This window comes from Macaca fascicularis, chromosome 11 (assembly GCF_037993035.2).
Source record: "Macaca fascicularis isolate 582-1 chromosome 11, T2T-MFA8v1.1".
Classification (NCBI taxonomy): domain Eukaryota; kingdom Metazoa; phylum Chordata; class Mammalia; order Primates; family Cercopithecidae; genus Macaca; species Macaca fascicularis.
Window position 1 is genome coordinate 63,911,742 of NC_088385.1, and position 103,409 is coordinate 64,015,150.

Sequence of the window (103,409 nt, forward strand, 5' to 3'; positions counted from 1 at the left end):
CGGGCTGGGCTGAGGGGCCAAAGCTAGGCCTATGCTGCCCCCTGGTGCCTGAACTGATTTCCAGACCCAGCTCCTCCCACTCCATCCCTTGGTACCCCGCAGGTCTGTGCATGAGTGCATGTGTGTGGATCCAGCCAGGCAGCAGAGGCTTTGAACACAGCAGAATATAGCAGTTAAGAGACTGGACTGTGCATACAGGCTGCTTGGGTTCAAATCCTGCTAATGCTGCTAACCACACAACCCTGGGCAATTTACTCTGTGATTCATTCTCGTCATCTGTAAAGTGGAGCAAATAAGTCTTAACTCATAATGTTGTGAGAATCAAATGCAGTAATACATCTGAAGGCTTAGAACAGTGACTGACACACAGTAACTGTCAGGCACTATTTTTATGGTTCTTAATAAACCAGGTATGAGGAAAGGAGAAAGGTCTCCATCCTACATAGAAGTCCCCAGATTTGGGGGTCATATTACTGCCAAAAGAATCCTATTGAGAGTGTATGTGCATATGTGCCCGCTGTGTCTGCAGGGCAGTGAATGGAAGAGAAGGGAGGCACGGGTGGAGGTGGCAGGCAGGGACTCTGTCCATTGGCTTGTCCAACAAGCCATCCTAGGATCAAGGTGTGTGCACATACGTGTTCACGGCACACGTGCTTTGTATGTGCTCCCGGGTGCCCACTCTGCCTGCAGACATCCACAGACAGTAGGTGAAGCCAGGTTTCACCATCTAGGGGTGTCAGAGCTACAAGTCCCCAAAGACTTGGGTAGCAGGAGGGAAAAGAGTAAATGTGCTCTCTGACTTTCGCTCCTTTTAAGGGGTAGGAAGGCAAGGGGCAAGTACTGGTAGAAAAATGGTATTTATTGTCTCCCTCTCTAACTGATTATACCAATGGGAACACTGTGATGTAAGGGGGAAAAAAAACAGAATTTAGAGGCAAATCTGGCTTGGGTCTGATTCCATTTAGGAGGTTCTCAATCAGATGTCAATCCCTCAAATGAGAATAATAGTCATACCTACTTCAACAGAGTCTAGGCTAGGGTAAAGTGCCTAGAGTATGAAATTTAAGGAGATACTCATCTTCAGATTGTACAATTGCAGGGTCTGTCAGACCTTCATTAATGACATCTGCACCATAATGACTGTATCACCCTCCCCTGGGCCCTGCCATCCCATCGAGTGGTGGTAAAGATTGCACAAGAGAGGCTCATGCCTGTAATCCCAGGACTTTGGGAGGCTGAGGCAGGCAGATCACAAGGTCAGGAGATTGAGACCATCCTGGTCAACATGGTGAAACCCTGTCTCTACTAAAAATACAAAAAATTAGTCGGGCGTGGTAGTGCATGCCTGTAGTCCCAGCTACTTGGGAGGCTGAGGCAGGGAAATCACTTGAACCTGGGAGGCAGAGATTGTAGTGAGCCGAGATCACGCCACTGCACTCCAGCCTGGTGACAGAACGAGACTCCGTCACACACACACACACAAAAGATTGCACAAGAGAAAGCAAAAGGAAAAAATAACTTTATGTCTGTGTACTGCCGGTTACAACCCAATAGTGAGTCACAAAATCAATTTTACAACCCAATAGTGAGTCACAAAATCAATTTGGTGAGTGTATCAGTTTGCTAGGGCTGCTGTAACAAAGTACTACAAATTGTATGACTTAAACAACAGAAATCTCTCAAGATGCTGGAGGCTAGAAGTCCAAGATCAAGGTTAACATGAGCAGGGTTGATTGATTCCTTCTCAGGGATGTGAAGGAAGGCTCTGTTCCAGGCCTCCCTCCTTGGCTTGTAGATGGCCATTTTCACATTCACACAGTGTTCTCTTTGTATGCAAGTCAGCCTCCAAGTTTCCCCTTCTTTCAAGGATACCAGTCATATTGCATTAAGCACCACCCTAATGGCCTCATTTTAACTTAATTACCTCTGTAAAGACCCTGTAAGTGGGTCCTTCAAAATAAGGTCACATCCTGAGGTACTTGGGATTAGGACTTCAAGAGAATTTTTGAGGAACGCAACTCAGCCCATAACAGCATCTTGACCAGGCACAATGGCTCACACCTGTAATCCCAATACTCTGGGAGGCTGAGGCAGGAGGATTGCTGGAGGCCAGGAGTTCGAGACCAGCCTGGGCAACATAGCAACATCCCATGTCTATGAAAAAAATTTAAAACAAAATTAAAAACCAAAACATAAAAAAAAAAAAAAAAAAACAGTGTCTTGACCATCACTCTTTAAAACTGAAGTAAAGGCCAGGCGCAGCGGCTCATGCCTGTAATCCTAGCACTTTGAGAGGCCGAGGTGGGTGGATCACCTGAGGTCAGGAGTTCGAGACCAGCCTGGCCAACATGATGAAGCCTCGTCTCTACTAAAAAACACAAAAAATTAACCGGGCACAGTGGCACGTGCCTGTAATCCCAGCTACCTGGGAGGCTGAGGCAGGAGAATCACTGGAACCCAAGAGGTGGAGGCTGCAGTGAGCTGAGATCATACCACTACACTCCATTCTGGGCAACAGAGCAAGACTCCATCTCAAAAAATAAAAAATAAAAATAAAAAAGTGAATAAAATTAAAAAATAAATATCAGAAGGCATCATGTGAAGTAAGGATAAGTATTGTTTAATTAAACTTTTGTTTCAGCTTTATATATGTATCTGAATTCTTTTTTTTTTTTTTTTTTTTTTGAGATGGAGTCTCCCTCTGTTGCCCAGGCTGGAGTACAGTGGCGTGATCTCAACTCACTGCAACTTCCGCCTCCCAGGTTCAAGCAATTCTCCTGTCTCAGCCTCCCCAGTAGCTGGGACTACAGGCGCATGCCACGACACCCAGCTAATTTTTGTATTTTTAGTAGAGACACCATATTGGCCAGGCTGGTCTTGAACTCCTGGCCTCAGGTGATCCACCCACCTCGCTCTCCCAAAGTGCTGGGATTTACAGCCATGAGCCACCACTGCCCACCCTATATGTATCTGAATTCTAAGTCATGATGTAAAACATACTTTTTAGTGCTGGTTGTGTAAAAAAGAAAAAAGCAATTCCAGCACTTTGGGAGGCCAAGGTGGGCAGATCACCTGAGGTAAGGAGTTCGAGATCAGCCTGGCCAACATGGTGAAACCCCATCTCTACTAAAAATACAAAAATTAGCCAGGCATGGTGGCACTGTCCTGTAGTCCCAGCTACTTGGGAGGCTGAGGCACGAGAATTGTTTAAACCCAGGAGGTGGAGGTTACAGTGAGCCAGGATCACACCACTGCACTTCAGCGACAGAGTGAGGGTCTGTCTCAATAATAATAATAATAATAATAATAATAATAATAATAATGGAAGCACAATTTGGATACTGGTGGCCACTACATGTTCCTTTGTATTGCTTTTTAATTATTTTGTGGGTACATCTTTCTTTTTTTTTTTTTTTTTTTTGAGACAGAGTCTCGCTCTGTCACCCAGGCTGGAGTGCAGTGGCTGGATCTCAGCTCACTGCAAGCTCCGCCTCCCGGGTTCACGCCATTCTCCTGCCTCAGCCTCCCGAGTAGCTGGGACTACAGGCGCCTGCCACTTCGCCCGGCTAGTTTTTTGTATTTTTTAGTAGAGACGGGGTTTCACCGTGTTAGCCAGGATGGTCTCGATCTCCTGACCTCGTGATCCACCCGTCTCGGCCTCCCAAAGTGCTGGGATTACAGGCTTGAGCCACCGCGCCTGGCCTGGGTACATCTTTCTTCCTCAACAATAACACAAGTTCAAGGAGGGCAAGGACTCATATTATACTGTACACACTGCTGTGCAGCAGCTAGAAAAGACAACATGCATTCTTGCTGATAAAGATACCAAGGGCTACAATTAACTGAGTGTCTCCCGTGTACTTGGTTCTGGGCTAAATGTTTTACACATAGTCTCCTATATAAGGACTAAACTGATTGATGGATTGATTGCTGGAGCTCAATACATTTCACAGACAAGACAGTTCAAGAACACTGAATAGTGGCCCGTGATTTGTGGAGGATGAGGGAAACGAGAAGGAGGTCACAAAAGAATTGTGGGAAGCTGCTGAGGGCCCCTAGCCAACTCTATCTCCCAGGCCTTCACTGTTCTCCCCAAGTTTCCATCCATCTTCATACCAACTCATCATTTAATTAGGAAACACCTGTGCTCAAGGCCCCTCCCTTCTGCCTCTTCAGGCACTTGTTCCATTTATTATCCCCTTGATTCCCCAAATCTCCACCCTCCTGCTCTGTAGTTATGATAGCTCTATACTTTCAGCATAAAGCATGCCTGAATCCTTCTCTCTCTCTCTCTCTCTCTCTCTCTCTCTCTCTCTCTCTCTCTCTCATAGAACAGGGTCTCAATATATTGTCCAGGCTCTTGAACTCCTGAACTCAAGTGATCCTCCTGCCTCGACCTCCCAAAATGTTGGGATTACAGGCATGAGCCACCGTGCCCAGCCTGAAATGAATCTTGAAGGGACATAGGAATTATTCAGGCAAAGAACAAGAAGAGCATTGAGGCAGGAAGAAGGTTTAGTATATGCAAAGGCACGGATACCTGTGGGAGCATGGTACCTTCTGGGAACGGGTAGTAGTGGGCAATGGGGAGCATTAGAAGATTTAGACAGGTGGGTCATATGATAAGATTTAATAGAGGGATCAGCCTAGCTGCAATGTGGAGGATGGATTTAAAAGATAAGTCCTGAAGCAAGGAGATCCATTCAGAAGGTTAATAACAACAGAGAGGGAGACAATACAGTTGAAGAACAGAGGTGAAGCACTGTGGAATGGAGACTGGTTAGGAAGAAAAGTAAAGACACGGCCGGGCGCGGTGGCTCAAGCCTGTAATCCCAGCACTTTGGGAGGCCGAGACGGGCGGATCACGAGGTCAGGAGATCGAGACCATCCTGGCTGACACGGTGAAACCCCGTCTCTACTAAAAAATACAAAAAAATAGCCGGGCGAGGTGGCGGGCGCCTGTAGTCCCAGCTACTCGGGAGGCTGAGGCAGGAGAATGGCGCAAACCCGGGAGGCGGAGCTTGCAGTGAGCTGAGATCCAGCCACTGCACTCCAGCCTGGGCGACAGAGCCAGACTCCGTCTCAAAAAAAAAAAAAAAAAAAAGAAAAGAAAAGTAAAGACACGAGGGGCCAGTGTCAAAGGAAAGAAAGGCAAGAAACTGGAAGTCTCAACAGACTTAAAGACCGGGCTTCTTAGAGGCAAGGGAAAGAAAGAACTGTAAGGGTAGGATGTTGTGTTCAGAATCTAGGGAGTGAGATTTCAGTCCAGCTCTCCTGCAAGGGTGTGGTAAAGGTGGTGGCTATGAGAGTGAGTGGTTACAGCAACACAGAGGTAAGTCATTGGCGTCAAAGAGAATAAGGAACCAAGAGGCCAGGGTGTTGGCTGGACTACCTGCATGAGCACTGAAACCATCTGGGTTTGTGGAAAGCCTGAGGTGGACAGGAATACAGTCGGCTGCTAAAGTCTTCACAGAAGGCCAGGCGTGGTGGCTCATGCCTGTAATCCCAGCACTCTGGGAGGCTGAGGTGGGCAGATTGCTTGAGGCCAGGAGTTTGAGACCAGCCTGGGCAACATGGTGAACTGCTGTCTCTAGAAAAAATACAAAAATTAGCCTGGCATAGTGGTATATGCCTGTAGTTCCAGTCATTGGGGAGGCTAAGGTGGGAGGATTCCTGAGCCCAGGATGTCAAGGCTGCAGTGAGCCATAATTGCACCACTGCACTCCAGCCTGGGCAACAGAGTGAGAGCCTGCCTCAAAAAAATAAAAATAAAATAAACAAAGCCTTCACAGAGTAAAGTGACCAGGACATCAGTGGATAACAGCAAAAATAATAACTAACACTTAGTGGGGCTTTATGTGTTGCTTCAATTCTTACTCTAAAATTGAAGCACTGTACTTTTTATCCTACAATAATAAAATGAGCTAGAACTACGTGCCCAATACAGTAGCTACTAATCACTTGTGGCTATTTCAGTTTTAAAATTCAATGCCTCTGATGTATCAGCCATATTTCAAATGTGCAATAGCCATGTATGACTTGTGGCTACTATATTAGAACAGACATGGGGCATTTCCGTCATCACAGAAAATTCTATTGGATAGTGCTGATAACCTTCATTTTACAAATGAGGAAACTGTGGCATGGAAAGTTCAGCAACTTGCTCAAGGTTAAAGTGAGAGAGCTGGAATTCGAATCCATTTGGTTTGGCACCAGAACTGTTGCCCTTAAACCCTATGTTGCACATCCCAGTGGAAGGTGAAATAGCTGGTTCTTAAAGGAAGAGGAATTTGATATGACTATTGAGGCAAGCACTGGCGGTGCCTATTCAGCAGCCAAGCTTTTCTCCCTTGCTAGCAAAGTCTGGATTTCACACAGGTGTCCCCCTCCTATATATTCAGGAGATGAATCCAGTTGGCTTAGCCAATCATAGTATTTCTATTCCCTTGGCCAGTGACTCAATCCTGGTCAATAGGACTTAGGGGGCTTCTGGGGAAAGTTTTGTTCTTCTTCAGTGCCATGCTCACTTTTAGGATTGGAATAGCTGCAACCACATTGCAACTGGGAGGGGAGATACTACCAACCAATGAGGATAAAGTATGAGTGTGAAGAGGTGGAAAACCCTTGATGAATCAACCAGTCCTGGACCTGCTATAAAACTCCTCATTGTTCAGCCTGCTTTAATTGGGTCTTCCATTACTTGCTGTTAAATGCATCCCTAACTAAGACCATGGTGAAGCCACATGGCCATAGGAAATGGAGACTCTCAGGTGGGCTGCCTGCCTGTCTTCCCACTACCACCCGCCCTATACACTTGAGAGAGTAAGTGATACCTCATTAAAGGAAGAATGTTCTCAAGGAAGGATCAGGTTCCAGACAAGTCAAGAGGGGCAAGGATAATGTGAGCCAGGGGTGGCTCCAGGCTTCAAGCAAGAAGAGGGGTGGAGAGCAGTATAACAGTGTTAGGAAGAGGAAGGACTGGGCTGAGTGGAGAAGGATGGATGCCCATCAAGGCCTGCCAAGGATCACAGGATGTGAGCAATGGTGGAGTCAGCTGATCTCAAGGCTTCAAATGGAGCCCTCGGGCTGTCACAGGCTTACTGTGGTGAAGGGACCTTTACTTCACAGAAAGACAAAGTAGCCATCCTGGTGAATGGGCAAAGTCAAGCAGCTCTGGATGGAGTCAGCTGTGGTCAGGATTGTGCCTCTGCAAGGAAATCTCAGCTTTCTAATTACTGTCTTGCCTCTCTCCCTTCCCCTATGCAGTTACTCATATTCAGTCTTCTCTTCCTTACCTCCTCATTACACTGCCAGCTGGCTGCTGCCCCCACCAGTCATGAAACTGTCCTGGCCTATGTCACATACACCCTCCTAGGGGCCTTGAATGATGGCACATTCCTGTCTCTCTCTTGTTGAACCTCTCAGCAGTACTCAACACTGTTAGCCATTCTTGAGTAAGTTCTCCCCTAAGTACTTTTCATGATTCCTTTCTTGGTCTTCGGCCTACCTCTCTGGGTCCTTCCTCTCAGTCTCCTGTCTTCACGGGATACTCTTTCTGTGTGATCTCATCCACATTTGAGGCTCCACAGCCTGGGCAAGGCTACATAGTATGGTGATTAAAACCATGGTCGCTGGCAGACCACATGTGTTCAAATCTCTGCCCTACCAGGTGGTTGCTTTGTGATACCCAAACTTCTATCAAGATGTGGATCATTACCCTCACCCCAACCCACAGGGAAAGCTACTGTTCTGATTTTTTTTTTTTGAAACGGAGCCTTGCTCTGTCCCCCTGGCTGGAGTGTAGTGGGGAGATCTCGGCTCACTGCAAGCTCCGCTTCCCGGGTTCACGCCATTCTCCTGCCTCAGCCTCCTGAGTAGCTGGGACTACAGGCGCCCGCCACCGCGTCCAGCTAATTTTTTGTATTTTTAGTAGAGACAGGGTTTCACCGTGGTCTTGATCTCCTGACCTTGTGATCTGCCCGCCTCGGCCTCCCAAAGTGTTGGGATTACAGGCGTGAGCCACTGCACCCGGCCTCTGATTTTTTTTAAAGCAGAGTAATGTAGGATGTACTTTTATGTCTGGTTTCTTTTCAGTAACATGTTTTGAGGTTCATCCATGTTGCTGCATGTATCCATAGTTCTTTCATTTTTGTTGCTGAGTAGTGTCCCATGGTGGATCTATACCACAGTTTGTTTATCCTTTTTCAAATGAAGGATACCTGAGCTATAGCCAGCTTTTGGCTACTGTGAAGAAAACTGCTATGAATATTCTATGTTCAAGTCTGTGTGTGAACATATGCTTTCATTTCTCTCGGATAAATAACTAGGAATAGAATTGCTGAGTCATAGGGTAGGTGTATGTGTAGTTTTATGAGAAACTGCTACATATTGTTCCAAATTGATAGTATACTTTACATTCCCACTAATGATGTATGAGAGTTCCAGTTGCTCTGTATTCCCACTAACATTTGGTACTGTCAGTTTTTTAAAGTTTAATCATTTTGGTGAGTATGGAGAGGTATCATACTGTGGTTATAATTTGCTTTTTTTTTTTTGAAACATAGTCTCACTCTGTCACCCAGGCTGGAGTGCAGTGGCACCATCTTGGCTCACTGCAAGCTCCGCCTCCTGAGTTCACGCCATTCTCCTGCCTCAGCCTCCCGAGTAGCTGGGACTACAGGCACCTGCCACCACGCCCGGCTAATTTTTTGTAATTTTAGTAGAGACAGGGTTTCACTGTGTTAGTCAGGATGGTCTCGATCTCCTGACCTCGTGATCTGTCCACCTCAGCCTCCCAAAGTGCTGGGATTACAGGCATAAGCCACCACGCCTGGCATAATTTGCATTTTCTGTTTCTTTTTTTTTTTTTTTTTGAGACGGAGTCTCGCTCTGTCGCCCAGTCTGGAGTGCATTGGTGCGATCTCCGCTCACTGCAAGCTCCGCCTCCCGGGTTTATGCCATTCTCCTGCCTCAGCCTCCCAAGAAGCTAGGATTACAGGCGCCCGCCACCACGCCCGGCTAATTTTTTTGTATTTTTAGTAGAGACGGGGTTTCGCTGTGTTTGCCAGGATGGTCTCAATCTCCTGACCTCGTGATCTGCCTGCCTTGGCCTCCCAAAGTGCTGGGATTACAGGCATGAGCCACTGTGCCCAGCCAATTTGCATTTTCTTAATAACTAAAGATACTGAGTTCTTTTCTTTTTCTTTTTTCTTTTTATTTTTGAGACAAGGTCTCACTCTGTTGCCCAGGCTGGAGCACAGTGGCACAATCACTGCTCACTGCAGCCTCAACCTTCTAGGCTCAAGCAGTCCTCCTGCCTCAGCCTCTTGAGTAGTTAGGACTACAGGAATGCACCTCCATATCTAGATCATTTTTTATTTTATTTTTTATTTTTTTTTTATTATTTTGAGACGGAGTTTTGCTCTCATTGCCCAGGTTGGAGTGCAATGGCACAATCTCAACTCACTGCAACCTCCACCTCCTGGGTTCAAGTGATTCTCCTGCCTCAACCTCCCAAGTAGCTGGGATTACAGGAGCCCACCACCACGCCCAGCTAATTTTTGTATTTTTAGTAGAGACATGGTTTTGCCATGCTGGCCAGGCTGGTCTCGAACTCCTGACCTCAGGTGATCCGCCCACCTCGGCCTCCCAAAGTGCTGGGATTACAGGCATGAGCCAGGGCACCTGGCCTCGAGTACCTTTCATATGCTTATTGTCCATTCATTGGGCTGTCATTTTATTACTATACTATAGGAATTTTTAATATATCTCACATTCCTTTGTCCCTTCTCAGATCAATGTTTTGTCTATCTATTTGACTTACTCACGTTCATAATAACATTTTTTTTTTTTTTTTTTTTTTAGTCAGGGTCTCACTCTGTCACTCAGGCTGGAGTGCAGTGGCACAATCATAACTCACTGCAGCCTCTAACTCCTGGGCTCAGGCAATCGTCTTTTCTCAGGATCTGGAGTAGCTGGGACTACAGGTGCACACCACCACACTCAGCTCATTTTAAAAATTTTTTGTAGTGACAGAGTCTAGCTTTTTTGGCCAGGCTGGTCTCAAACTCCTGGCCTCAAGCAGTCCTTCTACATCAGACTCCCAAAGTGCTGGGATTGCACGATAATGATGTCTTTTGACGAGCAAAAGTTTTCTATTTTGACGTTTCACTTATCAAGAAATTTATTTTATGTTATTGCTTTCTATAGCTTAAGAAGGGATTGCTTTCCTCCAAGTTATGAAGATACTCTGTGTTTTTGCCTAAAAGCTTTATGATTTTAGCATTTGTAGTTTAGGTCTATAATCAATCTTTTTTTTAGACGGAGTCTCACTCTGTCACCCAGGCTGGAGTGCAGTGGCGTGATCTCGGCTCACTCCACCCTCTACCTCCTGGGTTCAAGCAATTCTCCTGCCTCAGCCTCTTGAGTAGCTGGGATTACAGGCGCTCACCACCACATCCAGCTAATTTTTGTATTTTTATTTTATTTTATTTATTTATTTTTGAGAAGGAGTCTCGCTGTGACACCCAGGCTGGAGTGCAGTGGTGTGATCTCGGCTCACTGCAAGCTCTGCCTTCCGGGTTCACGCCATTCTCCTGTCTCAGCCTCCTGAGTAACTGGGACTACAGGTGCCCACCATCACGCCCAGCTAATTTTTTGTATTTTTAGTAGAGACAGGGTTTCACCGTGTTAGCCAGGATGGTCTCGATCTCCTGACCTCGTGATCCGCCCACCTCGGCCTCCCAAAGTGCTGGGATAACAGGTGTGAGCCATCACGCCCAGCCTATGTTTTTAAATTAATTTTTTTTTTTTTTTTGAGACAGAGTCTTGCTCTGTCATTCAGGCTGGAGTGCAGTGGTGTGATCTCAGCTCACTGCAACCTCCATCTCCCAGGTTCAAGCGATTCTCCTGCCTCAGCCTCCTGAGTAGCTGTGATTACGGGCATGCACCAATACACCCAGCTAATTTTTGTATTTTTAGTAAAGACAGGGTTTTGCCATGTTGGCCAGGCTGGTCTTGAACTCCTGAGCCCAGATGATCCACCCACCTTGGCCTCCCAAAGTGCTGAGATTACAGGTGTGAGCCACCATGCCTGGCCTGTTAAGGTTTGTATTTTTAGTAGAAACAGAGTTTCACCATGTTGGCCAGGCTGGTCTTGAACTCCTGACCTCAGGTGATTTGCCCGCTTCAGCCTCCCAAAGTGTTGGGATTACAGGTGTGAGCCACCAGGCCCGGCCTGTAATCAATCTTGAATTAATTTTTTGCATATGGTGGGAGGTAGGGGTCAAGGTTCATTTATTTCTCCCATATAGATGTGAAGTTGTTCCAGAACTATTTATTGAACAGATATTCCTTTCTCCACTGGCTGGCTTTGACATCTTTGTCAAAATCAAATGACCTTTACAGTGGGGTCAGCAAGTTGGTGCAATAGGAAGTCCCACCTCTCATCCCCTTGCAGAAACACAGACTTAACAATTTGCTGATCAAAATACCTTTAAGAGAAGTACAGAATCCAGTTGAGAAGTGTGGTACCCCAGACAAGTAGAGAGCTGAGAACAGTTGCACTGAGATGGATCCTGCATTCCTGGGTGTGGGAGTGGGGCTTTCCCAGCGATACCATCCTCCAGCAGTAAGAGACTTCCAATAGTCTGGTCTCAGACAGGTTCCAGCTCCGAGTAAAATTCCAGATCAATGGTGAAGAGGAATTTAAGAATGGATGCTGAAGCCAGGCATGGTGGCATGTGCCTGTAGTCCCAGCTACTTGGAAAGTTGACAGGGGAGAAGAGTTCAAGCCTGGGAGGTTGAGGCTGCAGTGAGCTATGACTCCAGCCTGGGCAACAAGAGCAAAACTCTGTCTTAAAAAGAAAAACGAAGGCTGTGCCTAGTCAACATTGAAGCAAGAATGCAGAAGTTGCACAGGGTGAGATAGGGATGAGCAGGGTGGAGGGGTGGTAAACACGAAGGAATTGCAATAAGAAATCGAACAACCATCTGATTTTTTAAAATTATGTTGAGATATTTGGGAAAAATGATAGATGCATAGAAAACTAATCAAATGAAAAATAATAATTCCAAGATAAAAGTGTATAAAAGTAACATTATAAAATAATAAATGCATATATAATTTTTATTTAAGAAATCAAATGATTGTAAGTCTATTTCTGGTTCTCTATTCTGTTTCATGGATCTGTTTATCAGTTCTCATGCTAGCACCACATAGTCTTGATTACTGTCGCTTACAAGTCTTGAAATCAAGTAGCATAAATCCTCCAGCACTGATACATTTATTTTTCTTTTTGAGACAGGGTTGCACTCTGTTACGCAGGCTGGAGTGCAGTGGCATGATCATGGTTCACTGCAGCCTCAACCTCCTGAGCTCAAGCCATCCTCCCACCTTAGTCTCCTGAGTAGCTGGGCCTACAGATGCATGCCACCACAGCACTGGGATTTTTAAAAACTCCCCAGGTGATTCTAATGTGAGCCAAATTTTCTAGACTCAGAATTCTCTGTCACTATCTTTAGGCCTATACAGTTAACTGGTTAGTATACTAGATCCTACTTTTTAATTGTTTCTGAATCCTCTTCCTCTCCAGCTCTATCGCTCATGCATTAAGGACTTCACCAATTTCTCAACTGGCTCTACACTACTTTTAGAAAAAAATTCTAAGTCCTTACTGTGGCTAACATCACGCTTTGTGATTAGGCTTTCTGATACTTCATCTATCCCTCCCCTCAAAGTACCTTAAACTTCAGCTATCATACCATATTTGATGTTCTTCACATATTTTAAACTTCTCATGCCTCCAATGCCTTTGCCTACCATCCAGCCTAAAACACCCTTTCTTTTCGTTATCAGTTGTCATTTTCTTCCTCTCATTCAACATTTAGCTTGGCATCACCTGCTGCTTTCTCTCTTGACCACCTTGCCTGGAAGAGGTATCCTTCCTGGGTTCCCATGCCCTTCTGTGCATGCCTTCATCATGGGTGTTAAGGTACTGACTGTGTTGTCATTGTCTGTCACTTGTTGAGCACTCAGCTAACCTGCAAGCTTCTTGAAGGCTGAGACTGTGTGTTTCCCTTTCTTATCCCTAGTGCCTAGCAATGTACTTGCTTATACAAGGTACCTAATATTTTTATTAAGTGAATGAAATCCGGGCTTGGATCTGCACCGTTATTTGGTGCAGATTCCTTACTCTCTCAGAAGATTCTTTTTTTTTTTTTTCTGAGACGGAGTCTCGCTCTGTCGCCCAGGCTGGAGTGCAGTGGCCGGATCTCAGCTCACTGCAAGCCCCGCCTCCCAGGTTTATGCCATTCTCCTGCCTCAGCCTCCGGAACAGCTGGGACTACAGGCGCCCGCCACCTCTCCCGGCTAATTTTTTGTATTTTTTAGTAGAGACAGGGTTTCACCATGTTAGCCAGGTGGTCTCGATCTCCTGACCTTGTGATCCGCCCGTCTCAGCCTCCCAAAGTGCTGGGATTACAGGCTTGAGCCACCGCGCCCGGCCTCTATTTTCTTATACACACTGGAAATAACACCCATGACAAAAGGTAGACTTAAGTGAGCTGATACTGTAAATAAAGTCCACTGCGTGGGCCTGGGACATGGTAAGCGCTCAATAAATACCGGTCCTTCTCCCTCTCTCCGCCTGCCGTCAGACTTTTCCGAGATACCCTTCCTACGCACACTTCCTTAACTGACCACTAGGTGGTGCTAGCCTCTGGCTTGACATTCTGTTCCAGAGCTGCCCAATTAATGCCCCAGCCCAGGCCCTATTATACTTAGAAAAGGGAGTCTTTTGTAATTTGCTGAGCGACCTGAAAAAGGAGATACCCTTTCCCCACACTAGCTTCTTTGCCCTAACCACCATTCCAGGTATCAATCATGAATTGCAGAGAATTCCTCCATGATTCCCTACTATTTTGGTTATAATCCCAACCCAAGAATTTGAAAATGCCTCTTAAGAACAGATGTGGGGAGGAAGAGAAGGCGCTGAGGCAGAGAGGATCAAACAATGAATGCTATAGGAGAAATAGAGGGAAGAAGATGCTTGAAGTCACATCCTGTTCCAGGGAAGGCAATTCTAGTCCTAACATTCCTTTTACCAATCAAGAGCCTCTCACGCTGGGTGGAAACAAAGAAGAAAAAGACATGGTTCCTGCCCTCAAGGAGTATATAGTCTAGTGGTGGATATAGAGCCCACAAAATAAAGTAATAAAGTGCTACACTCTGGATATGGAAGCTATCCTGAATACAAGTTTGGAACAGGAGAGATGGGCAGAGCGAGAATAACAGGAGGGCTTTTCTGAGGAGGGTAGAGGAGCAGGGGAACTGTATAATCAATGGCTCAGGTAGAAATATGCATTCTCAGCAGGGCGAGGTGGCTCACACCTGTAATCCCAGCACTTTGAGAGGCTAAGGTGGGTGGATCACCTGAGGTCAGGAGTTTGAGACCAGCCTGGCCAACATGGAGAAACCCCGTCTCTACTAAAAATACAAAAATGAGCCAGGCATGGTGACGGGCGCCTGTAATCTCAACTACTCGGGAGGCTGAGGCAGGAGAATAGTTTGAACCTGGGAGGCAGAGGTTGCAGTGAGCCGAGATCATGCCACTGCACTCCAGCCTGGGCAACAAAAGTGCAACTCCGTCTCAAAAAAAAAAACAGACATAAATACGCATTCTCTCACCTTACAGACATACCCTGAGCAGTTCACCTGCTGGAAATAACCCAAGTGCCCAACAATACCAGCAAATTATGGAACATCCAAGCAAGGAGATTCCAAGTAGCCAAGATAAAAGGGTAAGCTAAATGCGTTCATGCAATGTGGAAAGGGATCAAGCTAAGTTAATTGAAAAAAAGGCAACTTACAGAACAGTATATATCATATGAGTTCCTTTGTGGTTTTTTTTTTTTTTTTTTTGAGACGGAGTCTCGCTCTGTCACCCAGGCTGGAGTGCAGTGGCCGGATCTCAGCTCACTGCAAGCTCCGCCTCCTGGGTTTACGCCATTCTCCTGCCTCAGCCTCCCGAGTAGCTGGGACTACAGGCGCCCACCACCTCGCCCGGCTTTTTTTTTTTTTTTTATTTTTTATTTTTAGTAGAGACGGGGTTTCACCGTGTTAGCCAGGATGGTCTCGATCTCCTGACCTCGTGATCTGCCCGTCTCGGCCTCCCAAAGTGCTGGGATTACAGGCTTGAGCCACCGTGCCCGGCCCCTTTGTGGTTTTAAAGGATATTCACTTATATTTGTATATTACTGTTTTATTTATTTATTTATCTATCTATTTATTTATTTATTTATTTGAGAGAGGGTCTCCCTCTGTTGCTCAGGCTGGAGTACAGTGGCACGACCTCGGCTCACCGCAACCTCCACCTCCCGGGTTCAAGCGATTCTCGTGCCTCAGCCTCCCCAGTAGCTGGGATTACAGGTGTGCGTCACCATACCTGACTCATTTTTGTATTTTTAGTAGAGATGGGGTTCCGCCATGTTGGCCAGTCTGGTCTCGAACTCCTGAAAAGTGATCTGCCTGCCTTGGCCTCCCAAAGTGTTGGGATTGCAGGCATGAGCCACCACACCTGGCCTGTATGTTACTGTTTTAAAAACTCTCCTGGCCGGGCATGGTGGCTCACACCTGTAATCCCAGCACTCTGGGAGCCTGAGGAGGGGAGATCACGTGGTCAGGAGTTCGAGAACAGCCTGGCCAACATGGTGAAATCCCGTCTCTACCAAAAATACAAAAACATTAGCTGGCATAGGCGTGTGCCTGTAATCCCAGCTACTCGGGAGGCCAAGGCAGGAGAATTGCCAAACCTGGGACGCAGAGGTTGTAGTGAGCCGAGATAAGGCCACTGCACTCCAACCTGGGCAACAGGGCAAGACTCTGGGGGCAGGGTGTGGGGGGGAAATTCTGCTGGTAGGGGAGACCTGAAGAACTGTTAATAGAAGTTACTCTAAGGGTGCAGCTGAAAAATGGGGGTGTGGAGAGCATCAAGTTTCCTTTTACTTTGTACCTTCCTGTACTTTTTTTAACCACTAGGTATTACTTTTTTTTTTTTTTTTTTAACAATATAAAGTTAATACACATTCACATTCAGGATATAGCAGGGGATAGGAGGTTGCAAGTGAGAAGTGCATGCTGACTGAGGCCAGGTTTTGGAAGACCATGACTGAAGAGGAGTTCACATCTGACTCTGGTCTATAGACACCCACTAGAGTTTCCCCAGCAAGGAAGAGACACAGGGAGAGCAGTTTTTGGAAGAGTCACCTGACAGATGGGTAGGGGGAGGGAGGAAAGCCCCTTCAAGCCCTCTCAGGCTACATGTGGTTGCTCCAGATACCATTTTCCTTTCAAAGCTGTCAAGCTGTCCAACCTTGTCCAACCAAGTCTGTTTCAACCTGATTTCACTTGAATCCCAATACTGGGAGGGGCCCTGGGAGGAACCTCAGAGGCATTTGGTGAGTCCCCACAGTGCGTCTCACACTGTGTTGGGCTATGGGAGCTGGATAAAAGGAGAAATAAGACCCTATTCTTGCCTGGAGCAACTCTCCAGCAGTGGAAATGGAGGAAATCTGAGATATATTTCAAAGGAAAAAAACGACAAGCCTGGAGCATAGGCTGGCAAGATTGGATATAGGAAGGAAAGGCCCCCTTGAGTTGGCAAAAAGTCTGAGGTTTCTAGCCCGGGAGACTAAAGGCAGGTGGCCACGGCGCTGAGCAAAGCCGGCTGGAAGAAGCTAAAGGTTGAGATCACTGTCATTAGGAGGCAAGTCCTTTGTGCTGCTCCTGTTTCTGCCAAGGACAGACTGGAGTGGGGATCTTTCTGTGACTAGAACGTAAAAGGGGGAATCGTCCCTCCTCTCCAGCGTCAATTTTTGGCAGCCGACGTCGTCTGCCCGGCTCCTTGAACTCTGACATGCAGACACCCAGAAAGTCAGACACTAAGGGAACAGCCATAAAACGCCGCCCAGAAGGGGGCAGTGGCCAGAAGCACGTTCACTGGCCCCTGGGAACCGCCCGGCGCCTGCCTTCTGCAAAGTATCATTCCCGTGTGGGCTGAGCCTGGGGACAAAGGTCCGGCACTCAGCAGACACCTTCTTGGAACCCGAGGCCTAGAAATGAAGGTCCAGAGTCCCTCATCTTATTCCAAATCCTGGCTCTAGGAATCTAGAACTCTGAATTGATGGCAAACCAGTCAGAAGGTATTTAAAAAAAAAAAAAAAAGCAGAAAAATAAATGAGCCCCGGCTTCTTGGGCGAAAGGAGGTGGCCCTTCCTCAACCCCACCCGCTGGTGACTCACCTCCCTCCAAACCAGGGCCTGCCCCTCCCGTGCCCAGGGCTGGGCGAGCAGGGTGGGCGGGTACTAAGGTGGGCTCCATCCCCGAGTCCCACGCGGGAGGACAAGCTCCGGCGTGTCCCCGCGGGTGTCCCTGTTTACTCCGAGCCCTGGAGCAAGGTGGGGGCGGGTCCTCTCGGTCCCTCCCCCACCCCGCCCCCTCCTCCGCAGGCCCCAATCCCAGTCCGGTCTTCCAAAGTCTCCAAATCAAAGCTCAGCCTTTCCCTGCACCTTCCCCGCGGACTGGCTGCCCCTGTCCCCACCCCGGGCAGAGGAGGCACCTTCAGGGTTCCCCTAGAAAATCGGGCCTCGGCCCAGACCACCGAGTCCCGGACGCCCCCGGAGGGAGCCTGAAATCTAGAGTATGACACTGAGTTTCAAAGGGGAGCCGCTCAGCTCTCCGCCCACTGCCCAATCCCACCCTCGGCCCCTTCAGCTCTCTGGAGCACCAGGGATGAGGGTCCAGCCAGGGGAGAGGGCGCCCCAGGCCCCAAACTAGCTAGCGAGTCCTCGGGACCCCCACGCTCGGACCGCTTTCCAGAACTCCTAACCCTGTCGCGGGTCCGCGTCCCCCTCCCCCGGGCAGCGCGTCAAACCGGCGCATGCGCACTCACCGGATTGCCGCGTAGCTCTTTCTCCCCCCCACCAACCTTTTTTCTTTCCCCGCCCCTTCCCTCCCTCCCTCCTCTACCCGTCCCCTCCCTCTCCCCCATCAGCCCCCTCCTCGGCACTTCAGTCCGGGGAACAGCGGTGCGAGCTCCAGGCCCATGCACTGAGGAGGCGGAAACGAGGGGAACCCCCAGAGCTCCATCAAGCCCCCTTGAAAGGCTCCCCTACCCGGTCCACGCCCCCCACCCCCCCTCCCCGCCTCCTCCCAATTGTGCATTTTTGCAGCCGGAGGCGGCTCCGAGATGGGGCTGTGAGCTTCGCCCGGGGAGGGGGAAAGAGCAGCGAGGAGTGAAGCGGGGGGGTGGGGTGAAGGGTTTGGATTTGGGGGCAGGGGCGCACCCCAGTCAGCAGGCCCTCCCCAAGGGGCTCGGAACTCTACCTCTTCACCCACGCCCCTGGTGCGCTTTGCCGAAGGAAAGAATAAGAATAGAGAAGAAGGAGGGGGAAAGGAGGAAAAGGGGGACCCCCCAATTGGGGGGGTGAAGGAGAGAAGTAGCAGGACCAGAGGGGAAGGGGCTGCTGCTTGCATCAGCCCACACCATGCTGACCCCGCCGTTGCTCCTGCTGCTGCCCCTGCTCTCAGCTCTGGTCGCGGCCGCTATCGACGGTGAGTGAGATTCCGCGTCCCCCTTGGACCCCTGGGGGCACCCTCTCCCCAGCCCCCACTCCTGCATACGGATGGGGAAGGGAGACGCGGGAGGGGGTGCCTTTTGTTATCCCAGTCCAGCTGACACAGCAGCGGCCCGACTGGGGGCGGGGATGGGGGTCCGATTTGGGGGATGGGGGCCCTGGGCAAATGATGCTTCCGGGGCCCCCCAGCACAAACAAAGACCAGAGGCCTGGGTACAGAGAAGAGGGATCCCCATTTTTCTGATCCTGGGGAGGAGAGGCCTTCTTTTCCTATCTCTGTTCGGGGAGGGCCTCCGCCTCCCCTACATCCTCCAACCCCCCCACCCCCCATCTGAATTGTGAAGGAATCCGGATTTGCAATGTTCGGCTGCAAAAGGGGGTGGGGGTGGGGTGGGGGGGCTTTTTGCAGTGACCTCTGTAGCTCGAAGGGGGAGCCAGGCCAGGGGTACCCTGCTGGGCACAGGGCAGGCAGGCCCGGGAAGGCTGTGGATGGGGAGAGGGAGGGCCCCCTGCTTGGGCTGAAATGGACCCCAGAGCCCCGGCTGGAGGCCTGGGTGCTGAAGTGGGCTCTTCCCCCTCTCAGGGCCTCTGTCAGTGGCCTGGGGTAGGGCTGTGTTGGGGGGCAGAGAGGGGGAGCTCGCCATACTATGTGACTTTGAATTTTCCTTCTTAATTCCTGGGAGCTTTGAGATGAAAAAACGTCAGATGTCATCATTGGGGAAGGGGACTGGAGAATGGCCTGGAATGCTGGGGTAGGAGGGTGGGGGAGGCTGCCTTCTCCCTGACTTCTGGCTTCATCACAGTTGGATTGGAAGGAGAGCTGGAGGTTGGATGGGGATTATGACTGTGCCCCCACACTCCTTTAGTAAATGGGTTTATTCCCTGCACCCCTCCAAGCCCAAAATCCCATGTATACACATTTTGTATATTGCAGTTAGGCTTAGGCTAGAACTGCATCCTTTTGGGGAAATGGGGTGCCTCTCTTCCCTTTTCTTGTCAGCTGTTTTTTTTCTCTTACTTGTGAGTCACTGGTTCAAGTCTTGCCCAAGCTTTAAGCGTTAAGCTGGGGTCATGGGGTTGGGCTGGGCTAGGTCCCTGATTTGAGACGGGGTGGGATCTCATCCCTTCCTGTCATCTTAGCCCTCTCATCCAAAGACAAAACTGGGCCCAATACCATCATACACCCCCTCCTCTGTCCTGCCAGAGTGGGATTGGGAAAGTTTTTCTCAAACCAGATTATCTCCCTCCCTCTTCCTAACTTGCTTCAATTGGGGGAGGAGACTTACAGGGTCAGGAAGCAGCTGTGCCCCCAAAAAACATATTTAGTGGCCCTCAGTTGTGCCCTCTTGGGGACTGTCTACCCCCCACCCCCACCCCACCAATTATCTGCCCCGGAGTAGGAGAGGAGCTTTGCCTGAATATCCTCCACACATCGCACAGCCAGTCATTATCTGTGCATAACTCCTGTCATTATCATGTGTTTTTCTCTTGTTTTCAGCCCTGTGAGGTGAGAAGGGAAACTGAGGCAGGGAGATTGGCGTTGCAACCACTTCTGAGAGGAATAGAAAAAAAAACTGAGAGAGAGAGAGACCCATCAGAAGCCCCATGAAGGAAGGTGGCTAGAGTTAGGCAGAAGCAAGAGGGTTTCTGTGGAGAGCAAGGAAGGTCAGGAAGGGACCCCAGATAGTGTCACTCCCAGGGCCCTAAAGGAGTTCTATTTGCCACACCAAGTTAGTGGAAGAGAGAGACTGGACATGTTCTCCTTATCTCCCTACCCTTTCTTAAAATGTTCACCCATACCCCCTCTGTATCTCCAGCTCAGATCAAACTATCTGAAACCCCAGGAGAGGACCCCTCCCGAAACACACACCAGTGGTTCTGCCTTGGGAGTGGGAATATAAATAATCAGCTCCACCCCACTCTTGGGTACAGGGTGGTGAGAAAGGAGAATTGCACAGAAATGTAAGTTCAACTCCATCCAGAGGCAGCCTAGAGGATCCCTTATCCCTAACCCCTGCCCTCTTGCCTCGGGGTCCATCAACACTGAACTTTCTTGTTTACTTTCCAGAGAATGAAAATGACCCAGCTCACCTGACTTAGTATGTAATCTTCCTCCTGCTATCACAGCCTTGCTGCTTTCTCTCCAGGGCAGCAATCCTAGGGGCTTTCCTACCTCTTCTACTTTCTCTTCTATGTCTGAATCTGCCTCCGGGGTCCCCTGCCCTTTGGGGAGTAACATCACTCCCCACTAGTGACAAAATTGAGTGTACCTGCTGCTGGAGAGATTGGAGAAAGATGGGGTGGAGAATGGGAAGAGGGACTATTGAGGGCCCTGCTGAGATTGGGGAACATTTTCTAGTGGGGAGGGTACCCCCAGACAGATACAGCTCAGAGAATAAGGCTGACTTCCTCCCTCCCTTTTTCCTGACCTTTCTCCACCCACCCCCTTGAGCCAGCATATTACCAGTTACTAGAGTAGGTACAGTGGAAGTGAGTTACGAAGCTGGGGTGTTAGCGTCCTGGATCCCTGAGAGAGTTCCAGACTCCTTTCTCCCTGATCAGACTCACATCCTAAACGTCTCCCTTTGCCTCACTGTCTTTTAAAGCAAGAATGTGTAAGAAATTCATTTTGGGGTTGGAGGGATATTTTGATGTTTAGGGCTGCTTCACTAGACATCTTTTTCTTCCGATCTTGTTCTCTTGTTCTCTCTCCTCTCTTCATTTTCTCCATTTTTTTTTTTAACCCTCAACCACCCTTCCATCACTGAGCCTCCCAAAGGATGACAGCCCAGGTTCTGGCCAGTCAGTTCCTGTCCAGATGCCCCCATTCTTCAAAACCCCTTCCTTACCTTTTGGGAAGCCCTTCCTTACTCAAGTCTAACTCTCTCTCCTCCTGCTGCAGTGTGAGCCCTTGCACATCAGAACCCCAAAGCCTAGTTTTATTCCCTCCCAGTACTCTCTTCTCAGGGTCCTCCTTGCTCCTTAGACTCTCTACCTTTCAGGTCCTCCAGCTCTGGGTGTGGGCTTATTGCTCTTGAGGCATCTGGGTGCAGTTGAACGGTACTGTGGGAAGGCCCCTGACTTGGTGGTGCTGGATTTGAGCGGTAGAGAACCTGCCTCCCCCTTCTGTCCCAGATTTCAGCCTGGTTAGCAGGATCCTGCATTGTTTGGAGAAGGAAGCAGTTGGCTTTGGAGTGTTTCCGGTGCGATGGCTTCAGGCACCAATATAAACCCTCCCTGGGAAGGAGGTGAGGGGTGTATGTGGAGAGTGGTCCCTCTTGCTCCCCCAAGGGAGATGAGAGCCTCTCCCCCCAGGCCTTAGCTTCCCTGATGGAAGACCTCCATTTTCCTTCCTCCTTTCTACCCTTCTGACTCCAGGGGTGGTAGTGGTCCCTATTCTGGGTCTCCCTTGCATCCGGCACTGCCTAGGACCGACACTGTCTCTCCAAGCTAGGACAGATCTTGCTCCCACCCTACCCTAGGCCCAATGGAGTAGTCATTCTCTGGGTTCATCCCAGGACAACTGTGTCATCGCCTTGGCAATTTCTGGACTGAGCCCCCTTCCTGGCTTTTCTGCCTGTCTGTCTGTCTTTCTGTCTGTCTCTCATTAGTGTGCACTGTCTTGGCTTTTTAGAAACTCTGTCTCTCACCCTCTCGGTTCATCTCTTACTGCCAAACCTTTGTGACATTATCTGCCCTTCTTTCTGCGTCTCTGTAACTTGTCTTATTTTTCTCTGCCTATCTCCATTTACCCACATCTAGGCCTCTTGGTATCCCAAAAGCTTCTTGGGAGCAAGAGTCTCTTGAGGCTTTCCCACTTACCCCCTAGCTCCCTCCCCTCTGTTTTGGCTATTTTTCCCCCTTCCTGGCCAGACCCAGTGTCCAGTTCAGCACCAAAAGTTTCCTCTCCACTTTCCTCCGACTTCCTCTTTCTTCTTCCCCCTCCACTAATTTGGGGAATAGGTTTTGGAGAGAATGTTTCTGGAAGAAAAGAACTTGATACCCTTTGTGGGCTAGGAGGGAGAAAGGAGGTATTTCAGAAGGAAGGAGGGAGGTTAGACTTCTGGCAGAACTTCCTCCTGACCAGGAGCCTAAGAACTGGAGAAAAATGTAAGGAGTGAGTCAAGAGCTTGGAGCTTTTACTCTGGTGAGCATAAGCCGTGTGTGGCTGGGGTGGGGGGAGAAGGAGGGGAGGCTTAGAAATGCCTGGTGAGTGATATGGTGACCTCTGGAGGCCTTCTAGGGGTCTGGCTTTTATTTGTGGGGAAAGGAAAAGCTGGTGGGGGAGGTCACGGGTCAGGCTAATGTCCTGCTGCGTCAATATTGACTCAGAATGGAAGCGGAGACCCTTCCCCTCCCCTGGCTGTCCAAGCCACCCTGTCTGTCTGTCTGTCCAGGCCGCAAAGCAGAGGCCCAGACTCAGGAATGACAAAAATGTGTCTGAGCCTCAGGAAGGAGCCACCGGGCAACACCCAAAATACATAAAATTCAATGAAAACCTCTCGGTTTGGGTTTGGGAGGCCCTTGCTGCCCCACCCCCATAGGGTTGAAAATTCAGATTCCTGCAGGCTCTGTCCCCGCCCCCTTGAGCATCCTCCCCCAACTCTGTTCCCTTAGCTATATCATGTGGTTCCCTTTCAAAAATCCCCCTCTCACCTATCTCAGAGGGGAGCCTATCTCTCCTTCTGCTGTGTCCACTCTTAAAAAGGGCCCCAAGGGTCCCTGTCATGCTTTTGCAGTCCCTGAGTCTGTTTGTCCTTTAAGAAGCACCTCTAAGGTCTTAGCTCTCTTCCTCGCCCTTGCCCTCGCTCCCTCAAGGGGTATCAAAGGATGGGTTCCCCTCCTCTGGAGAAGACTCCTTCAGGGTTGGACTTCGCTGTCACCTTCTCTGGCCAGGAATTCTCACCCCACTTCCCCACCCCTAAGGTCCCAGAATGGGACAGAGGATGACAGCCAAGGCTCAAGCAGGGCAGTGGGGTCTGTGTTGTGTCTGGACGCACACCCAACTCTACACCTCCTGCCCTGGCTTCAGTTTGGTGGCCCTGGGGGCCATGGCTGGGCTGGGTGCCTGGGTTTGGGGGGGTGGGGCAGGGTGTTGGCCAAGTTAGCATGGCAGTCACATTCATCTTCAGGCAAAGCTGAGAACAGACGGCCCCTGTGTCCTGGTGTTCTTCCTCCAAACTCGCTCTCTCTCCTTCCTCTGTAGTTCTCTCCTCCTTCTTCTCCTGCCTGTCTTCCCCTTCCTCTGTCCCATTCTTGCTCCTCTCTCTCTCCTCTGTGCCCTCCCCTCCTCTCTGAGGAGCCCTGAAGGCCACCCCTCATAATCCTCTCCCCACTGCCAGGGCCAGAGAACGACAGCGTGCTCCCTGTAATTTCCCTTCCTAGTTTTTTGTTTTTGTTTTGTTTTGTTTTTGAGACAGAATCTCACTCCATCACCCAGGCTGGAGTGCAATGGCACAATATCTGCTTACCGCAACCTCCGCCTCCCGCTAATTTTTGTATTTTTAGTAGAGACGGGGTTTCACCATGTTGCCCAGGCTGATCTCGAACTCCTGACCTCAAGTGATCTGCCCATCTCCGCCTCCACCTCCCAAAGTACTGGTACTACAGGCGGGAGCCACTGCGCCCAGCTGGTTTCCTTCCTTCCTTCCTTCCTTCCTTCCTTCCTTCCTTCCTTCCTTCCTTCCTTCCTTCCTTCCTTCCTTCCTCTCTCACTCCCTCCCTCCCTCCCTTTCTTTCTTTCTTTTCTTTCTTTATCTTTCTCTCTCTGTTGCCAGGCTGGAGTGCAGTGGTGCGATCTCAGTTCACTGCAAGCTCTGCCTCCCTGGTTCACCTGCCTCAGCCTCCCAAGTAGCTGGGACTACAGGTGCCCACCACCACGCCCAGCTAATTTTTTGTATTTTTAGTAGAGACGGGGTTTCACCGCGTTAGCCAGAATGATCTCGATCTTCTGACCTCATGGTCCGCCCGCCTTGGCCTCCCAAAGTACTGGGATTACAGGCGTGAGCCACCATGCCTGGCCTGGTTTCCTTTCTTAACCTGGCTCCATTCCATGGCCAATGAGGAAACCACCTGCTCAGTTACCGTCACTCTGTGCCTCAGCTTCCTCATGTGTGAGATGGGGGTTGCAAGGGCACCCACCTCACAGGGTTGTAGGAACTAAGTGAGTTAATAGTTACTGTATTTCCAATCAGTGGCTGGTGGTTAGCAAGGTGAAAGGGTTAGCTCCTATCAGTCATGGAGACCGCCAGGTTCTCTCATGCGGGCCAGGAGGTGGGAAGGCCTTAGCGCGATGTTGTTCTCTCATCTAAACTGCAGGCCGCAAAGGTGGGTTTTCTGGGTGCTGGATTCAGACACAGAAGGCTCTGCTGAGGGGAGTGGGGTTGGCTTTCCCTCTAAGCAGATGATAAGTATCCTACCCCACCCCCATCACGGCTCCCTCCCAGCTCTGAGTGAGGCTTCCCTTGGCTGTGTAGACTGCCCCAAAGTCGTTTATTTGTTTCTTTCTTCCCTCTCCCGCTGAAGGAAATCAAAGACAGGCCTTAGCCTTCTCACTCCAGATTCCTGGGGCCTTCAACATCAGCCCTGACAGGAAGTTCTTTCACGTATCTCTCTGCAATCCTTGTGCTGGCCAGGCCCTCAGGAGATGTGGCCCCCTCCCCTGGTGCTGCTGTGGGATAGGGGCCTGGTCCCTCCTCTTCCTTTCACTTGCCCCATCCCCCATCCCCTCCCTGCAAGAGCACATCTGGTTTGTGAATCTCTCTCATTCCAGCTTTTGGAGTTTGCCAGCTGCTGTTTCCTCTGTGGAGTTCAGGCCAAAAATGGGGGTGGGGGACAGTGGGGGGACTCAGTGAAGGCTAAAGGAGGGGGCACCATGGCTGGGATGTGAAATGGAGGGGAGGTTAGGTGACCACCCGGTGACCTCAGGCCTTGGCTGTGCACTCTGCCCCTGGGAGGAGCCAGGGCATGGACCAAGTCCCAGGTGGGTGGCACGGGGGGTCTGTTTCTGGGCTCCAAACATCCCATCTGCCTCTGAGTCCCATTCCAGCCCCCCTCTTCCCCCTCAGCCGGCCACGGCTGGTCAGGGGAAGCGGACAGTTCTCCGGCATGCTAACTAGGCTGGCGGGCTGTGTTTCCCGGGAAGACCTCACAGCTGGCCCAGTGGGGCAATGAACTCAGCATTATCCACCTCCTCAAGGGGCCTTTATTCCAGGCTCAGGGTGGGGGCCAGGAGAGGGGGGCTGAAGGGGGAGCCTGGCTAGGCCATCCTTGATGTGTTTCCTGAACTCGGTCATTTTGGCCAGGGGCCTGAGTGCGGTCCCCCCTGCCAGCGGTGGGGGTTAGGAGGGAGGACATCTCGGTGTGGCTCCCATCAGACTCCCTCCCTCCTCTGAACCCCCTGACATTTTCCTTATACTTCTGTCTCTGCCCTGCATTTGCATTAGTTGGGTACAGCTATCTTCTCAGGCGACTCTGGCTTCTGCGGGGCAAAGGGTCATCTCACCCTCCTTGGCACCCTGATGCCTAGTGCAGTGCCTGGCATAGAGCTGGCCTTCAGTGTGTGCCAGCAGAATAGAAATGCGATGGCACAGGCTGAGGAAAAGGCACGAAAGGCCGGGAGACTGGGAGCCCAGCCTTGGGTGGGGGAGAAGGGGTGGGTGACTGTTCCTCCTGTGAAGGATGTGGTGACAGAGGTTGGGAGGAGTGGGAATGGGAGGTCTGGTGCGGATTTCACTGGTTCAGAGTTTGGAGTCAGCTTAGCTGGTCTGAGTCCTGGTTTTGTCACTTGCCAGCTATTTGACCCTGGCCAAGTCACCTGGCTCAATTTCTTCATCTGTGAAATGGTGGTATTAGTTGTCCCCACTTTGTCATACTGTGGAGGGGATTAAATAAGATGATACATGGAAAAAACTGCTTTACCACAGTTCTTGGCACATACTGAGCCCACAACAAGAGTTAGTTGTCAGCCAGGCATGGTGGCTCACTCCCGTAATCCCAGCACTTTGGGAGGCTGAGACAGATGGATCAGCTGAGGTCGGGAGTTTGAGACCAGCCTGACCAACATGGAGAAACCCTGTCTCTACTAAAAATACAAAATTAGCTGCACGTGGTGGCGCATGCCTGTAATCCCAACTACTCAGGAGGCTGAGGCAGGAGAATCCCTTGAACCCAGGAGGCAGAGGTTGCAGTGAGCCAAGATTGCGCCATTGCACTCCAGCCTGGGCAATAAGAGCAGAACTCCATCTCAAAAAAAAAAAAAAAAAAGAGTTACTTGTCGGCCGGGCGCGGTGGCTCAAGCCTGTAATCCCAGCACTTTGGGAGGCCGAGACGGGCGGATCACGAGGTCAGGAGATCGAGACCATCCTGGCTAACACGGTGAAACCCCGTCTCTATTAAGAAATACAAAAAAAACTAGCCGGGCGAGGTGGCGGGCGCCTGTAGTCCCAGCTACTTGGGAGGCTGAGGCCGGAGAATGGCGTGAACCCGGGAGGCGGAGCTTGCAGTGAGCTGAGATCCGGCCACTGCACTCCAGCCTGGGTGACAGAGCGAGACTCCGTCTCAAAAAAAAAAAAAAAAAAAAGAGAGTTACTTGTCACCACTCTTAATTCCTCCTTGGGGATGAGGGAAGAGAATGGGGTAGGAGTGAAAGAAGTCTGGTTGGGGTGGGAGGGTAGGGCCAAGAGGTCCTGAATATAGTAGCTAACTAGGTTGACTGGACTGAAACCAGTTCCTAGAGTTCATTTCAGCCATCCCCCTTCCTCTGCTCCCCAATTCTGATATCTTGAAAATCTTTAGGTGCTTCTTCCCTCTAAGGATGTCTACTGAAAGTACCCCTGAGGTCTAACCAAGGGAGGCTGTGTCTTTAGAGAATGGAGAGGACAAGACAGGTGGATCACCTGAGGTCAGGAGTTTGAGACCAGCATGGGCAACATGGCGAAACCCTGTCTCTACTAAAAATACAAAAATTAGCTGGACATGGTGATGCATGTCTGTAGTTCCAGCCACTGGGGAGGCTGAGGCAGGAGAATTGCTTGAGCCCGGGAAGTGGAGGTTGCAGTGAGCTGAGATTGTGCCACTGCACTCCAGCCTGGGGGACAGAGTGAGACCTTGCCTCAAAAAAAAAAAAAAAAAAAAAATTAGGGAATGGAGATGGAAGCAGGGCTCTCCATCCTGCCCATTCCTGCCCAGCCTTGCCCTCCTGTGCCTCTGCTAATACCATCTCCAACTACTGTGTGTGCGAAAGGCATCCCTCCCCACTGCTTCCAGCTGGGGGCCTAGTGATTAGGGGTTGGGAAGTATGGGGTGATGGGTCAGGGGACCAGGAGCGTCCCAGAAGGCAGAGAAGCAGAGAGGTTAGATAAGACCAGCTCTGGGCCTGTAGTAGTAGTCAGAGGAAGATAAAGAGAAAACATGTCAAGGCCTAAATGTACCCCCCTTCACCATCACTCTGTCATCAAAGCCAGGGGGTGCTGATGTCTGATCACAGTAACCAAAAATAGCAAAGGCTTTGACCATGACTCCTAGGAACAGGCAGCCTAGAGGACTTGGAGGGGTGCAGTAAAATGTGCTTCTGGATCCCCCCACCCCCACCACAGATACACGGTGTGTAGGAACTACCCAAAGCCACCCCCTGACACCCCCAGGCACATAGACCATGGCTCAGGGTCTGGGCCAGATGGAAACTGATGCTAGGGAAGGAAAAGGAGTCCTAAGGAACTTTAGGGCCACAGAGTCAGCCTCCACCCTTCATTTATATCCCCTTTCTTTCCTTGCTCTAGCCCCTAAGACTTGCAGCCCCAAGCAGTTTGCCTGCAGAGATCAAATCACCTGTATCTCAAAGGGCTGGCGGTGTGATGGTGAGAGGGACTGCCCAGACGGATCTGACGAGGCCCCTGAGATTTGTAAGTACCTTTTCTGGATTCTTCTCCCCAAACCCTTAACTTATCCCTCTTCCTTTGGCAGATGTTTGGGAGGAGGACAGCTGATGCCTAGCCTGGCATGGACCTTGCGCAGTGATTGTATTTGTCCATGACACAGCTAAAACTGTCCTTTACCCCCTTCAGAATGCTTCGCGTGGTGCCTGTTGGGCTTAGAAATGGCGCCTCAGATTTCTCCCTCAGGTGATGCACCCCAAGACAGTGTTCTCTGGGCTGACAGCTTTGCTAGAAGATGGCCTGGCCTCCCTTTCCTTCCAGCTCTTCCCTCGTTCCCTCTCTCATCCTCCCTGACCCTTGATGATTGGCCCCAGGTCTTGTCGGATCCTCAGATCTTCCTCTGTCCTTTTGCTCCCAGGCCAGAGGCCACTGGCACTTGCTCAGCCCCATACCAGAAGCCCCACCCCTGTGCGTTTCCCGCCACCCCCGCCTTCCCCTGCCCCCAGTAAGTGGTGTAATCAGAGGCAGCTGTTTTAACTGGGAGAAAGGTCCCCGCCCAGCTTTTGCCCTGCCAAGGGAGGTGGAGAACTTGTTGGTGGGACCCCAGAGTCCTGGATAGCTGGCACAGTCCTGGTGGCTCCACCTTTAGCCCCTCCCCTGCTTGGTTAATCTGGGCCAGAGTCAAAGCGACCCTGCATTCCTAGGTCTGTCTCTGTTCTCTCGTGGGCTTTATCCTGCTCCAGTCCTATCTGGTGTTCTGTCCCCACACCCCCACCCATAATTATCAGGGGTAATTTTAGGGCTGGAAAGGGAGCCACGAATGGGCTCTGCCTCACCCCTACACTCTGCCCTGGAGGGTGGGGGCCAGGGGTATTCAGCGAGTATATGTATGGCGGGGTGCTTCAGCCTGGAGTCTCTTCTTGTCTGATGCCACCTGCTCCCCCACACTTTTGACCCTGATTCTTGCATTAGAAGTAAAGAAAGTCATGCAGAAGGGCCAGATCTGGCTCTTTTTGTTCGTTCTTCCTTCAGTTTGCTGTAAACCTCACCTTATATGCATTACCACTCTGTTCACGCTCATACCCCCTGGACTCATAACATCACACACAGACCCACCTGGCACTGATGAGCCCACCTCCCACCCAAAGGCACAAACACATTCTCCCAGTAACACAGAGTCACACTCAAATGTGGATGCAGAAACACACTGTATACTCAGATAGATGTCCCCAGACACACAAACCCAGATTGATTCACATGGAAACTCACATACTGAGGCCAGAAACACCAGCATACAGAAAGACACACAGGTACACTCTCACTACACACCCCTGCATGCTATACAGCCACACCCTCAGTTGTGTATGTGGACTCCTGTCCAGGCACACATGGATCATAGACACTGTCACTCACACACCATGTCCAGGCTTGGGGGCCAATAGACAGTAGTCTCTCTATCTCATCCATCCTCCAGAGCAACAAAGGAAGTTCCAGAGATGATATGACCAGTTGGTCACAACCTTCTTTTTTTTTTTTTTTTTTTAAGAGGTGGGGTCTCACTATGTTGTCTTGGCTGATCTCAAACTCCTGACCTCAAGTGATCCTCTGATCCTCCTGAACCAGCTTCCTAGAGTTCTGGGACTATAGGTGTGAGCCACCATGCCTGGCCAGACCACAACCTTTGATTCTTCCCAAATCCTTCTATCAGGCCTGTTGCTTTGGGGTTGGAAGTCTAGAATAGTGCTGTCCAATAGAAATGTATTAAAAACCACATGTGCTATTTTGAAATTTTCTAGTAGCCACATAAAAAAGGTAAAAATGAACAGATGAAATTAATTTGAATATTTTATCCAATGGATCCAAACTATTATCTCTTTAGTACAGTATATTCATATAAAATCATTAGCAATCTTTTGCATTTTTCTGGTAAGTCATCAAAATCCAGTGTACATTTTATACTTACAGTTTGAACTTGTTGCCTTTCCAGTGCTTGATAGCCACATATGGCTGGGCTACGTATTGGACAGTGAAGGTCTAGAACATTTGGTACCACTCTTGGCCCTGGGTTCTGCAAACTGGGAGCTATGGGAAGGAGTTTTTCTTTATCATCGGAGTTTCTCTGCCATGGACTCTGCTTCCCTCAGCTTATCAAAACCTGTTTTTGTTTGTTTGTTTTGAGACAGATCTCACTCTGTCATCCAGGCTGGAGTGCAGTGGTGCAGTCTCAGCTCACTGCAACTTCTGCCTCCTGGGTTCAAGCGATTCTCATGCCTCAGCCTCCCGAGTAGCTGGGACTACAGGTGCATGCCACCATGCCTGGCTAATTTTTTGCATTTTTAGTAGAGACAGGGTTTCACCATGTTGGCCAGGCTCATCTTGAACTCTTGACCTCAAGTGATCTGCCCACCTCAGCCTCCCAAAATGCTAGGATTACAGGCAGGAGCCATCACTCCCGGCATCATCAAAACCTTTTACTGACCTCAGTCACCATAAAAAACCAGGCTGTCCTCAGCCTGTCTCCTGAGCATAGAATGTTGAGGCATTGGGGTCCATAGGTATGGGACATTGGAGGGGTGGACTCTTTGCTGAAGGCCTAGTTTCTACCTCCGCCTGTTTGCCTACAGGTGTGTGACTACTGTGGGGAATGCTGTAACAGAGTTCTAGGTGGAAGAGTCTAACTAGCCCTGAGACCTCCTGAGATCTGAAACCCCAGTTTTATCTCCCCTCGTCCCCAGTGAACAGCTGGCCAGAGAGCCACCATAGCCAGCTTGTTCATACCCACCCTTCTGTCTGCCCTCAGGTCCACAGAGCAAGGCCCAGCGATGCCAGCCGAACGAGCATAACTGCCTGGGTACCGAGCTGTGTGTTCCCATGTCTCGCCTCTGCAATGGAGTCCAGGACTGCATGGATGGCTCAGATGAGGGGCCCCACTGCCGAGGTAAGGACTTTTCCACTCTCTACTCTCCTGTGTGGATGCAGCATGTTGCCAGCCCACCTTCCGAGGACTGTCCTGGCACCTTCAGTGGGGATGAGGCCTTGTCCTGGTCCCCTACCTAGATTTGCCTTCAGAGAGCAGATAAAATTGATGTGCCCCGTGGGCTTGGAGCTTGGTCAGACAGCCCTGTGGGCCTCAGCCGTGGGCCCTAGCCTGGGCACTTCCCTCTGGCTCTGTGTTCTCGGACTAGTCACTACCGCTCTCCAGGTCGCAGTTTTTCTTCTGTAAGATGAGAGATCAGTGTTTTCATACATTTTTTAAAATAGTATGATCCTTTCTTCAAAAGGTTTTCTGCATGATGCCTGAGTGTGAACACAGGGAGGAGCAGAGGTGCTGTGACTAAAGCTTAGCAATCTAGTTTAGTCCACCTGCCACCCCTATGGGTGCCCTAGAAGGCATCCCCCAGGAGCTGCAGATCTTTGGGGGGCCCTAAAGCTGCCTTGGTCCCTCCCTCTCTGACAGTCTGGACTGTCTGAGGTGGTTGATAGGAAAACCATTCAGGCCGAGGTGGGAACATTAGGATGATAAGTCAGACTGCTTCCAGCCTGTGGCTCAGGTCACCAGCTCTACAGTCTTTACCCCAAAGGGCCCTGTGGGCCATGGAGAGTCCGGTCACAGCGTGAGCATTTGTGAGTCATGTTGGGGGAGGAAGAGCCTCAAGCCTGCATGTTAGGGAATAATGGCTTCTCCCTTCTCTTGTCCTCGGGGTCCGGGCCCAGAGCAAGAGGCCAGCTTTGAGAGGCCATGAGGCTTTGAGAGGCCATGAGCGTGGCCCTAGGGGAGGGGCTGTGCTTGGGTGTGGGGGCAGCGTCCTGTGCTGTGTGCCCGAGAAAACATCTGTCTGTGGGAGGAGACTCGTCTGGATCCTGTTCACTAGGAGCAGGGAGGATGGAGCAAGGGAGTTTGTGGAAGATTTTTCTCCCTTTCTTTGGTTGGTTTTGCATGTTTTCATCTGAAGCTCCTGGGACAGGATGCAGAATGTGGGCCTGGGGGCTGACTTAAATGACAACGCGCACCCCTTCCTCTCGGGTGGCGTGTGTTCAAGTTTGCTTCCTTTTGAGTACCTTTACAGTCTCTAAAACAACAGAGAACTTCAAAAACCTCAGGTCTGAACCTCCTTCTCTGATATTACAGAAATTGGCCTCCTCATCCCCTCACCCTATACCCAGAAAAGTTACTCTTTTCTAGGTTTTCCAGAGCAAATGGTATTTTCCCCCTCTGTGGAGGAAGGCTGGGCAGGCAGCACGAATGGCTCTCGGGTGGAAGTGGGGAGGAGAAAGAATTGCTGGGGTTTGGCCCCCCATCCCAACTCTTCCTGGCAGGCTTAGTGCCTCTAAACGTCTTAGCATCTTGGGCGGCTCTCTCTCCTAGGTGGGGGTGGAGGGGGAAGCCAGGGTGTGAGGCCGCTGGACAAAGGGGTCTTTGTGGCCAGGCTGCCTGGCCCCACGCAAGGCCATTAACTGGGTCGCTGGTCTAGGGGGGGCAACTGCTCTCCCACCTCTCCCCCCTCCTGTCTCATTCCCTTCTGTCTCCCCTGTGGAAGTGGGTCAGTGGCAGGAGAAAGATTAGAAAAGAATCCAGAGGGAACCAGTTTTGCTCCTCCTTCCCGTCCTCTACCTGGGCCTTAGGTCTTCTCTCTGAGGCCTCTAGGGCTTGGGGGATGAGTTAGACGGGTGCTTCCAGGCCAGAGCTGGGATCCTGTGGGGACAGGCACAATTCCATGCCCAATCTTCAGCCCCAGCTGAAGCCAACATTGTAATCTCCAGGCAGTGTGGACAAGAGGCATATGAAAGGGATAAGACTCACCGTCCCCTCTTCCTGTTGACCCCAACAAAGTGCCAGAACCCCTCTCAATGGGGACAGAGGTAGCCCAGAACATCCAGAACAGGGACATGTGGGTTCTAAGCCATCACTTGCTGTGTGACCTTAGGCTTTTCTTATAGCCTCTCTGGGCATCAGTTTCTTCACTTGTGAAATATGGTAGATGCTTCCTAAGGCCCCTTCCATCTCTGACACTGCAGCCCTTAGAAGTGGTTTCTGAAGGTTGACTGGGTTTAGGGGAAGGGTGTGGCCTGTGTGCCGGTGCCAGATCTGGTGACCTGAATGTGTCTCTCCTGCCCCCACACAGAGCTTCGAGGCAACTGCTCTCGCCTGGGCTGCCAGCACCATTGTGTCCCCACACTCGATGGGCCCACCTGCTACTGCAACAGCAGCTTTCAGCTTCAGGCAGACAGCAAGACCTGCAAAGGTATGTGAGTGCATATGCCTGTGTGCATGTGTGTGTGCCAGTGGCCAGTTGAGGTGGGCAGGGAGGGGCAGAGAGGGGTAGGGAGCCTGGCTGGAATAAGAAACTAGAAGGAAGGTGCAAGAGAGGGGGTGCCACCACCCCAGGGCATGACTGTGAGCTCTAACCATTTGCTTCCACCAGACTTTTAAAAATTCACCTTAAAATTATAGTTTATATGTAAATTTTTCTGTTGTAAAAAACTGAAGCATTAACAGATAAAACCAAAGTCCCCTTTGACAAATCCCCCTCAATTCTGGTCCCCTTCCCTTCTCCCTGGAGTTCAACTCTATTATCAGTTTGCTCTCTCTCTTTCAGGCCCTTTTTTATGCGTTTGTCTGTGTGTATTCACAGAAAATCTAATTGGAAGTACTGCTCAAGAGTACTGTGTGCTCTTTTTTGCGTAAATGATACTATACTCTATGTATTATTTTCAAGTTTTTCACTCATCAGTATGTTCCACAATTTTTTTCTGTATTAATATGTAAAGATCTACATCATTCTTTTAGAAACCACTGTGACGTATGACTTTTACCACAGTTTACTTGGTCACCTCCCTGTTGATGAGTAAGATGTTCCCAATTTTTCACTGCTACAAGCAATGCAAACTTTTCTGTTTTAAATTTGCCTCCCTCGGGTCTTTGCGCAAATGCCACCTTCTCAGTGAAGCTGTCCCCTGACTCCTCTAAAATCACACCCCTGCCATCTGCATTCTCCATCCCTGTTCTCTTTCCGTGGCACCAGCACCTCTAACATATACTTTATTTACTTTGTTTCATTTGTTATTATAGTAACTATATTTCATTTATTATCTGAATATAAGTTTCCTGAGGACAGCAATGTGGGTCTATTTTAAAGTTCACTGATGTACCTCTGGCACCTGACCCATAGTGGGGACTCAATAAATCTTCCCTGCATGAATGAATGATATGTACATGTGTGTTTCTCTAGAGTGGATTCCAAGACTAGACTTGCTGGGTGATAAGGTTTTCACATTTCATGCTGTAATAGATTCTGCCGGACTGTCCTTCAAGGTGGCTGTAAGGATGGACACGTTGGTCATGTCTGATGATCACCCACTTCCCTGCCCTTGTCACACTGGAAATGACCACATTCTTGTCCTTTCCCCGGCAGATTTTGATGAGTGTTCAGTGTACGGCACCTGTAGCCAGCTATGCACCAACACAGATGGCTCCTTTATATGTGGCTGTGTCGAAGGATACCTGCTGCAGCCGGATAACCGCTCCTGCAAGGCCAAGAATGGTGGGTGGGGTTGCCTGTGGCCACAGTGCTAACTAAGCCCCCTCAATGCTATTCCCTGATGGGTGGTGGCCTGAGAGGTGGTCCTAGAGCCCTGGCTACACTGACTCTTGTCTTCCCCATTCTCAGAGCCAGTAGACCGGCCCCCTGTGCTGTTGATAGCCAACTCCCAGAACATCTTGGCCACGTACCTGAGTGGGGCCCAGGTGTCTACCATCACACCTACGAGCACTCGGCAGACCACAGCCATGGACTTCAGCTACGCCAATGAGACCGTATGCTGGGTGCATGTTGGGGACAATGCTGCCCAGACGCAGCTCAAGTGTGCCCGCATGCCTGGCCTAAAGGGCTTCGTGGATGAGCACACCATCAACATCTCCCTCAGTCTGCACCGTGAGTCACCTGCTCTCAGCTTGGAGGGCTGGGGAGGGTAGGGGAGACAGGAAAGCTGGAAGCTGTCTGGAATAGAGGCCGGGAGTTACACAGGATGGCTCCTGTCTGGGGCAGGAGAAGCAGGAGGCTGGATACAATGGTGTGTGTTTGAGGCAGGGGCAGAGCTCCCTCCCAGCTCTCTGAGCAAGTGTCTGGATGGTCCCTGCATTTCTGGCCAAGGGCTGAGGGGGCAATGAATGGTCAATCTCCAGAGACCAGGGACTGTCCCTTCTCTGAGAGGGGAGTGTTGACTAGACTGCAGAGGGACTTTCCGGTGCGGTGGGAGCCAAGGCTAGGGAAAGAAGGAGCGGAAGCCTGAGGTGCCCTGTTAGGCTGCAGCTGAGGGTAAAGGAGCTGGGGCCCAGCTGCTCTGTCTCCATGGGCCATCGTTTCCCTCGGGGACCATTGCCAATGGACTCTCTGCTGCCATCGGGGGAGGGCAGTACTGAGGTTATTTCTCTGTGGCTTTGTGGCAGTGAATGAGGCTGGGAGAGAAGCGTGAGCCACATGAGATTTTAGAATATCCTGGATGCTTCCATTCAGGCTCCTCCCTAGGCTACACTTTGCTGTCCTAGTTGTGGAAGAAGGGGTGTCACAGGAAGGGGCGCGAGCATAGCTGGGTGTAGACCCACTGCCAGGAACAGCCCTGCCCATCTCAGATGCTGTTACACCAGCAGCCTTAAAGTCAACATCTGGCAGCATCACATTTCCAATGAAATGCACCACAGGGCTGAGAGGAAGAATCTGGCCTGTGGTTGATCTGACCCCCTGAGGGAGACTAACTTGATCCATGACTGTTTAGTAAACCAGAATTCCCATCTCTGCCTTGGTTTCCTAATCTGCATAATGGGTTTGAGCTTATCTGTCCAGATCAGATTAACTAGAGTGAAAGCCAGTGGTAAAGGATAGCACGCTTTGAATTGAGGATTGTGAACCTTGGGCCTCTCTAGAAGATCTTCAAGTTTCTTTATTTGGTTCTTGTGATGAAAAGAAAGATCCCAGGAGATTACAAGGGATTCATTCTGGGAGAGAGAAAGGCCCCTCCCCGGGATGGTGGAGAGCAGGGGTCCTTCTGAGAGCCCTCACTCTCCGTGGCCTCAGCTTAAGGTTCACATTTCGGCCTTTGGCTCCTCCAGAGCATCCCCGATAGCGTCCTTGTGATAGGTCCACAGCTCACCTGTGATCAGACATGTGTCCTCCTTGGGGTGCTGAGCTGGGGGTTGTCAAGCCTGGTTGGCTGAGCTCTTAACGCGTGGGTGGCTCAGGGAACCCCATGGCCGATAGGGTGGGATTGGCACTAGACCCTCTTGTGCAGCTGCCCTCCCCCTGTTCCATGTCTACTGCCCTACTTAACAGGCCTGTCTGGGCAGACAGCCTGTCAGTTCCCTCCCCAGCCCTGCATCTGTGCCATACAGTGGGCTTGTGGGTAGGTGGCTATGGGGTGTCCTGGAGGGAACCTTCTCAACCTCTACTCTGGCCTCGTCTCCTTATCTGACTTCCTCCCCAGGAGAAGCCGGTACCCCTCCCTTGGCAAACAGATTTGCCTTGCCTCCCAGTCTGCTATACTCATTGGGCCTCTCAGGGGCAGAGTCCAGGAGGCTAGAAGAGTCCAAGGGGAAATGCTTGTGGGGTAAATGAGTGGGTTTCTCTTGTCCCAGCTTCTGTCCCTTCCTCCTTGCCCTCCCCCTGCTCCACACCCCTGCCGCCTGAATGTCTGGCTGTCACCCTGAGGATGGTTGTTTTGCTCTCTCCCACAAACTAATTATGGGTCCCAAACTGAGGATGTCAGTGTCTCTCCCCTAGCCCCTCCCCCAGTTCCCGGGTCATCCCCCTCCCCAGGAGACTGACTGTCCTGGTGTGTGGGGTGGCTGGTCCCAGGCACTCACCTGCACAGCAGCTGCTGGCCTGTAATTAGCTCCCCAAGGAGGATGACGAAGAAAGGCTACAGCTTTCTCCTGCTTTCACTCTGCCCTCTGGGGCAGCCCTGCCTGCAAGCCTTCCATTCTGTGCTGTGACTGTGACCTCTGTTGGATCCCTGGGGCTGAGCCTCATGCAGCAGGGGTGCACACAGAGGGAGGAGTCTAACAATTGAGGGGTGTTTGAACCAGCGAGACCAGCCCGCTGGTGCAGGCAGAAGAGGGAGCCTGCCCCAGAGAAAACTCTGGAAGCAGAAATAGAATAGAAAGAAGGAAGGAGGCCAGGAAATGAGCCTGGTTCACATGTGTCCTGGGCCATGTGAGTCAGACCTGCTGTGGAGTCCTGAGAGCCCCCGAGGGCCCCCCTGAGGCCCTGCAGCGTGTGCACGTTCCTCTTCAACACCCCAGGGCTGCTGACCCTCCTGCCCCAGGCCCAGTGTCATCCCCCTGGGTAGGGTGGATCATCTCTTTTCCTCCCACCTGAGATTACCTTCCCTTTCCCTCTGCCACTGGCCCAGTGGTTTGGGGAGGTCTATGAGGCTCGAATTCCAAGACCGGAGAACTCGATGGTGAGAGCTGGAAGAGGAGGGAAGACCCTTGGCCAGCACCAAGAGCAGCCCTTTCACTACTGCTTTCTCAAAGGGGCTATGCATTGATTTGATTGTAGGTGGTACCTGCACAAGTTTTTTTTGTTTGTTTTTTTTGTTTGTTTGTTTTTTTAACTGTTACGTTTTTATTTGATATACATTAGGAAACTCCTGTAACTAGCACATCAAATCTGTTATTTCAGCAATTGTTTAGGATGCAGTGAAATAAGAAAAGTAAGTTAATTGAAATATCTGGCAATAAACAGTAGCACAAGCTGTACATAAGCATGGCAGACATTTTGAAAGTGATACACAAAAGACTAAAGTTCTGAAAATTGAGACCCAGAGGGATCAACAGGCCTGATAGTCCCTGAGTCAGGAACTAGGCCTGCGCACTGTCGCCCCCACCTGTGACCAGTCTCTCAGCTCCAGAGGGCTATGGAGCCTGTAACCCCAGCTTTGTCCAGCCTCCTGCCAGGCTGCCCCTGGGCAGGGCTGGTGGTGCAGTCTACCCACCCCAGCCCAGCCCTGCATTTCCTAAGCTGAGCTCCTCTGATCTGTATTCCCTTCACCTTGGAGGATGCCACCACTGTAGAAAGAATGAGGCAGACTGCAAGAGTGGGACCCTGGGAACATGTGTGTGTATGGTGAGGGGAGGTTCTGAGGTTGTAAATAGAGGCCTTAAAGGAAATCGGGTTTGCTGAAGTCACTCAGGAGTTTGGACTGTGTGTGAAAGGATGGTCTGAAGGGGCCCTCAGAGGTCTCAGGGTTCCGCTCCCTGCACCATGCTGCATGGGGAAGAAGGAGGTGGCCGGGGAGCTCAGCAAAGGCCCCCTAGGCTGCAGGCAGCAAGGTTGCGAAATGGGTCCCCAGGTCCAGCTGGCCAACTTCACTTTTCCCTTCCTCTCCCTTTCTTTTATTTATTTTTTTAGTGTGTGTGTTTTCGAAATCACAACAGGAAATGGGGTAGTGATTTGTCTAGAGGGGAGGCAAAGAAGGGGCAGACAGCTGCCCCTCTGAGTCTAATGAACTGGCTGCTGCTGCTGGAAGGGGTGCTACCTCCTCACTGTGCTGGGCACCCCTGGACCCTCTCAGCCGCCCACCCGTGCCTACAGAGCACTTCCAGACTTCACATGTGAAAGCTAACCATGCCCCTCCTTTCCCTTTCTGACCCACAGGATGCCAGGCTGTTTGGGAAGGGGTGGCTCTAGCCACCCTACTCTTTGGCCTTGGGCCCCCTGCATCCTGGCACTTTTGCTTCCCATTCCTGTTCTGAGTTTCCTAATCATTTAACAGCTCACTCTTGCTCCTCCTCTCTCCTGGCCAGGGCCAGCCCTGTGTCTCCCGGCCCAGATCCAGCCCTGTCCTCTCCTCCCCCGCTGTCTCCTTGAAGTTGCCTCTCCACCCAGACTGCTCCCAGCACTCCCCTCGCTGTTTCCAAGCCAAAGGAAGTAACTTAAGCAAGAGAGATGTGTTTTAGAGCCCGGCAAGGATTTCTCAATAGAGGGAAGACCCTAGGATGGGCTGAGCGGAATCCAGGCGTCATCCCTGGGATCTAGGTTGAAATGCCTCTTGGGGACCTAAGCCAGGCAGGGGAAGGTAGCGGTACATAACTTCAGACTGAAATCACAGGCAGGAGCAGGAAGGGAGCCCAGGGGAAGGAGGTGACACAACACGGCTAAGCTCCAGACTGGGTGGTGGAAGGAGGAAGAGCTGAAGTCGGGACCCAGCAGGAAACAAGGAGCATGAGGCCACGTCATTTAGCAGAGCTGCCAGGCTCACCACGAGGCCCCCTTTTCACCTTCGAAGTCCTCAGACTCTCCGCCATCTCTCCCAGCCCCCAGGCAAGATCCCTGAGTGGGATTACTAGACAGACTGCCCTCTCCCACTGTCTTGGAGTGTCCCAAGGCCAGAGAGGGAGGATCCTGCCAGTAGAAGAGAGGGGGGAAATGATGTCCCAGCTCTAGAACAACAGACTGGGGGACTCAGTCTTCAGTAAATATTTGTTCAACGGATCAATACATGTGTGTCAGGCGCCTGGGACAGAGACAAAAGGCAGCACCCTCCTCACAGTATTTGTAGTCAGGTGAAGAGGCCATGATCAAATAAGCTCCAGAGGCCTATGGAGCCTGTAACAGGAAAACTTCCTTCTTTTTTTTTTTTTTTTTTTGAGACAGATTCTTGCTCTGTTGGCCAGGCTGGAGTGCAGTGGCGTGATCTCGGCTCACTCCAAGCTTTGCCTCCCGGGTTCACGCCATTCTCCTACCTCAACCTCCTGAGTAGCTGGGACTACAGGTGCCCGCCACCACGCCCGGCTAATTTTTTTGTATTTTTAGGAGAGTCGGGGTTTCACTGTGTTAGCCAGGATGGTCTCGATCTCCTGACCTCGTGATCTGCCCACCTCGGCCTCTCAAAGTGTTAGGATTACAGGTGTGAGCCACTGCGCCTGGCCTCGAAAACTTCCTTCTAATAGGGGAAGCTTCCTTCTGGGAGCCTGAGCCGAGTCTTGATGAATAGTAGGTGTTAGCCCCAAATGGCCCACCTGGAGGGCCCACCCAGAGTCAGGAGACCACAGGGCTCTGGCTGGAGGCACAGAGGGCGACTTGGTGGAAAAGATGGGAAAGGATGGGCTTGGGGAGGGGAGGACATAGTGGGAACTGCAGCCCCCATGTGGGGAGTGTTTATCATGCACCAGGCCCAGTGCTAAGTGCTGTTAGTCCACCATCCAGTTTTACAGATGAGGAAACAGAGACTCAGAGACATTAAGTCACTTGCCTATAGCCTCAGTTGGAAGGTGATGGAACCAGAATTCAAACTCAAGCTGTGAGTGTCTAGGGCCCAGCTGGACCCAGGGCAGAGCAGAATGATAGGAGGAGAGGTGGGGAGGCTCCTGGAACAAGGGCCAGAATCTAGTGTGCTCCCTGGGGATGTGGTTAGAGGTCCAGGGACCTCTTTGGATGTGTATACACTCTTTGGGTGTGTAGATGTGTTGGGTGACATTTTCTCAGGGCATAAAGGCTTCTTCCTTCAGAGTTCCTTATTTTAGAGCAGGTGACTAGAATCCTGCAGCTGAAGCTAGAGTCTTCTTGGGCATGGGGTGGGGCCTGTGTGTTTGAGAAGCAGCCACCATGTACGGAAATGCCTCTTGAACAATGGGAATGATGAAGAAGTTGAGAAAAGCTGGAGTTGTAGTGAGTGCAGATGCTGAGCAGTGGGATGGGGTGCAAGGATACCAGGTCTATTCTGGGGCCTGGAACTGAAAGTCCTCTGTGACATCACGGGTAGCTGCGGTCTCTCGTCTGACTCCTGCACCTCTTCCCTGCTTCCTAGCCTCCCTCTTGATGCTGGAATCCCCTGCCCTTCTGCCCCTAGACTGTCCCCAACTCCTCCCACAACACAGCCTCCCTCTCTCCCCTTGGGTTTATTTGAGATTCTCCCGTCCTCAGGATTTTCGGTCTTTGGCCAGAGCCCCTTTTAGAAGGTGCGCTGGGGTGAGTTGGCCCTTAGAAGGCTGGGCCGCAAGGGGATGGCTCCCCTCAGGGTTGGTGGAGCCAGAATGATCAGCATCTCTGGGCTGAAGCCCAGGACTCCACCTGGACCCCAGTTCATAAGACAGAGAGGGGTGGCCCAGATACTGCCTATAGGGCAGCCCTGGAGGCAAGGTTCCTCCTCTCAATTCAAGCCCATCTCTCTACACTGGCCTTGGAGTGGTGGCCACGTGTATGTGTGCGGGTGACTGTGTATGCATGTGTGTGTGTGCATATGTGCGTGTGTGGTGGGGCAGGCAGAGGAATCTGAACTTTAGGAGAGAGAAAAATAATGTGGTGCAGGGGGTTGGATAACAAAGGATTTTTGCTTGCAACTAATAGTCTCCAGCTGCAAAAATACCAAAGGGGAGGCCAGGCAGGCTGAGGACTCCAATTCTTGCCAACTCCTCACCGGCCTGCTGAGTGGGGCCCTGCCTGGCCTTTGGGGAGGTGGAAGGGAGACCGGCCAAGGGTAAATATCTGAGAGCAGGATGATCTCTCTGCCTTCCTTCCCGGAATTGGGAGGGAATCCAGGCCACATCCTGGGGCTGGAGGCGCTGATTGTGGAGCTGCACCTGGGATGGTGGCATCAGATCTCTGCAGGTTTCTTCCTCCTCCCTCTTGCCAAGAGAAGGGTGGATAGGGGGAGCAGGGGCAGGTTATTGCCAGCCCTAGGGCTGGGCAGTGACTCAGGGAAGCCTCAGGAAGTCGGAGAGAAGGCCGGCCGTAGCTGCGCCAGCTGGTGCTGGGAAAACAGCTTTCACTGATGAAGTTCATATACATGCCAGCAGCCCCCAGACCCCTGCCGTGCCCACCAAGTAAAGGGCACGCAGCCCTGTTTGACTTCCAGCCACCCTGCTGGCTGCCAGGGGCGGCAGGCAGGTCCCCGCTTTGAGACTTCGATTTCCTTTGGAGGCAGCCCAGCAGCATTCATTTGAATCTGTTTTCTCTGTGGTTACAGCGTGTGGGGCAAAGAATTTGGTTGCCTTACCCGTGCACTAGGCCCTCTTCCTACAGGGCCTTGGCCTCCTCAAGCTACTCTTCCCCCTCTCTCTAATCTTGTGAGGATGGGACAGTATTGGGGGCCCAGAGGAAAGAGTGGCTGGGCTTGGGGATGCATGAATGCTTACAGGGGTAATATATTGACTCTGTGGCCTTGTTCTCCAGGCATTGGGGTGGGATTTAGAAGAGAGGACCTGAAGAAGAAACTAGTTTGGTGAAGCCCTCAGTTGGCTCCTTCCCTTCCTGTCCTGTGACTCTGAGTCAGTTTCAAGGCCCTGCCAAGTTCCTTGAGAGCTGTGTTCCTGTTCTTGTTGCCCCCACCCCACCCCCACCCACTGTTAGGGAGCAGCCCCTGAATTCCTGTGGGGAGGAGGGGGAAATTAGGGAGCAGTCAAGCAGAACAGCAAGTCATTATACCTGTAGCTGTGTGGGGGCAGAAGAATCCCTGTTGGGTTGAGTATTGGTAATGGAGGATGAGTTTCAGCCCAAAGCAGGTAGCCCAATGATTTCTTTAGCTGTTGGGGAAACTAGTGGAAGTGGAGTTCCAGGCAGGGGTCCCAGAAAGTCACTGCCTTAGGAGTTTCCCAGTTTGCAAGAGGCATCATCTCTGATGGTGGTAGTTGAAGTGGGCAGTGAGTAGATGGAAGAAAGCCAGTGGTCCTGGAGAGGAGGAGCCCAGAGGAGGCCAGCAGGTGTCCCTGTCCCCAGACTTCCTGCCTCCTTGAATTCCAGCCACCCTTGCCCTGCCTCTCTTTCCTTTGGCCCTTCTTGGCCTCTTCCATCTCCTCCAGAACCATGCCTGAAACTGAGTCTAGGCAGCAGGGCTCCATCTTCTTCCCCAACTCCCATCCTCCTTAAGCCCCACCTTTTTCTGAGCCATACCTCAGTTTACCCTGAGGGTTCTTTCATGGCCCTTCTCCTAGACTCTCTCTCCTCCTGCCCTGTGACTTACTCCCCACCTCTTCTGACCCTCCCTAGGACATGAGGACATTGAGCAATAAGAACATTGCAGGAACAGGGGACTGGGACTGAGTAGAGGAAGTTTGGCCCATGACACTGGTGCCCAACCTTTTGCCCCCATGGATCTTCCCTTTTGCATCTCTGTAGAGCTCATATTTTAAAATACTTTTCTCTCAAACTGGGTTTATTAGCATGTACCCTGCTTTTCCACTTCAAAAATTTATGCCATATGTCCAGCTTCCAGTCAGTGCTTCTGGTTAGCATGAGATAACTAGATTTATCATAAAAAGTAGATAAAAGGGCTGGGCTCAGTGGCTTACCCCTGTAATCCCAGCGCTTTGGGAGGCTGAGGCGGGCAGATCGCAAGGTCAGGAGATTGAGACCATCCTGGCTAACACGGTGAAACCCTGTCTCCACTAAAAACACAAAAAAAGTAGCTGGGCGTGGTGGCGGGCGCCTGTAGTCCCAGCTACCCTTGAGGCTGAGGCAGGAGAATGGCATGAACCCAGGAGGCGGACCTTGCAGTGAGCCGAGATCCTGCCACTGCACTCCAGCCTGGGCGACAGAGCGAGACTCTGTCTCTAAAAAAAAAAAGAAAGAAATAAAGTAGATAGAAGTCCAGTGAAAAGCAAAGATGTGTAATGTTTTGGTAGCCTGAGTGCTCTTATCCCAAGTAAAAGCAAAGTTAAAAAAAAATACTGGACTGAGCTAGTGGACCTGTGCTCTCTACCTTTTGGTGCCCCGAGAAGATGGTCCCTTTTCAAAGATGGGCTAGAATTGGGAAGCCTGTCAGTCAGCCTGCCAGCCAGCATTTATGCGAGGCCTCCTGTATATCCACCCTGAGCTCAGCATGGGGGTGTTGGGCAGGAGGTCATCCAGAGAAGGTGGGCTTCCAGGTGTGGGTTCTCACCAGCAAAGGGTGGGCGTCTCTGCAAGAGGGCCTACCCCACCCCATGGCTCTTTCATTCATACTCTCCAGACGTGGAACAGATGGCCATCGACTGGCTGACAGGCAACTTCTACTTTGTGGATGACATCGATGATAGGATCTTTGTCTGCAACAGAAATGGGGACACATGTGTCACATTGCTAGACCTGGAACTCTACAACCCCAAGGGCATTGCCCTGGATCCTGCCATGGGGTGAGAGTGACAGGCGGGGTTCTGGCCCTGGAAGGTGGGAGGCTGAGGCTACAGTGGTAAGGAGGGTGCCCAATGTCCAGACCCCATTTAACACGCATCTTCCCACAGGAAGGTGTTTTTCACTGACTATGGGCAGATCCCAAAGGTGGAACGTTGTGACATGGATGGGCAGAACCGCACCAAGCTTGTCGACAGCAAGATTGTGTTTCCTCACGGCATCACGCTGGACCTGGTCAGCCGCCTTGTCTACTGGGCAGATGCCTACCTGGACTATATTGAAGTGGTGGACTATGAGGGCAAAGGCCGCCAGACCATCATCCAGGGCATCCTGGTGAGGGAGCTGCTGTCTGAGGCTTTTGTGGGGGAACTGTGATCCAGGGCCTTCTGGTGAGGGGGAAGCCTCTGTAGGGGAACCGTTCTCTGAGTCTCCTGGTAAAGAGTGTGGATGCCCCAGGCCTCTAGTGGGAGTAGGGTGGGCGTGAATACTGCAGAGAAAGGACAAGATATGTCTTCCACTGTGATGGGAATAGTCATTTTAGAGACACCACTTCTGTTTACTTCCTTTTTCTCATTTGACCCTTATAATAACCCCTAGTTGATGAACAGGGAGGTGGTTCAGTTCCCTTTCAGCAGATGAAAAAGCAGGATCAAAGAGGTTAGGTGATCTGCCTGTGTTTGCAAAGCCAGGTGATAGCACTGGAACCTGGTCTAGAAGCCTTGCCGGCTTGGAGGTAGCATCTCCATTCTGGGATAATTAGGGTGAGCAACCAGCCCAGTTTGCCTAGGACTATCCCAGTTTTAGCCCTGAAAGTCTGGTAAGCCAGCAAACCCTTACCTTTGTCTTAGGCAAACTAGGACAGTTGGCCACCACAGATAAGCTATATGGGTAGTCAGGGTGTTACAGGGCTTGCTTGGGGCAAGCGTGTCCTCTTAGCCCTCATAACAGGCTAAGAATGTCCTCTGTGGACAGAGTTTAGAGCCCAACTCTAATTCAGTCTAAAATCACTAAAGTGTCTACCGAGTGCCTAATTCTGTGAAGGACAGGGTTTCTGCCCTCAAGGGGTCTGAGTAGAGTGGGTGAGATAAGTCCACAAATCACCATGCCAGACATGGATAGATAGCAGTGTCACGGAGGACGTATAGAAGGAGAAAACATCTCTGGTTAGAAGATCCCAGAAACTCTTCAAAGACATGCTCTGTAGAGGATGAGTGGGATCTTGGCAAGCAAAAATCTTCAGAATAGGTTAGTCCAGCCAGAGGAGACAGGAGTAAAGCATGGAGTTAAAAAATAGTGGGGCCAGGCACGGTAGCCTGCACCTGTAATCCCAGCACTTTGGGAGGCTGAGGCAGGAGAATTGCTTGAGCCTCGGAAGTCGAGACCAGCCTGAGCAACATAGGGAAACCCCATCTCTACACAAAAAATTTTTTTAATTAGCCAGGTGTTGGTGGTATGTGCCTGTAGTCCCGACTACTGAAGAGGCTGAAGCAGAAGGATGGCTTAAACCCAGGAGGTGGAGACTGCAGTGAGCCATGATCGTGCCACTGTACTTCAGCCTGGGTGACAGAGTGAGGTCCTGCCTCAAAATAAATAAATAAATAGAAATAAAAAACTACAGGATGAATTGGGGAATACAGGTCATGAACTCTGGAGGAAGCTGAGGGGATCTCCAGGGCAGAGGGAGGAACCCCTGTCATCTCATGCTGTCCATTCTTGCCTGCCCATCTCAGATCGAGCACCTGTATGGCCTGACCGTGTTTGAGAATTACCTCTATGCCACCAACTCGGACAATGCCAATGCCCAGCAGAAGACGAGTGTGATCCGTGTGAACCGCTTTAATAGCACCGAGTACCAGGTTGTCACCCGGGTGGACAAGGGTGGTGCCCTCCACATCTACCACCAGCGGCGTCAGCCCCGAGGTGAGCAGGGCTCCATGGCCTCTCCAAAGCTGGCTTTACCCCACGACAGCTCTGGGCCCTTGGGATCACAGCCCCTCTATGGGCCCTCCTGTGGGGACCCTGGCTTCCTTCATGTCATGGCTGATTCTCCTAGCCATCCACTTGGGCTACCTGGCCCCCCCAGCTTCCCCTGCCAGCCCCCGTCTACCCACTCAGCCTCTAGATCCCACTCTGTCCCTCCCATTCCCCTTGCCAGTCTGGAGCAGGAGAACCTGGCCATGGACAACCCTGGAACTCTCTCCCCTGACTACTGAAGCCCCCACCCAAGAATCTGAAGCCTGGATTGTTGGGGGGGTCAGAGGATTTCCACCCCTGTGGCTTCCAAATTCTAAAATGGGATAGCAAGCACAAAGACCACAGCAGCAGGGGGTGTGGTCAGATTCAGGAAGCCTTCTCAAGGCCTGGCACAGGGGCTCTGAGGGGTCCTGACAGCTCTTCACCCTGTCCCCAGTGAGGAGCCATGCCTGTGAAAACGACCAGTACGGGAAGCCGGGTGGCTGCTCTGACATCTGCCTGCTGGCCAATAGCCACAAGGCGAGGACCTGCCGCTGCCGCTCCGGCTTCAGCCTGGGCAGTGATGGGAAGTCATGCAAGAGTGAGTGACAGGGAAGGGGGTTCGTGCCCGTTGGGAGGCGGCAGGAGGGTATCCTCAGGTGTCCCCCACAGCCTGGCTACCTCTGTCTGGCAGGGAGATGAAGGAAGTGTCCCAGAGTGTACCTGCTAGTGAGGGCAGAGATGGGACTCGAATCCACATTTGAAAAATGTGCTTTTCTCACTCGCCCACTGGACTCTGCAGAAAACTAAACTGATTCATTCAGCAAGTGTCTAGTGAGCAGTGAGCACTCACTACATGTTTGGCACTGTTCTGGTCATCAGGATTAAGCAGTGAACGAGACAGATGTTGTCCATGGCCTCATGGAGCTTACAGTCTAGTTGGGGAAACAAATAAATGTGTAACTTTAGGGGTAATAAGTGGTTATGAAGAAAATGAAACAGAGAATAGTCAGGTGTGGTGGCTCATGCCTATAATTCCAGCACTTTGGGAGGCCGAGGCAGGCAGATCACTTGAGGTGAGGCGTTCCAGACCAGCCTGGCCAACATGGTGAAACCCCGTCTCTACTGAAAATACAAAAATTAGCTGGGTGTGGTGGTGCATGCCTATAATCCCAGCTACTCGGGAGGCTGAGGCAGGAGAATCACTTGAACCTGGGAGGTGGAGGTTGCAGTGAGCTGAAATGGCACTACTGCACTCCAGCCTGGGTGACAGAGCGAGACTCCATCTCAAAAATTAAAAAATAAATGAATAAATAAAGCAGACAATAAAGTTAATGAGGACAGCGAGGGCCTCTCTGAGGATGTGGCATTTGAGCCAAGCTCTCTGTGAAATGAAGAGGGCAACCATGTAACTCCCTGAGGGAGGAGCATGTCTGGCAGAGGGAATCAACAGTGCAAAGGCCCCGAGGCCAGCGTGAGCGTGGCAAGCCAGAGGGACAGCATGACGGCCAGCAGGGCTGAGTAGTGTGAGGGCAGAGAAGGAGGGAGGGGTTGGATTTTATTATAACTGGGATGGGAAGCTCATGGTGACTTTTGAGAATGGAAGTGACATGATTGGATTCACATTTGTATAAAAGTCACGTAGCTGCTGGGTGGGGGATGGGCAGTAGGGAAGTAGCCAGGAGACTGTTTCAGTGTAGTGGGCAAGAAGTGATGTGGTTTGCACTAGGATGGCAGCAGAGGAAGTGGTAAACAATGATGTAACTCCAACATATTTTGAAGGTATTCCTTTTATACCACTGATTTCATGACTGATCAGTGGGCACTTAGCTGAAAACCTGCTATTCTTCCCTCATTTCCTACCCTTGGAGTGCAGAGGTCAGACCCCGGTGTGTTGCGGCCAAGACCCAGTGTCCTGCATGTTAGCGTGTGTGTGGTCAGTCCATCTGACCCAGAGTCTCACCTCTCCAACGTCTCCTGACCCATCACAGCTAGGGCATTGCAGCCCCTTGGCCGCAGCCCCTGGGTGGGGATGATGGTCGTGTGTGTGGCTGACTGTACCCTGGCTTGTGCCTGCTCTAGAGCCGGAGCACGAGCTGTTCCTCGTGTATGGCAAGGGCCGGCCAGGCATCATCCGGGGCATGGATATGGGGGCCAAGGTCCCGGACGAACACATGATCCCCATTGAAAACCTCATGAACCCCCGAGCCCTGGACTTCCACGCTGAGACCGGCTTCATCTACTTTGCTGACACCACCAGCTACCTCATTGGCCGCCAGAAGATCGATGGCACTGAGCGGGAGACCATCCTGAAGGACGGTACAGGCTCCTAGGGATGTGGCCCATGGGGATGGAAGGGGGCTGGGGCCCAGACATCTGTTTCTCGGTGCCCTCTCAGCAGGATGGTCCCCTGATGACCGGCTGGCTGCACTGGTTGGCATGGAGATGAGGGGATAGACAGATTGACCCCTGTGTGACCCCCTTCTTGGCTGAGCTGAAGAGGCAGGAGGATGGATGGGTTAGGCAGCATGGGCTGTCCTTGCCAGCCCTTGGGAAAACTCAGGGTCTCTCTGCATTGGCTCAGAGCCCTGGAGCTGCACACAGCAGACAGCCAGGAGACAACTGAGGTCTTGAATTGGAGACAGGCCTGCCAGATCAAAACAGGGCACACCCACACGTATGTGCGCACACAGGGTCTGTGCAGCTGACCTTACAGCCGCCAAAAACTGCATGCTATTGTGTCCTGAGAAAATCGTGTTTTGTGAATTGCATCCAGGTCTTCCCTCTTAGCTGCTTGGGCAGGTTCACAGTGCATCGTCTTTTTAATGTCTATGTGAAGGATTCTGAGCTGTACGAGTTCTGCCCCAAATCTGCACTTGGGCCCCAGGATCAGGCCACCTCCTCATCAATCTGGCGGATGCCAGTTATAACCTTTGCCCTGCACCCCATCCACACTGCAGTTCAGAGAAAACCAACAGTCAGCAATCATATCATAAGACTTTGGGGAAATCAAAAGTAACTCATCAGGAAAAGATTGGGGATCCCTATACCAAGGGAACTGCTATTTAAAGGACACTTGGAGTGAAGCCTTTGGCTAAATGAAAAATCACTTCCTAATTTATTCATTTTGTTAGTTCAGGATTTTTAGGCCTAGGATATGATGTCACACTTGTGCCCAGAGCCACATACCCGTTGTTTCAGCTCTCCACTCAGGCACAGGCCAGATGCCCTCATGCAAGAGCCCACATCAGCCATGTAGTTTACTGTCTGCCACGTGTGGTTTTGAGAGGCTGGCCCCAGTACAAATGGCAGCACACAGGGCCTTCCCCTATTCCTCTTCCAGCCTCCTATTCCTGCCCCCACCCACCTGCCTAGGGCCCCAGAGGGTCTCTGCACCCCTCTCACCCCTCTGTAGCCCAGGCTGCTCAAAGGTACCTGAGTTCGGGAGGGCCAGAGGCAGGCAGCTTTGAACTTCCTTTGAAGCTGTTCATCACTGATCCCTCTTCCCCCAACAGGCATCCACAATGTGGAGGGTGTGGCTGTGGACTGGATGGGGGACAATCTGTACTGGACGGACGATGGGCCCAAAAAGACAATCAGCGTGGCCAGGCTGGAGAAAGCTGCTCAGACCCGCAAGACTTTAATCGAGGGCAAAATGACACACCCCAGGGCTATTGTGGTAGATCCGCTCAATGGGTGAGTCCTCCCAGGCCTTGGGGGTGGGAGGAGCTGGGAGTGTGTGGGCCTCAGAGAACTAGAAGATGAAATGGACAGGGAAGCAGGAGAAGGCAACTGAGGCAGGATACTTTAGCAGGAATGGGAGGCTGCAAGGGGAGAAAGAGTCCCTGTCTTCAGGGAAATAGGAGTGATTCCTTAAACATAGAAGAAATCTGATCCTGTCACTCCTAGCTCAGAGCCTTCCACCAGCTCCCCTTACCCTGAGAATGAGGCCCACGTTCTCATCAGGCTTGCACAGCCCCACAGCGTCTGCCTGGCCCTTGTCTGACCTCATCTGCATCTCACTTCCCACACTTGAAGTTCTGTCCCCACTGCCTGCTGTCTCTTTCTCAAACAAGCACCCCAGCTCCTCCTGCCTCAGGGCTTTTGCTCTTGGAGTTCCTCGGCCTGGAACTCCCAGATATTTGCAGGACTGGCTCCTTCTCTACATCAAGTCTCACTCATGCCACCTCCTCATGGCGGCCTTCTCCATCACTCTCCTCACACTCACCCCCACCTGCAGCCCAGTCACTCTCCACCCCATCACCCTGCTTTATTTCCCTCCTGGCCTTTATTGCTCTCCATGTAACCTTGATTGACCTGTTTCTTGTGGGATAGGAGCTCCATGGGAGCAGGGACCTTGGCTGCCTTGGTCTCCACTGCATCCCTGAATGCCAAAACTGTGCCCAACTTACAGACACTCAGCGAATATTTGTTGAATGGAGTGAATGAATGAAATGTGTGGTCCAGGGATGAGCAGGACAGGAGACCCCTTTGAGGAGCTCTGGGACAGCACTCATGGATTGGGATCACAGGGGAGGCTGTTGATGGGAGAGTGGGCCCACGTGGTGCTGACCAGTCACTGCCCACAGGTGGATGTACTGGACAGACTGGGAGGAGGACCCCAAGGACAGTCGGCGTGGGCGGCTGGAGAGGGCCTGGATGGATGGCTCACACCGAGACATCTTTGTCACCTCCAAGACAGTGCTTTGGCCCAATGGGCTAAGCCTGGACATCCCAGCTGGGCGCCTCTACTGGGTGGATGCCTTCTACGACCGCATTGAGACGATACTGCTCAATGGCACAGACCGGAAGGTGGGCAGGCATGTGCCTGTGTGCGGGAGTCCGTGTGCATTGCTAGACTATGCTTATGCATGGTTGAGGTTCTGTGTGAGGATGTGGGTATCTGTGTGTGGCCAGGCCTGTGTGCCTTGTGTATGTTTATCTGTGCGTCTATAGATATGTACATCTGTGTGCTTGCATATCTTATATATTGTGTTATTTGTTTGAGGATTGCCTCCATTTGTGTCTCTTTGTGTCTATTTGTGTTGTCTGTGAAGTTGACTGTCCACGTGCCAGTCTCTGCATACACATCATGTGCGCCTCCTCGTACGTGCATAGATACACGGCATGCCTTGGTGTGTGTCTGCACTCTCTGCAAGTGTGAGTGCCTAGGGGCGGCATATCTCTACACTTGGTCATTTGGGTTGTCACGTGCTTCATGAGTCATGTACATGTTCTAGTATATAAGGCCCTTCATGATATGGCCCCTGACCCCCTCTCTGGTCTCTTTTCCCCCCACTTCCTGCATCCCAACACTCTTTGAACAAGCAGCACTAGGCAGATTGTTCCTCCCAGCACACGTCACAGAGCATCTGCCCTCTGTGCCATTACTCATGCAGTTCATTCCACATGGAATGTTCACCCCAGCTCCTCTTCCCCTGGCAGAGTGCTCAGGGGCCACCTCCTCTAGGATGTCATCTCCAGACCCCTCTTCACACTGAATCACCCGTATGTGCCCTGCATGAGACAGTGGGCAGCTCATGGGCAGAGACCATGTCGTTTTCACCTCTTAATACCTGCTACAGCTCAGCCCCTAATAGATCCTGGTAAATGTTGAAGAAATGAATAGATGAATACTGACTGTCTACTCATTTGTGTGTGTGTGTGTGTGCACGTGTGTGTGCGTGTGTGTATGTTTGGGGACTATGAATGAATGTGAATGAGCCCAGGAGAGGATGGTGAGGATGGTGACCAACCTCACCATCAGCATCCTTGCTGGATCACTCGATCACCTGCTGGCTTCAGGATCTACCATCCTACTGTGTGCAAAGCTATCACCCCCAGGGGCTCCCAGGCTAATGGGGGAAACAAAGCAAACACCATGCTCAGGACATAGACAAATTAATGTACAAAAAGTGATCTCACAGGCCTCCCTCAATTTTCTTCCAAGTCCTGAGTAACATCCTCTCCATCCCTAGATTGTGTATGAAGGTCCTGAGCTGAACCACGCCTTTGGCCTGTGTCACCATGGCAACTACCTCTTCTGGACTGAGTATCGGAGTGGCAGTGTCTACCGCTTGGAACGGGGTGTAGGAGGTGCACCCCCCACTGTGACCCTTCTGCGCAGTGAGCGGCCCCCCATCTTTGAGATCCGAATGTATGATGCCCAGCAGCAGCAAGGTACCCCCTTGGGGCCGGGGGCAGCGTGGGACCTGGAAGGGGTGGTGGGACCTAGGCAAGGATTTGAGACTTCCCTGGGGGTGAAGGCACTTCCCAGGGATCCTAGGCTCTGACTTTTGAGGATCCTGAGAAGAGAACTCCCCCCAACACAATCTGATTCTCTGTTCCCCATTTCCCTTCCTGCCCCATGTCTGTGTCTCCTGTTCTTCAACATGATCTTCTTCCTCTCCATATTTCCTCTTTCTGTCCCCGTATCTTCATGTGTCTCCTCCCCTATCCCTTCTCTGGCCTCTCTTGACCTCCTCCTCCCCTTGCCCTTCTCCACGGCCCCTCCCCACAGTTGGCACCAACAAATGCCGGGTGAACAATGGCGGCTGCAGCAGCCTGTGCTTGGCCACCCCTGGGAGCCGCCAGTGCGCCTGTGCTGAGGACCAGGTGTTGGACGCAGATGGCGTCACTTGTTTGGGTATGAGGGGCCTGACTAGGTGGGAGTGGGAAGCAGACCCCAGCAGGAGGACGCCTCAGAGAGGGGTGGGGAGGCTCCAGGGTCCCAGTCAGAGATTAAGGAGGCAATGAGGGGGCCTGAGGGGGCCAACAGGAATCAAGGGAGGGGGTGAGCAAAGGCTCTGGAGGTTAGGAGGGAGTATAGGGAAGATGGGAGGCTGGGAGGGACTTGCGAGGGGATGGCGATTAGGGGAAACTGAGTGAAGAATGGACAGCTATGGATGGAAGGAGAAAATTATCCTTTACTTCTTTTAAATGTATTTCTCCATTACTCAAGTAAAATAATAATAGTTCCAAATATTGGAAATTACTTTGGGAGGCCAAGGCAGGCGGATCACTTGAGGTCAGGAGTTTAAGACCAGCCTGGTCAACAAGGCAAAACCCCGTCTCTACTAAAAATACAAACATTAGCCAAGCGTGGTGGCAGGCACCTGTGATCCTAGCTACTCGGGAGGCCGAGGCAAGAGAATCACTTGAAGCCAGGAGGCAAAAGTTGCAGTGGGCCGAGATCATGCCACTGCACTCCAGCCTATGCAACAGAGGGAGACTCTATCTCAAAAAAAAAAAAAAAATTTTAAATTAAAAAAATATATAATATATATGTTGGAAATTAGAGAGGAGAAAAAAGCCCAAATCCCACCGGTGAGCAGCACTACATTGTTAGCATTGCAGTAAAGTGAACACCATTCTTTTTTCCTCAGGGGGATTATGTTGTTTTTTACATAACTATAATCATCTCTTTATAAAATGTCTTCTGCCTTTTTTGGTTCAAGTGTCACAGCATTTTCTGTGTTATTATTGCATGATTTTAATAAGCCTTGTTTTTTCTAAAAGTGGGTTGTATTCATTGTAAAACTAAATAAGTAAGGCCGGGCACAGTGGCTCACACCTGTATGTAATCCCAGCACTTTGGGAGGCCGAGGCAGCCGCTGCACATACTGTTCTGTTTCCTGCTTTTGTCACTTGACAGCATGTAATGAGTATGTAAGCAGCATTTTTAATGGCTAAAATACCTTTCATTTGGTAAATATAATGTAATTTACTCAACTGTTTCTCTACTATTGGATGTTTAGGTTGTTTCCAGTTTTTTGATATAATCCCAACCCACATTTGTTGAGCATGGACTACGTGCTCAGCACTGTCATAGACATTTCCCTTGCAGTAATTTGTTTACCCCTAAAAACATCCTGGTGGGAAAGGTGGTTTTATTATCCCCATTTTACAGATGAAAAAACTGAGGCCCAAAGTTAGAGCAGGATTTAAACCCAGGAAGTTTGACCCAGAGCCTGTTTTGTAATCATACCTCTGCTATTTCTCACATCATCATGCCTGCCCATATTCTGGATGGTTTCCTTAGGATAGAATCCCGGAAGTGAAAATGGGTCAGTGCAGCCATAGTGTACAGCTAAGAGGGAGTGGCTGGCGTCAGGAGAGGGCATTGACTGAGGGGGTTAAGGAATGGAGGGGCCAAGGTAATGGGAGGATCATCCACATGGAAGTTGAAATCACCAAGAATTGAACCAGGAGTGATTTTGGAGAAAGTGCTGGTGAGCCAGGAGCTAAAAACCCTTACAGATGACAGGGTGCGGCTTGGGAGCCTTCCAGAAGTAGATGTTTGTGTAGAAGCATGATGTAAGGGGAAGAACAGTCCAGGGAACAGCAGTGAGGAGCAAGGAGGACACATACCAGCCTCCAGACCCATGGTCCACGGGATACGGGAGGGGAAATCGCCACCCATGGGGCCATGGGAATTTTAAGAGATTAGAGAGGAGTGAGAGATGAGTCAGACCAGGCAAGCGCACAGCTATGAGGTCTGGAGACCGGACTCACACAGGAGCCTGCACTTGTGGAGGTTACCAAGGCGCAGACAAAGGATGTCGTGATTTAGCTGCTAATGGGCCAAGACAGATAGTGATGGTGAGGTGTACATGCTGGGGACAGGAGGGGTGGAGCCTGTGCGGTTCTGGTGCCTGTCTTCACTCCTGCTGGTGGGGTCGATGAAACTGTGAAAGAAAAAGTCCAGGGACCGGGGCAGGGCCCTGGGGTTCCCGGAGATGACTTTCAAGGGGCAGTTCATGGGAGAAGGCAGAGAAGGAGTGGGGAGAGCCTGTTTGGTGGTGACAGAGGTATAGAGGCGATGGGCTCTCTTAGACACCATTTGATTCTCAGATCACACTGAAGTACAGCAAGTATTAAGTAGAGTAAACATCACTATTATTGCTTGGGAAAGAATTGCAGTTTCCATCCAGATAATTTGTTCATGAAGAATTTTGTACTAGAAAAAATTACTTTGTATTATTAAAAAATAGTAAAACAAACAAAAATGGTGCAAAGGGCTTAGCACTTGTCCCACGACCGGGGTCTGACTTTCCCCCTCACGATCCTGTGGTGCCCACAGCGAACCCATCCTACGTGCCTCCACCCCAGTGCCAGCCGGGCGAGTTTGCCTGTGCCAACAGCCGCTGCATCCAGGAGCGCTGGAAGTGTGATGGAGACAACGACTGCCTGGACAACAGTGATGAGGCCCCAGCCCTCTGCCGTGAGTCACCCGCCCTGCCCCACCCTGTTGGATGGCAGACCTGCAGGGCAGCTGAGCTCTGGCAGTGCCTATCCCAGAGTGAGCAGGAAGCTGGGGGCACCCAACCTCTCGCTGACCCCTGACTCATTCCCTCCCCAGATCAGCACACCTGCCCCTCGGACCGATTCAAGTGTGAGAACAACCGGTGCATCCCCAACCGCTGGCTCTGTGACGGGGACAATGACTGTGGGAACAGTGAAGATGAGTCCAATGCCACTTGTTCAGGTGTGGAATGGGGCTCAGACCACACTAGGCACCCCTCAGTCAAGGAGGCAGGGGAGACGAGGGGTCAGGCCTGGGAAAGAAAGAAAAGAACCCAGGGGCCAGGTTTGGTGGCTCATGCCTATAATCTCAGCACTTTAGGAGGCTGAGGTGAGAGGATCACTTGAGCCCAGGAGCTCAAGACCAGCCTGGCCAACATAGTGAGACCTCCCACTCTCTACAAAAATTTTTAAAAATTTGCCAGGCGTGGTGGCGTGTACCTCTAGTCCCAGCTACTTGAGAGGCTGAGGTGGGAGGATCACTTAAGCCTGGGAGGTTGAGGCTGCAGTGAGCCATGGTCATGTCACTGCATTCCAGCCTAGACAAGAGCGAGACCTGTCTCTAAAAGTAAAATAAAATAAAGGAGGAAAGGAATTTAGGGCAGAGAGGATGGAGCCCTGAGCAGGAGGGGGGTCTGCTATCCCCTTCCCAGCCTGGGACACTGAGAGGGCTGAGCTTGCAGGGCATGGAGCACAGCTCTAGACTGCAGAGCAGTAACAAGGCAGGGTAGATCTCCTCCTGGGAGGATACCAGAGACCCCTTGAGAGAAAGAGTAAAGCATCCAGTAAGACCAGAGAGACGGTGTTGAATTCTCTAAGAGAAATGGTTTTGGATCCTTGGAAATAAGGGACACCAAAGGCAGAGAATAACAGGGAAGAAGAGGCAGTGAAGAGAGGGTCGGGACAACGAGTACTCACGCCCATCCCTGCCCCCCAGCCCGCACCTGCCCCCCCAACCAGTTCTCCTGTGCCAGTGGCCGCTGCATCCCCATCTCCTGGACGTGTGATCTGGATGATGACTGTGGGGACCGCTCTGACGAGTCCGCCTCGTGTGGTAAGAGGGATGGGCAGAGGGAGTCAGGCTGGGCCTGGGGAAGGGGCATCCTGAGAGCATGCCACTTGGGGGTGCCCGAGACACCTGCGACTCAGTACTTGGGTGGCCTTGAGCAAGTTAATCTCAGTGGCCTCTGTGAGAGGAGAGCCCCATCATCACAGCATTGTGTCTCAGCAAACTCATGCAGGAAAAGCACGCAGCACAGGTCCTGTGTCTGCTGACTCATGGGGATGAGTGAGTGAGCAGAGTTTCCAGCAGAGGCACTGCTGTGGGGCCTTCCCCACCCTTCCTGACTGGGCTAAGGGCTGCCGGTTATGGGAGGGCCCCTGCACTCACCTGCCCAGTACCGTGGTGCTGTGTAATCTTGAAGGCCCTACTCAGCTACTTTCTTCCTCACAGCCTATCCCACCTGCTTCCCCCTGACTCAGTTTACCTGCAACAATGGCAGATGTATCAACATCAACTGGCGATGCGACAATGGTAAGAGCTTGCTCTCTTCACCTGCCAATACCTAAGACAGCTAGAGGCTACAGCCAGGCCCTTCAGGGAAGGCAAAGGGCTTTAGAATCCAGCGGGGCCTCCCTCCAGGACACTGAATCCCTGCTGGGTTGCCTGGGAGAAAATAGAAGTCAGAAATGCCAGGAGGGAGTCACGATGGACCAAGGGGAGACCCTAGCCATCACCTTTTAGTGTCGTTCCTACCCCAGGCAGGGCCTGAGCTGCCCACCCTCTAGTAGGGCTCGGGGGCCAGGGAAAGACGAGTGAGATGGGCCAGAGAGGCAGAGTGAGGAGAAACCGGTGCCTGATTCCTTTCTCCCTGCAAACCCCCATCTCCTGGAGTCCTTGGTGCACCCCTCAGGCTCTGGGCTTGCGGCTCGGAAGCCCACCTGGCGGTTAGCCATGGACCAGGTGATGTCAACCTCGAGCCACCGGGGCTATTGTGTGTGTAAATGTGCGGGCAGGTGACCGCCATGTGTGGTGTCTCAGGGCTCTATTGGGTCTGCGTTGTGTTGTGACGTGCTGCCCCAGTGGTTCCTGTCCCAGCTGATGTGTGAGCAGATGTGTTGGGTCAGTGCCACGTTGCCCCTCACCTTTGCTGTGTCTCGCGTGCCAATGGTTGCCCCGGCGGTTTCTGTGTTTCAGAGAAGGATTGTGGGGACGGCTCTGACGAACAGACCTGTCCTGAGCCTGCCGGTCAGTGCATAGAAGCACATGCACCATCACCCACAGCCCAGCTGGCCCCAGCCCCCTGCAGGTTCTCCAGGCCCCCACTCCAGAGCTGCTAGGATATGAAGAAAAAGCAACAGAGAGGAGGGAGAGCAGAAAACAGGGAGAAAGCAAATAGTGGGCAGGAAAGAAGCAGAGAGGGCAGAGGGAGCCTCTCAGGAAAGGAGATGACAGAGAGGTGGTGACAAGAAGGCCAAGATGTAGGGGGAGGAGAGAGTTAGAGAAGCAAATCCAGTTGGAAAAGAGGCAGGAACATAATCCAAACCGCAGTCTCCACCACATGTCCCATAAGTGTCGAGGGTCAAGTTGAATAGCCCCCACCCAAGGCCGAGAAAGCAGGAGCTTCCTTCAGTCAGCCTCAGTGAGCTTGGTCCAGAAGTGGCCCCCACCCTTGCCAACCACAGGCAGGGCCCCTGTGAGCCAGGCACCCAGAGCATGGTACTCAGCAGTGCCAGGCTCAGGGCAGGCCTGTAAAGCTCGTCTCACCCCATTAGAGAGGCCTTACCTGTACCCCACCTACCTCTCTCCCTCCAAAACTAGAGAAACCCCTGCCTTTTCCCCAAACACAAGCAGACCCCTGTTCCCACACCTGCCAGAAAGGGGGAAGGAATGTTTAATGTTCCCTACACCCAGCCTTTCTGAGCTTCAGTGAGGGGCCCTCCAGGAGCCTTCTCCTCCTCCCCATTCCGACCACGTGGGCCATGGTGCATGCTGCAGTCTATGCAGTTTCTGTGTCTTTTCTGTTTGTTATTTTCCCAGCGGGGGGGTTGGGGTGGGCCGAGGGTGGGTTCTGGGCAGGGGGCCCAAGCTGGGATCACAGAGAAGGCTGCTCCACCAACTCCCTCTTTGCCTGTCCCCTTCTTCCTTCCCCCCAGACAATGACTGTGGGGACAACAGTGACGAAGCCGGCTGCAGCCACTCCTGCTCTAGCACCCAGTTCAAGTGCAACAGCGGGCGCTGCATCCCCGAGCACTGGACCTGCGATGGGGACAATGACTGCGGAGATTATAGTGATGAGACGCATGCCAACTGCACCAACCAGGGTGGGCACCGGGGGCCCGTGGGGCGGGGATGAGATCGAGCCCCCTGCATCAGACACCCAGCCCATCCATCTTTCAGACCCATGGTGCGTCGGCCACCATTTGGGAGCCAGAGGTAGCCTAGGCATGGCTCTTGTCCTTCAGGAGCTCCCGGTCCTGTGGGAGAGGGAGGTTGCCAAAAAATAATTGCCACACACTGTTAATATCATGCGCTTTGCAGTTGGTGGCCTTGGGTTTGAGCTCCAGCTCTGCAGCTTATTATCTGGGTGGCCTTGAGCAAGTTACTTAATCTCCATGGGCCTCTGTGAGTTTTGTCTGCAAAGTGGGGTAATAATAGCACCAACATTACAGCGTTGATGTGGGGGTTTAGTGAGATCATGCACGAAGAGCGCTCAGCACACAGCCTGTGTTTGGTAAATAGTAGCTTGAGAAAAGGATGCTGCAGGCAGGGATGAATGAGCATGAGGAGACAGAGGAGAGAGGGGCTGGCTCCACAAGGCTCCCAGTGCCCTGGCCTCTGGAGCTCAGCCTCAGGGGCGGTGGAGGCCTAGTTTTCTAGAGGGATGGGATGTTTTCCTCTCAAGGGATGCTGGCTTTCTAGCTCTGGCCTATTATTACCATGGAGGAATGTAAACCCAGGGTTGCCTTGACTTCAGGAGAAATCAGATGTGCAGATTTTTATGTGGAAACTACCAAACTTTTAACACTACAGTGTTAGTTTCTCTCATCTCACAGTTCTAGAGGCTTGAAGTCCCAGACCCAACTGTTGGCAGGGTGGGTTCCTTCTGAGGCCGTGTGGGAGATTCTGTCCCAGGCCTCTCCCCAGCCTCTGTGGTTTGCTGGCAATCTTTGCAGCTCCTTGGCTTGTCAAAACTTGACCCGATCTCTGCCTTCATCTTCACAAGGTGTCCTCCCTGTGGGCATGTCTGTCACTAGATCCCCATTTCCCCTTTCTGTGAGGACACCTGTCATATTGGATTAGGATGCACCCTTATGACCTCATCTTAAGTTGAGCGTCTGCAAAGACACTATTTCCAAATAAAGTCATATTCACAGGTATTATGGGGTAGGACTAATATCTTTTTAGGGAATACAATTCAAGCCATACCAACTGGCAGTTAATTTTAGAAGTTTTAAAAGGCTGGGTGCAGGCCAGGCATGGTGGCTCATGCCTATAATCCGAGCACTTTGGGAGGGTGAGGTGGGAGGATCACTTGAGGCCACGGGTTGAAGACCAACCTGGTCAACATAGTGAGACCCCCATCTTGGAAAAAAAAAAAAAAGGTTGGGTGTGGTGACTCACACCTGTAATCCCAGCACTTTGGGAGGCAAGGCAGGAGGATCACTTGTTTCTAGGAGTTTAAGACCAGCCTGGGCAACATAGTGAGACCCCTTTCTCTACAAAAAATAAACAAAATTAGCACTTGCCTGTAGTCCCAGCTACTCAGAAGGCTGAGGTGAGAGGATCACTTGAGCCCAGGAGGTTGAGGCTGCAGTGAGCTGGGTGACAGAATCAGACCTTGTCTCAAAAGAAAAAAAAAAGTTTAAAAAAAAACTACAGACCAAACTCTTCCTGCAGGCCTCATCTGACCCATGGACCATCAGATTACAGCCTCTGCCTTACAGAGTTAGGGCACATTCCCACCCTAGTAGGAAAAGACTGTAATCTGATGGTCCATGTCGAGTGCCCACCTTGAGCCCCGCCCTGAGAGGGAGGACAGCTAAGGCTACAGGAAGCTCAGGAGATAGTCTCCAGGGCCATCTCTGTGAAGGGGAGGGTAAGGGGCACAGGTGATATCCCTTGGGGTTCTGAGAAGGGGCCTCTGGAGGCTGCATGGTGTGGTGAGAAGAGCTCCCTGCCCCTCCCAGATAAGCTGGGCAAATTTGGACAAGTTGCTTCCCCTGAGCCTGGGCATCCTCCTGTATGAAATGAGCTGAGGTATGTGAGGCCTGGCGTGGGGGAGCAGGATGTCACTACTGGTAGCAGTTGTTAACTATGGTATGAGCTGGATGATCTGGGACCATTCAGGAGGAGTTGTGTTTAGACTACAGGTAAATGGACGGGAGGGAGGGTCTTCCAGTGGGGATGGCATGGTCTGGAGAATGCTGTCGTCAAGACTTACAGGGTGAAATTGAGCACTTCTGTAGGGTGACAGTGGTGCCAGGTGGGGCCGTTCAAACCGAGGGAAAGGCTCATGCAGGGACAGTGGGGAATGAGGCTGTCCTCAGAGGGGGCAGATGATGACAGCAGGTGTGTGTAAATCAGTAAGAGGCTTGATTTGGGAGGCATGGGAACCTTTGAAGTATTTCCAAGCTGGAAGGTGCTGTGATGTAGGAGATGATTTCGGAACACAGCCCTGGAGGAAGATTAGATTGAAAAGAGGTTCAGGGGCCCCAAGAAAGGAAAATCAGTTCAGAGACTGCTGCTGAAAGTCCCGGCATGAGATGAGAGTATCAGCCAGGTCCAGGGTAGGGAAGGGGGAGGAGCAGGGTGCCTGTGGCAGCATGAGTGTATGAGTGTGAGACTCCACCAGGCAGTGCTCCTGCTCCTCTCCAGGCCTCCTGAGTCAGATCTCAGGACAGCAGCCAGAGTGATCCTGACAACATAAGTCAGATCATTGCCCCAGCCCTACCCTCGAGCCTGTACTGGTTCCCTGCACCCTTGGAACGAATGCCAAGCCCCTCTGCATGGCCTGCAGGGCCCCCTCCCCTACCCCTCTGACCTGCATTCCTGCCCTCCCCTCCCCCTGCACTCTACTCCAGCCGTGGTGTTTCCTTTTTTTTTTTTTCTTTTTTTTTGAGATGGAGTCTCACTCTGTTGCCCAGGCTGGAGTGCAGTGGTGCAATCTCAGCTCACTGCAAGCTCCGCCTCCCAGGTTCATGCCATTCTCCTGCCTCAGCCTCCGGAGTAGCTGGGACTACAGGCGCCCGCCACCACGCCCGGCTAATTTTTTGTATTTTTAGTAGAGATGGAGTTTCACTGCATTAGCCAGGATGGTCTCGATCTCCTGACCTCGTGATCCACCTGCCTTGGCCTACCAAAGTGCTGGGATTACAGGCGTAAGCCACTGCGCCCGGCCTGTGTGGCATTTTCTGAAGTGCCAGCATAGTCCTGTCTCGGAGATGAGACTTTGCAGTGGCTGTTCCCTTTGCCTGGAGTGTGCCTCCAGGGATCCTCCGGGCTCACTCGCTCTTCATGCAGGCCTCTGCTCACATGCCTTCTGCCCAGAGGCCTTCCCTGAGCATCTTACCTGACAGATCACCCCCATCGCTCTCAGCCTTTACCCAGCTTTATCTCCATAGCTTTATCAATACCTGAAATTACAGTCAAGATTTATAGGTTATGTCTTGTCTCTGTTCCCCATTAGAACCTAAGCTCTGTGAGGGTAAGGACTTTGTCTGGTTCAGTACTGGCCCCAGGACAGTGCGTGGCACACAGGAGGCACTCAGTAAACATTTGTGGCATGAATGAATGAAATAGAGGCTAAGGTGGTGGGCATTTGGGCTCAGGCCTTAGCAAATTGCTTCTCCAGTCGACATCTCCTGTGTCAATGTGGGGATTAGATGAGATGATTGTGGGCCCTTGGAGGTGTGATGCCTCCTGACTCTACTACTGAGTTGGTGCTTCCAAGGAGTGTCAGCAAAACTCAGCAGACTCTCCAGGCCTGCCTCTGCTCATAGCCCCAGGCTGGGCATACCGGGGTTGCAGGGCGGGTTGCAGGCCGCAGGGATGAGGAGGGCTGACCTGGGCAACCCCTCCCTCCTGAGGCCCTCTCCTGTCCCTCTGCAGCCACGAGGCCCCCTGGTGGCTGCCACACTGATGAGTTCCAGTGCCGGCTGGATGGACTGTGCATCCCCCTGCGGTGGCGCTGTGATGGGGACACTGACTGCATGGACTCCAGCGACGAGAAGAGCTGTGAGGGAGTGACCCACGTCTGCGACCCCAGTGTCAAGTTTGGCTGCAAGGACTCAGGTGAAGAGGAGCGTTGGAGGGCATCTGGAACAGCACAATGTGGGCAGGAGGAGACCCTGTTGAGAGCAGAGTAGCGGCAAGGGGGATGGCACTGTGCTGTGTGGCGTGGGGCTGGGGACAGTGCAAGGCAAAAGGCAGTCCAGAGGAAGCTTGTGTATCATGGGTGGGGGAAGGCATGAAGGGCCAGGGCCGGCACAGAGGACCCCAGGAGCCAAAACCCTTGCCAGAGTTGAGCTTCAGCACCTCCTGCTGCAGATTCCTGCCTTCTTTGTTGCCTATGTGAATCTGACCCAAAAAGCCTCAGGGTTCCTCGTGGACCCCACAGCGTTGCAATCCTGACCCTATTAGAGAAGCCCATGGGGCCTGGAAGGAAGGGCAGGGGGAGCCCCAGTCCCTAGGCCTGGGCCCTCATAATGCACCTGTCCCTCAGCTCGGTGCATCAGCAAAGCGTGGGTGTGTGATGGCGACAACGACTGTGAGGATAACTCAGATGAGGAGAACTGCGAGTCCCTGGCCTGCAGGCCACCCTCACACCCCTGTGCCAACAACACCTCAGTCTGCCTGCCCCCTGACAAGCTGTGTGATGGCAACGACGACTGTGGCGACGGCTCAGATGAGGGCGAGCTCTGCGGTGAGACCTGGTCCCAGGAGAAGGGTGGGGAGGGTGGCTGGGTAGGAGTCTGGGCCAAGGCTAGTCTGGGGGGGACCTGAGTCTAGGAGAGAGCAGCTCTGGCAGCCGGGCAGGCAAGCAGCACCCAGAGTGGTCACCAGCAGCCTGTGTGGACCTGGCGCTCCCCATGGCGCTGTGGTGAGCGAGCCACACCATTAGAGCAGTTTATCCACAAGGCATCCCTGAGGGCCAGGAGCTCTGTTCTCTCCATTTTACAAATGGGAGCACTGAGGCACAGAGGGGTTCCATAGTGGTCCCCCAGATCTGGGCCAAGGTCGCACAGCTCCTAAACTGCTGTGGAGACATGGACCCCTCGCCCACATACATACCACAGAGAGGTGTGGAGTGGTCTTTTGGAGACGAAGACACCAGGATTGAGTGCTGATGGTCAGGGCAGGCTTCCTGGAGGATGTGGGGATTGCATGGGATTCCCAAGGACAGGCAGAACTTGCAGAGTGAGTGAGAAGGCATGGGGGCAGGTGCGGTGGCTTCATGCCTGGCATTCCAGCACTTTGGGAGGCTGAGGCAGGCAGATCACTTGAGCTCAGGAATTCGAGACCAGCCTGGCCAACATGGCGAAACCCTGTCTCTACTAAAAATACAAAAATTAACCGGACATGTCTGTAGTCCCAGCTACTTGGGAGGCAGAGGCAGGAGAATCGCTTGAACCTGGGAGGCGGAGGTTGCAGTGAGCCAACATCCTGCCACTGTGCTCCAGCCTGGGCGACAGAGCGAGACCCTGTGTCAAACAAACAAAGGCAAGGGGAGGAGGGTGCCCATTCAAAACCAAAAGAAATAAGGTTGGGGGAGTCCGGGAGTCAGGGAGGACCATGTGGTGTGACTTGGGGATAAGGAGCAGAGCAGCCTTATCTGGTCCTGTTAGCTAGGCAGAGCCCCCAGTTCCTTGGAAGGGAGGAGTGGAAGATAAGGCCACAGGGACTGGCTGGGAGAACTGCCTACAGGCCGTCCGTCAGGCTGGCAGGTTCCAGGGTGTGCCAAAGGACCCAGGGCAGGATAGGTCCTACCGCACCCCTCCCCAAACCCCTCCAGATCAGGAAAGATCAGCACAAGGAGACTGGACCTAAGGACCTCCCAGGGTCCCTCCCAGGGAGGCAAAAAGCTGGGGCCCCCGCCCTGGGCCCAAGAAGGGAGGGACATATTGAGACCAGACAGAGCTATTGAGGAGTGCTCCCTGTGGGAAGGGGAGGTATGTTGCCAGCTGGTGGGTGCAGGGGTCCCAATTCTGGTCCTGAGGGAGCCCAGGAAGTCTTGGGCTGAAGCTCAGCAGGAATGGAGACAAATAGGGCCGTAGGCAGGGCACGAGGACTTGGTCCAGGCTGCCCTGGACTTGGCCCAGCAGGGCTGTGGTCTTGCCTCCTCTCAGCTTCTGACCCTGGGTCTGTTCCCTGCCTGCCCCTCCCCCAGACCAGTGCTCTCTGAATAACGGTGGCTGCAGCCACAACTGCTCAGTGGCACCTGGCGAAGGCATTGTGTGTTCCTGCCCTCTGGGCATGGAGCTAGGGCCCGACAACCACACCTGCCAGATCCAGAGCTACTGTGCCAAGCATCTCAAATGCAGCCAAAAGTGCGACCAGAACAAGTTCAGCGTGAAGTGCTCCTGCTACGAGGGCTGGGTCCTGGAGCCTGATGGGGAGAGCTGCCGCAGCCTGGGTGAGACAACAGTGAGGTGTGGCAGGGCAGGCCGAGGCAGGCCTCTGAGCTGCAGTGGGTTGGGCTTGGCGGCCAGGTGCCAAAGGCTGAGTTTTCCACCCTAGCCCCCAGTGCCGGGACCAGCAGAGACCTGCCTGCGCCCAAACGGGTGGCACGCAGGCAGCTAGCCCCCTGCTGACCCCGTCACATCCCTCCCACCCCAGACCCCTTCAAGCCTTTCATCATCTTCTCCAACCGGCATGAGATCCGGCGCATCGATCTTCACAAAGGAGACTACAGCGTCCTGGTACCCGGCCTGCGCAACACCATCGCCCTGGACTTTCACCTCAGCCAGAGCGCCCTCTACTGGACCGACGTGGTGGAGGACAAGATCTATCGCGGGAAGCTGCTGGACAACGGAGGTGACTACCGATTGCTGCCAGGCGGGATGCACACAGGCGGAGCACTTAGGCGCTAGGGGCACAGGTCCCATCCAAGTGGCCCCAAAGCAGAGGCTTAGCTCCCCCATCCCCCACACTTCTGTTAATTGGGTTAGATTTTGCTGTGGGTCTCCATGCCTGACGCCCCATAATTATCGTCAGCAGAACTGCCAGCCTGATAATTAACAAAATGATCACCCTTACCTTGGAATGGCCTGGAGCTCTGCTCCCCAGATCTAGAATTGCAGGCTTGAAAGAAAAAAGCCACTTAGAAGAGGCGTACCTGAACCCTGCCTTCTGTCCCAGGCAGCATGGCGCACCCCAGACTTCCTTCAGTCACACGCGATAGTGAGTGCCCACTGTACACACTGGGCAGTGGGCATGAAGCAGTGATCAAAACAGGCTGTTTTCAGTTGTGTGGTCAAGGAAGGTCCCCTGAGAAGGTGACATCTGAGCAAACACTTGGAAGAGCCACATTTTACTAGAGAAGTTTGTATTGTTTGTAATAAGGAAAACTTGAAACCATTACAAATTTCCATCAACAAGGGGAGGCTAAGTAAACTGTGATGATATTCACACTGTGCAACAGTCTCTAAAACAATGAGGCACACACATAATGTGTTAGCGTGGACAAATCTTTATGGCAGTCACTTGAGCTCAGGCAGTTGAAGCTGCCGTGAGCCATGATCATGCCACTGCATCCAGCCTTGGTGACAAAAGACCCTGTCTCAAAAAAAAAAAAAAAAGTTGGGGAGACAATAGGAGTCCTACTCTTGAATATGGGCACATCAGAAACTTTGGCAGAGGTTCCAGGGATGAGGGTGGGTCATCGAGGGCTCCCAGGATTTCACACATTCATGCACAGCTCCCCAGGAAAGGCTAACCTTTCACTGCCCTCTCTTCTCCAGCCCTGACTAGTTTTGAGGTGGTGATTCAGTACGGCCTGGCCACACCCGAGGGCCTGGCTGTAGACTGGATTGCAGGCAACATCTACTGGGTGGAGAGTAACCTGGACCAGATCGAGGTGGCCAAGCTGGATGGGACCCTCCGGACCACTCTGCTGGCTGGTGACATTGAGCACCCAAGGGCAATCGCACTGGATCCCCGGGATGGGTGAGGACCCTGCCCAGCCCTCTCCTGGCCCCATGGCCCCCCTGAAGTCCCATTCAGCCTGGCCAGGGACACCTTACTTCTCAGTGCCATTTGCCTCCTCCCACCCTCTACCTAGGATCCCACCACAGTCCCTCCCCAAGGGCCCCAACTTTAGCCCTGCTGACCCCTCCCCACTCCCCAGGATCCTGTTTTGGACAGACTGGGATGCCAGCCTGCCCCGCATCGAGGCAGCCTCCATGAGTGGGGCCGGGCGCCGCACCGTGCACCGGGAGACCGGCTCTGGGGGCTGGCCCAACGGGCTCACTGTGGACTACCTGGAGAAGCGCATCCTTTGGATTGACGCCAGGTCAGTGCCCTCTATGCCCTGGGGAGGCCCAAGTCTGTGGCACCAGGACAGGGTGGGGAGGGAACTGTGGTGACAAGGGTGGTGAGAAGGCCCAAGGGATCTAGAACTAGGAACGGTGGCAAAGGATTGGGCACAGGAGAAGGACGAAGGGGCATGGGGAGACTGGGGCTGAGGGTAGGGGGCGGGTAGAGGAGGCTGAAGCAGGGCCGTCAGCTGTGGTTATTCACACTGTACCGTCCTCTTCACTCACCTGTCCGCTCCCTGTGTTCCCTCTGCTGGGGCTGTGTCTGCCCAGAGGGAGGGGAAACTTCTTTCTAATTGGTCTGCCCTGGGAGGGTGCATTTTTCTGACTTTCATCAAAGCCCTGAGTGCTGACAGCAGCCCTGGGGAGAAGTGACTGAAAGATTCCCTTGTGGCTTGGGAATTGGGGCCTGAGAGCTGAAACCTGGACCTGTTGGGTTCTTACACCTTGGTCATTCTGTCTATCTGCTCTGGCCAGCTGGGCTTAGGGGAGGGAACGGTCCTGTGCTCTTCACTGGGAGGGCTGTGGCCAGGGCCCAGAGGATGGGCGCCTGGGCAGAGCTCTGAGGGCTGAGATCCGGGCTGGCATCCTCATTCTGCTCCATCATGCTCTCAGGTCAGATGCCATTTACTCAGCCCGTTACGACGGCTCTGGCCACATGGAGGTGCTTCGGGGACACGAGTTCCTGTCGCACCCATTTGCAGTGACGCTGTACGGGGGGGAGGTCTACTGGACTGACTGGCGAACAAACACGCTGGCTAAGGCCAACAAGTGGACCGGCCACAATGTCACTGTGGTACAGAGGACCAACACCCAGCCCTTTGACCTGCAGGTGTACCACCCTTCCCGCCAGCCCATGGGTAAGGGGCTCAGGGCCTCGAGCCAGAAGGGAGCCAGCAGCCTCTTTAGAAGCTCTAGAAGCTCTTAGGAGAGGAGAGGGCAGTGAGAACAGGAGCAAGTGTGCTGGGACGGCAGGGGTGGGTCGGCTGTTGACAGAGGCACCGTCTAGCAGCAGAGAAGGGTCTAGCAGTAGTGGCTGCTGGAACAGGGGGAGGAGAGTGGGTGAGGGAGGGGTGGTCCATGTAGGGAGCAGCAAGTCACAGGATTCTCTGGCTTCTTCTCTTCCCCACCCTGCCCCCAGCTCCCAATCCCTGTGAGGCCAATGGGGGCCGGGGCCCCTGCTCCCACCTGTGTCTCATCAACTACAACCGGACCGTGTCCTGCGCCTGCCCCCACCTCATGAAGCTCCACAAGGACAAAACTACTTGCTATGGTAGGAGCCCCTCCCTCCAGAGCCAGTGAGCAACTGAGGCTGAAGGGAAGGCTGCAGGCCCCAGGCTCCTGGTTGTCCGCGAAGGCAGAGTCCCAGTCAGGAGGGTCCCAATAGGAGAGGCTCAAGAGACAGCCACTGTGAGAAGGGGCTACAGGTCTGCCAGGGAGGCTGCACCCAGTGGGGTGTGTCCATGGAACCAAGGGCCAGTAGCAAACAGACAGATCCAGAAGAAGGCAGGGCCTGAAACCAGGTGGGTGGGAAGCACAGAGGCAGGGACTGCCTTCAGTGACCAGCCCGTGCCCCACAGAGTTTAAGAAGTTCCTGCTGTACGCACGTCAGATGGAGATCCGAGGTGTGGACCTGGATGCCCCCTACTACAACTACATCATCTCCTTCACGGTGCCCGACATCGACAACGTCACAGTGCTAGACTACGATGCCCGTGAGCAGCGTGTGTACTGGTCTGACGTGCGGACACAGGCCATCAAGCGGGCCTTCATCAATGGCACAGGCGTGGAGACAGTCGTCTCTGCAGGTTCTTCCCGGCCCTGGATGCCCACCAGTGGACATGGGCACTCCCACCCACCCCTTGCTCCCAACCCTGGTCTACTTGGTCCGAGTGGTCCTTCTCCCAGTCCTGTTGCCCCTCAGTGCTCCAGCCTGCTTTCCTGATCCCTTTTCTCCAGAAAGCACACTGGCTCCCCTCCTGACCCACTGCCCTGCAGACACCCAACAACCGACTCCCTGCTTGTGCCCTCAGACTTGCCAAATGCCCATGGGCTGGCTGTGGACTGGGTCTCCCGAAACCTGTTCTGGACAAGCTATGACACCAATAAGAAGCAGATCAATGTGGCCCGGCTGGATGGCTCCTTCAAGAATGCAGTGGTGCAGGGCCTGGAGCAGCCCCATGGCCTTGTCGTCCACCCTCTGCGTGGGTCAGTCTAGGGCCCAGGGCCAGGGAGCATGGGGTGTGGGGCTGGGAAGAAGAAGACGCTGACCCTTCCCTCTTGGTACTCTCCCCCCAGGAAGCTCTACTGGACCGATGGTGACAACATCAGCATGGCCAACATGGACGGCAGCAATCGCACCCTGCTCTTCAGTGGCCAGAAGGGCCCCGTGGGTACGAGCTTCCCTGCCCACCCCCACAGCCCTTCCCTACTTCCTTGACCAGGAGGTGCTCACAGGGTGCCTCAGGTGCCCCTCAGCCTCCCCAGAGCCTCAGCTTAGTGCCTGCTCTCACCACCTGCCCCCTCGCCTCCCCGCCACGCACAGCCACACATCCTCACACACATCCTCTGCTCCTATCCCTGGATCCCCAGCCCTGGGCCAGACTCCCTGGCAGTGACACCCCCTTTTCCAGGTCTGGCTATTGACTTCCCTGAAAGCAAACTCTACTGGATCAGCTCCGGGAACCATACCATCAACCGCTGCAACCTGGATGGGAGTGGGCTGGAGGTCATCGACGCCATGCGGAGCCAGCTGGGCAAGGCCACTGCCCTGGCCATCATGGGTGAGGGCTGCTGGGTGAAACAGAGATGACGCAGAGCAGGCCAGGCCAGACCTGGGAGACAGGCTGGCTTGGGGCAGAATCTCACCACGTGGGGGGCCTGATGACTTAGGGCCAATGAGCCCTTCAGGAGAGCTGGGTGTGGGGCCTTCCCAAGGGTCTCATCCCCTCCTGCTGCCCCAGGGGACAAGCTGTGGTGGGCAGATCAGGTGTCAGAGAAGATGGGCACATGCAGCAAGGCCGACGGCTCGGGCTCCATCGTCCTGCGGAACAGCACCACCCTGGTGATGCACATGAAGGTCTATGACGAGAGCATCCAGCTGGGTAGGTGTGAGGCCGGGCGGCCGCTGGGGTCTCAGGGGTAACAGGGGAGGCTCCAGAGCTGCAGGCTGCAGGTCCATGGGGCAAGGGAGTAAGTGGGTTAGGCTGCACCCACCACCCAAAGAGACTCCTTGTTTCCTTCTCACAAAGGCACCTTATAGGCTCCCAGCAGCCCTATTCATAAGGCCAGGGGCCCAGGAGGACAGAAAACCTGAGAACCGGGTGGGGTGGTGACCCCCATTAGGTCCAGGGTAAAGGCAGTGACCATCCTGTTTCTGAGCAGCCCAAGCCCGACCCTGAAGTCCCAAGGAGGGCCACCTAACCCTTTCCCTCTGCCTCCCACCTGCCCCCAGACCATAAGGGCACCAACCCCTGCAGTGTCAACAACGGTGACTGCTCCCAGCTCTGCCTGCCCACGTCAGAGACGACCCGCTCCTGCATGTGCACAGCCGGCTATAGCCTCCGGAGTGGCCAGCAGGCCTGTGAGGGTCAGTGCCTGGCTCTCCTCCCAGCCTTGTCCCAGCTCCCCAACCCTGACTCCTCCTACCCTACAGCCCTACCTTCCTCTTCTTACCTTGGGGAGAAGACTACATTCATGGTGTAGGGGACACTGGACCATGAAGTGGCTATGAGTCTCCAGTGCTTCCAGCAGGATTTTGGAAAAAGAGATGTCAGCAGGCAGATCAGTGGCAGCTGCATGGAAGAGGCATGCTCTGAGCTGGGTTTTATAGGACAAGTAGGATGTGGATGCAGGGCTCAAAGGAGAGAGAACTATACATAACGTAAGGTGTGTGTGGGGGCCCCAGCCAAGAGTGGTGGGCAAAGTGTGGGGAAGTCCTGGAGATAAGGCTGTGAGCTAGGCGGGGCTCCTGTGTTCTCAGCCAGGAGTGCCTGGAAAGTAATGTTCGGGGAAGATCAACCTGACCGCATTGGTGGTGGGGAAGAAACAGAGGCGGTTAAACCAGTTAGGAGGCTATCAGGAGTAATCGGAGTGTGAGGAGATGATGGGCCTGGGCTGGGCTCAGCAAGGGTTGAAGAAAAGGAATGAAACTCAGACCCATTTCACAAGAACCTGCTAACTTATTTATGAGCTTGCCGGGGGGACAGCATTTCCCAAAAGTGCATTCCTAGGAGCCTCCCTCTTTGATGTGGGTAGATTTTACCAAAAGAAATTCTGAGTTGAACAAAGTTTAAGAGTGTTTTGTGCTGCAGAACTTCTCAGAGCCTTGAATATGTTTATGTGTGCTAAAAATTTTTCAAGTGTTTGGGGTTTTCCAAAACTCGCTTGACCTTCATTCTTCTTTTCATGGAGTCTGAGCAACCAGGGCCCATTTGGGGATTCACTTTGGGACATGCTGTATCAAAGGGATAAAGGCAAGGGAGGATTCTGAGATGCATGGGTAGTGGTGCCTCAAGACATGGGAAAACTGGGCCAGGCACGGTGGCTCATCCCTGTAATCCCAGCACTTTGGGAGGCCGAGGCAGGCCAATCACTTGAGGTCAGGAGTTTGAGACTAGCCTGGCCAGCATGGCAAAACTCTGTCTCTACTAAAACCACAGAAATTAGCTGGATATGGTGGCGGGCACCTGTAATCCCAGCTACTCAGAAGACTGAGGCAGGAGAATCGCTTGAACCGGGGAGGCAGAGGTTGCAGTGGGCCAATATTGTGCCACTGCACTCCAGCCTGGGCGACAGATCAAGACTCCACCTCAATTAAAAAAAAAAAAAAAAAAAAAAAAGCCTAGCGTGGTGGCTCACGCCTGTAATCCCAGCACTTTGTGGGGCGGAAGCGGGCAGATTACCTTGAAGCTGGGGTTCGAGACCAGCCTGACCAACATGGAGAAACCCTGTCTCTACTAAAAATACAAAATTAGCTGCACGTGGTGGCACATGCCTGTAATCCCAGCTACTCGGGAGACTGAGGCAGGAGAATCACTTGAACCCGGGACACGGAGGTTGCGGTGAGCCAAGATTGCGTCATTGCACTTCAGCCTGGGCAACAAGAGCGAAACTTCATCTCAAAAAAATAAAAAAACAAAACAAAAAAAAATGAAAAAAAAAAGAAAGAAAAGAAAAAGAAATGGGATAACTGGGTAATGAGACTGGCTTAGGAGTGACCTTATGGGGTTGAGTTTTAAGTGTTGGAGAGAGGGTGTGGCATGGACCAGACAGAGGGAGGACAAAGAGGAAACTAGAATCAGGCTGAGCGCCAAACTGGAAGTCTAGATTTTGGAGTCACCTAGTCCTGATTGTCTGGTCTGAACTCCCAGACTTTCCCTAAGGGACTTGCAGGGTGCAGATTGGGTTGTTCTGGATGGAGGAGGGCAGAGCACAAGGCGAGAAATCCGAGTCTCTGCTGCCCTGTCATGGTGGCTAGGGGTCCTGCAGGTGGTTCCCCAGAGCTACCAGCCAGGTGAGCTTCCTCCCGGTCCATGCTCTGACCTCAGGCTAGGGTGTGTGTGCTGGGTGGAGGATAGGGATGATGGTGGGGGAAGACATCAAAGGAAAAGCAGAGAACAGTTGGAGGGTGACAGCAACCAAGCTTAAGGGGAGAGTGTTGGCGATACCCATGCCTTAAGTGTCCTTGTGTTTCAGGCGTGGGTTCCTTTCTCCTGTACTCTGTGCACGAAGGAATCAGGGGAATTCCTCTGGATCCCAACGACAAGTCAGATGCCCTGGTCCCAGTGTCCGGGACCTCGCTGGCTGTCGGCATCGACTTCCATGCTGGTGAGCCATTTAGTGGTGGAGGGAGTTGGGCGTGGCGTGGGAGCTTTAGGGGTAGTGTGGTGTGCCCTGAGGGTCCAGTGAGAGGCTGCCTGAATCGGCCCGAGGTGGGGCACTTGCTACAGCTGCCACCCCGACTCCACCTCTCCTTCCAAGCACCTGACCCCTCTGGCACTCTCTCACCTCTGTCCTGAGCCTTGTGAGATTTTGACCCCTCGCCTTACCCCTGCCTTACTGGTCATCCCCATGTCACCTCCTCCAACTCCAGAAAATGACACCATCTACTGGGTGGACATGGGCCTGAGCACGATCAGCCGGGCCAAGCGGGACCAGACGTGGCGTGAAGACGTGGTGACCAATGGCATTGGCCGCGTGGAGGGCATCGCAGTGGACTGGATCGCAGGTGAGCAGTGGGTGGGTTTGTGGGGCTTGAGGTGTGGCAGAGGACTGGGGGATGGGGGGGGAGGAGGAGTCGGTGGGAGCAGGAAGAGGAGCTGCAGGGGTGCCTGGGGGCTTGGAGGACACCAGGTCCACCTGTCCTCACCCAACCTCCCTGAGCCCCACCAACTCCCTCCTTAGGCAACATCTACTGGACGGACCAGGGCTTCGATGTCATCGAGGTCGCCCGGCTCAATGGCTCCTTCCGCTACGTGGTGATCTCCCAGGGTCTAGACAAGCCCCGGGCCATCACCGTCCACCCAGAGAAAGGGTGAGGAGCTGGACAGACTGGCTCCGGTCTGGCCTTGTCATTCTGCCCATGGCCCATGCTGATGAGGCCCTGTCTCCTCCAGGGTCTGGGGACTGACCCCCCCACTTCCCCTCTACCCCACAGGTACCTGTTCTGGACTGAGTGGGGTCAGTATCCACGTATTGAGCGGTCTCGGCTAGATGGCACAGAACGTGTGGTGCTGGTCAACGTCAGCATCAGCTGGCCCAATGGCATCTCAGTGGACTACCAGGTTCGCATGCCAACTTGGCCCTGGAGCCGATGGTAGACCCCTGACCCAGGCCCCTCCTCCCTGTGATGAGCCCATTCTGGGAGGACATGAAGCCCAAGGGAGGTCACGGGGTCTCCCGGCCCAGCCCTGCACCCAGAGTAGGACTCCTGCTACCACAGAGATGATGGGCAGGGGTCGCTCAGAAGTGGGGAGTAGGGGAGGGGAAGGATGCCTGGATGTTGCCTTATCAGCAGGGCAGAGGGCAGGAGTGTGTGCAGGAGGCAGAAGTGAGGGGGGAGGCTGAACTGAGGGCCCCACTCTGGCCCACACACTCCCTGCTGCCCCAGACATGGGGCTGGCAGTGGGTTCAGCCCCGGAGGTGAGGTGGGTGCCTCTGGCCTGTAGGATGGGAAGCTGTACTGGTGTGATGCACGGACAGACAAGATTGAACGGATCGACCTGGAGACGGGTGAGAACCGCGAGGTGGTTCTGTCCAGCAACAACATGGACATGTTTTCAGTGTCTGTGTTTGAGGATTTCATCTACTGGAGTGACAGGTGAGGGCTTCTGTCCTGGCCTCCTCAGCTGATCTGTTCCTTCCCTCCCCGCTCCACTGACGCTCTGCTTGTGACCTGTCCTTTCCTCAGGACTCACGCCAACGGCTCTATCAAGCGAGGGAGCAAAGACAATGCCACAGACTCCGTGCCCCTGCGAACCGGCATCGGCGTCCAGCTTAAAGATATCAAAGTCTTCAACCGGGACCGGCAGAAAGGTGAGGCCGGGGCTCTGGGCTGAGGTGGAGAGGTGAGGGGGACTCTGGCCTGGGAGGGCGCTCCCCAGGGAACCCAGCGTGAGAGGGCCAGGAGACAAGTTAGACCCATGGGGCACCTTCCGATGGCCCAAGAGACCCAGGGATGGGGAGGAAAGGCTGAGGTGCCCCGGGACAGATCTAGACATTGGGCTCTGGGCCCTGGAAGGTCGTCCAAGCTGGGAATACTGAGGCAGAGGGCAGCACTTTTGCCAAAGCCTGGATGACAAAGGAACCAGCGAGCCTTTCCCAAGGCAGGCCCTGCCCTCTGTACCCTCCCCTCCCCCAGGCACGAACGTGTGCGCGGTGGCCAATGGTGGGTGCCAGCAGCTGTGCCTGTACCGGGGCCGTGGGCAGCGGGCCTGCGCCTGTGCCCACGGGATGCTGGCTGAAGACGGAGCATCGTGCCGCGAGTACGCCGGCTACCTGCTCTACTCGGAGCGCACCATTCTCAAGAGCATCCACCTGTCGGATGAGCGCAACCTCAATGCGCCCGTGCAGCCCTTCGAGGACCCTGAGCACATGAAGAACGTCATTGCCCTGGCCTTTGACTACCGGGCAGGCACCTCTCCGGGCACCCCCAATCGCATCTTCTTCAGCGACATCCACTTTGGGAACATTCAGCAGATCAACGACGATGGCTCCAGGAGGATCACCATTGTGGAGAGTGAGCCCAGACCCCAAGTCTTCCCAGGAAGTGGGACGTGGGGCAGGGAGCAGCACACACTCTCAGACCCCAGCCAGGCACTCTACCCTGAATCCCAGCAGCTGCAACTCAGCCGACTCCCACTGCACCCCCGCAGTTACATGACTCCTGATGTGGAGTCAGTGTCGGCTCCCATCTTCCTCCCGCCACTGGTCCTAGTTCTGCCTTCAGGGCTGCACAGAACAAGCCAGAGGTCACTGTGGAGCCCAGCGCTCACAAACCCAGGCTGCAGACACGGGGCTGAGCTCCAGTCCCTTGGGGTTTCGGTAACTTGGGTCAGTTTCCTGCTCTTGCCAAACCTGAGCCTTCTCAGCTGCATGGTGAGACAGAATTCCTTGAGCTGCTGCGCATGAAGGCCTAGCTCAGTGATGCTGGGGATGGAGTGTGTGCTCTGGAAAGAGCAGTTACAGTGTCAGGGCTGTCATCATAGGACAGCCTTTCAGCTTTGAAAACTGCATCCCACTACATTTTCTCTTCTTCAGCCTGGTTACCACCAGGTCCTTTGACTCATTCATTTGCTCATTTATTCATTCAGCTGGTCCATAAAGACCTGCCAGGCGCCGAACTAGGTGCTGCATGTTCAGACCTGTCCTTTCAGCCTTCTCTGGGACATTTTCTGCTGCAACTTAGTCCAGCCCACATGTCTGTCTAAAAATGTAGCATCCGAAGCTAAACCCGGTACTGCATGCTCGCAGCTTGATCAGGAGAGACTGGCAGATCAATCCCCAGTCCCCTGGAAGGGATATCCCCTCCCCTCTGGTTGTTTGCAGATCATACCACAGCATGACCTTTTGGCAGCCACCATCACTTTTAGCCACTAACGCTCGAGTCTTTTCTCTTACACTGCTGTTCAGCTGTGTCTCTCACTGTGCCTTGGTTCTTTAACCTGAGTTTAAGATGTCTGCTTTATAAAATAATCAATCCAGCTCAGGGTCTTTTTAAGTAGGGGGCTCCCCGGTACAGCCCAAGTAGGCTTTGATTTACTGAAATCTATGTTGCACTCAACTCAGCGGAACTACAGCTCCAGGAAAGTGCAACCACACCAGGAATCCCGATCGCCCTAAGTGAGAAGACCGAGGGAGAGGGTTGGGAGGTGACCACAGGTCATTTGGGTGAGGACAGGAGAGGTTTGGGGCATGAGTCAGACCCTGGTGCCCCTGAGCCCCCTCTGCTACACCTCATGCACTCCCTTACGCCACACGTCCCCTTCCAGCCAGGACAGCACGTGTCCCAGGCTGTCCCCCATGGCTCCTGTGCAGGCTGCCCTCTGGCCCCCTCCCGCCCAATGGCTTCTCCTGTCTCTTCACAGATGTGGGCTCCGTAGAAGGCCTGGCCTATCACCGTGGCTGGGACACTCTCTATTGGACAAGCTACACGACATCCACCATCACACGCCACACAGTGGACCAGACCCGCCCAGGGGCCTTCGAGCGTGAAACCGTCATCACTATGTCCGGAGATGACCACCCACGGGCCTTCGTGTTGGATGAGTGCCAGAAGTGAGCTGCTGCCTGGGGATGGGGATAGTGGGGAGAGGTGGGACTTGGGGTGGCAGAAACTCCCCAGGCAGACCCAGGTGGAGGTGCAGGAGAGGCAAGCCCTCACTTGAGCTCCACCCTTCCCTGCTGTGTGATCTGGGGGGAGTTGCAAAAGCTTCCTAAGCTTCAGGTTCCTCTTCTGTGGTACAAGCTGGCTAAGATTTCAGCTGCCTGCACCAAGGGGAGCATGAGGACTGTGGGGGATGCTCTGCCTTTGTGGTTGATTCATTCATCAGAACACCATGTTGGAGGCACAGGGTAGGGCCTCTAGCTCTGGGATCCAAAGCTTCAGGCAAAGAATGTCTGTTGAACCCATCGTATGGAAGCCTCGGGCTGGGCCTTCAAGCCACTTAGCTGGGTTGAGAAGTCATACTTGTGGGAAGCAATGGTAACTGGCACAGGGCTGTATACGGGTGACCACAGGTCTCATGAAGGCAGTAGATTGGCCCAGAGTCTGGAATTGGAAAAGACAAGGAAGGCCAGCTTGGACAGGGCAAGTGCTTTGAGCAAAAGCCTGAAGAAAGACAAATTCAAGACAGAGAGGACAGAAGGGGACCTCTGCACACCATGGGACATAGGCAGGCCTGAACCCAGCCGGGAAGTGAGGTCAGGGTGCGGAGGAGTTAGGAGCACAAGCCAGGACAGGTGGCAGGAAGCACCTGGCGGTGAGTACTCCCCCTGGGGGGTTCACCCGCAGTCGGCCTGCTCTGTTCTTCCACAAGGGCAGCCCTCATCCTGGCTGTTTGGGCCTCTAGTGAGAGCCACCCCCTCGCCTTAGGGATCCTGGCCCACATGTGAGCAACATTTTTTTCCCCAATTCAGCAGTGCTTGGAATGTTTTTCGAAAGCTTTACTAGGAAACTAGTAAACACAACCCAAAGCAGCTGTATAGATATGTGAGCATCCCAAACCCAGATTCCCCCTACCTGTACCCCAGTGTCAGTCACATCCAACCTGGTTCAAGGGCCCTCTGTTTCCTCCTGCCTCTGTTGTCTGGCACGTCTGCAGCTGATGACGAAGGTCCAGTCCCCGCTTTCATGAACCTTGGCTGCCTCACCTGGGGATGGCCTCAGGGCCTGTCCCTCATGAGTCTGGAGGCTCCATGGAGGGTCCAGCAGGGCTGCCCTGCTCTCGTCCCAGAGGACATGTCCTCCTGGCTGCCCACCAAGCTCCTTTCCTATGAGCCAAGGGGATTCTGTTGCACATTCAGCGAGTGGCTTTTGAGAGCAAAGAATGTGCAGAGGACCCAGCGGGGAGCGCGAGGGGCGTCATGAAGAGCTTCGTGGCTGTGTGCTGAGGACTGGCCCCGCCTGCAAGTCAGGGAACATGTCCTTGAAGAGGAGGCATGTGAGCCGACATCTGAGGATGGCAGGAGTGGCTGAATGGGAGCATGGTCCCAGCACCCAGGAGAAAGAGCTGAGCCGGCAGGAGGGGCCCTCCTCCTGGCCAGAAGGAGCAGGCACTTTCAGGGAATCGGAAGGAGCCGATGTGGACCCCAATGGAGGGGGCAGGGGCCAGTGGAGACTCCAACACCCCAGCGTCCCCCTGAGCCCTCCCTGCAGTCGGCACTGGAGCACTGATGACCCTGTGGAGTCACAGTCGGATAGTTAGAAGGCCTGCCATGTTGCTGGACACTGAGCACCTGCCCCAGGAAAGCCTCTGTCTTCCCTCCCGCCACATTCCTGGGCAGCAGGTTCACCCAGACCACAGTTGTGTCACATGGAGGAGTCTGTTGACGCCAGGAGGAAAGCCACTTCTCACCGCAGGTGTGAGTGGTTTCACTTGAGGTGTGGGAGTCCCTGGTGGGGACTGACAGGCCAAGTCGAATCCTGACAAGCCAGGAAGATGACCGGTCGCTGCCCCGAGACCCATTCTCCCTTGTGGAGGCTAGAGGGACACGCCGCCTCCCTCCCAACTTACATCCCGATTCCAGAGCCATCACACACCCCTGCTGTCCTCCAGGATGAGGCCCTTAAGATCAGAGTTCTCATGAGCTCGTGGAGGCTCAGGGCAGCCAGTGTCTCCCAAGGGGCAGAGCAGCACCATTTTCCTATGTGAGCCCAGCAGAAGGCGCGATAGTTCAATGGTGCTGGAGACGCTGGGGGTGGGCAAGAAGGGTGTGACCTGGAGAGGTATGAGGAGACAAGTTCACAGGCCAGAGGAGAGATCTGTGGCCAGAATGGTGAGGGGTGGAGGTGGGAGGGGGCCAGAGGCACGGGTTGGGGCAGGGGCAGGTCCTGTTAGGGAACTGGAGAATGGAGCTGGCTTTCATGTGGCTTGGTGGTCTCAGACTCCACTGTGCATAAAGATCGCCTGGGAGCAAGAGAATTTGGAGTCCCCTGCCCCGCCCTGGTCCTAGCTGAGTGACAAGCTCTGGGACTGAGGGCCCAGGGCTCACCATCCAATGCCGGTAGTCCGAGGATCACTCTGTCACACCCAGGATAGTGCTTGACCAGCCTTGAGGCCTTCCTCCACCCCACAAGGAGCACAGCATAATTGGGGGCTGGCTGTTCCCATTGCCTCCTTTACTGAGAGGAAACCAAGGCTCAGAGGGGTGACAGGCTCGTTCGAGGTCAGAGCCATTATGAGGCAGAACGGTGGCTCCAACCCCAAACATGTAAAGGCCTCAAAGCACGGAGAAGGGAACTCGAGGGTTCCTTGAGGATAGGACCCACATACCCCAGGACCAGGGACACACGCCACACTCAGCTCCACAAGGGCTTCCTGAATGATCTGGAAGACAGCCAGCCTCCCTGCACAGAAGAGAGCAGTTAAGAATAAACTCCTGGGAAATACTCACATAGCGTGTGCCATCTGTCCTTAAGATGGAGATTAACTTCTTCCACTCTCACAACCACCCTGCAAGGCAGGTGGTGCTACCATCCCCACCTCATAGAGGAGGAAACTGAGGGACAGGGCTGTTGAGCAAGTTGCCTAAGGGCACCTAGCTGGTGGTGGCATAGCCAGGGCTGGAACCCCAGAGCCTGTCTCACTTGGCTCTCTTCTTAGCAAGTAGACGGTCACTGCCCAGATACTGCAATGTGAATATCTCACACTTGGCCCTCGTGTGAGAACTGCCTCTGCAATAGCGGGGCCCTTTGTGGGCGTCGGGGCACTCTTGGCCTCGATGACTCTGAGGTTGCTTTGCCTTGGCGGGCCTCCGGGTTCCAGGTGCCTACGTGTCCTGGCCTGTACCCTCTGTGGTAGCCTCTCAGGCTTTGCCTCCTGATCCCTGGACCCTCTTCCCCCAGCCTCATGTTCTGGACCAACTGGAATGAGCAGCATCCCAGCATCATGCGGGCAGCGCTCTCGGGAGCCAATGTCCTGACCCTCATCGAGAAGGATATCCGCACCCCCAACGGCCTGGCCATCGACCACCGTGCCGAGAAGCTCTACTTCTCTGACGCCACCCTGGACAAGATTGAGCGGTGCGAGTATGACGGCTCCCACCGCTATGTGAGTCTGCGGGGTGGGTGAGCTGGCGGGCGGCTGAGGGGAAGCCAGGGCCAGGGTCAGCCATCAGCTGAGACCGTCCAGGCACAGACGTGGTGGGAGCAGCTGGGAGGAGGTGAGTCCCTCCAGGCCCCAGCCTCGGGCAACCCCACCCTGTCCAGCTTGCTCCTCATCAGCTAGATGAGGGAGATGGCAGGATGCCTCTGCGGGCCCTCATTCTGTAGCTGTCAGAGGCCAGGCCAGGCTGTGGTCCAGTGGAGACTGGGCGAGAGGCCCGAGCGATGCTGTAACAGTGATGGCGCTGTCTCCACAGGTGATCCTAAAGTCAGAGCCTGTCCACCCCTTCGGGCTGGCCGTGTATGGGGAGCACATTTTCTGGACCGACTGGGTGCGGCGGGCAGTGCAGCGGGCCAACAAGCACGTGGGCAGCAACATGAAGCTGCTGCGCGTGGACATCCCCCAGCAGCCCATGGGCATCATCGCCGTGGCCAACGACACCAACAGCTGTGAGTGGGGCTGCCGCCACCTGCCTCGCCCTCCTGCCTGTCATGCCTGGACATACAAACACACACCCCACACACCCCCCACACATACCACACACACCCCCACACACATACCCCACACACCCCCCACACATACCACACACACCCCCACACATACCACACACACACATCCCACACATACTATACTACACACACCACATGACATACACCACACCCCTCCCACACATACCCCACACACCCCCACACATACCACACACACCCCCCCACACATACCACACACATACCCCCACACATACCACACACACCCCCCACACATACCACACACACATCCCACACATACTACACACACCACACGACATACACCACACCCCTCCCACACACACAACACACACACAACACACCATACACACCCCCCATACACCACACACCACATACACACACACCCCTGACACATACACACCCCACACACAAACCACACACACCCATACACACACCACACATACCACACACACACCACACCACATACACACACCCCACACACACCACACCACACATACCACACACATTCCACACACCACATACACACCCCCACACACACACCACACACATACCACACACACACACCACACCACACATACACTGCACACCACATACACATACCACACATATCACACACACCCCACATATACCACACCACACACACACACCACATACACACACACACCACACACACACCGCATACACACAGATACCACACACACATCCCACACATACTACACTACACCACAGCACATATACCACACCACACCCTTCCCACACAACACACACACCACACCATACACCCCCCCACACCACACACCACATACACACACCCCCAACACGTACACACACATACACACCCCACACACACACCACACATACCACACACATCCCACACACCACATACACACACACCCCCACAAACACACCACACATACCACACATACACCCCACACACACACACATCACACATACACAGCCCACACATACCACATACACACACCACCACATACACCACACATACCACACACACTACACACCCCACACACACCCCCACACACCACACCACATACACACATTCCCCACACACACCACACATACTACATACACACACCACCACATACAACACATACACCACATAGCACATACACTGCAGCACACACAAGACACACACCACACCATACAACACACCATACACACCACACAGGACACACCACACCCAGCCAACACACACACGCACACCACATGCACACACACCACAACATATATACACATACACCACACATACTGTACCACATACACACATACCACACACACTGCAGCACACACAAGACACACACCACACCATACAACACACCACACACACATACCACATACACACCGCACGTGACACATACACACCACACATAGGACTTATATACACACACCACACACCTACCACCCACAACACATATCACACACCACATAGCGCACACACACACACATCATACAGACATACTATAAACACCCCACACCCCACACACCACTCCCCACACACACTTGCCTGGTCCTGCTGTCCCTGAGCCTCCGTTACGCAGACACATACAGCTGTACACACCTTTGAAACTGCAAAACCCTCAGTGCTCCTGTACCCCTTCCCCACAAGACATCTACACACACAGATGGACTCTGCACACGCCTGGCGTCTCCTCCACATTGCACACACACATTCATGTCACCCCCGCCCCTCAGGGCTCATCCACGCCCTTGGTGTCCCCACCCCCACCCTGGTCACTCTCCTCACTTGGAGCAACACAGACACCTGAGAGCCTGGGCGCACGTGCCCTCAGTGGGCACAAGTACATGCCCCACCGCCCCCCACCACAGACCTGCAGCTTTCCCAGGCATCTCTCATGCACCCTGGGGCTCACTATTGCACCCATAATCTCAGGGCCCTCAGACTGGAATATCCCAGAAACACTCAAAGCCCACCGTGCCCTGCCTAAAAGCACACACATCCTCAACAGCACAGCTGCCAAAAACCCCATGCACCTGGCCCTTCCACAGCAGCCATCCCCATGCCCTTCACACTGGCTGCAAGCCGCTGTGCCTGCCATGGCTGAGCAGAGGCTTGGGAGCTCTGTGAAGTCAGTGAGTGGGTGAGCACTCTGGGTGCATGCACAATAGAGAACACTCTGCAGCCCTGCGCCCGCCCTGTCCCTGCTCAGGTGAACTCTCTCCATGCCGAATCAACAATGGTGGCTGCCAGGACCTGTGTCTGCTCACTCACCAGGGCCATGTCAACTGCTCGTGCCGAGGGGGCCGAATCCTCCAGGATGACCTCACCTGCCGAGGTGAGACAGGCGGCGGGGGAGGGGCTGGCGGGGAACCCAAGCACGCACCGGGGATGGTGACTATCTCCCCAAAGCACTCCAGCCCAGCCCCCCAAAGCCTTTTGCCAAGAAGAAGCTGATGATGACCTCAGCTTCAGGGGGGAGGAGGCGTGGGCACTGGGGCCCACAACCCTGGCTCAGAAAGCTCCCTCCACCTCCCTCCCCAGCGGTGAATTCCTCTTGCCGAGCACAAGATGAGTTTGAGTGTGCCAATGGCGAGTGCATCAACTTCAGCCTGACCTGCGACGGCGTCCCCCACTGCAAGGACAAGTCCGATGAGAAGCCATCCTACTGCAGTAAGGAGCCCTCTGCAGCCCCTCCCTCTTCTAGGTCCAAAGCGCAAGTCCTCCTGCCCCAGGCCCCTGGCCCTTCGGCAGCAGCCTCAGCCCCTGCAGGATGGAGCAGGATCAGGACCCAGCTTCCTGACCATGAGTTTTGGGAGCTCATGAAGGGCAGAACCACTGTTAGCCTGTACTGGGCCTTTGGGTTGGGGGGCGGCCAGCTGGACACATGCATGATGTCTCAGGGAGGCAGCCCTTTCCCTGTGCCTGTGGCTGATGCGCATCCTACTCCTCCATCTGCAGACTCCCGCCGCTGCAAGAAGACTTTCCGCCAGTGCAGCAATGGGCGCTGTGTGTCCAACATGCTGTGGTGCAACGGGGCCGACGACTGTGGGGATGGTTCTGATGAGATCCCCTGCAACAGTAAGTGAGGCGCACTGGCATAACCCATCTGTACCTCAGTTCCTGCCCCACCCTTCCCTGGCCGAGCTTTGTCCCTGGGCCCCATGGTGTCTGGTTTAAGGCACTCTGTGACAGGCCAGGGCAGGTGCTGTGGGCCAGGAGCTCTGTCCTGCGTCCTCCTGGCCCACACAGAGAAAACTCTGGCCTGACGGTACGGGGCGGGCACTGTTCTAGAGACAGCCTGTGGTGTGGGCGAGTTCCGCTGCCGGGACGGGACCTGCATCGGGAACTCCAGCCGCTGCAACCAGTTTGTGGATTGTGAGGATGCCTCAGATGAGATGAACTGCAGTGAGTGACACCCTTTGCTGGCACCTCCTGGGCTCCTCCCCATCGCTCACTGCATCTCCCACCTTCAGGCCCTCCTGCACCTGCCCATATTCCTCTCTGCCTTGCCCTGTCCCCACTGACAGCCTCCATCTCCCTGAGGCCCTGTCCCCATCCCGCTCCTGCTCCTGGGCTCTCATGGGGTTCCGAGAGGGGGTAGTGAGCGGATGGTGCAGACAGTGCCCCACTGGAAGGGCACTGTTCAACTTTTGGAAAAGCATGAAGGCACCGTAGGGCTGGCAACTGCCCCAGTGGGGGGTGATCGGGGGGAACCAGGAATCACCCTCACCCCTGCCCCCACCAGGTGCCACTGACTGCAGCAGCTACTTCCGCCTGGGCGTGAAGGGCGTGCTCTTCCAGCCCTGTGAGCGGACCTCGCTCTGCTACGCACCCAGCTGGGTGTGTGACGGCGCCAACGACTGCGGGGACTACAGTGATGAGCGCGACTGCCCAGGTGGGCAGGGGCAGGTGTGTGGTGGGCGGTGGCCTGCGGTGAGCACGGCCTTCACACCTGCCTCGCCCCCCAGGTGTGAAACGCCCCAGATGCCCCCTGAATTACTTCGCCTGCCCTAGTGGGCGCTGCATCCCCATGAGCTGGACGTGTGACAAGGAGGATGACTGTGAACACGGCGAGGACGAGACCCACTGCAGTGAGTGACCACAGCACCCACTCAGTGCTCCAAGAACCTGCTGGGCCCCACTTCTTAGTCCCCCCTTGGAAAAGGGCACCCAGGGCCTTCACCCCCTGCCCCACTCTGCCTCTAGCTGCTGCTGAGCCCCCCCACAGACGGTTGCTGTGGGCATTTCTCCTGTCCTTCCCATGGCATCAGCCTCTCCAGGTGGGTGACCCCCGCCCTTCCACATCTAACTGTGGCTTCCGACTGCCCCAGACAAGTTCTGCTCAGAGGCCCAGTTTGAGTGCCAGAACCATCGCTGCATCTCCAAGCAGTGGCTGTGTGACGGCAGCGATGACTGTGGGGACGGCTCGGACGAGGCTGCTCACTGTGGTGAGGAAGCTGGGATTGGGCTGGGGGAGGTGCCCCAGGGAGAGACAGACTCCACCCAATTCCACCCCACACACAGACACCCCTGCAGACAATGGCGAAGCAGCGAGTGCGTCACCTCTGCTGCTGGCCCTCATCCACCCCCTCCTGAGTCTCTCGATGGCCCCCTCTCCCCCCACAGAAGGCAAGACGTGCGGCCCCTCCTCCTTCTCCTGCCCTGGCACCCACGTGTGCGTCCCCGAGCGCTGGCTCTGTGACGGTGACAAAGACTGTGCTGATGGTGCAGACGAGAGCATCGCAGCTGGTTGCTGTGAGTGGCGGGGCCGTGTGGACCGGGTGGACAGCAAATGACCCCAGTCTCACTTTGCAGATGGGGAAGCTGGGGTGCAGGAGAGGAAATGCCTCAGCGGGGTCTGCTGGGGTGGAGCCATAGCTGTAGTCCAGGTGTCCAGACTCCTCATCAAGTGCCCCGCCCACTCTACCAGGAGAACCACAGGAGGTCAGGGTGGGGGACGGTCAGCTGCTGGCCGAGCAGGGCTGAAGAGCTGTGTCCACCTCTGTCCACAGTGTACAACAGCACCTGCGACGACCGTGAGTTCATGTGCCAGAACCGCCAGTGCATCCCCAAGCACTTCGTGTGCGACCATGACCGTGACTGTGCAGATGGCTCCGATGAGTCCCCCGAGTGTGGTGAGCCCTCGGCGGTGGCGGGAGGAGGCCCTGCCCTCCGCTGGGCCAGGGCGTCAGCCTCACAGGTCCCTTCCTCCCCCAGAGTACCCGACCTGCGGCCCCAGTGAGTTCCGCTGTGCCAATGGGCGCTGTCTGAGCTCCCGCCAGTGGGAGTGTGATGGCGAGAATGACTGCCACGACCAGAGTGACGAGGCTCCCAAGAACCCACACTGCACCAGCCCAGGTGGGCCCCAGACCTGGCTTCCCTCTGCCCCCTCCCCAGACTGCCTGAGACCCTGCTGACCTGCTGTCTCCGCCCCTCTGCAGAGCACAAGTGCAATGCCTCGTCTCAGTTCCTGTGCAGCAGCGGGCGCTGTGTGGCTGAGGTACTGCTCTGCAATGGCCAGGATGACTGTGGTGACGGCTCGGATGAGCGTGGCTGCCACATCAACGAGTGTCTCAGCCACAAGCTCAGTGGCTGCAGCCAGGACTGTGAGGACCTCAAGATTGGCTTCAAGGTATGCCCAGCCCTGGGGAGGAGCTTCCACACCCCAGACGTGCCAGGAACGCCTTTTTCCACTGCCTCATTCATTCATTCATCCCCTAGACACTGGGGATACAGCAGTGAATGAGATGGAAATCTGCTTGGTTGGGGTCTGCCTCTATCTGGCAGGTAGAGAGCCAGCAGATTTGCTGACAGATGATATACGGAGTGTGAGAGGAAAAGAGGAGTGAGGCGTCAAGTAGGCAAGAGATACACAGATCTGGAGTTCAAGGAGAGGCCCAGGTTGGAGAGGGAAGTCTGGGAGTTATCACCATAGAGATGCTATTTGGATCTATGAATCTGGATATGATTCCCAAGGGAGCAGTGTAGGTGGAGAAGAGAGCAGTCCAAAGTCTGAGCCCCAAGCTGAGCAACAGCCAGGAGCAGGGAGGTGAGGGGACCAGCAGAAGAGCCTGAGAAGGAGCAGCTGCTGAGGCAGGAGAACAGCCATGAGAAGAAAGCGTTTCCAGGGGGAGGGCACACGCAGCTCTGTCAAATGGCACTCGGGGGCGCACAGAAGGAGGCCTGGACTGCGAAGGCCAGACAGCCAGCTGGGTGGACTTAGTACCGATGTGCTGCTGCCCCTAATGAGGCCGGGTAGAAGGAATTGGAGTCTCTGAGCCAGGTCTCCAGGGTGGGAGGCCCAGACCCTGCCACACGCCCAGCCCAAGGCTCCCTGTGCCTGCAGTGCCGCTGTCGCCCTGGCTTCCGGCTGAAGGACGACGGCCGGACATGTGCCGATGTGGATGAGTGCAGCACCACCTTCCCCTGCAGCCAGCGCTGCATCAACACCCATGGCAGCTATAAGTGTCTGTGTGTGGAGGGCTACGCACCCCGCGGCGGCGACCCCCACAGCTGCAAGGCTGTGACTGGTGAGATTCACGCTTGGAGGGCATGAGGTGACCCAGGCAGCTGGGGGCTGTGTGGGACCGCCCGGGTGGCAGAGCTCCAGACAGGCAGGAGACCAGGGCCACTAGAATGTGCCAGGAGCTGAGGCAAGATCCTCTGTCTGCAGACGAGGAACCGTTTCTGATCTTTGCCAACCGGTACTACCTACGCAAGCTCAACCTGGATGGGTCCAACTACACGTTACTTAAGCAGGTACCAAACCCAGGCCTTCCTCCCCTTTGCCCATCTCCCAGACCCAGCACAGCCTCCCTTGCAAGTCTCCCCACTTAGGTCCAACCATCCCTCCCCCAGATGTAAATGTGGCCCCTGCTGCCACAACAGACTTCTGCTCTCCCTCATTCCCCTAATCCAGGGCCTGAACAATGCCGTTGCCTTGGACTTTGACTACCGAGAGCAAATGATCTACTGGACAGATGTGACGACCCAGGGCAGCATGATCCGAAGGATGCACCTTAATGGGAGCAACGTGCAGGTAAGGCAGGCGGCCCTCAGCGACCGACACTGGCCCACCCTAGATGGCTGTTTTCAGATCGTCTCTCCTTCCCGTCCCACCAACCCAAATTGCTTCCTTCTCACTCCACTAGTCACTGTATGACTGCTTGTTCTGGCTGCTTACTCTCCTCTGGGCCCAGACAGCAAGGACCAGGAGATTCCTCTTGCTCTTCCCCTCACTGCTAGCCCCACGTCTCCCTAATTATCAGGAAGTTCCCCCTGAGGTCTGGCCAAGCACTGTGAGGCTTGGAGTGTGGTCCCATTCCCCACCTAGAGCCCCCTCTCCTAGAGGCTCTGCTGACACGTACATAGTGTCAGGCCCAGGACTGGGCATTTTACTTCCATGGTTCTCCCACCAGAGCTGGCAGAGGGAGCTCTACCCCATTTTATGCATGGGGAGGCTGAGCTTCACAGAGGCTTGCAGGTCTTCCCCCAGGTCACCCAGAGCTCTCCCTCCCCTGCCCCTTCCTGCAGGTCCTACACCGTACAGGCCTCAGCAACCCCGACGGGCTGGCTGTGGACTGGGTGGGTGGCAACCTGTACTGGTGCGACAAAGGCCGGGACACCATTGAGGTGTCCAAGCTCAATGGGGCCTATCGGACGGTGCTGGTCAGCTCTGGCCTCCGCGAGCCCAGGGCTCTGGTGGTGGATGTGCAGAATGGGTATGTGGCTGAGGAGGGGTGGGGAAGCCCTTGAAAGCAGCATCCAAGCCCAGCCTCCCTGCAGGCCACTGGTGGGATGGGTTATGGGATCTCCCAGGGCTCACTGCCTACCCATCGCCAGGTACCTGTACTGGACAGACTGGGGTGACCACTCACTGATTGGCCGCATCGGCATGGATGGGTCCAGTCGCAGCGTCATTGTGGACACCAAGATCACATGGCCCAACGGCCTGACGCTGGACTATGTCACTGAGCGCATCTACTGGGCTGACGCCCGCGAGGACTACATTGAGTTTGCCAGCCTGGATGGCTCCAATCGCCACGTTGGTCAGTGTGCCAGTGAGGCTGTCCGGGCACAGCAGACTCGGTGGGGATGGAAGTCTGAAGCGACAGGGGATCAAGTTTTGGGGGCAAGAGTGGACATAAAAAGCAGAGGACAGGGCCTCAGGACACCACTCGCTGGGGTGTGAGGTTCAGAGCACCCCAGGGGCTTCCCCAGCCTGGCCACCACCCAGGGAGAGGCCCTTCCCTTATATACACAGTTCTGGAGGACTGGCCCCGAGGAGGGTGGGGGTGGGAGGCCTGCGATTGGGAGCTGCAGTGCTCCCCACTTCCCAAGGGAAACCATACGCTGGCGGGGCAGGAACTTGCCATGAGGCAGTCTAGGTTTGAACTCCAGCTCTGACACTTGTTAACTGTGAGACCATGGGGGGCCCCTGAACCATCTGGAACTGGGGCTGACACCCACCTCGCAGGGTGGTGGTGGGGCTTGAGGAGGTGGAGTGGGCTGGCACCCTGTCCGAGCTCAGGCTGACTGGCACCGTGCCTGCCCCTCGGCCCCACAGTGCTGAGCCAGGACATCCCGCACATCTTTGCACTGACCCTGTTTGAGGACTACGTCTACTGGACCGACTGGGAAACAAAGTCCATCAACCGAGCCCACAAGACCACGGGCACCAACAAAACGCTCCTCATCAGCACGCTGCACCGGCCCATGGACCTGCACGTCTTCCACGCCCTGCGCCAGCCGGACGGTGAGCAGGCAAGGGGTGGGAGCAGGTGAAGGGTGAGCTGGGAACTGGGGTCCCTGGGAGTTCCTGCTTATCCCTTCTCCAGCACTGACCAAGCCCTCTCCTGGCCAGACACTGGGAGACTCCAGGAGGGTCTAGACAGGGGATGGTTTGGCTCCCGGGAGCTTCAGCCAAGCCTGGATCCAGTCCTGGAATCTGGCAGCAGCAAGGCCCTGAGGCCAATCAAGTGGGGGGTCTGGGTGCCGGGCCCCCAGAAGGACCCTGGGGGGGAAGCACAGAGGAGGTGGGAGCTGGCCTTCAGGCCTGGCCTGATCCGGGGACCCTGAGAGAATCCTCTCCTGTCTCTGGCTTCAGCTCCCTCCTAAAAGAGGCAGAGTTTAGGCCACTCACCTCTGTCCAGGATGGAGTGATAGAGGCAGCCTTTGGTAAGGCAGGAAATGTCACCACATTTCACGACGTTTTCTCTGGCAGTGCCCAATCACCCCTGCAAGGTCAACAATGGTGGCTGCAGCAACCTGTGCCTGCTGTCCCCCGGGGGAGGGCACAAATGTGCCTGCCCCACCAACTTCTACCTGGGCAGCGATGGGCGCACCTGTGTGTCCAACTGCACAGCGAGCCAGGTGAGGCTGTCCCCCAGATCCCATCACCAGTGCCCACTCCCTGACCCCCAATCCTCCTTGGACCCCAACACCTGCTCTGTCCTAATGCCCTCACACATCTGGTTTTCCCACGCTAACACCCCCACATTTCTTGCCTACCTCTTGTCTCCCCACAGCAATACTTTTACCCCCGTCACCTCACACAGATACCTCCACACCCTAACCTTGACCCTCCTCGCCATGCTCCAGTGCTGCCTTCCCCACCCTACCCCACACAGCGCCACACCTGGCCTTTCTGCACTCACCATAGCCCAACCTGCCCCAGAACACCCTGACCCCTGCCTCAACTTCTTTGAAACATCCAACCCCCTCAAAAGAAGGACTTCTGAGTCTCCCAGATCCCCACCAACCCCTCTTGCCCCCGCCTGCCCTCCAGTTTGTGTGCAAGAACGACAAGTGCATCCCCTTCTGGTGGAAGTGTGACACCGAGGACGACTGCGGGGACCACTCAGATGAGCCCCCGGACTGCCGTGAGTGCCTGCTGGGGGTGACACAAGGGTCCCCAGCTGTGTCAGAGGCGGCCTGACTCCTGAGGCTTTGAATGGCCACTGGAGGCTGTGGCTGCAAGTGGACCTGGCCGTGTCCACCCCAGCCACTCTGACCCTGAGCCTCCCTCTCTGGCAGCCGAGTTCAAGTGCCGGCCCGGACAGTTCCAGTGCTCCACAGGCATCTGCACAAACCCTGCCTTCATCTGCGATGGAGACAATGACTGCCAGGACAACAGTGACGAGGCCAACTGTGGTAAAGCACTGCCTGGCCGCCCTCCCTCCTTCCCCAGCATCTTCCCCGCCCCAGGATTTGGGGCTCTCAAGGACAGGGAAGCTGCAGCCCATGGCAGCTTGCTCTCTAGGCTGGATTCCTGCGGCTCAAGCCTTTGTCCTCCCTGCTGAGGGATGGGCACCCTCTCCCTGCCCCTGAATCCTCCCTTCGCCACGAGTCACTCCGTCCTCCCCCCACAGACATCCACGTCTGCTTGCCCAGTCAGTTCAAATGTACCAACACCAACCGCTGTATTCCCGGCATCTTCCGCTGCAACGGGCAGGACAACTGCGGAGACGGGGAGGACGAGAGGGACTGCCGTGAGTGCCAGAGGTGGTGGTGGGGCAGCGGTGGGAGATGACATGGAAGCAGGGCAGGCAGAATCCCCCCCACAGCTTTGAGAGGCTCTCAAATAGCTTTAGTAGATGGGCAACACAAATTATATTGGGTGTAACTTGCTTTGCTCATAAAAATCACCACGCGTGATATAGAGACATAGAGATCCAGAAAACAAAAAGCACCAAAACTGGGGGTAAACTGTTCCTTCCTCCCAAGAAGTTGCTGGCAGGACCAAGGCCAGGGCTTGGAAGAGGGAGAAGGTGGTGATGGTGAATTGGAGTGGCAGGTGTAAGGGAGGGCCCTCATTCTCTTGCCCGCCCCGCAGCCGAGGTGACCTGCGCTCCCAACCAGTTCCAGTGCTCCATTACCAAACGGTGCATCCCCCGGGTCTGGGTCTGCGACCGGGACAATGACTGTGTGGATGGCAGTGATGAGCCCGCCAACTGCAGTGAGTTGCCTGGCCTGGAGCCCAGCTTCCCTCCCCAGTGTCTGCTACTCACACCACCCCAACGTGCGACCCCCTCAGTGGCCACTCCCAGGCCCTCCCCACCCTCCTGGCAGACTCCTGGGAGGAGTCTCATCCTCACTGCGTGCCCACCCACTTGCAGCCCAGATGACCTGTGGCGTGGACGAGTTCCGCTGCAAGGATTCGGGCCGATGCATTCCAGCGCGCTGGAAGTGTGATGGAGAGGATGACTGCGGGGATGGCTCAGATGAGCCCAAGGAAGAGTGTGGTGAGCTGAGACCCCACTCCAGGAGGAAGACGGTCTACCTGGGTGGGAGGCACGGTGCCCCTGGCAGGCGGAGGGCTGGGGGCCGCCTGCTTACCATTCTCAGTGTGGCCCTGGTGCTGGGCTTCCTGGGCCTGCTGTAGGGCTGGGGAAGGAGGCCTGGCTGGAGCTTGCTTCCCCATATCCACCTGTGCCCCATGCCTCCCAGTTTCCCTATCCCTGCCCCTGCCCACGCCTCATCTGCGCATACCTGTGTGGAGTTTTCCTTGCCCACCCTATGGGACCTGTTCATCTTCTCCCCAAGGCAGCTGCCCACACACACACCCCCAATCATGTCTCCTGTCCCCAAACCTCCTTATAGACCCCACATCTCAAAACACTGCCTGGGCTCCCCGCGGCTGACCGTTCCCAAGCCAGGATGCCCACCCTCCCCGCCAAGCCAGCCTGACCATGCCATGCCTGTCTGGATCGTAATGTCTGCCCCAGCCCTGTCCCTGACTGCCCTGACACTTGCCTCCTCCAGATGAGCGCACCTGTGAGCCATACCAGTTCCGCTGCAAGAACAACCGCTGTGTGCCCGGCCGCTGGCAGTGCGACTACGACAACGATTGTGGCGACAACTCCGACGAGGAGAGCTGCAGTACGTCCCACCCGCCAGCCCCACGGGAGCCCCTCCCAGGCCTGGCCCTTGCCGTGCCGCCCTCCTGCCACAGGCCGCGCCAGAGCTGGCAGCCACCTCCCAGGGCGGGGGCAGGAGCCGCCCTCCTCACCCACCCCACTCCATGTTGTGTATTTGAGTTTGTGCCATTTCACCTCATCTCATGTTTCTCTCCATTTTCACACTGTCCTCTCGGGGTTGCAGAGGTAGGTGTCTCTGATGTGCCTGTGCTCCCACCACACCCCCACCTCTGCCCCAGAGCCCCCCATCCCTGTGCCGTGCCTCTACCCATCATCCTTGACTGACCTCTCCCCAAACCCTGGTGCTTGTCTCAGTGGTCTTGTCCCCGCTCCCCTCCCCAAACACAGTCTGTCCTGAGGGCAAGGCCAGGGACCTGTGCCCTCTCTGGTGTCTGTCCCATGGGGTAAGTGTGAGCCTGCCTGTGCCAAGCTGTTCCATAGAGGCAGCCAGTGGGCTCTGCCAGGACTGGCTCGGCCTCTGGGTCAGTCAGCTGTGGTCTTCAGAGACGTGGGGATGGGCCTTGGGCTCAGGACTGTGGCACTGCTGAGGCCTGGAGTCCTTGTGCCCACCCTCCTGGGCCTGTCTCCCCCTGTCCTTCCCAGCCCCTCGACCCTGCTCCGAGAGTGAGTTCTCCTGTGCCAACGGCCGCTGCATCGCGGGGCGCTGGAAATGCGATGGAGACCACGACTGCGCCGACGGCTCAGACGAGGTGGGCAGGGAGATGAGAAGGAAGGAGGTGGCTTCAGAAGAGTTCAGGCAGGGCTTGGGGGTGCCAAGAGCTGACCGGCTGCCTGTGCCCATGCCCACAGAAAGACTGCACCCCCCGCTGTGACATGGACCAGTTCCAGTGCAAGAGCGGCCACTGCATCCCCCTGCGCTGGCGCTGTGACGCAGACGCTGACTGCATGGACGGCAGCGACGAGGAGGCCTGCGGCACTGGCGGTGCGCCCCTTAGCTTGGTCTCCCTGGGTCCTCCCTCTGCTGCCCACCCTGTCACGTGGCTCAGTCATTCACTCGATCTTTCTCTTCTGTATTCATTCTTCATGCAACAAATATTTATTGAGCATTTACCATGTACCAGGCACTGCCATAGGTGTTAGGGACGTAGTAGTAAACAAGACACAGGACCCCTGAATACACATTTTTGTGCGGGTTGTGCCCAGCTCAGCGCCCCCTAGTCTAGGGGACCAGTTGAGCTGAAATCCAGCAAACCCTGAGGGCTGTACCTGTCTAGGCCCCAACCCACAAGTTCCTCCGAGACAGTCTGCTGCCCCAAGAAGAAAAGCCCTGCTATTTTCCCTTCCTGGGGCAGTGAGATAGTACCTGTCCCTCGTTGACCTGCCTGGGCTCGGCAGCACAGAGCGGGCAGGTGAAGCCCAGGGTGAGAAAAGACTGGGGCTTGGAGCGGAAATCCCAACTGTGTGGGCAGATGTCTTGGCTCTGCCTTGGTAGGCCAGGCACAGGGATGGGAACCTGGTCTTGCATTCCCAGCCCTGGTCTTCCATTCCCGCGTCCCTGCTGTGGAACTACACAGCCCCATGCCCTGCCACATACCAGAGAAGGAGTGCCCTCTGAACTTTTCCAGACACCCCTGAAAAATGACCTCTTCTCCCCTAAATACCAGAAAAGGCAGTTTGGCCCCACCAAGTAGAAAATTAAGAGACCTGGTTCCAATTTGGCTGTGCCACTGCTTACCTGGTGACCCCTCTGAGCCTGGAACCCCCACCTGTGGAGAGAGGGGTCTGGGTGGGCTCATGGCTCATTCTCTCTCTTGGCTCCCCCTGGCACCAGTGCGGACCTGCCCCCTGGATGAGTTCCAGTGCAACAACACCTTGTGCAAGCCGCTGGCCTGGAAGTGCGATGGCGAGGATGACTGTGGGGACAACTCAGATGAGAACCCCGAGGAGTGTGGTGAGATTTGGTGCGGGGTTCCCGGGCTCCCCAGTGGCCAGCAGCCACCCCACCCGCAAGACTAATTCCGGCTCTGTGTTCCCCTGGCTGTCGCAGCCCGGTTCGTGTGCCCTCCCAACCGGCCCTTCCGTTGCAAGAATGACCGTGTCTGTCTGTGGATCGGGCGCCAATGCGACGGCATGGACAACTGTGGGGATGGGACTGATGAAGAGGACTGTGGTGAGCAGGGGGCCGACAAAGGCCTGCAGGGGGCGGATAGTGCACAGTGGGGTGAGTGTGAGCCTTGTGGGAGCTGCATTGGAGTTAGGATTAACCAGGAGGACTGGCCCAGGAAGGGGAGGATCCATTGCTAGGAGTCTGGAGGCTCTTTCAAGAGAAGCCCCCTGGGGAAGGCTCTGGGGGCTGCCTGATGCATTAGGTCTTGGAGGTGGGGCTGGGAACCCGAAAGTTTGACTTGCCCCCACTGCAAGCCTTGTCAGTTAGGAATTGGGAGCCACTGGTATCTATGGGGTCACTGTGGGAGGAGGGGGCAGGGGTGAATACCCAGGGTCTAAAGCCTCCGCCCTCCTCAGAGCCCCCCACGGCCCAGACCACCCACTGCAAAGATAAGAAGGAGTTTCTGTGCCGGAACCAGCGCTGCCTCTCCTCCTCCCTACGCTGCAACATGTTCGACGACTGCGGGGATGGCTCTGACGAGGAGGACTGCAGCATCGGTGAGGCCCAGCAGCAGACTGGACGCTGGTGGGGAGCGGGGAGAGCCGAGCCCCAGCCTGGGGTGGCTCAAGGGAGGGCATCCACTCTCTGTCCCCCACAGACCCCAAGCTGACCAGCTGCGCCACCAATGCCAGCATCTGTGGGGACGAGGCACGCTGCGTACGCACCGAGAAAGCAGCCTACTGTGCCTGCCGCTCTGGCTTCCACACCGTGCCCGGCCAGCCCGGATGTCAAGGTAGGAAAGTGGAGCAGAGCAGGGGTGGACACCCCAGCTGTGGACCCCCATGACCCTCCCTGTAACCCCTAGACATCAACGAGTGCCTGCGCTTCGGCACCTGCTCCCAGCTCTGCAACAACACCAAGGGCGGCCACCTCTGCAGCTGCGCTCGGAACTTCATGAAGACGCACAACACCTGCAAGGCTGAAGGTGCCAGAGCTGCCAGAGGGCAGAAAGGCTGGATGGGGCAGGGCGATCGGGTTATCACACGGGGCTGACTTGGAATTGAATGTCTTCCTGTGGACATCTTGCCCGGACAGGAAGCCCCATACTCATAGGTGCAGCTGCCTGAGCAAAGGGCTGGCCCAAGCAGAGGGAGCAGGTCCTGGGGCTGGCTCACTGAAGGAGTCTGGGATGCAGCAGTGCTCTGAATTGCACACACACCTCCTCACCCACCACTGCCAGAACGAGAGCACACTCAGACACGCAGTGCACACTCACAGTCATGGGGGCCTTACCTGCACATTCCCCACACGCTTTGATGCCCACCTGTGCCTTCCTCATGCCTGTGCACATTCACACACACCCCTGGAACACACACACCCCCACCATGCACTGCCATGCACACCCACATGCTCCATGCCAGGCATACACACCCCATGTGCCTATGCACCCCCGAGCATGTGCCAGGCAGTTTGTAGCAGAGAGCATGGTGATGCCCTCCAGCAGCCTTGAGGAGGCAGAAGTCTCTGGGTCTAGAGGGGCAGGGACAGCTTTTTGGCTGAAAGGAGCAGGTCACAGTGGATCAGCTCAGGGGAGGAGAGGAGGAGGTCCAGAGGCTGAGGTTGGAGCCTGCAACCCTGAGCAGGGTGGATAAGCAGCAGCTTCTGGCCAGAGCAGATTGTTCTACTAGGAGAGAGGACACCATTCATGTGAAAGGAGCTGAGCTGGGTAGGGTGCACATCTCCATCCCACAGCCCCAGCCCTGACCTCTTGTTTCTCCAGGCTCTGAGTACCAGGTCCTGTACATTGCTGATGACAATGAGATCCGCAGCCTGTTCCCTGGGCACCCCCATTCGGCTTACGAGCAGGCATTCCAGGGCGACGAGAGCGTCCGCATTGATGCCATGGATGTCCATGTCAAGGCTGGCCGTGTCTATTGGACCAACTGGCACACGGGCACCATCTCCTACCGCAGCCTGCCACCTGCTGCGCCTCCTACCACTTCCAACCGCCACCGGCGACAGATTGACCGGGGTGTCACCCACCTCAACGTGAGTGCCCACGCTGGCGTGGATGGAGTGGAAGAGCTCCATAGAGCAAGCGGTTCAGAGCAGGATTTGAAAAGAGCAGTGGCACAGTGGCTCACGCCTCTAATCCCAGCACTTTGGGAGGCCAAGGCGGGCAGATCACCTGAGGTCAGGAGTTTGAGACCAGCGTGGCAACATGGTGAAACCTTGTCTCTAAGAAAAATACAAAAATTAGCCAGGCATGGTGGCAGGCGCCTGTAATCGCAGCTACTCAGGAGGCTGAGGCAGGAGAATCCCTTGAACCTGGAAAGTGGAGCTTGCAGTGAGCCGAGTGCCACTCGGTTGCAGTGGCACTGAGGTTGCAGAGTACTACTGCACTCCAGCCTGGGTGACAGAGCGAGACTCCGTCTCAAAAAAAAAAAAAAAAGAAAAAGAAAAGAAAAGGGCAGAGTGAGGGGCCAAGGGTGAGAGTGGGGCAGGGGACCAGTCTTAGGATTGTGTTCTGCGGCATGGCCGGCGGGAAGACAGAGCAGTGGGAATGGTCAGCAGCTGGCTGTGCTGTAGGCAGCCCAGGGCGCAGGGCACGATGGGCAGGCAGACAGCCCTCCGGCACCAGTCCCCCATTGTTGCCACCACGCACTGTGTACGTCTTAGCTGCCTCACTTAACCTCTTTGGGTTTCACTTTGTTTATCAATAAAATTAGGTGATCATCGCCATCGTGCAGGCTTCAGGGAGGGCTCACCAGCCCCGTGTGAGAGCTGCAAGTCTGGTGCATAAGCTCCACGCTGCTCGAATCTCTTTAAAGCCAGGGGCTTGGCTGTGAGCCTGGGGTGACGTTCCAGCAGGGACAGGCTGGCAGAGTGGTGGTGGGGGGATAATGGCAGGAAGACAAAGCGGTGGGCCCTGAACCTGTGGCTTCCATTCAGATTTCAGGGCTGAAGATGCCCAGAGGCATTGCCATCGATTGGGTGGCCGGAAACGTGTACTGGACTGACTCGGGCCGAGATGTGATTGAGGTGGCACAGATGAAGGGCGAGAACCGCAAGACACTCATCTCGGGCATGATTGATGAGCCCCACGCCATTGTGGTGGACCCACTGAGGGGGTGGGCAGGGGCCCTGGGGGGAGGCCTCTGGGCTGGTGGTAGGAAGCCTTGGGGACAGGGTTGGGGGCTGCACCCACAGGCATGCCCCTTCCTCCCTGGCCAGCCTGAGGACAGAGTCCTTCTCAGGCCCTTGGGCCTTCTTGGCCACCCCTGCCTGGCCCTCCCCATGCTGCCTCTGCCCAGGGCCCCCAGCTGGGCCTGCTTGGGCAGGGACCTGACTTCTGCTCGGCCGGCTGTCATGCACAGCCACACTCTGCCCCAGGGAACAGCTCTGCCAGTGTCGGTGGCTCTGAATGAGCACACTGTGGCTTTAGAGGAAAAGCCCCTCAACCCGCTCAGAAGTGGACTCCCTCCTGCTTCTCTGTAGAAGGACAGAACGCCCTCCTCCCAGTCCCCAGCAGTCCCTGTGCCCAGACCAAGAAGCTGGTGTCCTGCCTGGGCCTGCCTCCTCTGGCCCTCCGGCCTGCCCACACTCACCCCTTCTCCCTCCCCAGCACCATGTACTGGTCAGACTGGGGCAACCACCCCAAGATTGAGACAGCAGCGATGGATGGGACCCTTCGGGAGACACTGGTGCAGGACAACATTCAGTGGCCCACAGGTTCATGGGGCGGGGGGTGGGAGGGACCGGGTATGGAGGGGGCCCGGCTCACAGAGCCCAGCTACTGCTGAAGTCACACAAAAGTGAAGGATGGGATGGGGCTTGGACTGGGACGGGGCGGATTGGCCGTGGAGGCTTTTCCCAGAAGAGGCGACTGTGAGTGGCATGAGAACAGGGTGGAACTGTCCCAGGCATGGAGGCAATTCTTTCCACCCTAAGGCTGGGTTGGGGAGGCCAAGCCCTCACAGTGCTCTCTCCCTCCCCAGGCCTGGCTGTGGATTATCACAATGAGCGGTTGTACTGGGCAGATGCCAAGCTTTCAGTCATCGGCAGCATCCGGCTCAATGGCACGGACCCCATTGTGGCTGCTGACAGCAAACGAGGTCAGAACCTGGTAGCAGTCGCAGTCCCCAGCCCTGTCCCCAACCCTGACATCCTCCCTACTAAGCCAGAGGCCTCACTTCGATGCCTCCCATCCTTTGTCACTGACCCCCAGCAATGCTGTAGCACCTTCCAGGCCTCTCCAGCTGGCCTCCCCCTGAACCTGCCCTGCAGGCGTGAGGCCCACCCTGACCCTCTGGCCTACTTGTCCATTCATTGGTTGGGTTGCACGGAGGCAGCCTAGGTACATTAGGAACGTAGCAAATGCGGAGAGAAGGAACAGAAGTCAGCCATGAATGACCCCAGAAGTCTGGGGGTGATGGGACCTTTTGCCAGTAGTGGCCACAGGAAGAGGAACAGGCGTGGGGAGGGGAATTTGGTCTGGATGTGTTGAGTTTGAGGTGTCTGGGAGCCATGGGTGCCAGTGTCCTGGACAGCATGGCCAGGGTCTGAGTGCCCCTCAGGTCCCTTCTGATTCCACCTCCTCCCCTAGGCCTAAGTCACCCCTTCAGCATCGACGTCTTTGAGGATTACATCTATGGTGTCACCTACATCAATAATCGTGTCTTCAAGATCCATAAGTTTGGCCACAGCCCTTTGGTCAACCTGACAGGGGGCCTGAGCCATGCCTCTGATGTGGTCCTGTACCATCAGCACAAGCAGCCCGAAGGTGGGGGCGGAGGGGAGCCTGGGCTGGGGAAGGGAGGCCTGTGGGCATTGAGTCTCCAAGCTGTGGCCTTGGGACCTGGTGGAGAGGGGGTCACCCTGGGCTCATAGGGCTCAGAGAAGGGTCCTCCTCAGCATCCTCCCCACCCCACCCATACCTGCAGTGACCAACCCATGTGACCGCAAGAAATGCGAGTGGCTCTGCCTGCTGAGCCCCAGTGGGCCTGTCTGCACCTGTCCCAATGGGAAACGGCTGGACAACGGCACATGCGTGCCTGTGCCCTCTCCAACACCCCCCCCAGATGGTACGCTCATGCCCTCCCAATCCCAGCCATGCCTCAGGACCTTCTCCTTCCTGTGGCTCCTGACTTCCCCTGACCTTGTTGCCTGTACCTCTCCTCCTATTCCCCTGGCTCTGCCCCTTGACGGGCCCTTCCTGCAGCTCCCCGGCCTGGAACCTGTAACCTGCAGTGCTTCAATGGTGGCAGCTGTTTCCTCAATGCACGGAGGCAGCCCAAGTGCCGCTGCCAGCCCCGCTACACGGGTGACAAGTGTGAACTGGACCAATGCTGGGAGCACTGTCGCAATGGGGGCACCTGTGCTGCCTCTCCCTCTGGTATGCCCCCTCATCCTGCAACGCCTGCTCCTTGCCCCGGGTCCCAACCCCATCACCTACCACCCCACCTTAGGCAGATGCCCACCCCTGCCTCGCCTCCAGCCTCCTTTCCATGACCCAGCATCCATTCACTCCAGTCTCTGACTCTCGCCCAGGTCCCCCCAGCCCATTCCTCTGCTATAGGGCCAGGTGGTCCCAAGGGCCACAGTCCCGCTCATACATCCTCTCCCACCAGGCATGCCCACGTGCCGGTGCCCCACGGGCTTCACGGGCCCCAAATGCACCCAGCAGGTGTGTGCAGGCTACTGTGCCAACAACAGCACCTGCACTGTCAACCAGGGCAACCAGCCCCAGTGCCGATGCCTACCCGGCTTCCTGGGCGACCGCTGCCAGTACCGTGAGTGAGCCTTCCCTGGGCCCCAGGGCAGGCAGGAGGGTGACGGGTGATGGGGAACCCCAGAGCATGGGGTGATGTTCAACCTGTGCCTGGGACGCACAGGGTCAAGTTCAGGAAAAGAGGCCTTAAGCAGCTGAGCCAGACCCAAGCTGCTGGTGCTTCCCCACAAAGGTGCTGGCACACTTCCCCCGAGGCAGTGCACCCCCCGGCACCAAGATCATGCAAACAGAAAAGCTCTGTTCAACCTTTGGAGAGCCCTCATGAGGGTGGGGCTTGAGGCACTTCTCTCCCTCCCCAACCACAGGGCAGTGCTCTGGCTACTGTGAGAACTTTGGCACATGCCAGATGGCCGCTGATGGCTCCCGACAATGTCGCTGCACTGCCTACTTTGAGGGACTGAGGTGTGAGGTGAACAAGTGCAGCCGCTGTCTCGAAGGGGCCTGTGTGGTCAACAAGCAGAGTGGGGATGTCACCTGCAAGTGAGTGGAGCCCTCCTCCACAGTTCCACTCAGCCCAGCCCCTGCCCTGTCCTAGCCCTGCCCTGCCCCTTCCTCAGCATCCCAGACACACCTCTGCCAGCCCCAGCACCAGCCTCTGATTCCTTCCTGCAGCTGCACGGACGGCCGGGTGGCCCCCAGCTGTCTGACTTGCATCGGCCACTGCAGCAATGGCGGCTCCTGCACCATGAACAGCAAAATGATGCCTGAGTGCCAGTGAGTTGGGCCCGGGCTTCACCCGGGCATAGATCATCCCTCCCTTCCCCAGATCTGAGCAGGAAGATCGTCAGGCGTCAGCGCCCACCCCCCGCCACCGCGTTTCCCTGGCAGCAGTGGCTATGGAGGTTATGCCTACTCATCTGTGTCCCTCCTTTCTGCAGGTGCCCACCCCACATGACAGGACCCCGGTGTGAGGAGCACGTCTTCAGCCAGCAGCAGCCAGGACGTAGGTGGCAGGGGGTGGGGCAGGCAGGGCCACTGGGACCTAGAGCAGGGGGACCGTGTGCCTCCTGCTTCCCTGAGCCTTGGTGACTCAGTGTCCCACCTCTTCCCTCCAGATATAGCCTCCATCCTAATCCCTCTGCTCTTGCTGCTGCTGGTGCTTCTGGTGGCCGGAGTGGTATTCTGGTATAAGCGGCGAGTCCAAGGGTGAGTCACAGGGAATCTGGAACATTCTGGCCATTATTTTGCCATCCTAACCTTCCCCCCAATAATCTCTGCCTCCTTATATTCCTGCCTCTCCCCAGGGCTAAGGGCTTCCAGCACCAGCGGATGACCAACGGGGCCATGAATGTGGAGATTGGGAACCCCACCTACAAGATGTACGAAGGCGGAGAGCCTGATGACGTGGGAGGCCTACTGGACGCCGACTTTGCCCTGGACCCTGACAAGGTGGGCTGGAAGGCGGGCAGGGTGGAGGGCCAAGAGGCTGTGGGTGGCCTAACCAAAGGTGTTGGGTTAGGTGAGGGACAGAGGTGGGGGTGGGGTGACCTGGGCCACAGGCCCAGCCCCTAAGCCCTACCTGAACCCTCTGTCACCCTGCAGCCCACCAACTTCACCAACCCCGTGTATGCCACACTCTACATGGGGGGCCACGGCAGTCGCCACTCCCTGGCCAGCACGGACGAGAAGCGAGAACTCCTGGGCCGGGGCCCTGAGGACGAGATAGGGGACCCCTTGGCATAGGGCCCTGCCCCGTCGCACTTCCCCCAGAAAGCCTCCTGCCCCCTGCCAGTGAAGTCCTTCAGTGAGCCCCTCCCCAGCCAGCCCTTCCCCGGCCTCGCCGGATGTATAAATGTAAAAATGAAGGAATTACGTTTTATATGTGAGCGAGCAAGCCAGCAAGCGAGCACAGTATTATTTCTCCATCCCCTCCCTGCCTGCTCCTCGGCACCCCCATGCTGCCTTCAGGGAGGCAGGCAGGGAGGGCTTGGGGCTGCACTTCCTACCCTCCCACCAGAACACACCCCACCGGGAGAGCTGGTGGTGCAGCCTCCCCCTCCCTGTATAAGACACTTTGCCAAGGCTCTCCCTTCTCGACCCTACCCCTGCTTGCCCGCTCCCACAGCTCCCGGAGGGCTAATTCTGGGGAAGGAGAGTTCTTTGCTGCCCCTGTCTGGAAGACGTGGCTCTGGGTGAGGTAGGCAGGAAAGGATGGAGTGTTTTAGTTCTTGGGGGAGGCCACCCCAAAGCCCAGCCCTGACTCCAGGGGCACCTGTGAGATGGCCATGCTGAATCCCCCTCCCAGACAGGCCCTTCCCATCTCCAGGGCCCCCACTGAGGTTCCCAGGGCTGGAGACTTCCTCTGGTAAACATTCCCCCAGCCTCCCCTCCCCTGGGGACACCGAGGAGGTGGGCCACACCCAGGAAGGGCAAGTGGGCAGCCCCGTTTTGGGGACGTGAACGTTTTAATAATTTTTGCTGA

At 54.5% G+C, this 103,409-nt stretch overlaps 1 protein-coding gene across 1 annotated transcript; it reads left to right on the plus strand.

The window, feature by feature from the left end:
• Positions 1–18,063: 18,063 nt before the first annotated feature.
• LRP1 (LDL receptor related protein 1) lies at positions 18,064–102,788 on the plus strand. The gene is made up of 89 exons (XM_005571292.5): positions 18,064–18,610; positions 28,413–28,535; positions 31,309–31,446; positions 33,632–33,751; positions 34,922–35,050; positions 35,177–35,440; positions 44,451–44,613; positions 44,722–44,944; positions 46,342–46,531; positions 47,022–47,165; positions 48,647–48,883; positions 50,080–50,260; positions 51,154–51,376; positions 52,543–52,744; positions 53,085–53,210; positions 55,647–55,787; positions 55,926–56,051; positions 56,805–56,921; positions 57,321–57,401; positions 59,024–59,191; positions 62,979–63,161; positions 63,592–63,792; positions 65,257–65,502; positions 65,706–65,903; positions 66,830–67,034; positions 67,216–67,380; positions 68,018–68,262; positions 68,544–68,675; positions 68,983–69,210; positions 69,436–69,610; positions 69,701–69,795; positions 70,036–70,185; positions 70,366–70,506; positions 70,857–70,991; positions 73,100–73,231; positions 73,497–73,631; positions 73,808–73,937; positions 74,061–74,187; positions 74,572–74,723; positions 74,814–74,938; positions 75,264–75,641; positions 76,990–77,179; positions 80,469–80,673; positions 80,984–81,176; positions 83,420–83,545; positions 83,752–83,880; positions 84,169–84,288; positions 84,502–84,615; positions 84,956–85,105; positions 85,179–85,301; positions 85,542–85,658; positions 85,837–85,965; positions 86,223–86,345; positions 86,428–86,568; positions 86,652–86,842; positions 87,557–87,740; positions 87,884–87,969; positions 88,130–88,249; positions 88,744–88,931; positions 89,053–89,258; positions 89,777–89,965; positions 90,434–90,582; positions 90,998–91,091; positions 91,246–91,362; positions 91,581–91,700; positions 92,045–92,167; positions 92,328–92,453; positions 92,974–93,090; positions 93,732–93,838; positions 93,939–94,071; positions 94,921–95,040; positions 95,137–95,259; positions 95,613–95,753; positions 95,855–95,989; positions 96,062–96,181; positions 96,977–97,245; positions 98,149–98,327; positions 98,822–98,928; positions 99,195–99,311; positions 99,803–99,979; positions 100,140–100,280; positions 100,418–100,591; positions 100,827–100,988; positions 101,293–101,467; positions 101,600–101,701; positions 101,866–101,930; positions 102,043–102,133; positions 102,232–102,376; positions 102,530–102,788. Exons 1-89 carry the CDS (start codon positions 18,544–18,546, stop codon positions 102,668–102,670), a joined length of 13,635 nt encoding a protein of 4,544 aa, XP_005571349.1. The 5' UTR covers positions 18,064–18,543; the 3' UTR covers positions 102,671–102,788.
• The last annotated feature ends 621 nt before the right edge of the window (positions 102,789–103,409 follow it).

What these genes read in the sequence shown, in the direction of transcription:
- LRP1 (XM_005571292.5), top strand. Translation starts at nt 18,544, where the DNA reads ATGCTGACCCCGCCGTTGCTCCTGCTGCTGCCCCTGCTCTCAGCTCTG. An exon ending in TTAATGGGAGCAACGTGCAG is followed by an intron (nt 88,250 to 88,743) that starts GTAAGGCAGGCG and finishes CCCTTCCTGCAG; the next exon opens with GTCCTACACCGTACAGGCCT. An exon ending in AGTGGGGATGTCACCTGCAA is followed by an intron (nt 101,468 to 101,599) that starts GTGAGTGGAGCC and finishes TCCTTCCTGCAG; the next exon opens with CTGCACGGACGGCCGGGTGG.